This window comes from Muscardinus avellanarius, assembly GCF_963383645.1.
Source record: "Muscardinus avellanarius genome assembly, chromosome: 11".
Classification (NCBI taxonomy): domain Eukaryota; kingdom Metazoa; phylum Chordata; class Mammalia; order Rodentia; family Gliridae; genus Muscardinus; species Muscardinus avellanarius.
The window spans coordinates 73,429,927-73,573,073 of NC_137797.1; the positions used below are offsets into that span (position 1 = coordinate 73,429,927).

General features: G+C 45.7%; 3 protein-coding genes across 8 annotated transcripts; all 3 read left to right on the top strand.

Annotated features, from left to right (window-relative positions):
- Positions 1-15,478: 15,478 nt before the first annotated feature.
- Positions 15,479-38,422, top strand: RAPGEF3 (Rap guanine nucleotide exchange factor 3; the record flags this gene model as incomplete). 5 transcript variants are annotated; one of them, XM_080706287.1, is made up of 27 exons in its annotated part: positions 15,479-15,685; positions 22,159-22,212; positions 22,299-22,405; positions 22,587-22,708; positions 22,859-23,027; positions 23,608-23,692; positions 24,011-24,071; positions 24,155-24,231; positions 24,402-24,548; positions 25,094-25,206; positions 25,478-25,566; positions 25,801-25,883; positions 26,057-26,203; positions 26,290-26,372; positions 26,913-26,952; positions 29,447-29,528; positions 29,748-29,894; positions 32,546-32,643; positions 33,233-33,358; positions 33,427-33,608; positions 33,854-33,944; positions 34,077-34,127; positions 35,272-35,359; positions 35,691-35,755; positions 36,397-36,451; positions 36,551-36,622; positions 38,304-38,422. In XM_080706287.1, exons 1-27 carry the CDS (start codon positions 15,593-15,595, stop codon positions 38,420-38,422), a joined length of 2,646 nt encoding a protein of 881 aa, XP_080562413.1. In that variant the 5' UTR covers positions 15,479-15,592. The 5 variants fall into 5 exon arrangements, with proteins under 5 accessions (XP_080562413.1, XP_080562411.1, XP_080562414.1 ...); XM_080706285.1 differs by having other exon boundaries at positions 25,801-25,879; positions 26,044-26,203; positions 33,233-33,376; XM_080706288.1 differs by having other exon boundaries at positions 25,801-25,879; positions 26,044-26,203; positions 33,233-33,376; positions 33,460-33,608.
- Positions 38,423-52,467: 14,045 nt separating this feature from the next.
- ENDOU (endonuclease, poly(U) specific) lies at positions 52,468-78,279 on the top strand (the record flags this gene model as incomplete). 2 transcript variants are annotated; one of them, XM_080706435.1, is made up of 10 exons in its annotated part: positions 52,468-52,522; positions 58,928-59,050; positions 62,959-63,003; positions 63,458-63,595; positions 64,193-64,364; positions 64,967-65,166; positions 74,385-74,498; positions 75,117-75,223; positions 76,497-76,639; positions 78,159-78,279. In XM_080706435.1, the coding sequence occupies 10 exons, from the start codon at positions 52,468-52,470 to the stop codon at positions 78,277-78,279; spliced, it is 1,218 nt and encodes a 405-aa protein (XP_080562561.1). The 2 variants fall into 2 exon arrangements, with proteins under 2 accessions (XP_080562561.1, XP_080562562.1); XM_080706436.1 differs by lacking the exons at positions 58,928-59,050; positions 62,959-63,003.
- Positions 78,280-90,601: 12,322 nt separating this feature from the next.
- Positions 90,602-129,251, top strand: RPAP3 (RNA polymerase II associated protein 3; the record flags this gene model as incomplete). The annotated part of the gene is made up of 16 exons (XM_080704904.1): positions 90,602-90,754; positions 92,027-92,167; positions 97,443-97,565; positions 98,250-98,377; positions 106,184-106,305; positions 107,015-107,085; positions 109,783-109,908; positions 113,203-113,330; positions 115,617-115,738; positions 117,602-117,672; positions 117,787-117,888; positions 123,149-123,384; positions 124,533-124,719; positions 125,555-125,652; positions 126,080-126,180; positions 129,166-129,251. 16 exons carry the CDS (start codon positions 90,602-90,604, stop codon positions 129,249-129,251), a joined length of 1,995 nt encoding a protein of 664 aa, XP_080561030.1.
- Between the last annotated feature and the right edge of the window lie 13,896 nt (positions 129,252-143,147).

Below are 143,147 nucleotides of genomic sequence, written 5' to 3' on the forward strand. Positions count from 1 at the left end.
CTTAGTAAGACCCTGTTTCAAAATAAAAAGTAAAATAGGGCAGGGGGTGTAGCTCAGAGATAGAATGCCCCCGGGTTTCATTCTCATTACCAAAAAAGAAAGAAAGAAAGGAAGGAAGGAAGAAAGAAAGAAAGAAAGAAAGAAAGAAAGAAAAGAGAGAACGAGACCACAATTAAGGCATTCAACATAGTCATTCAAGTCATGTGACACATTATTGATAATGCCATTGTTGAAATTACTGTCACTATTGAACAGGGATAACACGACAGAAGCTATGTCTCAGGAAGATTAGACTGTAACTGATATCCAGGTTAGATTTGATGGAAAAAGAAAATCATACAGGAAAAAGCAGTCAAGCGATTACTTTCAGTGGTAGGATATAGGATAATTAAGATTTTATCTGAGAAGCTGAGTATGGTGGCGCACGCTTGTAATCCCAGCATTCGGGAGGCTAAGACAGGAGGATCACAGTTCATGGCCAGCCTCACCTACTTACTGAGCCCCTTTGCAACTCATTGAGACCCTGTTTCAAAATAAAGAATAAAAAATAGGGGTAGGGGTGGAGCTCGGATGTAGAATGCCCCTGGGTTCCATCCCCAGTACTGTACACGCGCACACGTGCGCGCGCGCACACACACACACACACACACACACAATATTTTATCTGGAGAAAAGCCATAGAATGGGAAATAATTAAGGACTGAGGATTTGCAAAGCATGCACTGCACACCACGCATGCATATTCTCTCTTTCTTTCTCCAGTATTCTCAGAGCACATGTCCTCCCCACCCCAGGGCAGAGACCCCTGTGTGCATCTTCTCAAGACCACCACTGTCAGCACCTGCAGCAGACACCACAAATGAGCACAAAATCTGAGCCTCTTTTTCCTTGCACATGACCTACTAAATTTCAACTACACTCTCCAGCTTCTTTGCAGTTGAGCAATGGGATGAAGGCCGAAGCAACGGGTGCAACTTCCAGGCTGGACCTGAGAAAATCGCCCAGACTTAGAGTCCCTCTTCCCATCCAGTGAGGATTTTAGAGGCTACTTGTTGAAGATAGCAGCAGCACAGGATGGAAAAAGACTGGAGACCTTGAATAAATGAATCGAGCAGAGTCCCCCCCACACTAAGCTGTAGTCTGAGTGAGCAACACATTTCTATTGTGTTAAGACACTGAGATCTGGGGTGTTTATTACGGCAAACCTTACTGTCCTAGCGCATTATCTCTCCTTCCATTTCAGGTCATCTAAATAGATATTATGTGGATCATGTGTCTGGGCCATCAACCCTTTTGAAGTTACTTTTGAAATGGGCCCTACCATTATAAACACAGATTTTTTTCCCCCCAGGCTGAATTGGAACCCAGGGCTGGTGCATGTTAGGCAAGCGTTCAACCACTGTGCTACATCCCCAGCCCATTAAAACAGATTTCTTTGTGTGTGTGCGTGCGTGCGTGCATGCGTGCGTGCGTGCGTGAGCCATTCCCCCAGCCCATTTTATGTTTTTGTTTGAAACAAGGTCTCCCTAGGTTGCTGGGATTCTCCCTGCATTGCTGAGGCTGTCCTCAAACCTGTGATCCTCCTGTCTCAACCTCCGAGTATTGGCATTACAGGTATGTGCCACCACGCCTGGCCCTTCAGGACAGATTTCTAACTCCCACCTGCAGACATCTGCCTCCTAAGAGATTCCTTCCTCACTCCCCCGAAAAAGGCACATTCCAGACTCTATCTTCTCCCATGGCGCTACGTCAAAGATACACTCCTTGGCTACCTCCCAGCAGACTGAGTTTATCAGACTTGTCAGGGCTGCTTCCTCCCTCTTTAAAAGCACGCAAAAGGGCCTCTGATGACCGTTGGGGCATGTCCTTGTTTACTGTGACCAAAGGTTCAGGCCTAGGTGTTATTCTGGAGTCATTTGTTTTCTTTGCCCTCCCCCAATCACCTAGTTAATCCAGTTGGTCTCTCTCCATCCCCACGGGCACCCGCAGCCAGCCACACCATCACCACGTGCCCGCCTGCAAAATCCTCCCTACCGGTCCTTCTCTGTTCATTCCTTCCCCTACGACCCTTCCCACCTAGCAGCTAGCTAGCCCACTCTGTTGTTGTTATACTGCATACCGAACCCAGGGGTGTTCTACCTCCAAAGCTACACCTCCAACCTTATTTTATTTTGGAACAAGGTCTCACCAAGTTGCTGAGGCTGGCCTTGAACCTGAGATCCACCTGTCTCAGCCTCCTGAGTACTGGCATCACCATCTGACCTCATACCCAGCTGCCCTGCTATTTTTAACACAGCGGCTCTCTCCTGCTTCAGTTCCTGGGTGGTTTCCTTCCCATAGCGCGTAGGGCTCACCGGCCAGCGTCTTTCCTCGCCCTGCCCACGTGCTTCACTTCAGGTTCACTGCTTCTTGCTGTTTTCAGCTGTGCCACGCTTGTTCCTATGGCGGGATCTTTGTATTTGTGCCTGGTCAGCTTGTCTCTGAATGCTCATAAGACTGGTCTCTCATCATTCCAGTCTCAGCTCAAAAGTTTCTCCCTAGGGAGGCAAATCCTATCCTTCCTCTCTAAAGCAGGATCCCTTCGTGGCACTTACCCCTCTGTGTGGCATAGTCTTAGGAATTTCTTCTTTCCACACAGAACTGCCATCCCCACCAGAAAGCAAACTCCACAGGGCCAGGGTCTTTATCTCGAGTGACAAGCTAGTCCTGATTTTTCTGGGGTTTTTCCAGTTTTACCATTAAAAGTCCCATCCAAACCGGGTGTAGTGGCGCATGCTTGTAATCCCAGTACTTAGGAGGCTGAGACAGAAGGATTGCAGGTTCATGGCCAGTCTTATCATCTTAGCAGGCCCTCAGCAATTTAGTGAGAACCTGTTCAAAATAAAAAATGAAGTCGGGCTGGGGGTATAGCTCAGAGGTAGAATGTCCCTGGATTCAATCCCTAGTGCCAAAAAAAAGTCCCATGCCCCAGGATACCCCTCATTCCAGGTCAAAATATGATGGCTAGTTCCCTTATGGCCTGTCTTCATAAGTCTCATATTCTCAGTACCAAGGATAATGTCCAGTACCTAGATAGGCACCTCAATAATAATCCTGCAATAGAGAACTAGCTGTCCATAAAGATTTATTTGATCTTGGCTCTAGGGGGCAGCCTTCCCCAATCTTGTATAATCAAAATCAGTTGTGCAGACTGTGATCAAATCTTCTGAGCATAATTTAGCTGATGAATTAAACAAGATTCTTCCCAGACTTTACCTGGTTCACTAACTCTGTGGAGTTCCAGGCAGAGAAGCCTGGAAGGCCCAGGCTCTGCCTGACACAGAGGTGGGTTCCCTCCTCCTCCCCTTCTGCAGGTTCATCTATCTCCTGAGCTCGGCCCTGTAGACCACAGAGCCATGGGACTGTCCCAGAGGGCTGCAGCAAATGGTTGGCAGCAGGGAGATTCCTATTACTGTACATCTCAGTTTCTTTCTTTCTTTCTTTCTTTCTTTCTTTCTTTCTTTCTTTCTTTCTTTCTTTCTTTCTTTTCAGTACTGGCGGTAGAACCCAGGGGCATTCTACCTCCGAGCTACATCCCCAGCCCTATGTTTTATTCTTTATTTTGAAACAGGGTCTCACTGAGTTGCAAAAGGCCTCACTAAGTAGCTGAGGCTGTCCTCAAACCACAATCCTCCTGTCTCAGCCTCCCAAACGCTGGGATTACAAGTGTGCACCACCATGCCTGGCTACATCCCAGTTTCTGTAGCTGCAGGAAGGGACCCAAATACAGGGGTCATCAGGGCCCCAAAATGCTGCTCTTCAGGGCTGAGACTCCCTCTTGTTCCCAGAAAGGAATCTCCTCACTTCTTAGGGCTGGAGTGAAACTGCTTGGAGTCTGACTCCTCACTGAACTCCACTTCCTATGCTTGCCCACTGACAGCCTGGAAGTCTATACAGAGGGCAGGATGCTGAGTGAGAAGATGCTGGGCCAAAAGCAACAGGTCTTTTTAAAATTTTTAAGTTTTTTATTTTTTGCGGTACTGGGAATGGAACTCAGGGGTATTTCACCTCTGAGCTCCACCCCCAGCCCTATTTTTTTTTTTTTATTCTTTATTTTGAAACAGGGTTTCACCGAGCCACAAAGGGCCTCACTAAGTAGCTGAGGCTGGTCGCAAACCGCGATCCTTCTGTCTCAGCCTCCCAAATGCTGGGATTACAAGCGTGCGCCACCACGCTAGCTGCAATGGGCCTTTGATCAAGAGCTAAGAGAGCCTCAGAGGGAAGGGGATGCTGCCACAGCGGGGCAGCCTGGGGAGAGCGGTGTGCAGGGACGGCCCAGGTCTATTCATTCCCCTCTGTGGCCTGACCCCCAGGACCTGCTCAGGCTCTTTTCCCTTCACAGGGTTTTGCTGGATGGGGAGAGCAGAGGCAGGTGAAGCCTGCATTTCACTTCAGCCTGGGCAAGCAGGACCTATTCACTCAGGAGCCTCTTTGGAGGCTGGCCATGCTGTGAGTCTTAAGGGAGGGGGCAGAGGAGTATTGGCACTTTCTAAAGGGCAAAGCCTGGTGCAGGGCTTAGTAAATATTTGCCTTTAAAGCTGGGCGTGGTGGCGCACGCTTGTAATCTCAGCATTCGGGAGGCTGAGACGGGAGGATGGCGGTTTGTGGACAGCCTCAGCTACTTAGTGAGGCCTTTGGCAACTCAGTGAGATCCCGTTTCAAACTAAAGAAAAAAAAAAGTGGGGCTGGAAGTGTAGCTCAGAAGTAGAATGCTTCTGGTTCCATCCCCAGTACCAATAAATAAATAAATAAATAAATAAATAAATAAATATGTATATATTTGCCTTTAGATGGAAATTTGGGGCTTGGGTATATTGAATGAAAACGTCACTGCAGGGGGCTTCCTTAGTAGAGAAGGATACCCTTGGAGTCCAGCTGCCAGGGCGCTGGGTGAAGTAAAGGACTAGAAATAAGGCGTCACCTTTGCTTGGTCCAATTTTTTTTTTTTTTTTTGAGGGTCTGGAATAGAACACAGGGGCATTCAACCTCTGAGCTACACTCCCTTCCCTTATTTTTTATTTTTTATTTGGAAACCAGGTCTCACCAAGTTGCAGAGGGCCTAAGTAGCTGAGGCTGTCCGTGAACCATCATCCTCCGGTCTCAGCCTCCTCGATGCTGGGATTACAAGCCTGACCCGTGTGCTTAGTCCAAAATTTGAGAATAACACCCCGAGAAGGTTTGGTGGCCACATCTGATGGCACCACCTGGAGGATGAAGAGATAGATCAGAATGGGCCAAGGCAGCACAAGAAATGGAGATGAGCCAAGAAGTGGGTGGAAAGGTATCAGAAGAAAGACCTGGGAGCCCAAGGGAGGCAAGAAGGGCCTGTGGCAGGAAGGGAGGTCTGTTGGCCTCTAGTTCAGGAAAGCTGACCTGCGGGCGTCGGTGCCCTAAAGCATTCGAGGCACACGCTGGCACTGCGCAGGTGCGCAGCCCAAGCAGAGCCGAACCAGGTCCCGCCTGCTGGTTGTTTCAGTTCTCTGGGAGGCAGACTCACCTGTGTGCAGCATTTGAACCCAGTGTGGTGAGTGCAGGCCAGAGGCAGGGAATGGGGCCCTACTGCGGGATTCCTGACACGGGCTAGCCCTGTGTGGGGAGCGGAGCCTCCCAGGCCCAGCCTCCCCTGTCCACTAAGGCCCAGGAAGGCTGGGCCTGGGCAGAACTAAAGCAGTCATGGAAGGTTAAGTAGACTAGACTCCAGTCGCCAGGGTTTAAGTGGCTTAGTACCTCCATGGAGGAGGGCGGAGGCTGGGGGCAGGAAGGACTTCCTGCACCAGGGCGGCGGGCTGAGCGCTGGGCTGAGCCGCTCTGCTAAGGGAGCAGCCCGGGGCTGTCTCTCAGTCGGAATTGCAGACTTCCCCTCCTGTTTCCTTCTCTGGACCTCCGTTTTTTTGTTTCTCTCTCTGGGCCCCCATCTTTGTACCCTCCCTGGTCTGTTACGGGTCCTCTCTGGAGGGGGAAGCAGGCAGTGGGTCTGGTGCCAGGAAATCTTTGGACTATGTAGTTTCCTTTCTGGCCCCAGCACTTCCTGAGTGGGATTTAGGGCAGGACTGGGATCTACTCTGATTTGTGGAAGCCTTCTTCCTGACCTGATGGTCTCCTTTCCACCTCAGCCAGTGCTACCCACTGGGCCTGGGACATAGAACTGGGCACCTCTTGTGAGCAGAGGCCAGGACTCTGCTGGGACCCCCTCCCTCAGGCTTTTGCGGCTGCCCCTGCCAAGACCCTGAAGTCAGAGGGCAAAAGGGATGTAGGGCTTGAGCCCCGAACAGAGGCTGTGGCCCAGGAGGTCAGAGGCTGGGGGTGCTTGAGTCAAGGGTTGGGGGAAGGCTGGGTTCATTGGGAAGAGGAAGGGGAGGAGATAGTAGGTGAGACAGTTGAGACGCCCGGCGGGGCAGGGGGGGGGGCTGGGAGTGGTGGTGTAGCCTAAGGGAGGGCATGGACTTGGTGCAAGGGGGAAAGTGTGTCCAAGGGAAAGCAGCCAGGAGTGGAACACACACACACACACACACACACACACACACACACACACACACACACACACGAACCAGAGAAACAAAAGCTGGGGAGGAAACACAGCAACTAGTTTGTGTGCATTCATCTAACACCAAATTTGCGTGGATGGCAGGTCTGCTCCCCGCTTTAGGAGCACTCCAGACTGGGTGCTGTCCCCTCGCCTGCTCTCCTGCCGTCTCCCACCCTGCCACCGCCGCGAGTCAGCGCAGTGCTTGTCCTTGTCCCTGTCACACCTGGGTAGCTTGGGCACCAGCCAGAAGAATGCGTGTCCAGGAAAGTGGGGATCCCACCCTCGCCTTAGCAGGCTCCCCAGTCCTGATCAGGAGACCCAGCTTGCCCACCTCCCCCACGTAGAGAAGGCAGGAGCTCTCCTCTGCCACTCACTGTAGGAAGGGGCTCGAGAGGGACTGGCTGTGGCTGTTAGCCCCAGGGGCCTTGGCTTGGCGCCCATCAGCAGTCCAGCTGCCTGCTCTGCTCCCCACCCCAGGAATGGGCAGGGAGGAGATGGGGGAACTGAACTGGAACTGCCACTGGGGGAAGGATCCTGGACAAGAGTCAAAGGGCCTGAGACCATGCAGACCAGGTAGAGTCCAGATGAGGTCACCTGGGTTCTTATCTCAATCTCTCCCCATCACTGATCAAGTCTGGCCAAGGTGGGAACCTGGGGAGCCTGGGGACTGTTGGCAGCAGGCTTACATCCTCCATTGCTTTATTTCAGTAGGTCTCCAAGCTGGCTTCTTGTGGTCCTATTAAAAGCCTATTAGTTAGGACTTCCAGCTGAGTGTGGTGGCGCATATACTTGTAATCCTAGTACTTGGGAGGCTGAGACAGGAGGATCGTAGGTTTGCAGCCAGCTTCAGCTACTTAGTGAAGCCCTTTGAAACTTAGTGAGACCCTGTTTCAAAATAAAGAATAAAAAATAGGCCGGGCGTGGTGGCACATGCTTGTAATCCCTGTGCTTGGGAGGCTGAGACAGGAGGATCATGCAGGTTCGAAGCCAGCCTCAGCTGGTTTAAGAGACCCTGTTTCCAAATAAAAAATAAAAAATAAGTCTAGGAGTGTATCCTGGAGGAAGAAGGCTGCTGGGTTCCAGGGTTCCATCCCCAGTACCACCAAAAAAAAAAAAAAAAAAAAAAAATAGGACTGGGGTTGTAGCTTGGAGTAAGAATGCCCTTGGGTTCCATCCCCAGTACTGTAATAAATAAATAAATAAATAAATAAATAAATAAATAAATAAGTAAATAAATAAGTAAATAAATAAATAAATACTTCCTCCAAGATCAGGCATGGTGGCACATGCCTATAATCCCAGTACTTGGTAGGCTGAGATAGGAGGATCATGGGTGTGAGGACAGCCTCAGCAATTTAAGAGCCCCATTTCAAAGTAAATAGAAAGAGTTGGGGGTATAGCTCAGGTAGACTATCCCAGGGCTGAATTCCTAACACTAAAAACAAAACAAAAAAAGCAAACTTCCTCCAAACTCCTCCTCCATCCCATCAAGCAACCTCAAGTGACAGGCCTGAGACTGAGCAAAATTTTCAGCACAGGACAGAGGAGAAAAGAGTAGGAGACAAGGAAGCAGCAAGAGGGAGCAAACACTTTGAGAACAGACTGGAACATGAGCCCCTCCCTTCCACCAGAACTGAGCGTAGGCGCCACCTGACTAGCCCCTTCACTTCATCTGGTATAAAGTATCCACTTTATACCAGACACTGCACTGGGCAGGAAGATCAGTGTGTTAGGTTGATAAGGAGGATTCCACTAGGCTTTATGCTCCTAAAGTTTAGGGACAGTATTTCCTGCTCTATTATATAGTAGGGTTCCTGGTACCTAAAGTAAATGTTGAATTAATTAAAGGTTTTTAAAGATGCCTGTGGCATTGCCTGGAAATGACAGAGGGAGACAAGGCTGAGAGCAGTAATCAGAAGTGGGAGTAGGGAGAAGTTTCAGTACAAAATAGTGGTTAAGGAGCCAGTTGTGGCAGTGCACACTTGTAATCCCAGTGTTCGGGAGGCTGAGGCCAGAAGATGGAGGTTCGAGGACAGCCTCAGCTACTTAATGAGGCCCTTTGCAACTCAGTGAGACCCTGTTTCAAAAATAAAGAATAAAAAATAGGGCTAGGGGTATAGCTCAGAAGTAGAATGCCCCTGGATTCCACTCCCAGTACCCCCACCCCACACACACACAGAATATGTACTCTAAACCGGGTATGGTGGCATACACACTTGTAATCTCAGTATTTGGGAGGCTGAGATAGGAAAATTGCAGGTTGGAGGCCAGCTTCAGGAATTTAGCCAGATTCTTAGCAACTTAATAATGAGACCCTGTTTTAAAATAAAACATAAAAAAGACTGGGGGTCCTTGGGCATGGTGTCACATGCTTGTAATCCCAGTACTTGGGAGGCTGAGACAGGAGGATCACAGGTTCTTGGCCAGCCTCAACTACTTAGTGAGGCCCTTCACAACTTAGTGAGCCCTTATTTCAAAATAAAGAATAAAAAGCTGGGTATGGTGGCGCACGCTTGTAATCTCAGCATTCAGAAGGCTGAGACCAGAGGATCGCAGTTCGAGGACAGCCTCCGCTACTTAGGCCCTTTGCAACTCATTGAGACCCGGTTTCTGAATAAAGAATTAAAAAATAGGGCTAGGGATGCAGCTTGGAGGTAGAATGCCCCTGGGTTCCATCCCCAGTACTGTTAAAAAAAAGAAAAGAAAAGAAAAGAAAAAAAGAATAAAAAAGAGGGCTGGGGTCCGGCATGGTGGCGCTCGCTTGTAATCCCCGCACTTGGGAGGCAGAGACAGGAGGATCACACAGGTTCGAAGCTAGCCTTGCTGGCTTAAGAGACCCTGTTTTCAAATAAAATATAAAAAATAGGTCTGGGAGTGTAGCCTGGAGGTAGAAGGGCTCCAGCCCCAATACCACCAAAAAAAAAAAAAAAAAAAAAAAAGGCTGGGGGGTGTAGTTTGGAGGTAGAATTCCCCTGGGTTCAATGTTCAATCTCCAGTAACCACCCCTTCAACACCACCAAAAAAAAAAAAAAAAAAAAGAATATGAAGTCTGTAGTTAGAGTCTGATCTGACGTGGCTCTACTGTTTACTTGCTCTGTGCACCTCAGTGTCCTTACTTGCAAATAAGAGTTGTTCTGAGGATAGAATGATGTCTATGAAATAGAGCAATGTAGCTGTCTGTATACAGTAAATGCCGGGAGAGCCCACCACTGGGCTAGAGCAGTTGCAGGGGGAGGGCCATAATGGAGAGACACAGGATGTTCCATTGGGTGAATCGACCAGGCTCAGTGCCTGATTGGATGTGGGAGAAGAAGGAACCTAGACCATCAAGTTCTTTGCTTAGGCAATGGCAGGTCTCCGGGAGCTAAGAGTAACAAGGCAAGCAGAGAGGCTCCCAGGGGCAGGAAGGGAGTTTTGGGCACAGGAGTTAAAGGCTCTTGTGGAAATCTAGGAAGCTGTGGGCTAATGTGCGCAGAGCTTGGCAAAGAGGCCAAGGGGAACTCTTGAGTCAAAGCTGGAATTAGGGCCCTCCCCCCCACCTCCCTTGGGGGTCTTGCTGCCTGTCAGGTGGGGGTGGTGTCAACAAGGTTCATACTCTGCAGGAGCTCAGTGCATGGAAGACTGTGTCAAGGGACCTGCTATGTGACTTCTATCATCTACCATTTCTTCCCCTGCCCTCTGAGCTAGTACACCCAGGTATGGGGACAAGATTTCAGATGTGTAGAATCTGTTGGGATGTTTTCCAGGTAGAGCCAGTTGTGGTGGTGCACACCTATAATCCCAGTACATGGGAGGCTGAGGCAGGAGAATCATAGGTTTAAGACCAGTCTCAGCAACATTAAGAGAACCTGTTTCCAAATAAAATATAAAAAGGGCTAGAAGTATAGCTTGGAGATAGAATGCCCCTGGGTTCAGCCCCTGGTACAAAAAAAAAAAAAATTATATTCGTGAGGCTGAAACAGGAAGACCATAGGTTCAAGGTCAGCCTCAGCAATTCAGCAAAACCTAGTTTCCAAATAAATATAAAACAGAACCGGGCATGGTGGCGCACGCTTGTAATCCCAGCATTTGGGAGGCTGAGACTGGAGGATCGCAGTTCGCGGACAGCCTCAGCGACTTAGTGAGGCCCTCTGCAACTCAGTGAGACCCGGTTTCAAAATAAAGAATAAAAAATAGGGCAGGGGGTTTAGCTCGGAGGTAGAATGCCCCTGGGTTCCAGCCTCAGACCCACAAAAAAACAAAAACAAAAACAAAAACAAAACAGGACTGGGAGTGTGGTGAGGAGGTAGAACACCCCTGGTTCAATTCACAGTATCACAGTATCACAAAAATAAATAAACAAATAAAGCTAGGTGTGGTGATGCATGCTTGTAATCCCAACACTTGAGAGACTGAGAGAGGAGGATCTCAGGGTTACAAATAGCCTCAGTAACTTAGTGAGACCTTTAGCAACTTCGTGAGACCCTGTTTCAAAAACTAAAAAAAAAAAGCCGGGCATGGTGGCACACGCTTGTAATCCCCGCACTTGGGAGGCGGAGACAGGAGGATCGTGCAGGTTCGAAGCCAGCTGCGCTAGCTTAAGAGACCCGTTTCCAAAACTAAAAAAAATATATATATATAAAATAGGTCTGGGAGTATAGCCCAGAGGTAGAAGGGCTTCCAGGAGCCCCAGTACCACACACACACACACACACACATACAAATATGCTTTTGAGGTAGGATTGCAGAATGGCAAAGCACAAGGATTTAAGACCACTTGGAGCCGGGCGTGGTGGCGCACGCTTGTAATCCCCGTGCTTGGGAGGCTGAGACAGGAGGATCGCACAGGTTCGAAGCCAGGCTCAGCTACTGAGTGAGGCTCTCAAGCAACTTAGTGAGACCCTGTTTCCAAATAAAATATAAAATAGGTCTGGGAGCGTAGCCCGGAGGTAGAAAGCCTCTGGGTCCCACCCCCAGTACCACCACCAAAAAAAAAAAGACCACTTGGGTAGAATTGCTCCCGACTCCCCTACTGCTGAGTAGTGACAACTTGGGCAACTCATTTGGCTTTTGTGAGTCTCAGTGTCCTCATCTGTAAAATGGATGACAATTCCTATCTCACAGGGTTGTTGTGACAAATCAGAGAATGTATAAGAAGTACCAAGAACTCAGCAAGTCAAACAATGTTATTAGTATATATTTGTCTAACACACTTGCCAGGTATCTAATGACAGCCAGGGGAGGGTGGAGGCTGCACCGAGACATAGTATGATTATCCCCAAAATGACTCACCACCTGCCTCTGATGTTTTTCTCAGGCATACTTCCAGTTTCTTACTTCTCTCCAGCCTCAGATTCCATCAAATATCTACTGAGCGGTAAGTAATTCCCCTGGCCAGTCCCTAAATAGGAATCCTTTTTTCTGGGGGGGGGGGCATGGGGGTATTGAGCTACATCGCCAGTCTTTTTTGTTTTGAGATAGGGCCTTCCTAATTGCTGAGGCTAATTTTTTTTTGAGGTACCCGGGATGGAACCCAGGGGCATCCTACCTCCAAGCTACACCCCCAGTCCTATTTTTTATTCTTTATTTTGAAACAAGGTGTCAGTTGCAAAGGTCCTCACTAAGTAGCTGAGGCTGTCTATGAACTTAGATCCTCCTGTGGCAGCCTCCCAAGTGCTGGGATTATAAGCATGTGCCACCACGCCCACCTGCTGAGGCTAATCTTCAATTTGCTATTGTCCTGCCTCAGTCTCCTGAGTAGCTGGGATTATAGGTACCATGCCCAGCAGGCAAAAAGCTGGTCCATCATCTGTTTTGGTAAGAGGCTGGGGGCCTTGCCTGTTGCAATACAAGTGACATAAGTGGAAGGCCAATCCTGATGGTGCCCCCAGACCACCAGTGAATAGGTAACCACAGGCCACCTTCTCAGACTTCCAGGAGAGAGGGGACGAGAAAGACGGGGAAACAGGCTTGGGACATGCATTTTCACCTATTTGAATGGCTTTTTTTTTTTTTTAGCTGTTTGGCCCATGCCAGGACCCCTGCCACACACACTTTATTTTCCCTTCCTTGGTGTCCTTTCCTAAGGCAGTACAGGCTGGATGAGCAGAATGATTATCAAGCACACAGAGCGCTTTCTGTAGAGCGAGGTGTTAAGTGGAGCCAGGCAATCTGGACTGTGGTACCAGCTCCACCATTTACTAGCTGCATGACCCGGACAGGTTACTTAATATTTTTAAGCCTGTTTCCCTATATGTAATGAAAGGATGATAGCAGTATCTATTTTATAGAATTGTAGCAAGGATTGAATGCATGGAAAGCACTTGGGGTAAAAGGCACACAACTAGCTTCTGTGGCTCTGGTAAAAGGTCTATGGGTAAGCAGGTGTCCTGCCTCACTTCCCCGGCATCTTTTCCACCTGCTCAAAGTAGAGGCAGCAGAAATAAGAAATAGGGGGCCCCTTTCTGACCCCACTGCCAGTCTCAGAAAACTCTCCTGCAAAAACTTCTAGGGCAGGTCACTGTCACCAGCAACCTGAAACTTCACTTTTACACCCCCCTCTTTAACTCTTTCCCCAAGCACACCTGAGCCTCCCAGCCTACCATCCTTTTCTGGCAGCATCAGGTTATTCTTACCTTTTCCAAAGTCCAGGAAATTGAGTGGGTGGGTTTGGATTTGGGGCCAGGTTCATTCTCAGGCATTAAAAACTTTATTCATGTTCCTTGAGTGTTTGCTTAAAATATAGATTTCTCTTTCTTTCTTTCTTTCTTTCTTTCTTTCTTTCTTTCTTTTCCTCCTCTTCCTTCTCCTCCTTCTCCTCCTCCTCCTCCTCCTCCTCCTCCTCCTCCTTCTTCGTACTGGGGTGAAACTAGGCCTGTCTACTTCTGAACTACTCCTCAGCCCTGTTTTATTGCCAAGCGGGCCTCATTAAGTTGCTGAGAGGCTTGCTAAATTGCTGAGGCTGGCCTTGAACCTGCAAACCTCTTGTCTCAGACTCCTAAGTAGTGGCATTTCACATCAGGCCAGATTTTCTATTTCATGCCAATAAGATGAAACCGGATTTTGGGAGTTGCAATGTGCATTTTATTAAGCTCCTGGGGGGAAAATGTATACACATACACATTAAAGTTGGGATTGTAATCAAAAAGAAAATTCTCCTTCACTCTTTGAAGTGGAGGATGGGTTTCTGCATTCTGAACAGAGGGGGTCTGCTTGCCTGCGGGTTTTTTTCCCCCCCAACTGCAATGGGACAGAGGAAGAGAAGGGGCAAAATGGAAAGAATCCTAGAAAGCTGGGGACAGCCGAGGGTCTTCTGAACTTTTGTTATCGTCCTGAACATTACCCGGTGCCTTAGACGCCGCTAACCCGGGGTCACAGGCTCTGCCCCATTGGAAGCAGGAGTGCGACGGAGAGGGAGGAGCTGGGCCACCTGTGCGGCGGGGGAAACTGAGGCCCAGGGAGCCGGAGGGCTTTTGTGCGCAGTTCACAGGACTCCGGAATCCAGCCTCAGGCTCGGTTCGCCCCGCCGAGGGGAGCGCGCAGTGGGGACCCCTTCTCTCCATTTCGCTTCGCCAACACACCCCATCTCCCCCTAGGCCCACACTGGGGCTCCCGCCGTCCGCCGGAGCGCGGTCCCTCTCGACTGCAGCCTCCGGCTCTGCGCGGGGCGTTCGCCGTCAGCGGTGGGGAGCTCGCTAGCGGGATTCCCCACAGGAAAGCCGCCCAGTCCCTCCCTCGGGATGCTGGAGACCCTGAACCCAACTGGAGGCAGGACGCCCCCGGCCGGGAAGCGGCCCCAGCCCGGATTTCCCTCCCGGGTGGGGCAGCGATGACTCACCCCTCCCCCTCCCCGGTTTCCTTGTTTGCATTTCTCCTCCCGGCCACGTGGCGGCCGGCGCAGCCACTCACGCCCCTGCCCCGACCCGGGCACACACCCTAGGGCCGCTCCTGCACCCTGCCGCGTTTCCCCCTCTCCCGCTCCGGCCCCCCTACGTAGCCCCGACTCCACCCCCAGCCGGTGCCAGCCCTTTCCCCCCGCGCGCTCCCGGCGGTCAGCCGGGCGCCTCCTCCCCACCTCGGCGGGTCCGGGGAGGGGAAGGGGGCGGGCGGCGCAGGGGGTGTGACAGCTCCCGCCGGGACCCGTGCCAGCTGCAGCCTCGCTTCAGCGCCCGGTGCCAGCCGGCTCTTTCGTTTGGGACGAAGGCGGAGGTTTGGGGCTCCCAGTAGCTGGGGAGGGGGCCCCCGGCCGCCCGGCCCTCCGCTCTTCTGGACCAGCCCGGCATCTTGCTGTCCCGGGAGCTGGTCCGGCTCGAACCCGCCCTCTTCCCTGCCCACGGGACCCCTGTTACGCCGGCGCCCGTCCAGGGTGCCCCTGCGGAGCTGGCGCGGGCTGGCTCGGGACCCCACAGCCTCTTGCTGGAGCGTGCGCCGCTGTGCGAGCTTGAGAAGCAACATGAAGGTAGGTAAGGTGGGGTGCGGGTCCGGAGGAGCGGCGGAGGGCGGGAGAGGAAGCCGACGCCGTGGGGAGTTTGGGTGGGAGAGAGTTGGTGGGGGAGGGCGGCGGGGAGGAGGGTTTGGGTCAAAGCTGCAGTTCTGGGGAACCAGTGAGCCTTACAGCCCCGGTGCAGGGAGGGGTGGAGATCCATGCAGGGCAGTGAGTTGGGGCAGAATTCCAGAGAGGACAGAAAAGAAGGGCCCGGATCTTCCCTGCGAGCCAGTTGGAGACCCCTGAGAAGGCGAAGGCGAGCAGCAAGCCCGGTGAAGGTCTTCCTGTCCCTCCCCCAGCTCCTGGCAGGATTGCAGCACCTCCGCCAGACCAGTCCAGAGGACTCTAAGGAAGTGCTTCTGCCTGGGGCAGTAGTGCCTCAGTCCAGCCGCCCCAGCCCGTGCCCCTGCCCATGGCTGCCCACCTTCCTCCCCACATCACAGGTGGGCTGGCCAGGTGAGAGTCGCTGGCAGGTGGGCCCAGCTGTAGAGGAGAGCCCAGCTCTGGGAGCACCGCAGGTGGGGGCCCTCCCTGACGTTGTGCCTGAGGGGACCCTGCTCAACATGGTGCTGAGGAGGATGTACCGGTCCCGGAGCTGCTCCTACCAGCTGCTGCTGGAGCACCGGCGTCCCAGCCGCATCCAGGGCCTCCGCTGGGTGAGTGCCTTCCGTGGGTGCAGCCCTGGCCGGAGACCAGGGCCGCAGGGAGCTTGGATGGTAGGCAGGCAAGCTGCTGGGGCCTGGCTTGCTCTGGGGGCTAGTCTGGTGCAGCTGGGGTGGAGGGAGGGGAAGCTGGCTGCATTGTGTGGGGGTGGCTCACACAGCTGCACCTATGTGTCTCTGCATGTGGTACCCAGTATCCCCGTTCTGGCATGGTGGGGGCTGAGGAAAGGGCTCTGTCATCTACCTGTCACCTCTGTGTGCCAGACATTGAGTTAGGTGCTGTGGGAGAGAGGAGGGGGCCAGGTGGAGGTGGGAGATACAAGGCCAGGTCAAGTGGGGGTGGAATAAGCTTGATCGCTGTTCTTGAATTGATCACCGTGGCAACATTCTCCTTTGGTGAACAATTGAACTGGGCTGATTCTGCTTCTGGATTTTGGGGCGAGGTGGTTATGTGGGCAGTGCTTGGCATCGGCTTCAGGGGCCTCTGAGGAGTCAGAAATCTGGAGAACCAAGGATGGGAAGGAAAGGAGGCAAGATAATGAATGTAGGGTCCATTCACAGGGAGGCAGCTTCCAACCGCCCAGGTTTAATAGTCCCTTCAACCGTATTCAGTTGTGTCTATTGTGTGCCCACCTCTGTGTATGGGGGAGAGTACCAGATGGTAGAGGGAAATGAGGTCCAGGGAGGGAAGGAGTGGGTGACAGAGGGAGCTCATCTCTTATCACCAGTGCTCTTTGAATACACAGCCACCTTCTCCTACTTGGCCCAACCACCATTGCTATTTACCAAAACATGAAGCTGAGTTGAGAAGACCATGGTCCATCAAGATGGGGGGTGCTCTTTGCAATGAGAACTGAAAGGGGAACCCAGGCATATGTCCCACATCTCTCCAAGTCCCCCTCTCCTGGCCTTCCTGATAAGGGGCCTCTGCCCTGCTCCCCTACCCCTTGGCTGTCTGGGTCCCTGCAGCAGCTACAGCTTGGAGTCAGTGGGCTGGAACCCTCCCTCCCTTCTTCCCTCTCAGGCTATAATTACTCATGCATTTCCTGTCCCCATCCCAGCTTGTGGAAGGCAAGGTGGGGGTGGGAAGGGGAAGGTCAGGTACTGGGACTATGAGGTCAGTGGAGAATCTCCTGGGACCCAAAGTCTGGGCGGGAGTGGAGGAGTCCGCCAGGCTGTCTCCTGAAACTCCTGAGCCCCAGAATTGAGGTGCTGCCCTGCATGGGGAGGCCGGAAGGGTGGGGGCTAGGGTTGCTGGAGTGGAAATGGGTAAAAGGCAGGAAAACAAGGCCCCTCCCCTGGCAGGTGTGTGTGGGGGAGTGGGTGTGTAGAGGGAGCTTAGATTTTTAGGGTTAGAGGCAGGGGGCCCACCCTCTCCTGAAGCCCTTTCCCAGGGAGGGGGTGGGGTAGTTTCAGTTCATTGTGCCTGTGTTTATGGGCTCCTGGGTCCTGTGTAGCTGCACTCCTTACCTTTTGGCCCATGAAGGGCTCCAAGAGGGAGCAAGTGCCAGAGGGAGTGTGCACACACGGGGTGACTGAGGGGGTGACTGAGGTGAGCCTGAGCCCCAGGAGAATGGGGCGGGGAGTTGTTCAGGCCACACCCACCTCTCAGAAAGCTCAGGAAAAGAACCCAGCAACCTTCCAGAGAAGAGGTCTGAAGAGAGCTCCTTCTGTTCCTACCTAGACCAGGACAAGTGAAAATAAAAACAGGGCGCAGCAGGAGCGCTTGAGGTTAGAGACAGAAAGGATTTACCAACCATGACAAAGGTGACTCTGGAATGGGATGAAGAACATCTACTTTGGAAATTATGAGGGAGAAATGAAAACTTGTCTCATGTCTGGGGGCACAGGCAAGATCAGGCTGACCTCCGGTGGGTCCCGCAGGCTCGGGGAAGCTCTGGATACTTCCTTTTGAGTATCTGTTCTGGGGGAGGTGGCCTGCTTCTCTAAAACAGAAAACATGCTTTTATCCAACCTGTCCAAATAATGGTAGTAGCTAATAGTTAAACAGCACTTATGTCCCAGGCACTATTATGAAAGCCTTACCTCTGTCGTGTCAAAGGAAGCTCACGGCTGGGCATGGTGGCACACACTTGTAATCTCAGTACTTGGAAGGCTGAGATAGGAAGAACACAGGTTTGAGGCCAGCCTCAGCACCTTAGCGAGGCCCTCCAGAACTTAGTAAGATTGTGTTTCAAAATAAGAATAAAATAGGGATGCTGGGCGTGGTGGCGCACGCTTGTAATCCCAGCATTCGGGAGGCTGAGACCGGAGGATCGCGGTTCTAGGACAGCCTCAGCTACTTAGTGAGGCCCTCTGCAACTCAGTGAGACCCGGTTTCAAAATAAAGAATAAAAAATAGAGCAGGGGGTGTAGCTCGGAGGTCGAATGCCCCTGGGTTCAATCCCAGTACCATAAAAAACAAGCAAACAAACCAATCCCCTAAAACAATATTCACAACAGCCTGTGGGACATGTCCTAATGTCACCACCCTCACATTATATATGTGAAAGGGGGCACAGAGGGCACAGGTTGTATAACCACGCTGTGCAGGTTCCACAGCTACCAAGTGGCAGAGCTGGTATTTGCTCTTCTTTGGAGTGTGTGCTCAAAAGGCCCTGCCATACTTCTCTCTAGCGACAGAGATTAGCAGTGGCCCCCATGGCATCCCCATGTCATGCATCCCTGTCCTGTCCACCACGTGGAGCCTGGCCTGGGACTTAACCATGGTCCAAGGGAACTGGTCTGACAGGTCCCCACACTGGCTCTGTCTCAGGCCTGCTCTGACACTTGGTGACATGGAGGGAGGGTGGGGCAGGCCACCCCCTCCTCTTCCACCTGAATCCCTTCTGTCCAGGGCCAAGAGGAGGAGGAGGATGGCAAGGACTGTTATCTCGACATATACTGGTCAACTGAGGACCACTAAGCTGACCCTTGGGGTCATCCGATCAGGGCCAGGGCCACGGCCAGGCACAGTTCAGCAGTTTTTGCACTGTGTCTGGGTACAGGGTGCCCATTATGAAGTAATGAAGTTACTGAACTTAAGCAGTTACTGTACTTTAGTTTACTCAGCAGTTGCTATGTGCAGGCATGCTCCCAGGCTTTGTCTTATTAGCTCGCTTGATCCTCATAATAACCCAGTGGGATAGGTACTATTATTATTTTGTGGTACTGGGGTTTGAACCCAGGGTATTCTATCTCCCAGCTACACCCCCAGCCTTTTTTATTTTGAAACAGGGTCTTGCTCTTGCTAAATTGCAAGAACCTGCAGTTGTCCTGTCTCGGCCTCACAGGTACTGGGACTCCGGTCCTGTACCACCAAGCCTGGCAGAGGTGCTATTATTACCATCAACCTCATTTTACAGACGAGGAAACTGAAGCCCTGGGAGCTTAAATACTCAGCACACAGTCATCAGCCAGATGGTGATGCAAGAGCCAGCATTTGAACCCGCTTACCTGTCCCCAGAGCACACACACGTGGCCACTGAGTAATGACCTCTTCCTGCCCTGTCCTAGAGGACCCTCTGCACACACACATTCCAGGGGCACAGAGGAGCTCTGATAGCAAGCCTGTCTAACTGTTTAACATGCTGGTTTTTGAACTTACCTACCTGTAGAATATCCTGAGGGCATAGCATCTCTTCGGTCTTGTGTCCTGGACACCATGGGTGGCCTGAAGTGCTTCCAGGCAAAAGGATGAGTCCTGTTTATCAACTGTAGGGCAGGTTATGTAACCTCTGAGGCTCCTTTTCTCTAGCTGTGAAATAGAATACAAATACCTACTTCCAGAGTCACCGCTGGTGGCAGAGTCATTCTGTAGAATCTGAGGAAGCTGTGTGACTTGGGTGATTCCAGCTCTCTGGGCTTCTGCTTTCCTTGGCAAAATGAGAAAGATGGATTCCGGTCTCTCATGGGGTTGGGGGCATCCTCTGGTCCTTGTGCTCATCCCCTGGGGTAGGACAGAAAATGACCAGCCTGGTTGCATGCCCTGGCACCTCTCCTCCTAATGTGCTCTCCTGGGTCAGAATAACACCAGGGAGGGAGCTGGTGCTGAAGCCTGGGTTATGGGCACCAAAGAGAGCCGGGGTAGGGACTAGGGTGACCTGGCATTTTTGACGTGAACAACAAGAAGTCGTTAGCGCTCAGGCACTGTTTGTTCCGACACAGGGGCTGGCTGGGTAGCATTCCTAACCTTCCTCCCTTCCTGGCTCCTCCTCCTCATTTCCTGTCCTTAAGTCTCCAGGGCTTTGTGTCTGGCACTGGGCTGGGCCCCGTGACCCAGGCAGGGATACCCTTGGGACACCTAGTGATTTCCACCCTGGGCCAGGCGTCTGCACATGCCAGACCTCTCAGGCTTCTGCCTGGGCACAGGGCTCAAATGTGAGCTCCCAGGGAGGATCTCAGGTCCCAGCTCCTTAGCCTTTCTTTTCCAGGGCCCTGGGTGCAGGTGGAAAAGCTGGAGAGGTGTTGCTGTTGAGAGGAAGGGGGAGGAAAAGGAAGCAAGCAGGTATGGTGGGTGGACTGAGGCAAAGAACGGGGAGCACTCTTGATGAGGTTTATCTGTAGCTGGCTGATAGTGCCCAGCATGCATGGCTGAGGTGCACTGGGCACTTCCTCTCAAGAAGCCACACAGGACACAATACTCTGTGGGTATTTCACACCTAAGGATACTATTTTACCTAGAATCCCATGGCATCAAGGAGGTGGCATGTTTGGTAAAGTACTTTGCCTTGGGAGGGTTTGCAGAGGGTAGGGCGTCCTATCCAGGGCTGTCCACAAACTCCAGTTCTTGAGTGGCTAGGAAAGAAGGGCTGCACGGCAGCATAGCTCATACCCCGGGCACACAGGCTCAAAGTCTCAGAAGTCTATGCTGAGCCCACGGGCAGAAGACCTTTGTTAACCGATGTTCCTATGATAAACTCCATCTTCCTGAGCCAGCCCTGTGTGATGCCAAGGCCTTATTCACTCTTACAGGGTTAAGGACTGGCAGCATCTTGCAGAAGAGTCTTCCAGCGAGCAGCCCCACCCCATGCTTCACAGATGAATAACCATAGCTAACGTGTATATACAACGAGATGCCAGGCAATGGTTTAAAACGTTCAATATGTATTAACTCATGAAACCCTTCCACAAGTTCATAAGTTGGTATAATCGGTGATTTATAGATTTTATACATAAAGAAAACTAGGCAAAATCATTTGTTCAAAGTCATTCCACTAATAAATGGGGGAGAAGGGATTTGAATCCAAAAGTCTGGCTTTGGGATTCTGTTTTATTTTGTTTTGTTTTGTTTTGTGGACCTAGGGATTGAACCCAGGGGCATTCTACTTCTGAGCTACAACTCCAGCCTTATTTTTTATTATTTATTTATTTTGTGGTACTAGGGTAGAATCCAGGGGCTTTTCTACCTCCGGGCTATACTCCCAGGCCTATTTTATATTTTATTTGGAAACAGGGTCTCACTAAGTAGCTGAGGCTGGCTTTGAACTTGTGTGATCCTCCTGTCTCAGCCTCCCGAGCACTGGGATTACAAGCATGCGCCATCACACCCGGCTTATTCTTTATTTTGAACAGGGTCTCAGTAAGTTGCAGAGGGTCTCACTAAGTAGCTGAGGCTGGCAGTGAACCTGCGATCCTCCTGTCTCAGCCTCCCAAGTACTGGGATTATACCACACCTAGTTGGGGTTTCTGGTGTTTTGTTTTGTTTTGTGGTACTGGGGATGGAACCCAGGGGCATTCTACCTCCAAGATACATCCCCAGCCCTATTTCTTATTCTTTATTTTGAAACAGGGTCTCATTGAGTTGCAGAGGGCCCAGGCTGAACCTAGGCCCATAGAAGGAGGCATAAGTCCCGCTCATTGTTCTGCGCTTGGGCAAGAATCTGAGTTTGTGCTAGATGGGGTGGGGCATGCTACTTGGAAGGCTGAGGCAGGAAGATTGCAGGTTAGAGGCCAGCCTTGGCAATTTAGTGAGGCCTTGTTTCAAAATTAAAAATTAAAAAAGCTGGGGGTATAGCTCAAAGGTAGAATGTTCCTGGGTTCAATCCCCAGTACGAAAAGAAAAGGAAAGGAAAGGAAGAATGAATTAAGAAACCTGGCCTGGAATTAGCCTGGAGCAAGTTTCCCCAGGCCTCCTGACCTGCTCCTATCCTGACGTCTTCCTTCTTCCTGGCCTTCTTATCTTACATCCCCATCACCGCCTCCCCCTCATAGGGGCTCTTAAGTGTGAGCCTGAGCACACCTGGGCCAGTGGGGTCTTGTGTACTTGCGTGTGGAAAGACGAAGAATCTGGTGATAAGGGGTGACAGGTGGGGATGAGATTCCTGGCACATGGCCACAAATGTTTACCTGTTGCTCAGTGGACGCATTTAGGGCTAGGACTGGGAAGGTGGGTTTGAGGCTGCAGGAAGGGGTCCCTGCATTTGAAGGCCTTACATTGACCTGTAAACTCTCCTCACTGCCCTCAGACACCACTCACCAACAGCGAGGAGTCCCTGGATTTCAGCATGAGCCTGGAGCAGGTACAAGTGGGGGATGGTGGTGCCCAGAAGGGACCGCTGGCTACAGGGTTCAGGGCCTGAGCCAGCCGTGCCCTTTCCTGTTCCAGGCCTCCACGGAGCGGGTGCTTCGGGCTGGGAAGCATCTGCACCGCCATCTCCTGGCCACTTGCCCGACCCTTATCCGTGACCGAAAGTACCATCTCCGGCTCTATCGGTGAGTGGTGAGTGGCAGCCCTGCCTGCACCCTTGTGGCCACCACGGTTCTCTCTCTTTTTCTACCCTATTTCAGACACCTGTGTCTAGCCCTGCTTCTATCCGAAGAACAGGGCTTGGGTCTTGGACTTTGGATCGCGCCCCCTACCTTCTGACTCCACCTCCTTCTACCCCCCCCACAGGCAATGCTGCTCTGGCCGAGAGCTGGTGGACTGGGTCTTGGCCCTGGGGCTTGGGGTCCACTCACGGAGCCAGGCGGTGGGCATCTGCCAGGTGCTTCTGGACGAAGGTGCCCTCTGCCATGGTGAGCTTGAGCCCAGGACGGGCACCTGGGACCAGTGGGATGGGACGGTAGACCTGGGGGGCTGGGGAGGGGGTTGCTATCTCAATGTGGACTTCATACCTAAGCCGCCTCAATTTCCTCTCCTCTCTACACCTGGATCTCATCCCCCAGTGAAACACGACTGGACCTTCCAGGACCGGGATGCCCAATTCTACCGGTTCCCTGGGCCAGAGCCAGAGCCCACGGGAGCTCATGAGATGGAGGAGGAGTTGGCTGAGGCACTGGCCCTGCTCTCGCAGAGGGGGCCTGATGCCCTGCTCACTGTGGCACTTCGAAAGCCGTAAGTTGAGGGCCCTGCACCCTCCAACCCCAGGTGCCACAAGGCATTCAGACCCTATAGGCTCTCAGATTCATCTCTGAGGGAAGGATCCGGCTGGACAGGAAGACCTGAGCTCTGGCCACATTCTGCCATGGGTGTGCCATGCAATCTCTCCCCCTCCCCCCAAGCCTGTTTCCTTCTTTATCTATGAAGTGTTGGGCGAGAGGGTCTCCAGAGGACCCTTCCCATTCTGCAAGTCCGTCATGACCTTGGGGCCTGCAGGCAGGTTGGTTCAAATTCCAGTTCAGCCGGCTCCTCTCTGGGTGGCCTTGGGCTTCTCCAAGCCAGCTTCCTCTTCTGTCAAGCGAGGGTGACAGCACTCACGTCACAGGGCTCTTATGAGGGCAGAATGAAATAGTGCGTGTAGGTTCTTAGCACAGTGTCGGGCACCCGGGGCACGCTCCACAAAGGTTAGCCTGCTGCCGATAACAATCATGGAGGAGGTGCCATCTGGCCCCAGGCCAGAGCCGGAAGGATGGGTGGCTCCTCTGCTGGGCCCTGAGCCATGGTCCCATGTACTCTGTCACTCCTGTGCCCACAGTCCAGGTCAGCGCACAGACGAGGAGCTGGATCTCATCTTTGAGGAGCTGCTGCACATCAAGGCTGTGGCCCACCTCTCCAACTCGGTCAGTGCACCCCTGCCAGCATGCCTGGCCAGGCCTGCCCTTCCCACCGGACTGCCTCTTCCTGTGTATCCTCTGGAACTCTGGCTGCTGGGCCAGGAGACAGTGCCCTTCCCTCTATGGCTTGAAGTTTTCAATCTAATTTCTTGCCGGAGCACCCAGTCTGAATACCCACCCCTCTCTGCCATTTTTCCCCTTGTCTCCTGCCGTCTCCCAGGAACGTATGGCCTGGCCGCATCTGTCTTTAAACCTAACCTCCTCCTGTGGGCCTGGCCCTCTCACCTGAGCTTGCCTGCACTGACCCTCCTCTCTACACCACAGGTGAAGCGGGAGCTAGCCGCGGTTCTGCTGTTCGAACCACACAGCAAGGCAGGGACAGTGTGTAAGTTCAGCTGGGCACAGGGGTAGGGCCATGGAGGAGAGGGGATGAGAGGAGGGGCCGTGTCTGATCTCTGTCTCTGCCAGTGTTCAGCCAGGGGGACAAGGGCACCTCATGGTACATTATCTGGAAGGGATCTGTCAACGTGGTGACCCATGGCAAGGTGAGTCCTCTCTCTGACACACCCGATCTCCCGGTTTTTGCTTCCAGGCCCTTGTCCTTGCGGTGGTCCCTCTGTTGGTCCCACGGCTGCTGATCCCCTGCATCTCCCTTCTGGGTCTGTCCCTGCAAGGGCTAGGGGTGGGGAGGGCTGTGACTGAGGCCTGGTTGCAGGGGCTGGTGACCACACTGCATGAGGGAGATGACTTTGGACAGCTGGCTCTGGTGAATGATGCCCCTCGGGCAGCCACCATCATCCTCCGAGAAGATAACTGTCACTTCCTGCGTGTGGACAAGCAGGACTTCAACCGCATCATCAAGGTGCGGCTGTGTGGGGGTGGGCAAGGCAGGGGACCCCAGCCCAGAGGAGTGGTGTGGGGCAAAGTATAGGGACCACAGAGGGCCTGGAAGAGGGTGCCGTGAGTAGGGACTGCAGGCCTAGGTGTGTGGGGAGCTGAAGGCTCAATGGATACTGAGGGGCTCAGTGAGATCTCGGGCTTGGGTGGGAGATGTGGAGTCGAGACGGGTGAGGTGCTAGGGTGCAATGGGGCAGTGCCATGGAGAGGTGGGGTCCACAGAAGGGAGGAGTGAAGCCGGGCGTGGTGGTGCACACTTGTAATCCTGGTACTTGGGAGGCTGAGACAGGAGGATCACAGGTTCAAGTACAGCCTCAGCATAGTCAGACTTATCAACCTAGCAAGACCCTGTTTCAAATTAAAAATAAAATAAGGCCCAGGGGTGTAGCTCGGAGGCATCTATAATGTCCCTGGGTTCAATCCCCAGTGACACACACACACACACACACACACACACACACACACGAGGGGTCTGGTGGTATTTAGCTTCTGGCATGGCTTGTTTCTCAGGATGTGGAAGCAAAGACCATGAGGCTGGAAGAACACGGCAAAGTGGTGTTGGTGTTGGAGAGGCATTCTCAGGGTGCCAGCCCTGCTCACCCCCCACCCCCAGGCAGGAACCGGTAACACATCCATCATGCTCCCCGTCCACACTTCTCCCCTTCCGCTTCCCAGCCTTTGTTCTTCCTTCTCTCATACCCCTGCCCTCTGGCCACCAAGGGTGGGGTGGGGAGGCGCCTGGGGACTGGGATGCACCCCTGGAATCAGCTTTCCCACACCCCGAGGTGGGGCAGGGCCAGCAAATCGGCAAGAAGGTACAACTGCGCATCGTGCCTTGCTGGGTGTGGGCCTGGGAGGAAGAGCACCGCGCTACAGATCAGTTGTTCCTGCCAGGTACACAGTGATGTCTGGCACCCCAGAGAAGATCCTAGAACTCCTGTTGGAGGCCATGCGGCCAGATTCCAGTGCTCATGACCCAACAGGTAGGGCGGGACACAGCCTGCCTGTGCTCTGAGTCACTGGCGGTCAGCGCAGCCTGAAAGGGGGCCAGACCCCCCGCATCTGAGCTCACTGGGTCCACGCTGCTGGACAGGACATCCTTGTCCGTGTGCTCTTGGCTTGGGTGGAGTGCTGTTCCCGTGTCTGTGGTGAGATTTGGGGAAGGGACGCTCCAGCTCAGCCTCTGAAGCCCCCTCCTGTCCACACCTGCCCGACAGAGACATTCCTCAGCGACTTCCTGCTGACTCACAGCGTCTTCATGCCCAGCGCCCAGCTCTGCGCTGCCCTCCTGCACCAATATCCTTGCACCCAGGATGACATGCTTGGAGAGTGGGGTGTGGAGTGGAGGGAAGGACTCCCCATCGGCCCGGCTTGTCAGTGTGCCTGGCCACCGCTCCCCTTCAGCTCAGGAGTGGCGGGCAGCTCCGTGATACGTTGTGGCTCCCTTGACCGGTGCTCACCTTCCACGCGGAGCCGGCTGACCCTGCTGGAGGGGGCGAGCAGGAGCGCAGCACCTATGTCTGCAACAAGAGGCAGCAGGTCCTGCGGCTGGTTGGCCAGTGGGTGGCCCTCTACGGTCCCATGCTCCATGCGGACCCCGTGGCCGCCAGCTTCCTCCAGGTACGCGGAGGTGGGCGGGGCTTGCTAGCCAGGCTGCCTGGGATGGCTGTGGCGCAGCCATCTCAAGGGATCTTGGCTCTTCACAGAAACTCTCGGAGCTGGTGAGCAGGGACGCCCGCCTTAGCAACTTGCTGAGGGAGCAGTGGCCAGAGAGGCGGCGACATCACAGGTGCCTTTTGCCTTAACGTGTCTTATGCGTGCCTGGCAGTGTGGTGCGGGCGCAGAGTGCACACGCTGGGCGAGGGCCTTGCTTTAGGGGTCCGGGGCTCGTCGTCTGATCCGGTGCTCTCCGGCTCAAGTCACATGTCCATCCCTTCTCGAGCATCAGCCATGTCCACTTGCTCTTTCTCCTGTCCTCAGTGCCCCTGCAGTGCTCCCTTCCTCCAATCCTACGCGTTATTACTGAACACCCTCTGTGCCAGTGGCCACCTGCCTGCCCAGTGTCTCCCACAGGCAGCTGAGGCTGAGGGCGGGGAAAGGGGCGTGAGCTCACCTGCAGCTCCGCCCCAACAGCACTCCAGCTGGGACCCTATTCCCTGATGGCTGGAGGGAAATCACAAGGCCTCCGTGGCCTCCGTGGCCTCCGTTGCCGCTGGCGGTGGGATGGTTCGAGACCTCCCTCTGGGTGGCCAGCTCCTGACCCTCTGAGGTTTCCTTTCCCCATGGACGCCTGGCCTCCCTCTCACCTCCCTTCTCTCTTGCTCCACAGGTTGGAAAATGGCTGTGGGAACGCATCTCCTCAGATTAAGGTGGCTGTCCTTCCTCTGTCCCTTTAGCACCACCCGCCTGGGGGAGGGGCCTCCCCCATAGATGTGACCTTGGGTCTGCGAGTGAGAGGAGTTTGTGGCCCTTGCTGTGTGTGTGCCCCTGGGCCGGGCCCTTTGAGGGAGACACTGAGATCTAAGGTGGAACCCTCCTCCCCACACCAAGGGGCTTTTTATACCTTTAGGAGATAATTCATGGCCGCAGTTAGAGCCCAGAGGTGAGGTGGGTGGCTGATTTCACCCCTGAGGCCTGAGGGGTCCTGGTGGCCAGTGCTGCAGGAGCTCAGAGGACATGGAAGTGACCAGGGCCACTCAGCTGGAAAAGGGGGACACGGGGCTGAGAAGGTGGGGCCGGAGCTGAGATTTGGTTGAGGGATGGTGGGAGAAAGTGCTGGCCCACCCCCTCCTGATTGCTGGCTGTCGGCTCCTTCTCTCCATCTCGCTTCAGGGCCTTTGCACCATCCCCTGCATGCACTTTGTTTGGCTCTTAGCTGACTGTATCCTTCTCATTCTGATTTCAGTCAATGTTAGCTTCCCAGAGAGGGCCCCTCCCAGCTCCCTAGCCAGAGCACTACCACCCCAGGTGTCCTCTGATTTTCTTCACAGTGCCCCTCATGTAATTCTCTACTTAGCTATTGTCTGCTAGTATCTGTTGCATCCCACTAGAATGTCAGCGTCACGGGTCAGGGGCCTCTATCTCTGTTTCCTTTGTGCTTCATACTGCCTGGCACGTGGCTGGTGCTCAGACTGCCCTCGCATGCGGGCACTGTGCTAGCTGCCAGGGATGTGGCATTGGGCAGGGAGAGTCACCTCTGGCCTCTTGTCTTCCAGTCAAGTGAAGACAGCTGTGAGCCTGCCTCATGATTTAGAAAGAGGAGGACTAGGGTCTGAAAGCAGAGATGGGGAGAGCTGATTGGGTGTGCAGGATTAGGGGAGGTGTCCCTAGAGAAATGACCCTTGGAGCTGCAGAGGCTGAGGGTCAAGGTGCAGGGGCACCAAGGCAGCCCTGGAGGAGGGAGGGGGGGATACTGGAGGACCAGAGCAGGAAGGGCTGGTTTTTGTCCTAAAATCAGTGCAAACCACTGAGGATTTGAGACAAGATCTGATTTGAGTTTGAATAGCTCGCTACAGAGCTTGGGCTTTATTCAGCAGACAATGATTGCCATTGAAGCCAGTTAGGGGATTGAGCTGGCTCTGGCTGGGCAGATTGGAATAGGAGGGATGGAGGTACCTGCGAGTGAGGGGGAGGAGAATAGTTGGGTCTAGTGGGGAGCGGGGGGGGGCAGAGCTGGAGTTGGCCTGACCTGGGGATGAGGGGCTCGGGGAGATCCTTTTCAAAAAAGATCCTCCAGAGCTGGGCATGGTGGCGCACGCTTGTAATCCCAGCATTTGGGAGGCTGAGACAGGAAGGTTGTGGTTCGTGGACAGCCTCAACTACTACTTAGTGAGGCCCTTTGCAACTCAGTGAGACTCTGTTTCAAAATAAAGAATAAAAATAGGGCTGGGGGTGTATGTAACTCTGAGGTAGAATGCCCCTAGGTTCCATCCCCTGTACCAAAAAAAAAAAAAAAAATCCTCCAAAATAAGGTGACAAGCTCTGGGGATATGGGGAGGAACCTAGGACCCAGTGGGGAGAAGGAGCGGCCTGGAAAGCAGGAAGAGTTGATCCCAGGGGCATGTAGGGCTGGGGTGATGGATCATGGGTGTGGCAGAGTGAGAGAACTGGGAGGTTTGAGAACAGGGCCTAGGACGGTGTCCAGCACTGATGGTGACGTTTGAACATCTCCATGTACAGCTGGTGCACGAGGTTGTGGGGAACTAAGGAGGGTGCTGGAGATCTAGGGAGGACTCAGGTCTGAGCCTGGGGGAGGAGCTGCATTCAGACCTGGGAGGAGCTGGGAAGAGGAGGAGTCATCATGGGGTAGAAAGAGGAGTCCCGCTCAGAGCAGCCCCTAGTGCAGCCCACCACATGCCAGCCATGGGCTTGATGGGGGGCCAGGGTGTCTGCACAGTGATGCTGGTGGACAGGAGCACAGAGGGAGGGGCCGGTTAGGATTCCAGCTCTGTCACTTGGCTGCTATGTGGCCTTGGGCGTATTACTCCATCTCTTTGAGCTTCATTGGTCTCATCCATAAAATAGGAGTATTAATACTTTTGTCAAAGAGCTATTGTGAATATTTGGATACTTAGAGCAGTGCCTGGTTCATAGCAAATAGTGGCCAAAGGAAAGAAAAGAAGAGAAAACAGGCTTCATAGTTGACATTTTCCTTTTAGAACAGCTCCCTGCACATCTGGGGAGGACACACACACACACACACACACACACACACACACTGGAGACTTGGGTCCAGCGCCTCACCTGGACTCCGGTTAATGTGGCAACCAGAGCCCTTGTTGGTGTGGTGCTGTGCGGGTCCCTGCTCTGTCCCCTCCCCGCCACTCTCCCTGGTGTCCTCCAAGCCTCCCTTCTCTCCCCCAGGCCCGCAGTGTGCCTGTTTGGCTACCCAGCCAGGATGAGCCCATCCCAAGCAGCAACTGTGCCATCCGCGTTGGGGACAGAGGTGGGTGGCCCGTGCAGCTAGGCAGAGCCTGACATCGGCACCTGGCTGCCACTGGCTCAGGGTGCCCGGGCCGGGGGGGGGGGTTCCAGGCAGGTCTGCCTCCTGTGGCCTCGAGGCTCAGCCCCCACCCATGCTCTGCTGCTGCAGCTGCTGCCTCTCTCTCCTGCGATGGGGAGATCAGGAAACCCCTCCCCTAGTTCAGCCTGGTCTCCTCTGTAGTCCCCTACGACATCTGCCGGCCAGACCACTCCGTGCTGACTCTGCAGCTTCCTGTGACAGCCTCGGTGAGAGAGGTGATGGCTGCGCTGGCCCAGGAGGACGGCTGGACCAAGGGGCAGGTGCTTGTGAAGGTCAATTCTGCAGGGGGTGAGTTGTCTCCAGATGGGCCTCAGATCCACAGCCAGCTTCCCTAAATTGAGATCATTGTTATCTCCATCGGTGTTAAGGAAGGGTAGCATCTCTGGGAGGTTTATTACCTCCATTCAAACTGCTTTACATGGAATATTTAGGACCATGAAGGAATACTTAGGACCATGAACCCCAAAACCCACAGCCTGTGGTGGATACTAGCTCTTTAGCTCACTAGCTGTGTGTACTAGGGCAGTGTACTCAATCTTTCTGTGATTGATTTTATCACCTGCAAAATGGAGATAAGAGCTCTTGCTTCCTAGAGATATTGTAAGGATAAAATTAGCTAATCTAATGCCAGGTGTGGTGGCACATGCTTGTAATCCCAGCATTTGGGAGGCTGAGACAGGAGGATCGAGGTTCATGGACAGCCTCAACTACTTAATGAGGCCCTTTGTAACTCAGTGAGACCCTGTTTCAAAATAAAGAATAAAAAATAGGGGCCGGGCGTGGTGGCGCACACTTGTAATCCCCGCACTTGGGAGGCTGAGACAGGAGGATCGCACGGGTTCGAAGCCAGCCTCAGCTACTTAGTGAGGCTTTCAGCAACTTAGTGAGACCCTGTTTCCAAATAAAATATAAAAAAGGTCTGGGAGTATAGCCCGGAGGTAGAAAGCCTCTGGGTTCCACCCCTAGTACCACCAAAAAAAAAAAAAAAAAAAAGAATAAGAATTAGGGTTTGGGGGAGCTCAGAGGTAATATGCCCCTGGGTTCCATCCCCAGTACCATAAATAAATAAATAAATAAATAAATAAATAAATAAATAAATAAAATGAGCTAATCTACAAGAGTATCAGCTCCCCCCCCCCTTTTTTTTTGCAGTACTGGGGATTGAATCCAGGGGCTTTCTACCTCTCAGCTATACCCCAGCTCTAATTTTTATTCTTTATTTTAAAACAAGGTCTCACTAAGTTGTGGAGGGGCTTACTTAGTAGCTGAGGCTGGCCTTGAACTTGTGATCCTCCTGTCTCAACCTCCTAAGTACTAGGATTACAAGTGTGTGCTACCACACTCAGCTTACCAGCTCCTACTTTTTAGATTTATTTTGAAACATGATTTCCCTAGATTGATGAAAGTCTCACTAATTGCTGAGCTTGAACCTGCAATCCTCTTGTCCTAGCCCCCCAAGTACTGGGATTACAGGCACGTGCCACCACGCCTACTCTTACCACCATTTGTACATATTCCTTTAATCTTAATAAGGACCCATAACATAGTTACTTTTATCCCATTTTCAGACAAGGAAACTGAAGTTCAAGGCAATTAAGTAGTTTCCCCCATCTCACCCAGTGGCCTTTGTACCTAAGTAGGCTTCATTCATTTACTCATTCAGCCAACATTTTTGAGGGTCAGCAGCAGTGTGTCAGGAGCCAGAGCATAGGCTGGACTCCCAGGCCTGGGTTAGAATCCCAGACCCCCCATTGGCTGGGCACGTTGCTTAGCCTTTCAAGTCTCCATTTCCTCATCTGTGGAATAAGCACTAACACTATAGCTGTCATTCCATACTGCTGTGGGTATTAAACTAGCCATGTGTTTGTGGAGCACACAACAGGGGCCTGGGATAAAGAAGATTACCCAGTCTGTTATCAGAAACTTGGGGGGCAGTAAAGACCACAGTTGCCTGTGAAAGGTGCAGCCCAGGCCTGACAACTGTAGCCCTGGTGGACAGGAATTGTAATGGCAAGGGGGTGGAGATGAGAAAAGCCTTCTACCCTCCAGAAGTGAGGAATGACCTATGGGATCTCAGTGCTCTGCTTTGCGAAGCACTGCCCTCTGCTGGCCACCTGGTGAGTTGCAGCAGTCCACTTTTACTGAGCCCCTACTATGTGCCAGTCATCTTTGAGATGATTACAAATCCCCCATTGAGCTGGGCACCTGTAACTCCAGTGACTTGGGAGGCTGAAGAAGGCTGATTGCAAGTACAAGGCCAGCCTGGGCAACTTACAGAGACCCTGCCTGTAGCTCAGTGGTAGAGTACCCCTGGGTTCAGTCCCTAGAATTGCAAAAACAAATCCCTAAGTATATATTTATTTATAAATAATATGTATATATCGCCTCACTATTATATAAATTATAAAGTTATACACAAATAGAAATGTTAAACTGATGAAAATAATAAATACAGGAAGAAGAGCTAATACTTTTCTTGGACACATGGAGGTCTTGTATTTCTTACTTTGGAGGCCACTGGTCTTGGGACTAGGGATGCGAATGAGACTGGAGAAGCTGGTAAAGATCAACACCAAGACTTATCTAAGGCACTTTCCAGTTTTCAAGGGGATTTTTCTATGTACCACATGCTTGGAGCGTATTTATTTGAGCTAAGTCATTTGATTTGTGAAGCAGTCAGGGCAAGTCTTGTCTCCATCTTATGAAGGAGGAAATGGGAGCTGAGGGAAGTTGAAAACTTGCCCAAGGCCATGCTGTCTCCCTGGGAATCCCTTCACACCCTCCGGGGTGTGCCCAGGGCAGCGTGGAGGCCAGGGCACCTGTGCATGTAGAGCCTCCACCCTCGGCTTCAGCCACTATGGGAAGGAGGCACCTCTCCAACTGGTCCTGCCTCCCTCCCTCCCCGCCCGCCCAGCGCAGCCTCTGCTCTCTCTCTGCAGATGCCACTGGCCTGCAGCCAGATGCCCGTGGTGTGGCCACATCCCTAGGGCTCAACGAGCGGCTCTTTGTTGTCAACCCACAGGAAGTGCATGTGCTGGTAGGGACCAGGCCGGATGCCAGCGCCTAGGGAGGAACTCTGTTTTGAGGGGGTTGGTGGGGGATGCTGGGGGATGGCCACAGGGAGAAGAGGGAGGGGTCTAGCTCTCGCTGCTGCAGAGGGGAGAAAAGAGTGGGTCTCAGTTGATGGGGAGATTCTAAGGACTGGGGAGATGATAACTCTCCTTTGGAAGCTCCCAAGGAGAAAGAGGACTTGCTCTAGTTAGGGGCTTCCCAGGGGACAGGAGCCTCACAGAAGCGGTTGCAGCCCAGGGGAGCTTGCTTGAGCAACTTAGATCCTATTTCAAAATAAAAAATAAAAAGGGCTGGGGGGTGCAGCTCATAGGTAGAATGCCCAGTTCAATCTCCAGCACCAAAAACAGAAAAGAAAAAAAAAAAAAGATACCTCCTTGGGAAGCCCCATCCTCCATCTCTCAAAGACCCTAGAGCCCCTTCACTCCCCGCAGTTTCCTGCCTGTCCCACTCCTCTCCTACTATGGGCCCAAACTTTGCCCCCAGCCCTGTCTCCCGACCCCACCCCTCTCCCCTGGATTCCTCAGGCACCACCCTGAGCCCTCTCCCACCTGCAGACCCCACACCCTGAGCAGCTGGGGCCCACTGTGGGCTCCGCGGAGGGGCTGGACGCGGTAAGCGCCAAGGACCTAGCAGGCCAGCTGACAGACCACGACTGGAACCTCTTCAACAGCATCCACCAGGTGTGGGGGGCAGAGCGGGTGGCGGGGTGCCAGCCTGGCGCACACTCACCCTCCTGTGCCCTGTCCAGGTGGAGCTGATCCACTACGTGCTGGGCCCCCAGCACCTGCGGGACGTCACCACTGCCAACCTGGAGCGCTTCATGCGCCGCTTCAACGAGCTGCAGTACTGGGTGGCCACGGAGCTCTGCCTCTGTCCTGTGCCTGGCCTGCGTGCCCAGCTGCTCAGGAAGTTCATCAAGCTGGCGGCCCAGTGAGTGCCCGTCGGGAGAGTCGGGTGTGCAGCTGCAGTCCTGAGGGTGCTTTTCCCGAACCCCCTTTCTGTTCAGCATATTGCTAAATCTGCCATCCCCTTTGCTCCTGTGTCCCCTGAAGCCTCTGCCTCCCCATCCCGTCCTGCAGAGGCAGCGCCAGCCTGTGCCCCAGGCCTGCCCATGGTCGGGGGGTGCTGTGGGAAAGGCTCCTTCCTCTGAAGCTCCCTGGGTCTTCTGCTCACAGCCTCAAGGAGCAAAAGAATCTCAATTCCTTCTTTGCTGTCATGTTTGGCCTCAGCAACTCCGCCATCAGCCGCCTGGCCCACACCTGGGAGGTAGGTTCCCCTGGGGGACCTCAGGCCAGGCCTCTCCCCCTCCTGGCCATCTCACTTGGGGCCCGGCTTCGGCGTCTGGAGTCCCTTCCCAGTGGAGGCAGCTCATCTGTCTCTCCTGCCTCTCCTTTACAGCGACTGCCCCACAAGGTCCGGAAGCTGTACGCGGCCCTTGAGAGGTTGCTGGTGAGTTCTGGGCTCAGCTCCTTCTCCTGGCAGCCTCGGCTCTTGGCTTCCCAGCAGCCCTTCACCTGTCTCCAGTCACTTTCAAGGTTCCCAACACTGAACCAGGCCTACTTTCCCCTGGTCTGTGATTTTGGGGAGCTGGCTGAAAGATGGGTGTGTGCACTGCGACGAATGCCGCATGGCTCGTTATATCACTCGGTGTGGATGGATGGGGCATCTGCTGTGTGTGAGGGTCCCCTGTGATAACCAGCACAGAGTGTATGGGGGACCCAGGTGAGAGGTGACAGGGAGACTCAAGAGGACACCGGGCTCCACTGTCCTGCCTGAGGACTCACGGAGTAGGCCTGGCACTAAGCACCAGGCTGTGTCAGGACTGGTCAGCTGCCTCTCCAGGACCCCCAAGGGACTTGGGGGTCAGGCTCAGACAAAAGATGAGGAATAATTTGGGGCTGAACCCTCCTCCTCCAGGGATTTTTGAGGGTTTTGAAGTGTTTAGGAAAAAATAGAGCCAAGCTGTTATTATTGGCATACCCCTGGGAACTCCTTCAGGAAGAGCTTACCTCCTGAGACTCAAGAGATCCAGAGGGCTGGACATGGTGGCGCACACTTGTAATCTCAGCTTTTGAGAGGCTGAGATAGGAGGGTCAGAGGTTCATAGGCAGCCTCAGCTACTTAGTGAGGCCCTCCATAACTTAGTGAGACCCTGTTTCAAAATAAAGAATTAAAAAAATAAAAATAGGGCTGGGTGTAGCTTGGAGGTAGACTGCCCCTAGGTTCTATCTTCAGTACCACACACACACAAAAAAAAATCCAGAGGAGTTTACCCACCAGAGAGACAAGCAGGGAGAGTCTTCCCAGAAACCCTGAGCCCCCTGTGACTGATGGCCTTGAAGTTTCCTTGGGAGCTGGCAGGAGGTCAGGAAGCCACAGGTGGTGTGCAGAGTGGCAGCGGCCTTGAGCCCTTCTGTCTGCCCTAGAGCCCGTCTCAGGTCTGGGGTTGAGCTCAGAGCCTCTCCTGCAGCTGTGGGGATGGTCATTCTGACCCTCCCAGGTAAGGAGGGGGATTTGGTTGTGTTGGAGTGTGGAGGGTGATGGTGTGCAGGACCTCCCATCCCTCCCGGCCCATCATCTCCTTCCCTCTCAGGACCCCTCGTGGAACCACCGAGTGTATCGACTGGCTCTCACCAAGCTTTCCCCACCCGTCATCCCTTTCATGCCTCTTCTCCTCAAAGGTAAGAGGACCAGCGCTCTCCTCCCTGCCCCACCTGGATCCGCACGCAGCACTAGCTGAGTATCACACCTCTGGTGCTGATGCCATGGTAGAACAAAGATGAATTAGGGGTTCACAGGCTAGAAAAAGTGTTAGGACACAGAGGCAGATCAAGACACACTAAAGAATATGATCTGAGAGGGCCCAAGGGACCCCAGGAATTGCTGGAGGGACTAGAGGGCCGTGTGGGGGGCAGGCCCAGGGCTCCCATTACTGGCCCTTTACCTTTCCTGGGATACAGGAGGGGTAAAGAGCTTGGGGGGAGGACAATGAACAAAACCATCCCTTTGCAGACATGACCTTCATCCATGAGGGAAACCATACGCTAGTGGAGAATCTCATCAACTTTGAGAAGATGGTGAGCTCAGGAGGGTGGCGTCTGCCACTGGCGTGGGTTGGGGTATATGATGGTGGCCTAGGAAGGGATGCGGGGGAAGGCAGCTGAAACTTGTTATAAATGATAGAAATAAGCCGGACACGATGGTGTATGTCCCAGTACCTGGGAGGCAAGGATGGGAGGATCGTAGGTTTGAGGCCAGCCTTGGCAACTTAGCGAGGGAGCCTGTTTCAAAATGAATAATGAAAAGGGCTAGGAGTGTGGCTCAGAGGTTGAATGTCCTGGGTTCAATCCCGAGTGCCAAAAATAAATAAGTAAATGGCACAACTGTGAATACATGTTGTTAAGTACCCCCACTGCATACTGGAGGGTCTGTTGTCTGTGGGGGGCTGCTGGGCTAACAGCCTCAAACATCCTGCCATTGATGAAAGAGCTTTTGGCCCCTTCTCTCTAGGCCCTTTCCGGCCTCTGTCTCTCATCCACTGCCCGGTCCCATCTGGGCCTCTGGGTGTGCTGGAATGAGGCAGTCGTGAGCCTATCTTTTATAGCCCCTAGTCCCTAAGAGCACCTGGTTTGCCAGGAGCTTGGGTCCCAGCTGCCCCTCAGGCAGGACAGGCTGCTGTCCTGCAGGCCAGATCTCACAGGGCCTGTGTTTCCCGCAGCGGATGATGGCCAGAGCTGTGCGGATGCTGCACCACTGCCGAAGCCACAGCTCGGGTGAGAAGGCGGGCGAGAGGGTGGGACCCCGCCCACCCCTGCTGGGCGACACCCCACCCCTGCTGGCCGGTCCTCACTCCCGCCTCTCACCTCGCCCAGTGCCTCTCTCACCGCTCAGAAGCCGAGTTTCCCACCTCCACGAGGACAACCAGGCATCGAGGATTTCCACGTGTGAGTGGGGCGGGTGGCTACCTTGTTGGCCATGACTCACGTGTCGTGGGCTCTTGGCATGTGCCAAGGACAGAGCCCGGCCCGTGTACACGTCATACCGCACCCCCCAGAGCACCTCTGTGAGGCAGGCAACGTTATCCCAGCTTACGAAGCGCCTTGCTGAAGGACACAGTTGGTTAGTGACAGACCTGGACGGAAGCACTCTTCCTCCAGCCTGAGTGTGTTTGCAGATGTCAGTTATAGGGAGTGGGATTAATAATAGCCCATGGGCATACAGTGCCATCACTGGCCCTTTGCCTTATGTATACACTTATTCTGATAATATAATGAATACCTCTAGACCCTATCTAACTATGAGAATAGAGAATAATGACAACTGACACCTCCCACTGTCCATGTGCCTGTCCCCACCCAAGGCAACTACTGCCCTGAATTTTAGCTTATTCATTTTTTTTTTAATTTTTAAAATGGTCTTATTAGCTGGGCATAGAGGTGCCCATAATCCCATGTACTTGGGAGGCTGAGACACGAGGATTGAAGGTTTGAGGCCAACCTCAGCAATTTAATGAGACCCTCAGCAACTTAGATCCTATTTCAAAATAAAACATTAAAAGACTGGGTGTGTATCCCAGAGGTAGAATGCTCCTGCATTCAATCCTTAGCACCAAAAAAAATATAGCTTTATTATCAGGTGCGGTGGTGCATACTTATAATTTTTATATTGAGACTGGAGGATGACAAGTTTGAGGCCAGCCTGGGCAACTTGGCAAGACCCTCTCTCAAATTTTTTTTAATTAAAAAAATTTTTTTTTGCAGTACTGGGGATGGAACCCAGGGGCATTCTACTTCCGAGCTACATCCGCAACCCTATTTTTAAAAATTCTTTATTTTGAAACAAATTCTCAGTAAGTTGCGGAGAGCCTCACTATACATAGCTGAGGCTGGCCATGAATCTGCAAACCTCCTGTCTCATTCTCCCAAGTACTAGGATTACAAGCACGTGCCACCACTCCCAGCAAAATAAAAATTTTTTTAAAGGACTGGGGATGCCAGGCATGGTGGCTCACGCTTGTAATCCCCATGCTTGGGAGGCTGAGATGGGAGAATCACACAGGTTCGAAGCCAGCCTCACCTACTTAGTGAGGCTCTCAGCAACTTAGTGAGACCCTGTTTCCAAATAAAGTATAAAAATAGGCCTGGGAGTATAGCCTGGAGGTAGAAAGCCCCTGGGTTCCACCGTAGTACCATCAATCAATCAATCAATCAATGGACTTGGGATGTAGCTCAGTGAAAGAGAACCCCTGGGTTTGATCCCCAGTGCCTACTAATAATAACATAATAATAATAAATAAAATAGCCTTATTTACATCTATACCCATCACATATAATATGAAACCCTTCACATTATAATATGTTGTGACAAATGTTTTTTATTTTTAGTTATTTTTTTACCTTAGTGAAAAGGGTATTGTACTGTGTGAATTCTTGGGGATCTGTTTTTTTCTGACTTTGCTTCAAACCACAGCTTCTTTCCCCAAAAGTGTGTGTCCCGGGCAGCAGTCCCAGGGCCTGGTGAGGAGACACACAGGGGAGTGGAGGGGAGGTGGAAGCCGCTTGTGGAGGGATGGGGTGGGCTCCCTGAGGTGGCAGAGGTGCCTTCTGACGGCTCTCCCTTCTCCAGGCTCGGAGCAGTCCCTGAGCACCCGGAGTCCAGCCAGCACCTGGGCTTATGTCCAGCAGCTGAAGGTCATCGACAACCAGCGGGAACTGTCCCGCCTCTCTCGGGAGCTGGAGCCGTGAGGAGGGGCCAGGCTGGACAGACACTTCCCATCAGGAAAGCCAGGCCAGGGCAGGCCCGGGCCAGGAGGCCCACAGGCCAGCCAAGCTGGGCAGGGCTGTCCGCGGAGTGGACTCGAGGCCCTGGAGCGGGCGGCACAGAGACAGCCATCCCCGTGATGACTGACAGCTAAGGCGGACCCTGGAGTGGGACTTTCGGGGGCCCAAGGCCAAGGATCAGGGGACAGTGAGGCCCTGGGCGTGGGGGGAGAGCCCGCAGGCGCGGGGCTCTGTTCAATAGAGCGCTCTCCACACCAGCTTGTGTTCAGCTCTGTGCCTTGTGGCTCTGTTTTCCAGCCGTCATCAGGCTGCTGGGTTTGTTTTCTCAGCGGCCTGAGAGCCTGCATATGTGTGGCATGTGGTGGCGGGTGGGGGAGGCCTGCTTTTCTTTCCACAGCATTTGAGGTAAACAGTTGGGTGTGGGCAGGGCTGCTTGGCCAGGGAGGGGTGGTCTCTGAGGAGCTTTATTGTTCCCATAAATTCACAAAGATATGTGTGTTCCAAGGCCTTGTGGGGGTGTGACAGGCTGGCTGGAGCCCGCCCCCTGGAAGGAGCCCTGGGCAAGGCTGCTCCCCAGTGGCTAACCAGGAACTCCGCCGCTGTGCATGGTCTCTGGGCCCCAGGCAGGGCTCCAGGACAGAGGGCTGCTGCCCAGATATGCCCCGGGCCCAGCAGCCCTGTCTCAGCACCTCGGGGAAATTATTAGCTCTCCATGGTAGAGACTCTTCCAGTCCAGGCACAGCCAGAGTCCCTACCTTCTTCCTATCTCCAGTCCTCATTCTTACGCTTGTCGGGTGGTGTCCATGCTGAGCTGGGGCCGCCAAGAGGGGCTAGGGATAGAGAAGACTTGCAGCAGAGGCTCCCAAGGCCAGCTGATCCCTTCCGAGGCTAACAGTCTCTTAAAATCAGGACTTAGGATCAGTGATGAGAAGGGTTGGAGCAGGCTGTGCTCAGGGTGAGCCCGGTCTTCCCTGTCATCAGCACACTCTCCAGAAACCTGCTTGTTGGGCGGCACTCATGCCAGGAAGCTCTGGGCGGGAACCCCGCCTTCTCTGCTTTCACTGCTAGGGACGCTGGCAGCAGGAAGCACGTTGTCTGGCCTGGGAGAGACCTCAGGCCCTCCATAATGAGCCTGAGTAGGCTCTGAGGCTGCAAGCCCCAGGGCATCTGGAGGGAAGTATGCCCAGGCCCGCAGGGAGAGGAGGTGCCGCTGTGTACCCCGCACTTGCTCAGCAGATCTAGCAGCCTGGCTCAGGCTGATGCCTGGACACACCCTGCCTCCGCCTGGCCAGCTCCTCCCGGCCCTGAGGTCATGGTACACATGCCAGCAGCTCCCATAAAGGGTCAGAGCCTTTGGCAGGGAGGCAGCTGCTGGGATTTATCTCAAGTTTCAAATGAACCTAAGTTAATTAACAGTTGCCTACCTTCATTTTTTTGTCTGCAAGATGGGTATGGTGATCGCCACGGAGCTGTTAGAGACACAGTAAAACTTCAGCTCCTGCCTGGGCGGCAGAGGTGACCATCACGAGCAGGCCTTGGAGGGCAGCGTCAGTCACTCGGGTGGAGTTCAAGGCAGCTATGGAGGTGGAGCCCCTGGTGGCGTCACCAAACCAGTTTCTTGCCCGTGGGCGGGCTTGAAGCTCACGGGCCCAGAAGCTTCCCGAGCTGAGCCACCATGACTCGAGGGCCAAGCGCTGCTGAGTCAGGAGTCCCAGGAGCTCTCTTCTCCCCCAGCCCCGTTGCCTGAATGCCAAGGCCACATTCTTCACCGTGCTCAGACCCCAGGGCGAGGCCAGCCTGGCGGCACAGCAGCAGCCCAGCAGTGTGACAGGTGCTGGTCACACTGAGTCCCAACAGGACGTCCTAGCTACACTGGAGCTTCTGCCTTGCACAACCCTGCGAACCCCTGTGGCCTCAGTTTCTCAGGAGAGACATCATTGAGCCTGTTTTGAGAGGCCTTACAGGAAAACAGTGCCCAGGTGGGCAGGTGGACACAGACGTGGAGAGGCTGGGACACCAGGCTGGGTCACCACCCAAGGACAGGAGGCTGAGGCTGAGGGCCAGGCTCAGGTCTTGGTGGCCTTGCCACCGCCCAGGTGTGGGGCAGAGCAGGGAGGTGTCCTCTCCTGCTCCTAATGAGCAGCCCAGGCTGTGTGTATGGGCTCCCACTTGTGTCCCAGCTTCAGGATGACCAGGATGGGTGAAGGAATTCATGGGCCTGCAGAGAGGAAGGAATGAGGGAGAGGAGTGTGGCCTGAGAGCCATTCTTAAAAAAAAAAAAATCTGCCTATCCGGGCGTGGTGGCGTACACTTGTAATCCCAGCATTTGGGAGGCTGAGACAGGAGGATCGAGGTTTGAGAAAAACCCACTTGTCATTCCAGTATTTGAGAGGATGAGACAGGCAGGTAACAGGTTTGAGGCCAGTGTCTGCAACTTAGACCATTTCAAATAAAAAGGTCTGGTATTGTAGGTCATAGATAGAACACCCCTGGGTTCAAGCCTTAGTACTACCAAAAATAAATAACCCCAGCTGGGTACAAGGGTACATGTCTGTTATTCATCATACTTGGGAGGCTGAGCTGGGTACATCATAGGTTAGAGGCTACGTACAGCAACTTAGTGAGATCCCGTTTCAAAATAAAAAATGAAAAGGGCTGAGTGTATTGTGTGGATACTACGGAGGTAGACACCCCACAGGTTTAAGCCCCAGTACCCTACACACACATGAGAAAAAGACTGCCCTGTTTCCTAAAAGGAGGTAAAGCAGAGAGGGGGTGTATAGGTGGGGGCGTGGGGGGAGAATAGGACAAAGGGATCATTTTTACACATCCCCTCCCCTTCTTTTTCCGAGTGAGGGCACAGCCCAGCTTGAGCAGCCTTGGGCTCTACCAGGGAGGGTTGTGCCTACGGCACGGTGGTCTGCGGCTGCTCCTCTGTCTGCCCAATCCTCTTTGGCATAGAATAGACCCAGAGCTCCACACCTTGCCCCTCTGATCCCTGAGCTGGAGCTGACTGGGCAGGCCTGCTGCGGACTGGCCACGCTGGGTGGATTTATCTCTTAAAGTTGCTGTTATTCACAGGACTCAGTGATAGTAGATCGAGACTTGAATAGCGCCCCTATCCTTTACCATCTCCATACTTTCCCATAATCGTTTATCCTGGTGCTAGAATAGGTAATGCAGGTAATATTCTTGTTTTATAGTCAAAGATACGGAGATGCAAAAAGATGCACCTAAGGTCACATAACTGCTTATTAACAGGGTGTTGGGTAAAGTAACTGGATGTGTACTGGCCAAGCCCTCGCGTGTGTCCCTGGCACGCCCGGGGCCATTGCCCTCATTGTCTTCTCTTGAGGAATAGATCTCAGCATAGAAATTCCCTCCTCCTTATTATTATTGTTATTATTATAAACCCAGTGGTGTTTTATCACTAAACTATAACTTCAGCTTTTTTTATTTTATTTATTTAATTTTTTTGCAGTCCTGGAGATGAAACCCAGGGGTATTCTACTTCCGAGCTACACCCCTAGTCCTAATTTTTGTGTGCGTGTGGTACTGAGGGGTGGAACTCAGGGGATTTCTACCTCCAGGCTACACCCCCAGCCCTATTTTATGCTTTATTGGAAACAGGGTCTCACTAATTTGCTGAGAGCCTCACTAAGTAGCTGAGACTGGCTTTGAACCTGTGCGATCCTCTTGTCTTAGTCTCCTAAGTGGGGGTGAGGGGGGTTATTAGTGTATGCCATCACGCCTGGCTCCCCAGCCCTATTTTTTATTCTTGATTTTGAAACATAGTCTCACTAAGTTGCAAAGAGCCTCACTAAGTAGCTGAGTGTTCTGTTCTCGAACCCAGATCCTCCTGTCTCAGCCTTCCAAATGCTGGGATTACAAGTGTGTGCCACCATGCTCGGCATTTATTTTTTTGTTATGAAATGGAGTCTTGCAAAGTTGCTGAGGCTGGCCTCTAACCTCCAATCCTTCATTTCAACCTCCCAAGTACTGGTATAGGTGTGCACCACTGCACCCGGCTGAACCCTTCATTTATACACATTTACTATGGGTGCGATAGGGCTCTGTCATCAGGACAGGTTGTCCTAGCCCTCATGAAACAGTCCACCCAGCCAGGTCTATGCTTCATGGTCAAGACCAGAGGGTGGTAGACACCGAGGGCTCCATCCCAGCATTGAGGCCTAGAGCTGTTGGTGTTGGAAGGCAGGCCCATGGCGCCTCCACCCCCACTCACCTGCGACCCTGTGCAATAGCTCTGCCTCTAGGGAGTGTGCCCAGCTCACCATGGCACAAGCCACCTGCATTTCAGATACGTATGACTGACGGCGGCCAAAGCAAACTCTGATCTGGCCATTCTTAACTATTCCTTCTTGTCTATAGATCTACAGACCAGAAAGTACACATTACCAAGATAGGCTATTGTGCTCTGCCCAGCACACACAGTATCGGTCTTCTCATATGTCCACTAGGCCTGCCCAGCTGCCCCGGCCGCGTGAGGCATCCTCCTCTCAGATCCTAGACTCCTCAAGACCGAGCGGTACCCTTCCTGTAGTCCAGCCCGACGGCACCTGAGGGCGAAGGGTGAGCGGCCCAGGAGGTGGGCGGCCACCATCCTGCCACATGATGACGCTGGATTACTCGGAGAAGACCCTGTGACTCAGCTGCTCTCGAGTGGCTTCTCTCCCCTGCCTGGGGCCCTTCCTGGAGCAGATGGCCTTGGTTGGCCTTGTTGGCGCGAGAGGGATGCTCCTGGCAGCAGTAGGTACAACACTGAGGAAGGAGCCCAGGGCCCCGGGAGCAGGAAGCAGCGGAGCTCGGTGCGCTGGGAGGTGTGGGATTCTGGGTGCCTATGTGCGTGAGGATGGCAAATGTGAACCTTGGCCCAGGGGCTTCGCCCTGACACACCTGCCTTGTTCTGGTCCCCTGACGGTGCCCGGGGACTCAGTTTTCTTGCTGAATGAGTTGCGGACAGCAGAGCTGTTTCTGGGCTGCTGAGTGGGGAACAGGGCGTGTTTTCCTGGCACGTAGGGGACTTGAGCCACTTAGCAGGAGCTGTGGAGAGTGACTTTTTTGCTGCGACTGTGATAGCAAAAATTTTTGTTGGTACTGGTTATTGAATCCAGGGACATTCTACCTCTGAGTTACACCCCCCAGCCCTTTTTAGTTTTTATTTTGAAACAGTGTTACGGAATGGTGGAATATGGTTTGAGGAAACTGTTCCCAGGGAACCCCTGCGAGGGTCCCAGACACACTTTTTCCCAACCCACAACAAAACCCAAAAATGTCCAAAAACAGAAAATTACCGTGGGTTCTTGTCCTAAGCTAAGAATAAATATGCATAGCTTGGACAGTTGCTGAAGATTTAAAGAAGTTTATTAGAAAGATAGAAATACAGAAAATAGCCGGGTGTGGTGGCGCACGCTTGTAATCCCCGCGCTTGGAAGGCAGAGACAGGAGGATCGCGCAGGTTTGAAGCCAGCCACGCGCGCTGGCTTAGGAGACCCTGTTTCTAAATAAAAATATAAAAATAGGTCTGGGAGTGTAGCCCAGAGGTAGAAGGGCTTCCAGGAACCCCAGTACCACCACAAAAAAAAAAAAAGAAATACAGAAAATAGAAATACAGCTCCAAACCAGACTGGCAATGGAGGGTGACTCGAAATGGATACACCAAAGGGACCACACGTGGACTGGACTTTTTATACCCATGACCTCCATCTTGTTTGCGTGACTCTGACATAGTGAACGTCCCTGTAAGGTACCTCCCCTTAACCCTGTAAGGTACCTCCCCCAACCAGATGTGGCAAGGCGGCTCCTTTCCTGAAGGGCAAAGTCAAACCCTGCCGCATCCTCCCTAGATCATCATGTAGATCTCTTTAGAAAGCAGAAGTCCTAGCTCTCCTCTATTGACTTGGTAATTGTTTTGAGCTAGGTTAATTCACATTGGAATAACTGCCTGTTTTAGGCAGAGGTCAAGTCCTTGCACAGATCTGCCCCTCACCCATGTCTGCCGCCATTTTGATACAACTATTTTTGAAATATCAATTATTTTCTTTTGAAATATATTAATAATCAGAGCTTTCCCAAATTTTCCGAGGCCGTTCCCAATACTGGTACAAACAGGGTCTCTCTTAAGTTACTGACAGCCTCACTAAGTTGCTGAGGCTGGCCTGCAACCTGTAATCCTCCTGTCTCAGCCTCCCAAGTACTGGGATTACAGGTTGTGTGTCACCATGCCTGGCTGACAGCCAGCAGGACTGTGTGTGTTTGGGGAGCCTGACCCCTCAGCAGCCACACGGCCTGGGGCAAGACCTCTGCTTTTCCTGGCCTTCAGTTTCCTCATTGATCAGCAGGGATTTGAACGAGAAGCACTTGGGTGGCTCCTGGCTCTTGCGTCCATCTGGGGCAGTGCAGTGTGCCACGGGGCGAGGCGTGCAGCCCCCACTACCGTCTTCCCAGTGGTGGCCTCCAGCCAGGCCAGCTTAGGGAGAAGGCTAGTTGTTAGCAGGGTTATTCCAAGTTCCCTGGCCCTGAATATGCTCCCCGCCCCGCACCAACCTGCTGGAGTACGTGGCTGCTTGTCACTCCGTGAGTTCCAGCGGTCTGTAAGGCCCTGTTGTGTGGATCCACAATTTGGGAAGATTCTAACGCATAGTTCTAATGGCTCCTTTAGGGGGAAAAATAGGAAGAGCCTGGAGGTAATGACGGTAGGGGATTTTTATGGCAGGGGCAGGTGGCAAGGCCCAGAGGGTTACTTCAGGAGGGAGGGCGTTGCAGGGCCCCGGGGATCACAGGGAACCTCAGGATGGGAGTCGGAAGGAGATTCCAGGCGCACACCTGTCATCCCAGTACTTGGGAGGCTGAGACAGGAGGATGGCAGATTTGAAGCCAGCATGGGGTAATTTAGAGAGACTATGTTTCAAAATAAAAAATAGAAAGGGAGGCTGTAGTAACACACACACACACATACATACATGAAGAAGAAGGGGGAGGAGGAGGAGCCAGGGGCCAGTTTCCCTGGCTGGGGCTTAGTCCTACAGAGCCTGCACAGGATGGGCTCACTGGTGGCTCTCGGGGGAGGTCAGCTGTCTCAGTTCAGCCTCTTGTCTTCCCACGGGCAGCTGCAGTGGTCTCATCTAACAGAACACAAAGCCCAGGAGGCTGTAGCCATGGATTTGCTCCCCCTTGAAGTCCTAAACTTCCTCCAGAGCAAAGCTCGGTTCCTCCAGCTGCAGGGGCACACCCTCAGAAACCAGGCGTTATCTGAACCCAAACCAAGTACGTCAGGCAGTGTGACTGACTAAAGGACCATCCATCACAAAGAACTGGAAATACTGAAGTATAAGTCTTTAAAATTTAAACTTTTAGCCGGGCGTGGAAGCACACACTTGTAATCCCAGCATTCAGTGTGTTTGTGGACAGCTTCAGCAACTTAATGAGGCCCCCTGCAACTTAGTGAGACCCTGTTGCAAAATAAAGAATATGAGCTGGGTGTGGTGGCGCAGGCTTGTAATTCCACCCCTTGGGAGGCTGAGACAGGAGGATCGCACAGGTTCAAAACCAGCCTCAGCTACTTAGTGAGGCTCTCAGCAACCTAGTGAGACCCTGTTTCCAAATAAAGTATAAAATAGATCTGGAAGGATAGCCTGGAGGTAGAAAAGTCCTGAGTTCCACCCTCAGTACAGTAAAATAAAGAATACAAAATAGGGCAGGGGGGTGTACCTTGGAGGCCAGATGCCCCTGGGTTTTATCCCCAGACCCCCCAAAATTTAGACTTTTAAACATCTTTAAAAGTCTCACTAAGTTGCTTGGAACCTGTTATCCTCTTGTCTCAACCTTTCAAATATAAGGATTATAGGTATGCGCCACCACTTCCAGCTGAGACTCTTTTAAATGCCAGTTTTTTTCAGGGAGGCCTACCTTAACCATCCTACCTAAATCTAAATCAGGCCGTGTTGTGTGTGTGTGTGTGTGTGTGTGTGTGTGTGTGTGTTTGCATGTTCCTAGGGATTGAATCCAGGGGCATTCTATCTCTGAGCTACACCCCCTAGTCATTTTTATTTTTAATTTTAAAGCGGGGACTTCCTAAATTACTGCATCTTGGCCTCAAACCTGCGACCTTCCTGTCTCAGCCTACCAGATACTGGGATTACAGGCGGCATGTGTCACCCACCTGGCTTGTGTTTCTATTTTTTAACAAACACTTACGTGGTCTTGGTAGGTGCTAGACACTGTTCTAAAAGCTTTGTGAAGCCAGATGTAGTGGCACATGCCTGTCATCCCGTACTTGGGAAGCTGAGACAGGAGGATCGCAGGTTTGAGGCCAGCCTCAGCAATTTAGTGAGGCCCTTGGGAGCTTAGTGAGACTGTTTCAAAATTTTAAAAAAGTGCTGGGGGATATAGCTCAGAAGTGGAAGCCCCTGGGTGCAATCCCCAGTAACACACACACACACACACACACACACACGCACAGCTTTGTATTAACTCAGTCCTCACAGGAGTTTTTGCTCACTCTATTTTACATCTGGAGAGGAGACAGAGGCGCAGAGGCGCCTGGGAACTTGCCTGGGCTGCACAGCTGGTGAGCGCAGCACAGGGGAGCCTGGCTTCAGGATTCCGCTCTCAGCCTCGTGCTGCTGCCTCCACTCACAGCTCGTGTGCGCTTCCTTCTGTCTGTCTTTCCCTCTGGCCTGGCACAGTGTCTGGCACACAGGGGCGCTCAGTTACTGTTCACCAGGTAAAGAACGAATGAACGAATGCGTGAGAGCGGGAGGTTTCCCATAACCCAACTACCTTTGTAATCACGACAGGTGGTAGATTTTTTTTTTTTTTTTTTGGTGGTACTGGGGTTCCTGGAAGCCCTTCTACCTCCGGGCTACACTCCCAGACCTATTTTTGCATTTTTATTTGGAAACAGGGTCTCCTAAGCCAGCGCGCGGGGCTAGCTTCGAACCTGCGCGATCCTCCTGTCTCAGCCTCCCAAGCGCGGGGATTACAAGCGTGCGCCACCACGCCCGGCAGGTGGTAGATTTTCACACGTGAATCAGGAGCCACTCCTCCTGGCCCTATTGTCCTGACCTTTCTTTGGGAGGCCACCACACCCAGGGCAGGAAGCTGGCCTCCATCAGCACCAGCTGCCGGCTGGCCTCAGGCCTCGCCTTGCGCACTCCCTGGCTGTCTCTCTGAGCCTCTGTATCACCAGTCTGTCTCGTCCTCGTCTCTTTGTTCACGCCGTGCCTCTAGACTGCTCTCCAAAGCCAGTGGAGTTTGAGGACCTGTAATAGCAATTTTCTTTATCATCACTGCTGGGCGGTGTAAAATAAACATTAGCACAGCTGGCAAAAATGTAGGCAGGTGGTTACTCTGGGATGCTAAAAAAGCAGAATGAAGTTGAGTCATCTGTTATGTTGTGGATTCAGAAGATGCTGGAATCCTGGCTTCTGTCTGATCCCTGTGGTGGCTGCCTCTTGTAGTGTTGGTACCAAAGCATGGTGTATTTGTCTGTTTTATGCTACTATAACAAAATAGCAGAAGCTGGAAAACTTTATAAAGAAAAAAAGTTTAAGAGTTGGGCATGGTGGCATATGTCTGTAACCCTAGTACTTGGGAAGCGGAGACAGGAGAATCACAGGTTTGAGAACAGTGTCAACAACTGCACAAGACTCTCAGCAACTTAGTGAGACCTTGTTTCAAAACATAAAAAATAAATAAAAAGGGTTTTGGGTGTAGCTCAGAGGTAGAATGCCCATTCCCCAGCACCACACACACATACACATACAAACACATACAAAATTTAAAAACAAAATAAAAATGAAAGAAAAGAGTTAATTTTTCTTTACTTTTTTTTTTTTTTTGGTGGTACTGGGGTTCCTGGAAGCCCTTCTACCTCCGGGCTACACTCCCAGACCTATTTTTACATTTTTATTTGGAAACAGGGTCTCCTAAGCCAGCGCGCGGTCCTCCTGTCTCTGCCTCCCAAGCGCGGGGATTATAAGTGTGCGCCACAACGCCCGGCACTTTTCTTTACTTTTAAAGGATGGAAGTCTAACAGTGCACAATGTCATGCATTTGACCTCTGGTGAAGGCCTAGCAGCGTATGGCATCATAGCAGGGCGCATTGGGGAGCAAGAGGTTACTTCACAGACACAATGCCAGAGCAAGGCTTGCTTCTTGTGTATATGGCAACCCTTCATGAGAACTCACCAAGCAGTCCCACAGGGACCCCCTAATCCTCTTGGAAGGCAGCCAGTGACCTCTACCCCTATGCTGAGACCAAGCCTGTAACATATGAGCCTTTAGGGGACAAACCATATACAAAATAGACAAACCATACTTACCTGGCAGGGGAGATACCTTGATCATGAAGGTGGTTTTCCTAGGGCGAGGCTTATCCAATGCACTCTGGATGTGCTGACCCCTGCGAATTCCCCAAATGTGGGAAACTCGACTGCATAATTTGTGGTAGTGGGAGACTGTGTTCGCACTCTCCCCTGAAAAAAAAAATAGACAAACCATAGCAGTGGGCTAGGGAGGTTAAGCACCCACTCCCAGTTTCCACTGGCCCCAAATATACATATAACATAACTAAAAAGAGTGTGGTGTTAGTTGGGCGTGGTGGTGCACACTGGTAATCCCAGCACTTGGGAGGCTGAGACAGGAGGATCGCACAGGTTCGAAGCCAGCCTCAGCTACTTAGTGAGGCTCTCAGCAACTTAGACCCTGTTTCCAAATAAAATAGAAAATAGGTCTGGGAGTATAGCCCAGAGGTAGAAAGCCCCTGGGTTCCACCCCCAGTAACACACACACACACACACACACACACACACACATACACACACACCCCCCAAAAAGAAAAAAAAGTCTGGTGGTGCACACCTATAATCCCAGCACTTAGGAGGCTGAGACAGGAAAGTTTCAGGTTCAAGACCAGCCCTTAGTAACTTAGGGAGACCCCATTTCAAAATAAAAAAATAAACAAAGCTTGGGACTAGAGGTATAGCTCAGAGGTATAATGCTCCTGTATTCAATCCCTAGAACCACCAGCAAAAGCGGTGGGGGGGGTGGTTTGCTATGAAAAGGCAACTTCTGGGAAGTCCCTGGATGCCGCTGCCACCCAACACCCGTCAGTCATCCATCAGTCATCTCCATACAAACTCTGCAGCACCATAGCTCACGGAATCCATCTTGTCACCTTGTTTTGTTTTTTGTTTTGTTTTGTTTGGTGGTGCCGGGGGTTGAACCCAGGTACATTCTACCTCTGAGCTATACCCTCAGACCCATTTTTTTATTCTTTATTTTGAAACAGGGCCTCACTAAGTAGCTGAGGCTGGCCATGAACCTGCGATCCTCCTGTCTCAGCCTCCCAAGTACTGGTTTTACAAACGTAGCCACCACACCCGGCTCGTCACCTTGTTTTCTAGTCACCTTCACTCATGTGAGGCCACCCTGAGCCCTCATTCAGTCAGGGCTGGATTCATCTCTGGGCCCAGACACGTCGACAGTTGTCCAACACAGGGTGGACGGCGGTACAAAGCAGCGGAGCAGACCCAGGAGGCAGGTCCCGTCCTCAGGAAGCTCAGCGAAGAGCAAATTGCTGTGGATGAGAGTTAAGTGCCTGACAGTAGCTGACCCATCAGAGGTGGCTGTGATGTGTCAAAGGCACACAGGACAAAGATCAAGAGCTGAGTCCGTGGGCAGAGGACTCCCACGGGCTGGAGGTGAGAAGCGGAGGAGCAGCTGGGGAGCAAGGACCCCGGCATTCCAGGAGAAGGGCCTCTCGGGCGCGGCCGGCAGAGCCAAACACACAGCCCAGACTCTGGTGACGCGACATGACGAATGGGCCAGCTGGCAGGTCTGAGTAATGTGCGAGGCAGTGAGTAGAATGTCCAGGCTGCTCACAGACTTCAAAAGGAAAAGCCTGGAGACACAAATGTGGTGTGCAGCACATACACCAGGGCGGGCAAAGAGAGCACACATGTGGCCATGTCTTCCTTTCCTTTTCTTTTGTGGTACTGGGATTGAACCCAAGGGCATTCTACCACCGAGCCACACCCCAGGCCTTTTTAAAAAGTGTTTAAAATCTTGAAACAGGGTCTTGCTAAATTGTGTGGGCTGCTGGTCATGAACTTCCAATCCTCCCGTCTTAGTCTCCTAAAGGATGGATTCCAGGGGTGTGCCATGGCTCTGGGGACATGTGGCCATTTCTTTTTTTTTCCTCCCCCCCTTTCTTTCTCTCTCTCTCTCCCCCCCTCTCTCTTTTTCTTTCTTTTTTCTTTTCTTTCTTTCGTTTTTTTTGTACTGGGGATGGAATCGAGGGGCATTCTACCTCTGAGCTACACCCCAGCCCTATTTTTTATTCTTTATTTTGAAACAAATGTGGCCATTTCTAAGACACATTCAGATGTGGGCGACCTTGGGCCTGTCTCCTGGTGCCATGACGGTCTTCCCAGGCCATGGCAGTTTGGAGGATCGAGATCCAGCACCTTCAGGTAGCGGGGGCTCTCTTAAGGTGGATCCAGGTCTCACCTGTGCTGGGCCAGCTGCGCGGTTCTTCCAGGTTTTGTCTTTTTGCTGAAATGACTTGGCCTTGGTTTCTCAGGAGGACAGGGTGATGGAACAGGCTGGCCTGGATGTATAGGCTACTTAGTAGTGCCCTGGGCCTCTTGACCATGAGGCGTCTCTGACTGCTGGTGCTGGGCCACTGTTGAGAGGGGCCTACTTCAAGCAGCTGTCTACTGCACTGTCACTACAGTGCAGCACCCAGCCTATAGCAGCACTCAATAATATTTGCTGATGGAATCCCTAAGTCTCTGGTGGCTGACTGCCTTGGACCTTTTTCCAAGCAGCTTCACCCTCTTCCCTACCCTCCACACTGCCACGGAGGCCACGACTGAACCACCTCCTCTCTTCAGCTATGGAGGAGATCTCTGTTGCTCTTCCCGGTCCCCACCATCTGTCCTGCGTCTCCCTCCACCCTTTCTCCACCCCAGGTCTCCGGGTCAGCCTACTGGGACTCACAGCTTGCTGGTCCCCACTTTTTCCAGGCTGTTCCCTGGAAAAGCTCACAAGGGTAGGAAGCCCCCATGAGCCTATTCTACCTCTAAGCTGTACCCTCAACCCTTTTTTATTTTGAAATAGGGGCTTGCTAAGTTGCTGAGACTGGCCTCAAACTTACAATCCTCCTGTGTCAGCCTCCCAAGTACTGGGATTACAGGTACAGACCACTGTGCCTGCTCTATGACTCATCTTTGTGTGAGTATATTGATGTATGTTCACTTACTGGCTTAAGGGATTTTTTTTTAAACCACTGTCTATCTACTTTTGCCCACATTGGTATGTCTTGTGTTATAAAGTCCTAGGGGTTGAGAATCAGATCTGTGAAGAGGGGTGAGGAGCCCTGAGAGGGTGTACCTCAACCATCCCAGTACCAGAAGCACTCAATAGGAGGCAGGGCAGCCACGTGGGATTGTGTAGGGGTTTATAACATCCTATAAGAAGTGGGACTGGATGACCACTGAAGTCCCTTTAATCCTAATGAACCTATCTGAATCCAGACTTGTGGCCCCTTGGCAGATCAGATCTGTGACTACAGATAGGTGGGTGTGTAGAGGGGATCACTCAAAGATAAGCCCATGGATGTTCCAAATTTGGATAAAGAACCTGTCAAACTAGGTCCATCTTGTTGCGCCTGTTGAATGGCCTATTTTACAACTACAAACAGCTAGCATTACCTGTTCTAAACATCTGGCATTACCTGCCTGCTTAATCGTCTTCTCTCTGACTTCAAACAGCTGTAGGGCCCCGCCTCCTCAACACCTCCTCTCCATCTGGGATCCCTCCCTCCCCTTTTTCTTCCTGCAAGGATCTGGACACACCAGATCCACAGGTCCTGATGTCTTTAAAAGCATTGGCCTGGGGAATAACTCATTTGAGAGCTGTGACATTCACCGTGATTCTGGTAGAAGTCCTACAGCCAGTCCTCTGGTGGCCTCCAACTGAACATCATGAAGGGCTGTGTCCCTCTGATGGTGGCCCTGCTCTGTGGCCTGGCCTGGGCTGGTAAGTGGCTCTCTGGTGGGCATGGGGTTTGGTGGGGAGGGGTCTTCTCTGAGGACCAGAGGGGTGGGGAAGTTGGCCAAGGGGAGGGCAGTGGGACCAGGGAAGGTGAGCCCTAAAGCTCTGGACCGCTTTGGGCCTGTCCTGGTCTGCAGGTGCAGGCGCTGTCTCTGAAGTGGGCTGGACTGTACCGAGGGAGCTGCAGGGCTGACGGGCACATTTCACGGAAGCCTTTTTTTGACACCTTAGAGGATCTGTTCCAAACATCACTAGTCTATCTGGGCTTTTGATCCCACGAAGGTTTTATTTCTGGGGCCACTGTGTGGTATAGCGCTAGGGCTGTGGCCTGCGGGGATTCAGTTGCCTGTCTGCCCTTGGTCATCCCTTCCTCTGCTGCCTGGCAACCGGTGAGGCTGTCTGCAGTGTGATCTTTCTCTGGGTAAAGCTTAGGAGATGGGCAGGTTCAGCAGAAAACTAAGAGGGCCTCTACCAGGAGGTGGGCCACTGTCCGTCTGGGGCTGCACCTGCGGCCAAGGGAATGGTCCCAGTGACAGGGGAACTGCAGAGTAGAGAAGGGACTGGCCTATGTTGCAAGTGGTACGGGGATGGCACTGCAGGAGGGAAGGAACACTTCCCCGTTTAGTAACTGTGCAAAGTGCTGATGCCGACTGCTGACTGGTAGTTAGTGGGTGGGGAGGGAGGAGAGCTAAGGGCGGGACTGAGCTGTGGGGTGTGGACAGAATCTTCCTCTGCCTGAAGGGAACGAGTCAGAGCCGGGTGACAGGCCAGCCACCCAGGTTGTTCCTGTGTGGGACTGTGTGGGGACCAACTGAGAGCACAGGAGACCCACCCGGCGAGGAGGGAGAGCTCAGTGATTCAAACGTCTCCACAGGATTGGAGTGACAATCCTCCTCCGGGGAGGATTTACTCTTGGGGTAATTTTCAATCAGTTTGTAGATGAGGAGACCGTAAACAGGATTCCTAAATGGAAAAGCCTCGGAAGATAAAGCTGTTTCCAGGCTCTAAACACTGGATGGGACCATGCACTTGGCTCTGCTCGGGCCCTGGGTGCTGGAGGGAGAGGACAGAGAGAGGGCTGGGGTGGGAGCCTCAGCCTCAGGCCAGCTGGCGTGCAGGAAGGGGGAGTGTGGGCGCAGAGTGTAGCCTGCAGGCCTGGGCTATCCTCTCAGCCTCGGGGAGGGCACTGGAGATATCTGGTCCCTGGGGGACATCCCTCAAAGCCAGCTGACAGTAGCTTCAGAATGCAGGCAGCAACTGGCTCGAGGGGGAGAGTGGTGGTCAGACCTGGCTGTGGGATTGACCAGGGGTGACAGCGGAGTGGTGAAGCCTCCGAAGGCTTCGCTGGCTTCTGCTCTACCTGTACGTCAGGACTTGCTACCAGGAGATAAATCATGTGGGGCTGTCACCTCAGGTCATTGTTCACCAGCCAGGTGGCTGCTGCGTGATCTTGCTTGTTTCAAGTGAAAGAGGCAGGGAATCGGTCCTGGGATGGAGCTTTTAGCTGCTAGGTCGCCATGGAAACAGCATCTGGGCCCCCTGGGAGGCACCCAAGTGGGACTTCCTAACCATTAGAGGGGATGAGGGCTGGTGTGTAGGGACCTGTGTCCCCCCCAGGCTTGGGATCAAGCCCTCTTGATGGCCAGTGTGGACAGGGAGCCTAGGCTCTGGCATAGTGATGTCTAGAGGGTGCAGAGAAATTTAGTATTTCATGGGGGAAGGAGCTTTAGTATTTTCATGCGAATGGTGGGAGAATCCAAGACGGAGAGTGGAAAGGCCAAAATGAAGAAAAGCAGAGTCTGAGAGACAGGCAGAAGGTCACGGGGCAGAGGGCTGCAGGCGCCCGCTGGCTTGAGTGAGGCTTACACACTGTTTGTATTAATAGCAGGCATGGGGCAGGGTGGAGGGCTAGAGCCAGTAGCCAGCGGACTAGGCATCTGAGTGTCTCCAGGATAGCATGGCACCTGTGAGGAAAAGGCTTCCCACCCCGCCCTCCCTGTTCATGCCCCAAGGTCACCTTTTTTGTGTGTCTGTGGTGCTAGTGATGAAACTCAGGGGCATTCTACCTTTGATCTACACTTCCAGCCATATTTTATTATTTTATTTGGAAACAGGGCCTAAGTTACTAAGGTTGGCCCTGGACCTGCACTCCTCCTGTCTCAGCCTCCCAAATACTGGGGTTGCAAGCCTGCACTACCACGCCCTCTCCCAAGGTCACCTTGAGGCTGACCTAGTCCTATAGTGGACAAAACTCCAACAGAGATGGCAGTGCACGAGGTCTGGGCCCCCGTGGGTGTTCTCCTGAACCCCATGGCTGATGTTCCCTGGCTGCCCTTCTCAACAGTGCTGGAATGGAGTAAATTCCTTCCTTGCCCTCTGCTGATCTGGCCCATTAAAAGTGCTGCCCCGATTCGCCTGCATTCTCTCCCTTGGATTCTGGGTGTACTGCCAGGCTGACCTAGTGGGTTGCTGGCAGAGCCTTCCTCCTGGGCTGAAAGTTCCTCTGTAAGACCTTTGCATTCAGGTGCCAAGAAAGCATCACTTAAGATTCAAGAGGAGTTCCTGTGCACTGGAAGGAAGAAGTGGCCTGGGGTTTGGTGTCTTTTAGGGACACTTTCCTGGACCAGAGTCCTGTCTTCCTGGATGCTTTAGAGGGCCCGCATAAAAATGAAATTGTCTTAAGACCTGGGTTAATCTTGACTTGACACCTATCTGATGTAAACAATACAGACTCAAGCTGGGCGGGGTGGCACATGCCTGTTATTCCAGTACTTGGGAGGCTGAGACAGGAGGATTGAAGGCTTAGGCCAGCCTCTGCAACTTAGTGAGACCCTGCTTCAAAATAAAAGAATAAAATAGGAATGGGGGTATAGCTCAGGGGTAGAAGGCCCCTGAGTTCCATCCCCAGTATCACACACACACACACACACACACACACACACACACACACACACGCAATAATAGACTCAGCTGGGCATGGTGTGCATGCCCAGTACTTGGGAGGCTAAGAGAGGAGGTTCACAGGTTCAAGACCAGCCTCAGCAATTTAGCAAGGCCTTCCATAACTTAGTGAGATACTGTTACAAAATAGAAAACAAAAATAGGGCTGAGAGTGTGACTCATAGGTAGACTGTCCCCTGAGTTCAATTCCCATTGACCCCCTACCAATAAACAGACTCATAGTGTTGGCGTCAGCAAAACCAAAACAAAACAAAACAAAACAAACCAACAACATGCTTGTGCTGAAGACCCAGGCCCCGGGACAGCCCTGCTGAAGCATGTAGAGGGAGGTAGTGAGGTTAAAAGTGGGGCAGGGAGCCGGGCGTGGTGGCGCACGCTTGTAATCCCAGTATTCCGGAGGCTGAGACCAGAGGATCGTGGTTTGCGGACAGCTTCAGCTTAGTGAGGCCCTCTGCAACTCAGCAAGACCCTGTTTCAAAATAAAGAATAAAAAATAGGGTTAGGGGTGTAGCTCGGAGGTAAAATGCCCCTGGGTTCCATCTCCGATAACACACACACACACACAAAAGTGGGGCAGGGGTCCTATGCAGGGATGACTGTTCAGCCTGCATGATACTTGCTACTTTGAAGACAGGCATGGAATGTTGTCACTGTTTATTTACTTAACAAATACTTCTGTGGCTTCACTATATGTAACATAGTGTACTAAGTGCTTTAGGCACATTAACTTACTTAATTATTTTAAATATCCTACAAGATAGGCTCAGGTATCTCCCCACTCTTATAGATAACGAACAAAATCACAGAAAGTTAAATAACTTGCTCAAAATCATATAGCTAAGGCCGGGAGTGGTGGTGCACGCTTGTAATCCCAGCATTTGGGAGGCTGAGACAGGAGGATCGTGGTTCGCAGACAGCCTCAGTACTTAGTGAGGCCCTCTGCAACTCAGTGAGACCTGGTTTCAAAATAAAGAATAAAACATTGGGCAGGGGGTGTAGGTCGGAGGTCGAATGCCCCTGGGTTTCATCCCCAGACCTGCAAAAAAAACCCCAAACAAAATCATATAGCTAGAAAGCAGCAGAACCAGAATTCTAAGCCCAAGCAGCTTGGTGCCAGAATCCAGGTTCACAGCCTCTCTACCACGCCTTCCCTCTTTATACCCAGTGTAAACCTTAATTCCAGAATTCAAACCAGTTCTGAAAACCCTATCCCTAGTATTTGCCGTGACCCCAGCCAGGCTTAAGCACACATGCTATGCCTGTGTTGAATCCCAACCAAGCTCCAAATCTCATTGAAGGCAAAGCTGGGGGAATTTCTCCTCACCTCACCCCAGTACATTACTTGACCCTAAATGTCACCCTCAATCTAACCCCATTTCTTATCCAAACATCAACATCAAATTATTACTTTATAGCCGGGTGTGGTGGTGCACGCTTGTAATCCCAGCATTTGGGAGGCTGAGACAGGAGGATCGTGGTTCACGGACAGCCTCAGCTACTTAGTGAGGCCCTGTTTCAAAATAAAGAATAAAAATAGGGCAGGGGTTGTAGCTCGGAGGTAGAATGCCCCTGGGTTCCATCCCCAGTACTGCAAAATAAAAAAAAATTAAAAAAAAAAGACTATCAATAACGCTGATGCAAGGCCACCGCATAGCTGGAGCTCTTAACCTAAGTCTAACTCTGGCCTAAGTAAACCAAGTTTAGGTTTCAGTTTTCTTGTTGATACCATTCCGAGGCTCATGGCAGCTCTGACTCTGACCGTGCCAGCCTGTGCAGCCCTCAGCCTGACCCTTAAACCCAGCATTCTCCACATCCAGACCTCAGGAACCTCAAGTGGAGACAAAGACTCTTGTTATCACGCCAAGAGCCCAGAGTGGAAGGAAGCGGCCCCGGGCTCGTGCCCCGCACTCTTTGCTGTGGTGGGCAAGGCGCTGCTTATTCTGTTTAGAATGGTTGTGGGTTTGTACTGTTTCTTGCAAAATATCTTGTCTGGAGCTCCTTGTGACCAAAAGCTTGCTTCTGCAAATCATTTGGCTGGAGGGAGGGATGTGGTATGTGGTTACATAACAGAGCCCTGTCCCAAAGCCCAATTCCCACCCACACCCCTCACCTCATTCCCACCCTGAGCAGAAACTCATCTGAATGCATTCCCAAAGACAGGAAGGGAAAGGGGGTTGGATACAGCAGAGACCAGATGGAGGGGCAAAGGACAAAGAAGTAAAGACCATTTAAAGGACAGGATATACTTGGGAGGCTGAGACAGGAGGATTTCAGGTTCGAGGACAGCCTCGGCAAGTATTGAGACTCTCATCAACCTAGCGAGACTCTGTTTCAAAACAAAAAACTTAAAAAGTGCTGTGGATGAGCCGGGTGTGGTGGCGCATGCTTGTAATCCCCGCGCTTGGGAGGCTGAGACAGGAGGATCGCGCAGGTTCGAAGCCAGCCTCAGCTACTTGGTGAGGCTCTCAGCAACTTAGTGAGACCCTGTTTCCAAATTTAAAAAAATATATAAAAAAGGTCTGGCAGTATAGCCCGGAGGTAGAAAGCTTCTGGGTTCCACACCCAGTACCACCAAAAAATAAAGTGCTGTGGATGTAGCTCAGATGTAGAACGGCCTTGGGCTCAGTCCCCAGTACCACACACACAAAGAAAGGGACAAGGTAGTGAGGTGCAGTGGTGCATGCATGTGATCCTAGTTCTTGGGGAAGCTGAGACAGGAGGATTGTAAGTTCGGGTTTGAGGCCAGCCTCAGTAATGTAGCGAAACCCTGCCTCAAAAAAAAAAAAAAAAAAAAAAAGGGCTGGAGTGTAGCTCAGAGGTAGAATGCTTCTGGGTTCAATCTCCAGTACCAAAGTGTGGGGGGCAGGGTGAGTGGGAGGGATGTCGGAATGGAGAGGGCAGGTGGTAAAGCCGCGGTGCCTTGCCTTCCTCCAGGGAACAGCTAAGTAGCGGCAGGTAGGACACTCCTGGTCCACAGACCTCTTCCCTCGGTCTACCTGAAGTTTTAAAACTGGGAGGCTTTCACAGAAGAGTGAAGGGTTCTCTTGAAAAACTTGAGGCTCTGGCAGGACCAAGCCATGATTGGCTGGGGCCGAGAAGTGGCTGCAGATTTTAGATACAACCTTTCAAGTTGTCACAGTCCAACTCCTCTTCCTACGGCCTCCTTCCTAGTTCTTTGCTCATTAAGCGAGGCCTCACCTGAGCAGGCTCGGCGTCTGAGCTCTGGCCAGTGCTGTGAGTGTCTCTGGCGGGTGGTGGGAGGCTTATGCGGGGCCTGGGAGGGGCTGACGCGCTTCTCCCCTGAAGTCCACAGTGACCTTTCCTGCCAGGTGGGCCCCTATGCCTGTCTCTGAACCTCCTGCAAACTCACCTTTAGGGTGGTCATAAGGATCCCTGGAGATCTGAGTTTGCCACCTGTACCACCTGCAGGAAACATGGAATCGTGTGTATCTCGCTGCAGTGAGAAGTTTAACCGGGATGCAGCCTGCCAGTGTGACCGCCAGTGTCCCCGGCACGGGGACTGCTGTGAGGACTACGATCGTCTGTGTACTGGTGAGGCTCTCTGTGGGGGAAGGGTGGAGGAGGCCGTGTGTAAGTCCAGCCTGCCTGCGGGGCCATTGGCCTGGGTGTCCAGCAGGGCAGTGCAGGGGCGGGGACAAAGGAGTATGCTTTAAGGGCATGGGGCAAGAATACTGAGGGGCAGGGACAGGGGCAAGAGGCAGGGATTTAGCCACTATTTGTTTTAGGTTTTCTAAGAAGTCCCATTTATCTGCAATATCTGAATGATCAATATTAGCAATATCTGGAAAGTTTAAATACCTACTTCCCCAAAAGAGAAAAATGATTTAAAAAAAAAACATATTTTAAGTATGGTGCTCTGGTGCATGTCTGTAATCCCAGTACTTGGGAGGCTGAGACAGAAGGATCACAGGTTTGAGGCCAGCCTCGGCAATTTAGGCCCTCAGCAACTTAATGAAACCCTGTTTCAAAAAAAAAAAAAAAAATAGCTGGGCGTGGTGGCGCACGCTTGTAATCCCCGCGCTTGGGAGGCAGAGACAGGAGGATCGCGCAGGTTCGAAGCCAGCCATGTGCGCTGGCTTAGGAGACCCTGTTCCCAAATAAAAATGTAAAAATAGGTCTGGAAGTGTAGCCCGGAGGTAGAAGGGCTTCCAGGAACCCCAGTACCACCAAAATAAATAAATAAAAATAAATAAATAAATAAATAAATAAAATTGGGCTGGGAGTATATCTCAGAGGTAGAAAGTCCCTGGGTTCAATCTCCAGTATCACCAGAAACAAAAACAAAAAGACAAACAAAAAAAACAACCCCCTCCCATATTTTAACATGTATGACATTACCAATTATTATCCCACACTTTTCTGTTGCTGCTATTTTGTGGTGCTGGGGATGCCCAGGGTTTTGCACATGCTGGGCAAGGGTTCTATCACCGAACTACATCCCTCGCCCCTATCCAACACTTTAAATCACAAAAATATAAAAATGCCAGTGAGTTCTCACAGCCAGCACGCTCCTTGGGAGCCTCACTGCGTCACCGTGACGGCCACGGCGCCCGCCTCCCTTCCTGTGGCCGGTGGACTGAGCAGCCAGAAGCGAGTCCTCATTCCCAGACCACTGATTACAATGGGAAATGTCTGGCCTCACGGGCCGGCTGTTCCTGCACTGCTCCGATGGCATAGCTTTAAATGAATACTTTTTGTTTGTGTGGTACTGGGGATGGAACCCAGGGGCATTCGACCTCCGAGCTACACCCCCAGCTCTATTTTATATTCTTTATTTTGAAACAGGGTCTCACTAAGTTGGGGGGGAGGCTCACTAAGTAGCTGAGGCCGTCCCCGAACTGCGATCCTCCTTTCTCAGCCTCCCGAACGCTGGGATTACAAGTGTGAGCCACCACGCCTGGCAAATGAATCGTTTTTGAAAAATTACTTTTTAGCACTTTCCTTGTTTGGATTCTATAAACTCCCAAACACATGCTCTTCTGCTTTGTGACATGAAGCCTTGCTGGGTTCACTGTCAAACCATGTCCTTGACTCCCAGGGTGGGAAACACGATCACTGGACCTGTGGTAGCCAATGACCAACAAGACCACCGTGTATGGCTGCACAGATTGTGTACTGCACAAGAACACCTGCTTAGGTGGACAAGCTGGTTCCAAATCCAGTGTGTAGCCTTCTTGCCAAGCTGTGTGTTCTGCTGCAGACCTGTGCCTGTCAAGAGGATCATCCTCATTTGCCCAAAGGTGGTATCTGCTCACCAAGCCATGTGCTTACAGAGCTCCTTTCATGCATATGAAGACTTTTCTTTTTTGTGGTATTGGGGGGTTGAACTCAGGATTAATCCCAGAGTCTTGTACATGTTAGGCAAGTGTTCTATCACTGAACTACACTATAGGAAGTGTCCTATCACTCCTACCTCCAAGCTACTCCCCAGCCCTTTTTATTTATTTATTTTTCAACAGGGTCTTGCTAGGTTGCTGAGTCTTGCTAAGTTGCAAAGGCCAGCCTTGAACCTGCAATCCTCTTGTTTTAGCCTCCCACTGGGATTAAAGTATGTGCCACCATGTCCAGCTGACCTCTTTTTAACTTACACAAAAAGACCGTGTGTGTGTGTGTGTGTGTGTGTGTGTGTGTGTGTGTATTTTTTTTTTTTTTTTTTTGCGGGTCTGGGATGGAACCCAGGGGCATTCGACCTCCGAGTGACACCCCCTGCCCTATTTTTGATTCTTTATTTTGAAACAGGGTCTCACTAAGTTACGGAGTGCCTAACTAAGTAGCTGAGGCTGTCCGTGGTGAACCACGATCCTCCTGTCTCAGCTCCCAAATGTGGGATTACAAGCGTGCACCACCACGCCTGGCTAAAAGACCAAGTATATTAGCAGAAATCCTGATGGTCAGGCCCAGGCCCAGCGCTCAGAATCAGAGCCCACTATTTTCTCCTGCCTCTGTTTCCCCTCTTTTCTTACTATTCAGTGGACACAGGAAGGCCTGTTCACAGACATTTTACCATAGAACACATACCAAGTTCAGGAGTCTCCAAATTTCTGATTTGCTGCTCAGAACCTCTTTTCCATAGAAAAACTTTTGTAAACAATGGTTTGAACTCCAACCCTGCTCACAAAAAACGACACAGCATAAAATGTGGAAAACTTAAGAAGCTTATGGATATCAAACCTTTAGAATCCACGCTAGCACAAAGCAAGTGCTCAGAAGATGCTGTGGGCTGAATCCATTGATCCACTGATTGGGGTCTGATAGTGATAACGTAACACTGTCCCCAAACTCTGCCCTGCCTGTAACAGTGACATTTCTTTGGGGCAGCGGTAGGGCAAGGTTCATTCTACTATGAGAGGAGAGAGGAACTCAGATCCCCTGGGAACATTCCTTCCTCGACTTCCCCACCCTGCCCCACCCTTCTCTGCTCCTGCAGCCTGCAGGATAAGGGAATCCAGGAGGAGACAGACAGGAATGTGCTTTCTGAACAGGCCTTCCCCGTGCACAGTTTTTGTAGTAGCTTCCATGTCAAATAAAGAAGACGGTCAGTATCTCAGGAAACAGTTCTTGGTTCTTGAGGCCTGAGAATTCTCCCATGACTCCGACTAAGAATTATTACAGGAACAGGATGTTCCTAGGGGAAGACCTTGTCCTGGAGATCACCAAGTTGATCCACCTGTCAACCGTAGTGAAAGAAAAACTCATAACCCAAACCAGAGTTTCCAATCCAGAAGAGACCATCCCCCCAGCCTCCTCTCCTTTTGACAGATGAGCACCCTGGGGATCAGGATGGTAAAGTGGTAGGAAAATTTGTCAGCTGGGAAATTATTTCTTTTTTTATAACAGTTTTCAAGATATGTCTTCCAGCAGAAATGCTTTTTTTTTTTTTGGCAGTACTGAGGATGGAACCCAGGAGCATTCTACCTCTGAGCTAAACTCTCACCCCTATTTTTTATTCTTTATTTTGAAACAGGGTCTCACTGAGTTGCAAAGGGCCTTGCCAAGTAGCTGAGGCTGACTTTGAACCTGCGCCATCCTCCTGTCTCAGTCTCCCAAATGCTGGGATTACAAGTCTGCGCCACCACGCTCGGCTCGATTTTCAGTTTTAATCCTCTTTCATGTGGGCCTTGTCCATTGTATTCCAGCTCTTGTTTATTTTTATTTAATGTTGTGGTACTGAGGAGCGAACCAAGGGGAATTCTATCTTCTAGCGACATCCCCATCCCCTTCTATGTTTTGTTTTGAACTGGAGTGTCACTGAGTAGCCGAGGTTGGTCTTGCCCCTGTCTGTGATCCTCCTCTCTGGGATTGCCCTGGCTCCCAGCTCTAGTTTATTATCTGCTTCGAAAGTCTACAGTGCCCTTGAGGCTGGGGAGCTGAGGGCCGGGAACAAAGGGGAGGGGGAAGTCCGCAGGGATGGTTGGTGACTTTTTTTTTTCTACCTGCAGCTGAAGAAGACCCCGAGGAGCTGGAAGAGGAGGCCCTGGTCAGCAGTAAGCCTGCGTCTTCAAATGGGAGCCTTCAGGATAAAAGGGGGCACGCGGGTGGCCAGGGGGCAGAGAGAATGTCAAGGGTAGGGCGTGGCTGCGCCCGAGTCTGAGGGGAGGAGGGGCTTCCTGGACTCTCCCGCAGGCCAAGGGACCCCGTAGGGGAGCTCAGGCAACCCAGGTGAGGGCAGCCGAATCGAGTCTCCGGGCCTGGGGAGTGGAAGAGATTTTACTTGTAGAGTGGGAAGATTATAAAAACAACAGACCAGAAAGTAGTTCAGCATCGGCAAGGACTTCCTGACTGTGAAGGGTGTGCAGGAATTAAAGTTGTTTGTTTTCCTTCCCCGGAGACCTGTAGCGCAAAGCTCCGCGAGCCGGGAGAGGAAGGGAGGGACGGAGGCGTGGGCGCCCCGGGCGCCCCCTGGCGGCCAGCCCTGACACACCTCCCCTCTGCTCACAGACTTGTACTCGGCGCCCAGCTCCTGTCAGGGACGCTGCCACGAAGTCTATGATAGGCACCATCCCTGCCACTGCAATGACCGCTGTCAAGAGTTTGGGAACTGCTGCAAGGATTTCGAGACCCTGTGTGGCAACTACGGTCAGTCGGTTTTCTCAGCATAGCCCCAGACACACGGGGACTCTAGCGCTGAGGTTCTCAAAGTGCGGTCCTTGGACCAGCAGCACCGGCAGCAGCGTCTGAGAATCTGTGAAAAAATTGCAACAAATCCTAGGGCTTCACTCCGGACTTACTCATAGAAACTCTGGGATGAGCTCACCATTCTGTTTTAAAAGCCCTGCAGGTGATTCTAGTGCCTGCCACAGTGTGAGAACCTTCTTAGAGGGTAGGAGAATTGTGGACACTGATTCTAAGGGTCCTGTAGGCCACTGCCCTCCAACCACTGGGACATCTGATGATGGCCTCCTTCCTGTGCGGGCTTCTTTCATTTTTTGATACTGGGGGTTGTACCTCTGAGCTACACTCCAGACCTATTTTATTTTTTATTTGGAAGCAGGGTCTTGCTAAGTTGCTGGGGGCCGAGCCCGCGGCCCTCCAGTCTCAGCCTTCCACATACCTGGATCACAGGTGTGCACCATTGTGCATTCTTCTTGCAGATGCCTGGGAGGACATGTGCAGATGGTTGCCTCCCCCCTTCCCTCTGGCACTGATACCACTCCTTCCCTGATTCCTTTTCAGAGGGCTTCTCCCACAGCAGTGATGCCATAACCAAAGAGGAGCTTCAGAGCATCTCTGAGACAATCTATAGGGCAGACATCAACAAAGCCCAGAAGGAAGACATCATTCTCAACAGCCAAAACCGCATCTCCCCGTCGGAGACCAGAGACCAAGTGGACCACTGCCCAGAGCCGTAAGTTCTCCTCCGTCCTCTTCCTGCTCCCCCAAGACTCTCCCCAGCCTTGCTTCTTTTGATACCTCAGATCTTTTCTCCACAAATCAGGGGGGATCAAGGGACAAAGAAGCCACCTGAGGGACTGTGGGTATCCAGGTGGGAGCATTTCTGTGATTGGCCACATTGAGGGCTGATCTTCCCAGAGATGGGGTGGAAGAAAAGTGGCCTTCTGCATAGTCTTCAAGACCACCTGACAGCTGGGCATGGTGATACACACCTGTGATCCCAGTATTTGAGAGGCTGAGAAAGGAGGGCCACAGGTTCTAGACCAGCCTCAGCAACTTACAACCTTTAGCGATACCTTCAAACAAGTGAGCAAGACCCTGTTTCCAAATAAAAATAAAAAGAGCTGGGGGTGTTGCTCAGAGGTAGAACACCCCTGGGATCAAGCCCCCGTAAAAAAATAAAATAAAATAAATAACATTTAAAAAAGGAACACCTGACGTCTTCCCCCACTGCTCCTGAATTTAGTCCTTGTGTGGACAGTGTGCTATCTGGAAGTTTCTGGATGGGTTTCTACCACATATTCAGGCTTCTCTCTGTGTCTCCCTCTGTCCCAGGCTCTTCACCTACGTCAATGAGCAGCTGTTCTCCAAGCCTACCTATGCGGCCTTCATTAACCTGCTCAACAACTACCAGCGGGCGACGGGCCACGGGGAGCACTTCACTGCCCAGCAACTGGCTGAGCAGGATGTCTTCCTCAGAGAGGTCATGAAGACAGCAGTCATGAAGGAACTGTATGGTTTCCTCCACCATGAGAGTGAGTGCACTGGCCCCGGTCCGGTCCCACCAGGCAAAGCCGAGGATGCGGTCTGTTGCAGGGGAGCTAGGCACCTCTGCAGGCCCTGGGACGGGGGTTGGGGGGGGTTTGAACCCAGGGCCTTATTATTTTTTATTTTATTTTTTGCAGTACTGGGGGTTGAACCCAGGGGAATTCTACTTCTGAGCTACATCTCCAGTCCTATTTTTTATTCTTTATTTTAAAACAGGGCCTCACTAAGTTGTGGAGGGCATTACTAAGTAGCTGAGGCTGGCAGTGAACCTGTGGTCCTCCTGTCTCAGCCTCCCAAGTACTGGGATTACAAGCGTGTGCAACCACATCTAGCTCCCACAGACTTTTTTACATTTTTACTTTGAGATAGGATCTTACTGAGTTGCCCAGGCTGGACTCCAATTTGTGATTCTCTGGCCTCAGCCTCCCAAGTTGCTGGGATTAGAGGTGTGCATCATTGCACCTGGCACTGTGTGTGTGTGTGTGTGTGTGTGTGTGTGTGTGTGTGTGTGTGTGTGTTGTTAAAGATTGAACCCAGGGTGTTCTAGCACTAATCTACACCCTTAGCACGTTTCTTTTAATTTAAAACTTTTTTTTCTTTCTTTTTTTTTTTTTTGCTGGGCTTGGTGGCACACCTTGTAATCCCAGCACTTGGGAGGCTGAGACAGGAGGTTCACACAGGTTTGAAGCTGGCCTCAGCTACTTAGTGAGGCTCTAGGCAACTTAGTGAGACCCTGTTTTCAAATAAAATATAAAATAGGTCTGGGAGTATAGCCTGGAGGTAGAAAGCCCCTGGGTTCCACCCCCAGTACCACCAAAAAATTTTTTTTATTTTATGTTATGTGGAACATATTAAAAATGGCATACATTCAGACTGTGTTTGGTGCCCTCTCCCCTCTCTCACTTCCCCTTCCCCCCTCCCAACACTGAGTGTCTAGGTTGACCATGCTATAATCATACTTTTACACATATTCAAATGTAGCTCCTCCATTAATCAACCTCAGCCTTCTTTCTCTCCTAACCTTCCATTCTAGCTTTGCTGAGGTTTCCCCTCCGTTATCTGGAGTCTCTCTGGTATTCCTAATACTCCCTAGTTTAGGCATATTAGAGAAAACATTTGTTCCTTCTCTTTCTGTGCCTGGCTGATCTCACTTAACATAACGTTCTCCAGGTATTTCAATCTTCTTGTGAATGACATGATTTTCTTCTTTAGAGCCAAGTAGATTTCCACTGTGTGTATTTCCCATAATTTTGCAATCCATTCATCTGTTGATGGAGACCTAGGTTGGTTCCATATTTTGGTTATTACAAATTGTGCTGCTATGAACATGGGTATGCATATGTTACTGTAGTTCTCTGATTTCAACCCCTTTGGACAAATACCCAGGAGTGGTAGAGCCGGATCAAATGGTGGATCTATTTCCAGTTTTCTAAGGAATCTCCACACTGATGTCCATAGCAGCTGAACTAGTTTGCACTCCACCAACAGTGTAAAAGAGTTCCTCTTTTCCCACATCCTCGCCAGCATTTGTTGTTATTTGATTTCTTTATACTTGCCACTCTGATTGGGGTTGGATGGAATCTCAGCATAGTTTTGATTTGCATCTCCCTGATGGCTAATGATATAGAATATCTTTTCATGTATCTATTGGCCATTTGTAGCCCTCCTCCTCCTCCTCCCCCTCCTCCTCCTCCTCCTCCTCCTCCTCCTCTTCCTCCTTCTTCTTCTTCTTCTTCTTCTTCTTCTTCTTCTTCTTCTTCTTCTTCTTCTTCTTCTTCTTCTTCTTCTTCTTCTTCTCCCAGACCTATTTTATATTTTATTTGGAAATAGGGTCTCACTAAGTTACTGAGCTGGCTCTGAACCTGTAGGATCCTCCTGTCTCAGCCTCCCAAGCGCTGGGATTACAAATGTGTGCCACCATGCCCAGCTGTATCTCTTCTTTTGTGAAGCATCTATTCCGTTCAGTTGCCCATTTCTTGATTGGGTTATTTGTTTTGCTAGTGTAGAGTCTTTTGAGCTCTTTGTATATTCTGGATATTAGCCCCCTATCAGAGTGGTGGCTGGTAAAGATCTTCTCCCATTCAGTAGGCTTCCTCTTTAGGTTCTTGATGGTTTCCTTTGATGAGAAGAAGCTTTTTAGTTTGATGCCATCCCACTTGTTAATTCTTGCTTTAATTTCCTGCACTTTGGAGATCTTGTTGAGAAAGTTACTACCTGTGCCTATTGTATGGAGGGGGGCCTATGCCCCCCTCTCATAACTTCACAGTCTCTGGTCTAATTTCTAAGTCTTTGATCCATCTCGAGTTGATTCCTGTGCATGGTGAGAGGTAAGGATTTAGTTCCAGCCTTCTACAAATGGATAGCCAATTCTCCCAGCACCATTTGTTAAAAAGGCTTGTCTTTTCTCCAGAGTGAGTTTGGCCCCTTTGTCAATGATCAATTTACTATCGGTGTGTGGTTTTGTTTCCGTATCTTTTATTCTGTTCCACTGGTTAGTTTGCCTGTTGTTGTGGCAATACCCCTTGGCACTTTTTATTTTTTATTTTTTATTTTAGTTGCCTGGTGGATCCTCTGGCCTCTGCTTCAGCATCAGGGTCCTCTGCAGGGCTAAGCTTCCCTCATCCCCTCCCATCTCCATCCAGGCCACTTTTCAGCCACCTTGCTGATCACAGAGTCATGCCACAGGTGTGACTATATACAGCAGGTAGAGTCCCACCCAGACTCTTCTCTTTCCTGCACTAGGTCTGGAAAAGGCTTGGCTGAGAAAATCAACAAAGGTTCAGAAAGGACAGTCCTCTGGGGAGGAGTGCTGGTCAGAATGCCTGCAGATAGGGACCATTTCAAATCAGACCAAAAAAGGTTTTGGCCACTGGAGTTGTTGGCTCCACTAACTTGTTTGTTAGTGTTCTCCAGATTCCTTCCCTGGATTCCAGGCAGCTGGGGTTTGTCTCAGGGGCAGCTTGTCTGGTCTCCCCCTGTTACTCGTGGGATCACTTCTTGCACAGAGCTGCTATGTTCAGTCTGCAGGCCTTGGGGCTAAAAGTCTGGAACTGGAACGTTTTTTGGTGAGGCCTGTGGCACAGGAGTGATGCTCTGTGATAGACGCGATCTCACGCTGCCCCCTGGTGTTTTCTCTGCAGTAAACACAGGAGAGACTCTTGGAGGAATGGGCCGAGCCTTTTATTTTTCTGTTTTTGGCATGGGAATTGAATCCAGGGGCATTCTGCTTCAGAGATATACTCCCAACCCTTTTTATTTTTTTTAATTTTATATATATATATATATATATATATATATATATAAAATTAAAAAAAATAAAATTAAAATAAAAAAAAAAATAAAATAAAAAAAAAAATATATATATATATATATATATATATATATATATATATATATATATATATATTTTGGTGGTACTGGGGTTCCTGGAAGCCCTTCTACTTCTGGGCTACACTCCCAGACCTATTTTTACATTTTTATTTAGAAATAGGGTCTCCTAAGCCAGCACACGCGGCTGGCTTCGAACCTGCGCGATCCTCCTGTCTCAGCCTCCCAAGCGCGGGGATTACAAGCGTGTGCCACCATGCCCGGCTTTTATTTTTTATTTTGAAGAAGGGTCTTGCTAAGTTGTTGAGGCTGGACTCAAATCTTTTACCTTCCTGTCCCAGCCTTCTAAGTGTTGGGATTACAAGAGAGTGCTTGGCAGCCCTTGACTTTCCCTCCTACACTCCCTCCCTCCCTCCACCCTCCCTGCCTCCCTTCTTTTTTTCACCTTTCTTTCTTTCTTGCTTGCTTTCTACTAGGGCATACTATCTCAGAATTGCTCCACCCCGCCCATTTTTGTTTTGTTTTTTTTCAAAACAGGGTCTTTGTGTGTATGCTGCTGGGGATTGAATCTAGGGCCTGTCTACCTTCGAGCTACATCCCCAGCCTGATTTTTTTATTCTTTATTTTGAAACAGGGTCTCACTAAGTTGCAGAGGGCCTCACTAAGTACCTGAGGCTGGCCATGAACCGGATCCTCCTGTCTCCTGTCTCAGCCTCCCAAGTACTGGGATTACCAGCGTGCGTCACCATGCCTAGCTGACAGTCTAGGTTGCTGACAGTCTCACTAAATTCCTGAGACAGGTCTCAAACCTGCAATTCTCCTGACTCAGCTTCCCAAATACTGAGATTACAGGTGTGTACCACCATGCCTGGTGAAGGGTCCAAGAATTGCCCACCAACCCAAATATCGAAGGACTCACAAGAGATGTAAAAATGCAAGCGAGGTTTATTGTCCCGGCTAGCCAGGGGTCAAGACCAAGACACTATGGCCGAGGTTCGACCCCTCCCCACTCCACGCTCTGAATTTTATAACCCTAGGAGGGAGTGGTTACACATGAGGGAGTGGTTACACACGTCAGAGCCCGCCAACCTTAGAATACAACCAATCAGATACAAGGACAAACAAGTACAACCAATAATTTTAAAACATGCATCCACACACGTCAGAGCCTGCTCTGCCTTTCCCACCCACCTTGGCTGGGCCAGGCTTATCTCTGCACTGAATAATCTGCCTGGAGAGCAGATTAGCCTGGCCTTGTTAGCTGATCTAGCTCAGAGATATGGGGATGGGGTCCCATTTACAAAGACCTTGGCCGGCAAGCTGGAGCTTAGAGGCTTTGACCTTGTAGGTCCCCTACCCTCGTCCTTGAATCCTGCAACCTGGGCAGCTGGGCTTATAGATCTCCATTATATTTCCAATCCTACCTTCTATATCTTAACTCTATTTTAATACCTTATTTCTAATCCTAATATGGAAGAAGACTTCTCTAGTTAACTTCTAATACTGGGGGGAAAGTGCTTCTTCTAGCCCGCTTTCCAGCACCCCTACACTGGCAGCCCTTTACTTTCTTTTTTTCTTGTCTTTTTTTTTTTTTTTTTGCGGGTCTGGAGATGGAACCCAGAGGTATTTGACCTCCGAGTTATATCCCCTGCCCTATTTTTTATTCTTTATTTTGAAACAGGGTCTCACTAAGTTGCAGAGGGCCTCACTAAGTAGCTGAGGCTGTCTGCGAACAGTGATCCTCTGGTCTCAGCCTCCCCAATGCTGGGATTACAAGCGTGCGCCACTACCCGGCTAGCCCTTTACTTTCAAGAGAGAAATGGAGGCCCAGCCAGACTAGACTTTATTGAGGCCACAAAGGAGTTGGGAGCAGAGCCCAGGATGGAACCTGGGGTTCCAATGCCAAGGCCAGGCTGTTCCATTACTCACCCTCTCCCTGTTCAAATCCCACTTATTAAGCTCCAGCTCCTATCTCACCACATTTATGAAGGCTGCAACGGCCTCAGCTCACACAGGCTTTCAGCATCCCTTCAGAGGTTGAAAGATCAGGATGCAGCCACCAAAAGCCTGGGCCAGAGACACTTGGTTGCCCCTAGTTCTGCTATTTACTAATAGTATGACCATGGTGCTATGCTTCAAATATGTTCTAATTTCATGTATTAGAAACGTAGTAGCCGGGTGTGGGGGCACACGCTTGTAATCTCAGCACTTGGGAGGCTGGGACAGGAGGACGGCACAGGTTCGAAGCCAGCCTCAGCTACTTAGTGAAGCTCTTAGCAACTGAATGAGACCTGGTTTCCAAATGAAGCATAAAAATAGATCTGGGAGTATAGCCCGGAGGTAGAAAAGTCCCTGGGTTCTACCCCCAGTACCACAAACACAAAATAAATAAATAAAATAGAAATGTAGTCCCTAACATTGTATGTTAGTGGTATGTGGAGGTGAGAGCCTTGGGAGGTGATTGAATCAGAGAGTTTGTCTTCATGAATAGGTTAAGGCATTCCCAGAATAATGGCTTAAGGAGTTATCAGAGGAGTAGCTTTGTTATACAAATGAGCTCTCTGGCATGCTTGTTCTGTCTCCCCAGGCAGTGCCTCCTACCACATTGAGCTGCAGCAAGTAGGTTCTCTCCAGATGCCGGCACCTTAATACTGGATTTTCAAGACTCTGAAACTGAGAACTACCTAAACCTCTATTTCTTTATAAATTACCTGGCCTCAGGTAATTTATTATATTTTGTTATAGCAAGAGAAAGTGGATTAAGACACCTAAGAAAGATATCTTACCTCTATGAAACTTATCTATGAAATAAGATCTTTGAAGATTAATGCCTGTAAAGCTCTTAGTAAAAAAAAAAAAAAAAACTGGCATGGAGTAAATGCTAGTGGGAGTAGCTATTCAGTTTATGAAACCGCTCCTTCCTTCCTTTCTTCCTTCTTTCCTTCCTTTTTTTTTCTGGTATTGGGGATTGAACCTAGGGTCTTGCACATGCTAGGCAAGTGAACTACTGAACTACATCCCCAGCCCTTTTATTTCTTACATATTTAGTCTTGTTTTTCAACTGTGTTTTAAGGAGAGAATATCTGAAAGGAGAGAATATTTCTGGGATCTCTTTTTGGGTGGTCTGCACACAATTCTGGGCAGTAAATAGTCAGTATTTGATTTCTTTCTGATTCAAATCTACAGTCCTCACTTTTCTCTTGGGCCCCAGTGACCTTTGCAACATCTCCACATGGCTATCTAACTGGTATCTGTACAAAAGTTAGTGTAAGAAGAACTCACAGTTCCCACTCTTCTTCTGGACCTGTTCTGGCCTGGGTCATCCTCGTTTCATAAACAATACCAGAATCCACCCAGTCGCTCAGACCAAACCCCAGGAGTGAGCTGCCTCTCTCTACCTCACTGCTCCCACCATTATCTCCTCCATCAGCAAGGATCACTCCTCACTTCAAAACAGAACCTGGATCTGCCTGCTTCTCCCTTCTCCGCTTCCAACTTCTTACCTGGGCAAGCATTTGTTAGCTTTAAGACTGGCCTCTCTGCTTCTACTTATATGGTTCTATTGACTTTTTACATACATAACCAGAATAAGCCTTTAAAAACAAAACTCCATGCCGGGCATGTTGGCTCACACTTGTAATCTCAGCGCTTGGGAGGCTGAGACAGGAGGATCGCGCAGGTTCGAAGCCAGCCTCAGCTATTTAGTGAGGCTCTCAGCAACTGAGTGAGACCCTGTTTCCAAATAAAGTATCAAATAGGTCTGGGAGTGTAGCCTGGAGGTAGAAAAGCCCCTGGGTTCCACCCCCAGTACCACCAAAAAAAAAAAAAAAAAAAAAAAAAGCAAAGCTCCTATCACATAATTCTTTTGCCCAAAACTCTTCAGTGTCTCTCTGCCACCAAGAGGCTGTAGGATTATGTATGTATGTATGTATGTATGTATGTATGTATGTATTTTGTGTGTGTGGTATTTGAAATTGAACCAGGGGAATTCTACCTCCGAGTCATACTCCCAGCCTTATTTTATTTTTTTAAGTTTTGAAACAGTCTTGCTAAGTTGCTGAGGCTGGCCTTGAACCTGTGATCCTCCTTTCTCAGCCCCCCAACTATTGGTATTACAGGTGTGTGCTACTGCGCCTGGCATGGTAGAGCTGTTAAGAGATGGGTCTCTGGAGCTAGAGAGGCTTGAGAGCTGCGTCTACCCCTACCTTGTATGAGCTGTGTCATTGTGCAGGAGTGTCAGGACCTTTGCCTCCGTCTGCTCATCTCTAAACGGGAAACTATTAGTGCTCCTTCTTATAATGGGTTATTTTAAGATTCAAAGTGGGGCTTCATGTTATTATGGAAGCATTTAAAATACTGCTGGGCACACATAAAGTATGCCACAAGTCTAAAACTTTTGTTATTATTACTATTTGGCTGAGACCTGACCTTCTTGCTTGTTTGAAGGATCTGGTCCCTGTCTGCCTCTCAGAGTTCCTGGTCCCTGTCTGCCTCTCAGAGTTCCTTCCTACCGCTCTCCCCTCCTGCTCACTCTGCTCTGGCCACAGCGAGCTTCCTTCAGTTCTTTGAACATGAAACTCCAGTCTGCTTGGTTCCTTTTGCATTTGCAGTTCTCTCTCATAGAAGAGACGTCACCTTAGATCCTTGTGTAGCAAACTCCTTATCCTTCGGGTCTGATTAGTGTTACCTTTTCAAGGAGCCCTTTCTGATTCTGATCATCTTCTGGACCCTCCACCCCCATCCTAGTTTGCTTGGTACTGCAACAATAGAATACCACAGATTGGGTAATTTCTTTTTTTAGTACTGGATATGAAACCCAGGGGCATTCTACCTCCGAGCTACACCCCTAGCCCTATTTTATTCTTTATTTTGAAACAGGATCTCACTGAATTTCGGAGAGCCTCACAAGTTGCTGACCACACACCTGTGATCTCTCCTGTCTCAGCCTCCCAAGTACTGGGATTACAAGCATGCACCACTACACCCAGCTCAGATTGGGTAATTTTTAAGGAAGAGAACTTTGTTGGCTCATGGTTCTGGGGGCTGGGAAGCCCAAGAGCAAGGTGCTGTCAGAGCTTTCTTGCTACACAAGGGCAGAGGGCAAAGAGAGCAAGAAAGAGGCAAGAGGGGGGTAAACTTGTCCTTTTTGAAGACACTGTGCCTTTGAGAAGAAAGCTGCTCCTGTGGAAAATGGCACTGATTCATTCATGAGGACAGAGCCTGCCCTCCCTTGACCTAATTATACGGTCTCACCTCTTATTAAATTAATTAATTTTTATGAATTGGGGATGGAGCCCAGGGGTGTTCTATCTCTGAACTGTGCCTCTAGCCCTATTTATTTTTTTATTTTGAGACAAGATCTCCCTAAGTTGCTGAAGGTACCACTAAGTTGCCGAGGCCGGCCTTGAACCTGCACTCTTCCTATCTCAGCCTCCCAAATGCTGGGACTATAAGCATATCCTACCACACCTGACAAAGTCCCACCTCTTAATATTAACTAAACTTAACATTCGGTGTTAGGTTTCTAACCTAGCACCTCCAAGCCCACGTCCATCTGCAGTCATCACGAGCTATTCAGCTTTATTGTCTTCTTAGCATTTATCTGAAATCTATATTATTTATTTAATGTTTCCTTGTTTATTATTTGTCTCCTTCCCTGGAATGTAAGCTGCAATGATAGAGAAACTATCATTATTTTTCTCTGCAGAATCCTCAGCCTTTCATCCTGGGCCTCACACACAAAGGGCACCCACTGACCACTGCTGAGTGAACAGTCAGCACATGTCTCCCTTGATCTGCTAGAGCAGGTGACCCTTCCCTGCTTCTCAGACCTGGCCCCACGCCCACTCTCCAAAGCCCTCCGTGTCTCTCTCTGCAGATCGCTATGGCTCAGAGCAAGACTTTGTTGACGACTTGAAGAACATGTGGTTTGGGCTGTATTCAAGAGGCAGTGAAGAGGGGGACTCAAGTGGCTTTGAACATGTATTCTCAGGTGAGGTCACTCTGCTTGGAAAGGAAGAGTGGGAGGGACCAAGAAGATGCAGAGATGGGTGGCTTTGCTTGGCAGCAGGGCAGCCCTTGGCACTGGTGACTCCAAGCCAAGCAAGCTGGCAGGGAGAGACAGGTCCACTCCCAGGCTAAGAGGGAGGGTCTGAGAGGCCATTCTGAGGAACAGTCTCTCTCGAGTATCTGAGAGGGAAAGGAGACCTGATCCTCTCAAGGGGCCACATCTAGGATGGGCAAGTATTTGGGCCAAGACTCTACGCCTCTGGGAGGTTCTCTGCTTCCAGTGGTCAGCTGTTTCCCAAGGAGGGACATCATCTTTTCCCAACTGCCCTGTTCTATTAGGCTCCCACCATGTCTAGCTTGCTCCTAGAGAAATAGCCCCAGAATCATCACTAGGATCAGCTAGGAAGAGAGATTCTCTCAAGGGCTTGAGCTGAAAGGGAAGACAAGAGATGTGAGTGACTGCAGGGATTGGGCAAGGGGCCAAGCAGGTGAGCACCCTAGGAGAAGGGAGCTAGCCTTGGCATGGGGTGGGTGAGAGGGGATTGGCGGGAAGGAGTGGGGAAAGAAGCCCAGATCACTTACCTGGTACTCTTTATTATAGGTGAAGTCAAAAAGGGTAAGGTCACTGGCTTCCATAACTGGATCCGCTTTTACCTGCAGGAGAAGGAGGGCCTGGTTGACTACTATAGCCACATTTATGATGGGCCTGTGAGTATCTGGCTGGAAAAGTCTCACTGATGTCCACACTTCCTGCCCCCAAACCACCAGATTGCTTTTTTCCCCTGAATTATCTGGCAGCCCGGTGGGGGTGACTGTGATGTCCTCATGTGCTGGAGAGCAGGTTTAGCTAGCCAGCAGATGGGATTTTCTTCTGAACATTGAAGGTTTCAAGACTGCCAGGAATAGGAGGCAGAGGGCACCATGTCTGGGTGGGAGGCTGAGGCCTGGGGAGGATTTTTGGAGGGAAGAACAAAAGACATGCAGTTCCTCCATGCCTGAACAACCTTCTCATGTGGCCAGGAGAAATAAGTCTTTGCTGTCCTGCACCAGTAAATAATTCTGGGCAATAAACTGTCCTCTTCCATGTATGATCACCCTCGAAGCAACTGTGTCCTTGACACTGTGGTGTAGGTGATAGGGATGATGACTCTGGCCCACCTGGCAGCTCCAGGAAAAGTCAGAGTAGGGTTCAGGTGCCTCTATTTTAAAAAGCCAGCCAGGTGTGGCAGTGCATGCCTGTAATTCCAGTACTTGGGAAGCTGAGACAGGAGGATTGCCGGTTCAAGAACAGTCTCAGCAACTTGTCAAGACTCTGAACAACCTAGTGAGACTTTTTATTTTTTTTGGTACTGGGGGTGGAACCCAGGGGCTTTCTACCTTTGGGGTATGCTCCTAGACCTATTTTATACTTTATTTGGAAACAGGATCTCATTAAGTTTCTGAGAACCTCACTAAGTAGCTGAGGCTGGCTTTAAAACTGTGCAATCCTCCTGTCTCAGCCTCCCAAGTTCTGGGATTACAACAGTGCGCCATGCCCGGCTATGTTTTTTTTTTTTTTTTTTTCCAGTACTGGGGATGAAACCCAGGGGCATTGTACCTCTGAGAAACACCCCCAGCCCTTTTTTTTTTAGTCTTTTTAATTTTGAAACAGGGTCTCACTGAGTTGCAAAGGACTTCTCTAAGTAGCTGAGGCTGTCTGCAAACTGTGATCCTTCAGTCTCAGCCTTCAGAATTCTGGAATTACAAGTGTGTACCACCACTCCTGGCTTCCGAGACTTTTTACTTTACAAAAAGTTAAAAAAAAAAATATATATATATATATATGTGTGTGTGTGTGTGTGTGTGTGTGTGTGTGTGTGTGTGTGTATGTATGTATAAGCCAGTCTCCCCAGAAGGTTTCTCCTGGACCCTCAACAAATACTGGTTGACTGTTGACATTTGGCACCTGTGTGACTCGACTCTGGCTCTCTTCTCTCTGCAGTGGAATTCCTACCCTGATGTGCTGGCCATGCAGTTCAACTGGGATGGCTATTACAAAGAAGTGGGCTCAGCTTTCATCGGCAGCAGCCCTGAGTTTGAGTTCGCTCTCTATTCCCTGTGCTTCATTGCCAGGCCAGGCAAAACGTAAGTTCCGGGCCAGCCATGGTACTCAGGTCGTCTTCGGCCAGGATGACATCGGGAGATCTGGAGTCTGCTACTCAGTGGCTGAGAGGACTGGGGCACCTCACTGTCACAGGGCCTGGCTTTACTCTGCAACAGTGGTTAGATTAAATTGGCAGCTGCCAAACTTCACCTTTGTCAAAGAAACATTTCCCTTCCTTCCCACAAGGGAAATCATATGAAGGACCTTAACATATAAAGAAGTTAGAAATAAGCCAGGCCTGGTGGCACACACCTGTCATCCCAGTACTTGGGAGGCTGGGACTGCAGGTGCAAGGCCAGGGTCCCTCAGTAACTTAGCGAGAACCTATTTCAAAATAAAGAAATAAAATGGGGCTGGGTGTGTAGCTCGGACATAGACTAGCCCTGGGTTCAATCCCTGGTATCACAAACACGCACACAAAGAGGTTAGAAATAGAATTGTCTTGGGGTCCAAATAAACCTCTCTATTGTCTCTTGTAGCCATTTGGTGGGGGCTAGAATCCCAAAGAGAGCAGTTGGTAACAGTTGACCCTAAAGTTCTCCATCAGTGAGAGACTTTGGATCCTATGACTTCTGAAACAGGAAGCAAACATGTAACTTCTGAAGTCTTCAGCTTTAGAATCTGGAATATTAGAATATTGCTCCCACCTGGGTATGGTGGCACGCTCCTCTAATCCCAGTATTGGGAGGCTGAGAGAGAAGGATTGCAGGTTTAAGACCAGCCTCAGCAGTTTAGCTAGACCTTGTTTCAAGAAACACACACACACACACACACACACACACACACACACACATTTTTGCTCTGGGAAAGATGAGGAGTGCTGTTCTTTAAAAATATAGAATATAGCCTGGCTTGGTGTTGCATGCTTGTAATCCCCGTGCTTGGGGGGCTGAGACAGGAGGATCGTACAGGTTCAAAGCCAGCCTCAGCTACTTAGTGAGGCTCTCAGCAATTTAGTGAGACCCTGTTTCCAAATAAAATATAAAAATAGGTCTGGGAGTATAGCCTGGAGGTAGAAATCCTCTGGGTTCCACCCCCCAGTACCACAAAAAAGAAAAGAAAAGAAAAAGAATATAGAGCTGAGCATAGTGGCACACACTTGTAATCCCAGCATTCAGAAGGCTGAGACCAGAGGATCACGGTTTGCGTACAGCCTCAGCTACTTAGTGATGCCCTCTGTAACTTAGTGAGACCCTGTTTCAAAATAAAGAATAAAAAATAGGGCAGGGGGTGTAGCTCAGAGGTAGAATGCCCCTGGGTTCCATCCCCAAACTCGCAAAAAAATAAATAAATAAAAATAAAAAGAATATAGAATATAATGTCCAGATTTTGAAAGGGCTACCTGCACATGGGTGCTGGAGTTAACACTACAGAAATCCATGGCAGATCTGTCATAGAGGATGGGGCCCTTTTGTTTGGGTCAGGCTAGGTCCTTCCAGCCTGGGGACAGAGGTGGCGTGGGGTTGTGGGCTCCTCTGATTTTGTGATCTTTCCCTACAGGTGCCAGTTAAGCCTAGGTGGCTATCCCTTGGCCATCCAAACCTACACCTGGGACAAGACCACCTATGGAAATGGCAAGAAGTACATCGCTACTGCCTATGTGGTGTCTTCCACCCAGTAGAGCCTCCAGCTAGAAAGGGGCCTGAGGGCAGGGGGAGTCTTTGCAGGACTGAGGTGTTGTCTGCTCTGGCCTGGAGAGGGGAAGGAGGAGACTGGGAGGGGATCCCACGTCAATAAAAGGGATTCTCAAACCCATATAGGAACAAGGAAAGATATGAATTAGAAAATGCAGAGAAAACAGTCAAACCTTTGTCTTCCAGTATTAAGAAACGAAGTCCAGATGGAGGAGCTAGGAGCCCTCGGTAACTCTTTGTTCTGTGTAGTGGAGTCCTGAGCAAGTCCTTTGACCTCACTGGGGCTCCTGTGTCCCTTTATCGTAAAGGGAGGGGGTCTGTTCTCTTTCCTCTTTTGGGGGCTGATGAGGGGACACACCTGATTTTATTACTGTGAAGGTGTTTTCAATTGTTCTCAGGAAGAACGACTGGTAGAAATTCAAGATTACTATAATGGCTGTTATTGTACACAGCTCTGCAAACTGTAGTTCAGCCCTATTTCAGGGGCCTCCAAGAAGTCCTCCAGGCCTGAGTGTTTTGCGGCTAGCTCAATATCTGCTTCCAGAAACTTCCTCTTTGTAGATATTTGGTGTAGTTATATACTTGTGTTTTGATCCTAAATGTTTTTTTTAAAAGAATTCCCCCTAGGAGGAAGGTTGAGCATCAGAAGAAGAAAAGAGTCTCTAGCTTGTTGTCATTGACAATTAGATTGACTTACCCAAACTTCATAATCTGAACCACTCTCGGAGGGGAGAGCAGGGGTACTAGGGCTCCCTATCTGAACTTCAATGATACACTTCCTTCTCTGAGCCCATTGGGATCCAGGTGCTACCTCACACATCCAGGCTTGCACTCTGGCTTAGAGGCGTTGAGTCTCCAATTAAAGTCATTTAAGAAAACTGGAAATATGTCTCTTCATTGTATATAGCCTCCAGGACTATCAGTCCCTCTGCTTGAGTACATTGTCCTTCTAGTCTTTGCAAAAGGGCTTGGGAAAAAGTGGTATCTGGTGAATCCCCTGAAGACTCATCATGTTCCTCTAGTCAAGAGGGGGAAGAGAGCCTTTCCAAGGTACTTGAAACATGAAGTGTAGAAGAAGCATCACACACATTGTGGGGAGGTGACTGGAGACTGGTGGCCCCAGCCCTGGTAGCCAGCCTTCCCTATCACATATATGAGGAGCAGAGGGAGAACTGGATGCAGTCTCTGTGCCTACAGAGGTTGACCAATCGGAGGCAAGAGGAGATGTTGAAGAGATGTCTTGCCCATAGGCAGATTATTTAGGCCACAGCACTATAGATCTTCAGATGCCAGCAAAGAAAATCTGTAGCAAGTTTTTGAGTCCAGATGGATGAAGCAGGGCCTTGTCCTTGTCCCCTTCTCCAGGGGTGTTCACAGGCTAACGGGTGTGAAACGCAGTGGTCAAAGTGTGGGCTCTGAAGCCAGGTGACCCAGGCACCTCATCAAGCTCTGTCACTTGCTGGCTGTCTGGGCACATTTCTTTATTTGTATGAGTGTTTTCATCAATAAGATGGAGATATTATCACCACTGTCATAACATAAGGAACTCAAGCTCTCGTGCTAGGCCTTCTTTTCATCATTCTTATTTGTTTCTCTCAATACACAGATTTCATTTTGCATTGGGAGAGGCCACTCACCTGTGTGCTCAGCCTTCACCTTCTCTCGGTGCCCAGTACTTGTGCTTCTTATCTCTTCAGAGGTCTTCCGGAGACAGAGAGGCAAATGCAGGAGAGAACTACTGTATCGTAGAGTCTAGACCTTAACTTTGCAGGAGGGAGGAGCAGGACTAGCATTTGTTAAGCTATTACCATGTCCCAAGCTGTATTAAATAGTCCTTTTATATACACTGTCTTGTTTGGTAGGTACTTTTTCTCTTCACTCCTTTGATTTTATCTAGATACAAGGCTCAGAGTCAGCTACATTCTCAGTTAAGTATCAGAATCAGAATCACAACATCCAACCATTTTCCTTGTGCTCTAGTGAGCCTGAATTTCTGGCAGCATTCATTCATTCATTCATTCATTCATTCATTCATTCATTATTCTTCTAAAGAATACTGAAGGCTTGTGGCAGAGATATTAAGTTACTCCTCAATATCTGCTCTCCTTTTTCTACTTGTTAAATTTCTTTCTTTCTTTCTTTTTTTTTTTTTTTGGTGGTACTGGGGGTGGAACCCAGAGGCTTTCTACGTCTGAACTATACTCCCAGACCTATTTTATACTTTATTTGAAAACAGGGTCTCACTAAGTTGCTGAGAGCCTCACTAAGTAGCTGAGGCTGGCTTCAAACCTGTGGGATCCTCCTGTCTCAGCCTCCCAAGCACTGGGATTACAAGCGTGCGCCACCACGCCTGACTTAAATTTCTAGTATTTATTTATTTATTATAAATTTATTTATTTATTTATTTTTGCATTATTGGAGGTGGAACTCAGGGACATTCTACCTCCAAGATATACTCCCGTCCCTATTTTTTCTTTATTTTTGAAATAGGCTCTCAGCAAGTTGTAGAGGGCCTCACTAAGTAGCTGAGACTGGCTGTGAACCTGCGATCCTCCTGTCTCAGGCTCCCAAGTGCTGGGTTTACAAGCAAGTGCAACTGCACTTGGCAAATTCCCAGTTTTTAGGTGAGCACATGACTACCAAGAATAAAGCACAACTTCCATTGTAGCCAGGAGTAGCCCTGCGCCTAAATCTTGGCCAATGGCATGCAAGAGGAAGCAATCTCAATGGACCACAGCGCCATCATCCCACACTTGCCTTTTCATGATGGCTTGATTTCAAAACGGATTGCTGGAGACTGAGCAGCCATACTGGAGCCTGAGTGAAAGCCATGTGCCAAGATGGTAGGGCACTACAACAGCAGGAGCCTCTGCTGACACGAGGATCGTCATACAAGCCCTGGGCTATTTATCGTCAGTTTTATATAAGAGAGAAATAAGCTTCTGTTATGTTCTTGCCACTTTTATTTTGGACTTTCTGTCACCTATAACCAAACTGTATGTAATGTCTCTGTAACAAGTTTCAAGGTTCATAAATTTTCTTGCTAAAGTTACCTGGCTAATACTTCTCTTACTTAAGATTTGTATTAGCTGTCAGTCTTTTCGTATTTAACTATTTGAAAAAGCTCAATAGCTGTTTTAGACATAAAATTAATATCATTCATAATTATTAATTATAGGATTTCACTGTTGCAATGATGAACATTTATGTTATTTCCACTATCATTATAATTTCAATATATAAACCACATGAAGAGATTATCTCTTTGAAAATGACTATTTGGATATTGACAATGAGTCAATTGAGATGACTGGGGTTTGTTAAATAAATAAATGAAGCCAGGCGTGGTGGCGCACGCTTATAATCCCACTGCTTGGGAGGCTGAGACAGGAGGACTGCACAGGTTCGAAGCCAGCCTCAGCTACTTAGTGAGGCTCTCAGCAACTTACTGAGACCCTGTTTCCAAATAAAATAAGGTCTGGAGTATAGCTCGGAGGTAGAAAAGTCCTTGGGTTCCACCCCCAGTACCACACAGACACACACACACACACACACACACACACACACACACACACTGAATAAAAAGACACAAAAGAATGGTATGATTTATTAGTTTTATTGAAGCCCATTTGAAGACTATTGTCAATAGTAGTAGTGAGGCCTCTATGTCATCTGGAGAAAAAGAGGATGACCCATGTTTGAGCTCACAGGAGAGAAGGCATCTTCTTCTGTAGGACAATAGAAGTTTCAGAATTAGATGATGATAGCCATCAAGAACATTCTTTCATCACCTCTCCCTTTGATTATATATTCTCTAAGCAACCTATTGATAGTATGTGAAGAGAAAGAGAGAGAGAGGGTTCATCACCCAAGGGTCTATAATGTTTTATTATTTTATTTCTAAAGAATAGCCTTTTGGCCGGGCGTGGTGGCACACGCTTGTAATCCCTGTGCTTGGGAGGCAGAGACAGGAGGATCGCGCAGGTTCGAAGCCAGCCGCGCTGGCGTAAGAGACCCTGTTTCAAAAATATAAAATAGGTCTGGGAGTGTAGCCCGGAGGTAGAAGGGCTTCCAGGAACCCCAGTACCACCAAAAAAAAAAAAAAAAAAAGAATAGCCTTTTGGCTCTGTTATCTCTCATTTCATCCAACTCTACCAGAATTAATAGAACAACTGTAGTTACTTTTATTAAGTGTATGAATAAATCAATAACTGTTTTAACCAATTTGTTATTAATTTTGAAATAAGCTATTGATGGGGTGTGTCTATACAGGGCCTAAGGAGATTCGGCCTGAGCTGTCTACGGCCTAAGGCAAAACTTTAAGTAAAGTGATTCAGCAAAAAAGGGGCAAAGATGGCGCATGGAGGAAGCTAGGAAGGCGTGGTTTCCCCATTCATTATGGGTGGGGAGACTGAGCGGTTTTTCCCTTTCTACCTTTAAAGGAGTTTCCGCACACATGAATGGCTCATGTACTGGCCTGGGATTGGCTGTAAACTACGTGCTAGTGATCTTTATCCCGGATAGGCTAGGCTATTTCTCATGGAAATTCCCCTCCTGGCTTGGTGCTATATAAAGGACTGCTTGGAGAGAAATAAATGAGATCTTGCTTGACTTGACTCTCGGCTCGTGGGTTTGTGTTCGAGTCGTCGGTACTCATCATCTCCTCAAGCCCCGTCAGCTGTCGGGCTGGATTCCCGACAAGCTATGATCTCTTTTGTGTGTGTGTGGTACTGGAGATTGAACCCAGAGGCATTCTACCTCCAAGCTACATCCCCAGCCCTATTTTTAATTATCTTGAAACAGGGTCTCACTTAGTTTCAGAGGGCCTCACTTAGTAGCTGAGGCTGGCAGCACCTGTGATCCTCCTGTCTTAGCCTCCCAAGTAATGGGATTATGAGCATGCACCACCATGCCTGACTTATGTTATGATTTCTTTTTCTTTCTTTCTTTCTTTTTTTTTTTTGTGGTACTGGGGATGGAACCCAGGGACATTCTACCTCCGAGCTACACCCCCAACCCTATTTTTTAGTCTTTTTATTTTTTTGAAACAGGGTCTCACTGAGTTGCAAAGGGCCTCACTAAGTAGTATATTATGATTTCTTTAAGGCCAGTTATTTGTCTCCATAACACAACAAGAACAATGACAAATTATTCCTTTAGTAAATGATAAACTGGTGATGTGCTTAAAAGAAGAGGATGACCCATGCTCGAGTTCACAGGCGAGAAGGCATCTTTGATTTGACTTGACTACTATGACTTTAAAATACAGCTGGGCATAGTGGCGCACGCTTGTAATCCCAGCATTTGGGAGGCTGAGACAAGAGGATCACGGTTTGAGGAGAGCCTCAGTTACTTTGTGATGCCCTTTGCAACTCAGTGAGAACTTGTTTCAAAATAAAGAATAAAAAATAGGGCTGGGGGTGTCACTTGGGGATAGAATGCCCCTGGGTTACATTCCTAGTACCGCAAAAAACAAAAACAAAAACAAAAACAAAACAAAACAAAACAAAACAAAAACAGACTGGGGTGGTGGCGCACGCTTGTAATCCCAGTGCTTTGGAGGCTGCGACAGGAGGATCACACAGGTTCGAAGCTAGTCTCAGCTACTTAGTGTGGCTCTCAACAACTTAGTGAGACCTTGTTTTCAAATAAAGTATAAAAATGATCTGGGAGTATAGGCTGGTGGTAGAAAAGCCCCTAGGTTCCACCCTCAGTACCACAAAAATATATAAATGAAAGTATATATATTTTTTACTACAATGCATCAATAAAAATATATTTAAAAGCCGGACGTGGTGGCACAGGCTTGTAATCCCCGCGCTTGGGAGGCGGAGACAGGAGGATCGCGCAGGTTAGAAGCCAGTTAAGAGACCCTGTTTCCCAAAAAAAAAAAATTATAAACAATAGGTCTGGGAGTGTAGCCCGGAGGTAGAAGGGTTTCCAGGAATGCCAGTACCACCACCACCAAAAAAAAAAAAAAAAAAAAAAAAAAAAAAAAATATATATATATATATATATATATATATATATATATATATATATACATACACACACACATATATATACATATTAAAAATTTCTTTCAGAATCTAAAAATAAAAATAAAAAATAAAAACCAAAGATATCCAATATCTAAATAGTGAGAAAGAGGTGCTAATTATATAACCTTTGAGGAAGAACCTGAAGGTGGTTTTTCATTGACAAATGCCTGAGGTAGTGGTTCCCAGATGAACAGCACAGCTACATGGAGGCAGAGGCTGCATTTCAGACCCATTATTACCAGAACCTCTGGGATAGGATCCATAAGTGTGTGTGTGTGTGTGTGTGTGTGTGTGTGAGAGAGAGAGAGAGAGAGAGAGAGAGAGAGAGAGAGAGAGAGAGAGAAGAGGGGGAGGGAGAGAGGCAGGTCAGAACCACTAGTCTGAATTTTGGGAATAATGCTTGAGATTATATAGCTGAACTTTTTTTTTTGGGACTGGGGATTGAACCCAGAGGCAGTCTACCTCCAAGCTACATTCTCAACACTAGTTTTTAAGTTTTATTTTGAAACAGAGTCTTGCTAGGTTGATGAGTCTCACTACTTGCTGAAGCTGTCCTTGAACCTGCGGTCCTCCTGTCTCAGACTCCCAAGTATTGGGACTACAGGCGTGTGCCACCATGCCTGGCTTACCTGATCAAATCTGACAATTTGGCTTGCGTGGATTATTGTGTGTGTGTGTGGCGGGGGTTTGAACCCAGGGCTTTCCCCATGCATGCTAGGCAAGCACTCTCTCACTGAGCTACATCCCTAGTTTATTCAATTCAATTCAATCCATTCTAATCCAATTCAATTCCTATTTATTTTATGAGTCTCCTAAACTGCCCAGTCTGGCCTTGAACTTGTCTCAGTTTCCATAGTTACTGGAATTAGAGGTGTGGGCCATTGCACGTGGCATGCTTTTGTGGACTTTTAAAAATTATTTCTTAATTGATTTTTATAATTTTAGAGTTGTTATAGCAATAAAAGGCTCGCTCTCAAAGGAAGCAGAAGCAAAAAGTGTTGAAAGCTTCATATTCTCTCTTCTCTGTTACCCAGAGCATATATAGAAACAAACTTTAATACTGACAAATATCAAAGAAAGACTCAGAGATACTCAGAAAAGTAAGTTACTTAGCCTGGTGTGGTGGCACATGCTTGTAATCCCAGCTTAGACAGGAGGATCCCGGTTGTGGCCAGTCTCAGCTACTTAGTGAGGTCCTTTGCAACTCAGTGAGACCCTGTTTCAAAGTAAAGAATAAAAAATAGGGGCGTAAGCTTAGAGGTAGAATGCCCCTGGGTTCCATCTCCAGTACTGAAAAAAAAAAAAGAAAGAAAGAAAGAATGAAAGAATGAAAGAAAGAAAGCTAAAAGTAAGTTACTTGAGTCAGGCATGGCGACACAGGCCTGCAATCCCAATACTTGGGAGGCTGAGGCAAGAGGATCGCAGGTTCAAGGCCAGCCTTAGTAATTTAGTAAAGCCCTCAGCAACCTGGGGACACCCTGTTTCAAGATTAAAAAATAAAATAAGGCTGCGGGTGTAGCCCAGAGGTTCAATCCTCAGTTTAAAAAAAAAAAAAGGAAAGGAAAGCCGGCTTGGTGGTACACACTTGTAATCCCCGCGCTTGGGAGGCTAAGACAGGAGGACTGTGCAGGTTCAAAGCCAGCTTCAGCTACTTAGTGAGGCTCTCAGCAACTTAGTGAGACCCTGTTTCCAAATAAAATATAAAACAGGCCTGGGAGTATAGCCCGGAGGTAGAAAGTGTCTGGGTTCCGCCCCCAGTACCACCAAAAATAAAAAATAATAAATAAATAATAAAATAAAATAAAAAAAGAAAAAAGAAAAAGGAGGATGTAACGTTATTTTCAAAAGAAAGAGGCAGACAGAAAGACTGGCTTTCCAATTACAAATACTTAGAGGGGGAAAGTTCCGCAGAATTTCCAGTTACAAAATAGTATCAGTCTGATTAAGGCAGAGAAACAGTAACTTGCAAACAGTTTCACTCACAAAGGTCAGGACATACTATTAGACAAAAGAAAGAACGTCAATAAATGTTCAAGGATTTATTATTCGCAGATAGAATACGTCAGGGTGACGCTGCAGCTTCTGCATCTTCCCGTGCCTAGTTTAGAGGTTTTGGAAGAAGGCAGGGGGCCACATTTTGCTCTCTCACCCTGGTTCTACCCGGAGGGGTCTGGCAGGGGACCGGGGCGGGGCGAGGGCCGCGGGGCCTGACGGGAAGGCCCGGGAGGGCGGGGCCGGCGCGCGGCGCAGGTTTGCGAGGCTGCGGCGCGGCGGGCAGGTGAGCGGGTCCTCCGGGCCTGGCTGGCGGAGGGGCGCGGACCCGGCGGGAGCGCGGACCCGGAGGGGCCGGCCGCGACCCGGGCCTGGGCGTCCGGGTGTTTGAGGGGCCCTCCACCCCCGTGCCCGGGCGCTGGGCGGTTGCAGTGTTCTGGAAGTCGAGGCCACCCTCCCGAGGGCACCCCGGGGCAGGGTTCGCCCGGGTTTGAGTGTGAAAGTGGTATCCAAGCGCTGCAAGTTCTTGGATACCTGCTGCAACCCCAGTCCCGCCGCGGGTTCCGTGAGAGCACTTGGCTTGCGGGCGGGCGGGTGGGTGAAAAGGGAAAGCTTTCGGCTCCCTGCAGCATTTCAGGGACTTGCTGCGCTTTTATTCACTTTAAAAAGTCCCCCAGGAAAGCATTGTACTAGTTTTGTTTTTGAATGAAGTGCACATGTAAAACCGAACTTGGACCCTGCCTTGAAGAAGCCTAGGCTTGGTTTAGCAGGAGGCAAAACACTCTTCTGAGCCGGGCGTGGTGGTGCACCAGTGTTACCCTGGTACTTGGGAGGCAGAGACAGGAGGATCGCAGGTTCGAAGGCTCAGCAACTTAGGCCATCCGCAACATAGTGAGATCTTGTTTCAGGAAAAAAAAAAAAGGACTGGGAATGTAGCCATGGTAAAATGGCCCCAGTAACAACAACAACAACAACAACAACAACAACAACAACAACAGAATCTGTAACTCTCTTTCCTTACTCAAAATAAGTTGTAACTGTTGCAAACATCTTTTCCAGTCCCTTCTCTCTCTCTCCTCAACCTTACTTACCCCTTCTCCCCTTAAGATATGAATCCACACACCTTTTGGGGAACCTTGTGATATCACTTATTCTCTTCTCTACATCTTTTTCTTAGTTCCTCCGATGTTCATAGAATACTCAAGAGCAAGTCTTACATTATTAAAGGCAGATTTACTCTAATTCTACGTAATCTTATATACTTAACTCATTTCCAACCTTTAAAAAAATCCCATTAAAACTCTCAATAATTCCATGTGACTAAATGTAATGTACTTCCCCCCTTTATATGCCCTTTGTGGCATTTGACACTGCTAATCTCTCCCACTTTTTTGGGCTCATATTCTTTGGTTTTCTGTGACCTTGCTTTTGACACCCAAATTTATCTCTAGTCCATTATTGCTGTATACTGAATCTTTCCTCCTGACATCCTATAAGCACTCAAATTCAGAATATCCCAAACTGAAATAATCCTGATATCTGTTTGCCCTCCACTTTTTTTTTTTTTTTTGGTGGTACTGGGGTTCCTGGAAGCCCGTCTATCTCCGGGCTACACTCCCAGACCTATTTTATTTTTGGAAACAGGGTCTCTTAAACCAGCGCGGCTGGCTTCGAACCTGCACGATCCTCCTGTCTCTGCCTCCCAAGCGCGGGGATTACAAGCGTGCGCCACCACGCCCGGCATGCCCTCCACTTCTGAAACCTTTTCTTTTTAAAATTGTATTTCCTGACTTAAAATAGCATCACTAATCTTACCAGATGTAGAATGTAGCTTGAGTCTTTTTCTACTCCCCAACCTTTTTTTTTTTTTTTAAAACACCTCAGTGCCTTCACATGGCTTTCAAAATATAGGTCAGACCTCATGACCTGGCTTTTCAAGATCTCTCCATATCTATCTTTAATTTTCCTTATTCTCTTCATAGTCCCTAACTCATTTGACCCTTTTTGAAACCCAGCTAAAGTTTCAGCACCTCTAGGACTCTTTCTTGACTCTCCTACCATATCATTTGGTTTATATCTGTCCTTTGTGGTCAATTTTATACCATCTACACATGGTTCAACATGGATTATTTTACCTACTGTGGGCCATTTGCAGTGTATGGAAACATCTTTGATTGTCACAAACTAGGGGTGAAGGTAGTCTATAGGCCCCTATTCTATAGAGGACAGGAACGTTGCTATCCATTTATTTTTTTTGGTATTATTTTTAATTTTTATTGGTGCATTGTAGTCATACATCTTAATGGAGTACAAGATGGTAGAGGCGTACATACACACATCACTCATTTAGCCCTTTGCCAATTCCTACCCCATTCCCTCCCCACTCTTCCTCATGTTTGGTTTAGTGATTGACTTTGATATGTTTGTGAATGTACATCATGTACATTAGGGAGTTTCCCTCTTTTCCCCCTCACATCCCCCTCAGATCATCTTATTTGTTCATCTATGGTTTCTCCTTCTTCATCTAGAGTTCCTCCTATGACCCTTTTCCCTCCCTAGCTTCCACATATTAGGGAACACATCTGATTTTTTACTTTTTATGATTGACTAATCTCAATTAGCATAATGTTCTCCAGTTCCATCCATTTCTCTGTACATGACATATTTTTTTCTTCTTTAGAGTAAAATTCCATTGTGTACATATCCCATACCTTTGTAATCCATTCATCTGTTTATGGACATCTTGGCTGGTTCCATAGTTTGGCAATGGTGAGTTGTGCACCTATGAACATAGATATGCATGCATTAGTTTGGGTTCCATACTTTTGGGTAGATACTCAGAAGTGGTATTGCTGGATCATATGGTAAATTCATTCCCATTCTTCTGAGGATCCTCCATACTGTTTTCCAAAGTAGTTGCACTAATTTGCAATCCCACCAACAATGTATTAGAGTTCCCACTTCTCCACATCATTGCAGCATTTGTTGTTGTTTGTGTTTTGAATGATTGCCATTCTAGTTGGAATTAGGTGAAATCTCAGTAGTTTTGATTTACATCTCATTGCTAATGATGTTGAACATTTGTTTATACACTTATTGGCCATTTGAATTTCTTCTTTTGAGAAGTGTCTATTTAGTTCACTTGCCCATTTTTTCCCCCCTGAGGTACTGGGGATGGAACCCAGGGGCATTCTACCTTTGAGCTACACACCCAGCCCTATTGTTTATTCCTTAGTTTGAAACAGGGTCTCACTGAGTTGCAAAGGGCCTCACTGAGTAGTAGCTGAGGCTGTCCTCAAACCATGGTCCTCCTGTCTTAGCTGGCTAAATGCTGGGATTATAAGCATGTGCCACCATGCCCGGCTCATTTGCCCATTTTTTGATTGGGTTATTTGTTTTCTTAGCTGTGAGTTTCTTGAGTTCTCTGTATCTTCTAGATATTAGTCTATCAAAGGAATAGTTGGCATTGCAATTCATTTTATAATGAATAGGACAGCACCCTCATAAAAAGAATTATTTGGCCTAAAATGCCAGTAGTTGATAAACCACATATTTGCTACTCAGTACTTTGCTTATTTACCCCCACCCCACTGGACAAGAAACCGTGTCTTACTTGTTTTTGTACCCTTAAATCTTGATTTGGGGTCTATAATATAGGAGTTCAATAAATTTCAGCGACTTTTTCGCCCTTTGCCTTTCATTCATGTGTGTTTAGAGGATGACCAAACTTGTCTGCTTATTCAGCAAAGGATTCCTTTAAAAATATTATGTTGATGCTTTTTAAATTTAGCTTCATTTCAAGCTCTTGTCTGTTCATGCATCTTTGCCATTTATGAAGTAGTAAAAAAAAAATCATTAATTAGGTTTTAGAAAAAGAAAGACAGTCCCCCAGCTTTTGCTGGTTTGACTTAAGAATTTTCAACTTTAAGATAATGAGAAAGCAGTATGTATTAAATAGAAACCATACTTTGAGGTTTTTTTTTTTCCTTCTGGACTCACTGTATGTGTTACAATACTCCTGTGATGCTGGGTGGTAACAGTGAGCTGCACCTTCTCCTCAGCCATAGATCAGGAGAGTAAATTACCAGCACTTTGTGGTGTATTGTGTTGCTAAGCTACGGTTGCTGGGTTAGGTTTACTAAGTGCATTTTTACTTAACAGTATTTTCTATTTACAGTGAGCTTGTGGGGGATGTAACCCCATTATAAGTTGAGGTGCATCTGTCATCCTGTTGAGTTCTTCTCAGAGGTTGGTTGTTCAAAACTCTGCAGGCATAATGACTTCAACAAATAAAGCAATTGAATTGCAACTGCAAGTGAAACAAAATGCAGAAGAATTACAAGACTTTATGAGGGATTTAGAAAACTGGGAAAAAGACATTAAGCAAAAGGATATGGAACTGAGAAGACAAAGTGGTGTTTCTGAAGAGGTAAATTAAATTCCTAATTAAGTATATTCATGACAACTTTTTATTTTAAGAGGAAACATGGCTTTTAAAAATGTTTTAATTGCTAGTATCGCACGCATAAAAATGTTTTGTGAAAATACTGAAATTGAAGTAATTTATTTCACTTTCAACAATCTTGAGAAATTCTGCTTTTTAAAGTTCCTTGTAGCCAGGCATAATGGCACACACAGTCCCAGTACTTGAAAGGCTGAGACAGGAGGATCATAGGTTCAAAGCCTGCTTGGGAGCCGGGCGTGGTGGCGCACGCTTGTAATCCCCGTGCTTGGGAGGCTGAGACAGGAGGATTGCACAGGTTCGAAGCCACCCTCAGCTACTTAGTGAGGCACTCAGCAACTTAGTGAGACCGTTTCCAAATAAAATATAAAAAGGTCTGGGAGTATAGCCTGGAGGTAGAAAAGCCCCTGAGTTCCACCCCTAGTATTACCAAAAAAAAAAAAAAAAAAAAAAGCCTGCTTGGGCAATGTAGTAAGGCTCTTAGAAACCTAATGAGACCCTGTTTTCAAATAAAAAAAATAAAATAATTGGGCTGGAGGCATAGATTGGAGGTGGAATGCCTCTAGGTTTAATCCCCAGCACCCCCAAAAGAGAAAAAAAAAAGGTCTTATAATTTGTACTAACTATAAGATATATTAAGTCTTAGTGAATAGTTATTGAAAGGATGACCATATGATAATACTTTCAGGTAAATATATACTATCATAAAATATGTAGGAATGGGTGTATACATCTATGAAAATAATATGTAGTTATAAATTTAATGATATCCTGGCATATATATTGGCAAAGAAATGCAGATAGTATCTAGGGTCAACCACTACTAGCAGTAGTTTTTTTAAGACAGCATATTTAAGTATGGCTAGGTTTTTTATATTGTATATGATGATGTGGAGACACTTTAGTTTGTTCTTTGGATGACTGTTTATTTACTAAACTAAAGCTGGAGATCAGGTATTTTTAAAGTTTGAATTTAGGACTATAAATTAAAGGTATAATTAGGATATCCAGATAATACTTTTCTTGTGACTAAATGTTCAGCATTCATCAAAGGATAAACTAAACTTTTCAAGTATAATTATGTAAGTAAAGATGATATATTGATATTTTGAAGCACTTAAAATTAAATTGAAAAATTGCCTACGTGAAAATATTATTTAGTGAAAATTTTAAACATTGCTAGTTATACAAAAAGTAATAGCAGAGTGCCTAAAACTGTGTGCTTTCTTTCCTCCCTAGAATTTACCTCCTATTCGAAATGGGAACTTTAGGAAAAAGAAGAAGGGAAAACCCAAAGAGCCTTCCAAAAAGACCAAAGAGGAAAACACAAAAAACAGGATAAAATCTTACGATTATGAGGCATGGGCAAAACTTGACGTGGTGAGTTAATCTAATCATGTGCTTAATATTTGAAGAACATTTTCTTGGAATTAGCTAATAGTCATGGCTTAAATGAAAAATAGGAACAATTCTTATGGGCTGTGTTTTCTATTATAGGCCGTGGAAAAAAAATTTAATTACAAGGCTCTTTAGTTAAATCGATTAGGTTTTTTTCTGTAATTCTTTTTCAATGAATGGTGTCTAGAATACCCAGGATTCTTTCTTTTTTTCTATTTTATCTTTCTTTTTTCTTTTTGCAAAAGTAGTACATAGAGGTCCAGTGTATTCTTTTCTCATTTTTCCCCACTGGTTACATCTTAAGTATATATAGTACAGATCAAAACTGGGAGTCAGGCGTGGTGGCGCATGCTTGTAATCCCAGCATTTGGGAGGCTGAGACAGGAGGATTGAGTTGGTGAATAGCCTCAGTCATTTAGTGAGGCTCTTTGCAACTCATTGAGACCCTGCTTCAAAACAAAGATAAAAAGTAGGGCTGGGGATGTAGCTTGGAAGTAGAATGCCCCTGGGTTTCATCCTTAGTACAGCAAAGAAAAAACAAAACAAAACAAAAAAACCCCAAAAAAACAAAACCAGGAAATGAACATTGGTAGAATGTCTTTATAGTTCTATATAGTTCTATGCCATTTTTTCACACACAAAGATCTAGGTAACCCTTACTGCAGCTAAGGTACAGTAGTATCATACCACTACAAAGATCGCTTGTGCTATCCAACCCCTACCTCCCACCGTCTCTAACTCCTAAATAGCCAGGATTCTAAGATAGTGATACTTCCAAAATAGAACGACTCTGCTGATGCTTCCCCCCCCCCCCTTTTTTTGGTGAAACTGGGGATTGAACCCAGGGGCATTCTACCTCTGAGCTACAACCCTAGCCCTATTTTATTCTTTATTTGAAACAGGGTCTCACTAAGTTGTAAAGGGCCTCACAAGTTGCTAAGGCTGGCCAAAAATCTGTAATCCTTCTGTCTCAGTCTCCCGAGTACTGGGGTTGCAGGTGCGCCCACCATGCCTGGGTTGCTGATACCTTTTTTTTTTTTTTGTGGTGTTGGGGCTGGAAATCAGGGGTATTCTACCTCTGAGCACACTCCCAGCCCGATTTTTTATTCTTTAGTTTGAAACAGGGTCTCACTAAGTTACAGAGGGCCTAAGTAGCTGAGGCCGTCTGTGAACCGCGATCCTTCTGTCTCAGCCTCCCAAATGTTGGGATTACAAGTGTGTAGCACCATGCCCGGTTCGCTGATGCTTTTTTAATCGACTGAAGAACCTGTAGAATACTGCTTTAAGGTAATGCCTTTGTGGCTAGTCTTAGCGCTGGGGTCGCGTGACAAAGAAGTAGCCTGATCTTACTTCCAAAAATGTGTGATATACCCTACTAAACCTAGAATAGCTAGTATATTGTATGTGTCTCCCATCTCCCACACATGACACAGTGCAATTAGAGAATTACTATTAGTGCACTGCCTTAGAGCCAACTACCCAGAGCTCCAAGTAGCCATAGTCATGTTACTCTGAAAGGAAAACTATTGGCCCTCTTTTCTGGGCTCTTTCCCACCTTTTCTTTTTTTTTTAATATGAAATGCCGGAAACCAAGCATAGTGGTGCACACTTGTAATCCCAGTACTTGGGAGGCTGAGACAGTAGGATTGCGCAGGTTAGAAGCCAGCCTCAGCTACTTAGTGAGGCTCTCAGCAACTCAGTGAGACCCTGTTTCCAAATAAAGGATAAAATAGGTCTGGGAGTATAGCCTAGAGGTAGAAAGCCCCTGGGTTCCATTCCTGGTAACACACACACACACACACACACACACACACACACACACACGTGTTATGAATTTGCATGTCATCCTTGCACAGGGGCCAGGCTAATCTTCTCTATATTCCACTTTTAGTTTAGGTGCGCTGGGATCTCGTGACAAAGAAGTAACCTGATCTTACTTCCAAAAATGTGTGCTATACCCTACTAAACCTAGAATAGCCAGTATATTGTATACCCGACTCTTAGCAATTCTTTAGGTTGATTTGGTTGGGGGGGATGTTAGAGGGAGGGATGCAATAATCCAATATACATTCCTTTTCGGTCCTTTAAAAGTGTTTATTATGTAATAAGCACAGGTCATGTAAAAGATTTATATCAAAGAATATGGTAGAGATATATGTTCTAAAGCATAATAGTAAAATGAATACATGAGCCTACCATGTTGAAGATAATTTCCCCAGTACTGGTGAAGCTACAGGTATGCACCTTCACTATCCCATTTTTTCCCCCCATGTTCCCAGAAGTAACAACTTATTTTCATGTTTACTACTTTCTCTGTACTTTTCTGTTTACAATTTTTACTGAAACATAATATATATAAAGTCCTGTAATCTTAAGTGTGTAACCTCCTGAGTTTTTATTGCTGAATACGTGGGAAATGACCACCAAGATATGGAGCATTTCCAGCATCCCAGAAGCCTCCAACTCAAAAGCAGCCACTATTCTGACCCAGAATACTGATTAGTTTTGCCAGTTGGGAATGTGAACTCAATATACGTAAACACTGTGAACTAAGTGTACAGTAAGCACTGTTTGGCTTCTTTCGCTATCATCTGATATTGGCCCATTTTATGAGTAGCACTGTTTGCTTTTTCATTGCTGGCCAGAATTCTTTGTGGATATATTATAATTTCTGTGTTCACTCTCCTGTTGATATACATCTGAGCTTCCAATTTGCAGCCATTATGAATAAACCTGCTGTGAGCATTCTTATATGTGTCTTTTTATAGAGATAAACATCTGGGAGGTGATTTGTTGGCTCATAGTTTATACATTTTGCTTTAGACAATAATGTTGAGCAGTTTTCCAAATTAGTTGTGTTGTATTTTTCTAAATGAAACCAAGGCCAAGGCAAGAGACTCATGAGCAAACCTTGATGTCTGTTTCAGTATTGTCTCAGTATAAGAGAAGTATAATTGTAGGTCTTCGACCATATTGCTATTGGAAATGAAACTTTCTGAACATACAGTTTATTTTCATTTCAGTAATATAGTTTGTCTTCACTTTGCCCCTTATCATATAGCCTGTTACTTTCTCTAAGTCAGTATTTTCTTATAATGCTTTTTTAGTGTGTGTGTGTGTGTGTGTGTGTGTGTGTGTGTGTGTGTGTGTATGTGTTAATGGGAATGGAACCCAGGGGCATTCTACCTTCATTTTTATTCTTTTTTTTTTTTTTTTTTGCGGTACTGGGGATGGGACCCAGGAATATTCTACCTCAGAGTTACACTCCCAGCCCTAATTTTTATTTTTTATTTTGAAACAGGGTCTCACTGAGTTGCAAAGGGCCTCACTAAGTAGCTGAGGCTGTCTGCAAACCGTGATCCTCCTGTTTCAGCCTCCAAGTACTGGAATTACAAGTGTGCGCCACCAAGCCCGGCTTAATGCTCTTTCTTCAAAGGTATTATCTCAGAAAATTTCTTTCTTTCTTTTTTTCTTTTTTTTTTTTTTTTTGCGGGTCTGGGGCTGGAACCCAGAGGCATTTGACCTCCGAGCTACACCCCCTGCCTGATTTTTCATTCTTTATTTTGAAACAGGGTCTCATTGAGTTGCAAAGGGCCTCACTAAGTAGCTGAGGCTGTCTGTGCGAACCGCGATCTTCTGGTGTCAGCCTCCTGAATGCTGGCATTACAAGCGTGCGCCACCATGTCCGGCTTCAGAAAATTTCTTATAGAGATACTTCCTACAGTCATGAACTCATTCAACATCTGTTGAATGAGTGCCTTCTCATCCAGTCAGTCATCATGATTGTACTGCCTTGTTTACAGCTGTCTTTTTAGCGTATTTGTATAAGAAGCATGTGTTTACTTTCCATTCCCTTCTAGTTCAGGTCTGAGTGGCTGCTTTAGTGTCCTGCTGCAATTAGTTTTTTATGCATCCATGTCATGGCTACAATGTTGGTAGGCTAATGCTGTTAGTAGAATCTTCATGCTAAACTCAGAGCTTAATATCACTCTGTTTTATTTTTTTTCTTTGTGGTACTGGGGATGGAACCCAGCGGCCTTCTACCTCTGGGCTACACTCCCACACCTATTTTTGTATTTTATTTGGAAACAGGGTCTCTTAAGCCAGCTTAGGCTAGCTTCAAACCTGTGTGATCCTCCTGTCTCAGCCTCCCAAGCACGTGGATTACAAGCATGCGCCACCACGCCCAGCTAATATCACTCTGTTTTAATGTTCATTCAGTGAGCCCAAGCATAGATTTTGTTTTTTAATTTACTGACACTTTTTTCTTACATAAGTAATAAATACAAACAGAATTTTATTTATATAATAATTAAAGTTTGGTCTAAATGAGCTTTAGTTAACTTTTATACTTATTGATTTCAGATATCTTACTGTTATTTGGGGTGACAGATATGCCATTTACCCTGATTTGACTATTATACATGTATACATATATTGTATACATTATACCCCATAAATCTATACAATTATTATGAGTTAAAAATAAAAATACTAAAATATATCTTAGTAAAAATTGTTATATTAGCATATATGATAAATATGACTTTGAAAAATCTTTATGGGCATATGAAATTACTGATAACCATGAAAAAGAGCCTGTATTTATGTTTTCTTTGGTAGAGTCAGGTGTATTTTGGAATACGTGGGAGACAGTGTAACATAGTGAGTGAACATTCTCTGGGGAAGGCAGACAGCCTAGATCAAATCCTGACTCAATTTTTTTACTAGCTGAGTGACCGTGAATGAGTAACTTAGCTTTATTGTTCCATTTTCCTGAAGTGGAAAAACTTGGATAATTGTATTTTTCTCATAAGTTTTTGTGAGGATGAGTTAATTGTGCTGTATAAGAAGTTTTTATTGTTTTAAAATAAGGAGAAAAGGTTTTTTGTTTTAAAAATCCTTCTCTACTATTGGGTGTTGCTTTCATTAGTTTAGAGTTATTTGTAAACTTCTCTCATGTCAACCTATAATACCTCACCATGCCTACTTCGTGATTTAGGGGTAATTGTAGATTCTATTGTCATAACTTACTTTATGAAATTAAGATCAGATTCTTTAAGTGGTTTAGATCTTGGTTTTCTAAATAGGGACACCTTTTTCTCTGGATGTAATCTTAACAATGAGAGGTTATTTGGATTGCTTGAGTAGGCTTTTAGATCTTTAGATTGTAACAATTTAAGTTCTGTTCAGTAAATCCCCCCTCTCCCTAGTGGTCACACAGTTAGGATCACTGTTCTCCTGCTTATGATTTCAGGACAGTATCCTTGATGAACTTGATAAAGAAGATAGTACCCATGATTCTGTGTCTCAAGAATCAGAATCAGAAGAAGATGGAATTCATGTAGATTCACAAAAGGCTCTTGCTCTGAAAGAAAAGGTACTTTTTAGCTTAGCTTTAGATTTTTTTCAGGTAAGCAGGATATATAGAAAATCACATGAATCTAAAACGTCTTTAGCATGATTAGGGGTTGTTCAAATTTTAAGTTATTTCTGGTCATATCCCTTCTAGGGGGCAGTATAGCATAGTTGTTTGGAGTACATCCTCTAGATCCAGATTAAGTACCTGTTTCAAATTTGTAACAATTTCTTGAAACTGCCTATATTTCAGCTTTCTCAGCTGCAAAATGAAATTAATAATAATATTAAACCTCAATGGTTTGTTGTGTAAATGAATTATATATAGTATTTGGACTATACCTGGAGTTGTTCCATGGGTTTTAGTAGTAGACAGAAGTAACTTGAAATCAGTATGTGTTTCTTGGCATAAATATTCTACTACTCCATATTACAGGCCATCTGGTTATTTTTTGGAATGCTCAAAATTTCTTTGAGAGGCCTGATTTTTGTAAAACCAGTTATATTACTTTTCAAAAAGAACTCTTTTTAGATTAGACTTTCTTTTGTTGTATTTCTGTGAGTTGAAACAATCAATAAAAGTGTAATGCTGAGTATTTAACTCATTTTTCTACCATGGCCCTTAGGTTATATCTACCCAACGACTTTTATGATGAATTTTAGCATTCAGAAAAAGACCATTTTGCTTAATTTTCTTTTCTTTCAGGGCAATAAATACTTCAAACAAGGAAAATATGATGAAGCAATTGAATGCTACACAAAGGGCATGGATGCTGATCCATATAACCCTGTGCTGCCAACCAACAGAGCATCTGCATACTTCAGATTGAAAAAGTAAGTATGTCCATAATTGTGTGAATGGCTCATCTGTATGTGGAAACTGATTTTTAAAAAGTCTTTCATAGAGCCAGGTATGGTGGCGCAAGCTTGTAATCCCTGCGCTTGGGAGGTGGAGACAGGAGGATCTTGCAGGTTCGAAGCCTGCTGCTCTGGTTTAAGAGACCCTGTTTCCAAATAAAAAAAGTATAAAATGGTTCTGGGAGTATAGCCCGGAGGTAGAAGGGCTTCCAGGAACCCCAGTACCACAAAAAACAGCAACAACAACAAAAAAGTCTTTCATAATTGAAATATATTACATTTCTTTTCTACTATAAATTCTTGCATCTTCCTCCCTGTTTTCAAGTTATTTCATTTAAGCCATTGTAAATATCTGGGTGCTCAAACCATGCTCTCATAGCTTACTTACTAAGGTGTTTCTCCTTTAAAAGTTGAGTAATGATGTTTTTACCTAATTAAAAAAAAAGGGCTGGGCATGGTGGTGCATGCATTTAATCCCAGTACTTGGAAAATTGAGACAGGAGGATCATAGGTTCAAAGCCAGCCTCTGCAACTTAGCGAGGCTCTCAGCAACCTAGTGACACCCTGTTTCCAAATAGATATACAATTGGGTTGGAGGTGTATCTTGAAGGAAAATGCCTCTGGGTTCAATCCCCAGTACCAAAAAAAAAAAAAAATTAGTTGGGTAAAAATTTTTAGAAATTAATTTTCCTCCATTATTTGAAAATTTGTTTATTTACTAATCTAGAGAACTTTCATTATGGTAAACTTGAAATATGTTCCAATATTTGTATATCTTTAAGTCATACTGACTTTTCAAGTACATATTTAATGTCGAGGGACATAAATATATGTGAGTAAACTGACATATCATAAGAAATTTTTTAAAAAACATACCATAAGCCAGGTGTGGTGGCACACACTTGCAATCTCAGTTTTTGGGAGACTGAGACAGGAAGATCACAGGTTGGTGGATAGTCTCAGCAATGTAGCAAGACTCAGCAACCTAAAAAGATCCTATTTATTTATTTATTTATTTATTTATTTATTTATTTATTTGTCTGGGGATGGAACCCAGGGGCATTTGACCTCCGAGCCCTATTTTGTATACTTTATTTTGAAACAGGGTCTCACTAAGTTGCAGAGGGCCTCACTAAGTATCTGAGGCTGGCCATGAACCGCGATCCTCCTGTCTCAGCCTCCCGAATTCTGGGATTACAAGTGTATGCCACCATGCCTGACTAAAAGATCCTATTTTATTTTTTATTTTTTTATTTTTTGGTGGTACTGGGGTTCCTGGAAACCCTTCTACCTCCGGGCTACACTCCCAGACCTATTTTTATACTTTTTTATTTGGAAACAGGGTCTCTTAAGCCAGCAAACTGGCTTCAAACCTGCGCGATCCTCCTGTCTCTGCTTTCCAAATGTGGGGATTACAAATGTGCAGCACCACGCCTGGCTAAAAGATCCTATTTTAAAACAAAAAATGAAACAGACTGTGGATGTAGTTCAGAGGTATAATACCTCTGGGTTCAATCCCTAGTAACACACAACAAAACAAAATACTCCAAAAGAAGACATTTGAAGCTGGTGTGGTGGTGCACGCTTGTAATCCCAGCATTTGGGAGGCTGAGACCGGAGGATCGCGGTTCGCAGACAGCCTCAGCTACTTAGTGAGGCCCTCTGCAACTCAGTGAGACCTGGTTTCAAAAAAAATAAAAGAATAAAAAATAGGGCAGGGGCTGTAGCTTGGAGGTCTAATGCCCCTGGGTTCCATCCCCAGACCTGAAAAAAAAAAAGAAGACATTTGTAATTTGGCAATATATATTGCAACTATTTTTACTACTTAAATATCATACTTTTAGATCTTCGAAACCTATATTAATATCTTTGCAAATAAGGGAAATATATTTTGTCATACTTGATACCTATAATATATGTATCATATATGTAAGATTTGAAGAGTATATTTGAAGCTCCTTTGATATTACTTTCCATATTTTGTTTCTTATTTCCCTCTTAGTTAACCACTATCTTAAATTGTATATTTATTACATGAATTAATTAATTAATTAATTAATGTGATGCTGGGGATTAAACCCAGGGGACATTTACCTATGAGTTATACCTCCGGCCCGATTTTTTTATTCTTTGTTTTGAAGCAGGGTTTTACTAAGTTGTGGAGAGCCTCACTAAGTAGCTGAGGCTGGCCATGAACCTGTCTCAGCCCCCAAGTACTGGGATTATAAACATGCACCACCATGCCCAACTGCTCTTTTGATTTAAAAGAAAGGTCCATTATATATGTTTGTATCCCTAAATAATTTATCATGTAATTTTGCTTGTTTATTTATTTTTGGTGGTACTGGGGTTCCTGGAAACCCTTCTACCTCCGGGCTACACTCCCAGACCCATTTTTATATTTTTATTTGGAAACAGGATCTCTTAAGCCAGCAGGGCCGGCTTTGAACCTGCATGATCCTCCTGTCTCTGCCTTCCAAGTGTGGGGATTACAAGCATGTGCCACCATGCCCGGCAATTTTGCTTATTTTTGAGCTTTAAAGTATATCATATTGAGAATTGTAGGTTCAAGGTCAGCCTTAGCAACTTAGTGAGACCTGCAGAATAAAAAACATAAAAAGGGCTGAGGATGTAGCTCAGAGATAGACTGTCCCTAGGTTTAATTCCCAGTACCCTCTCCTCCCAATATACCATATCATAAATAGTTTTTTTTTTTTTGGTGCGCGTGCATGCACGCACACGCGCGTGTGTGTGTGTGTGTGTGTGTGTGTTTGTGGTACTGGTTACTGAGCCCAGGGGCATTCTACTTCTGAGCTATACCTCCAGCCCTACTTTATATTGAAATAGGGTCTCACTTGGCTAATGAAAATCTCATTACTTGCTGAGGCTATCTTCAAACCTGCAATCCTCCTGTCTCAGCCTTCCAAGGCCTGGGATTACAAGTGTGTACCGCCACGCCAGCTTGCATGTAGTCTTTTGTGGCTCAGCTATTTCTCTGAATATTATGTTTCTATGATTCATTCTTGTTTTGCCTATAGCTCATTTTCACTGTGATATATATATAATTCGTTTTTAGGAATATATCATTGTGTAGCCATTATCCTGTTGCTAAATTGTTGGTTGGTTCCTTTCTTCTCTGCCTTCCTCCCAACTTTTGTCTTTTTTCTCCTTATTTGAAACGTTGATTCTAACATTATTATATATAAGGTCTGCAAATGTTCAGCTTTACAGGATAAATGACTAATTGTTACAAAGGTAGTTGTACAACTTTATGTGCTCAACATAAAGTTGGGAATGGGATTATGTTGTATAATAGGATTCTTTTACAGTGCTAAGGCATTGTATAAGAATGCCTGTTCCGTATCCTTATCCCCGGTATAATTAGGCTGCTTTATTGTGTTCAATTTAGTGGGTGTAAAATGGTATTTTTTTAAAATTTATTTAACTTATAAATGAGGTTGAACATCTTCTTATGTGTTTATGTGCCATTTTTATATTTTTTTCTGTGAAACACCTATTTTGTATTTTGGCTTTTTTTCTGTTAGGCTGTTTTTCCATTGATTTTTTAAAGTCTTTTGTTCTGGATTCCAGTCATGTGGCACTTGTTTATATTTATCTTCTGCCGATCGTTGGCTTGATTTTCTTTATTAAATATCTTTAAACAAATTCTTTCTCCTCTACTTCCTCCTCCTTCTTTTCTTTCTGTTTTTTGTAGTGCTGGGGATTGAACCTAAGGATAGTTTACATTTGATTACACCCCAGCTCCATTTTTAAAATTAAAAAAAAAAATTTGAAACAGGGTCCTGCTATGTTGCTGAGAGCCTGGCTGTCGCTGAGGCTGGCCTCAAATCTGTAATCTTTGTGTCTTCAACTTCCCAGGTAGTAGGCATGTGCCACTGGCCCAGCTTCTTCTTTTTCTGGCTTTATTTTCAATCCTAGAGTTGGGTGACACTTCATTCCATGAAATATAATAAATATATCTGAAAAGAAATTCTTAATTTTAATATATTTCAGTTTATTGATTTTTTTTTTTTTTTGGTGGTACTGGGATTCCTGGGAACCCTTCTACCTCTGGGCTACACTCCCAGACACCTATTTTTTTATTTTTTTAAATTTGGAAACAGGGTCTCTTAAGCCAGCGAGGCTGGCTTTGAATCTGCGCGATCCTCCTGTCTCCGCTTTCCAAGCGTGGGGATTACAAGCGTGCGCCACCATGCCCGACAGTTTATTGATTTTTAATAGATTAAAGTTTAATCTGGGCATGGTGGCGCACGCTTGTAATCCTAGTACTTGGGAGGCTAAGACAGGAGGAATGAAGATTTGCCTCAGGTACTTATCGAGTCCGTCTACAACTTCATGAGACTCTTTCAAAATAAAGAATAAGAAATGGGGCTGGGGGTGTAGCTCAGAGGTAGAATGCCTCTGGGTTCCATCCCTAGTACTGAAAAAAAAAAAAAAAAGAAAAAGAAAAAGAAAAAGAAATAAGGCTGAGGGTGTAGCTTGGAGGTTTAAACCCCTGGGTTTAAGCTACAGTTTCTGCAAAAAGAAAAAGATTAAAGTTTAAGAAAGTGATTTGTTAAAAAAAAAAAAAAAACTATCCTTTTTGAGTTCACAATAATTAGTCTTCTGATACCAGGAATGATGGTGCATGCAGTCAGGCCAGGGGGTGAAACTTGAAGATAGAATGCCTCTGGGTTCAATCTCCCATAACCCCCCCAATCTTCTGGGGTGTTTTTTTTCTTTTTTTTTGCTAGTCTGGGGATGGAACCCAGGGGCATTCGACCTCCGAGCTACAGCCTCTACCCTATTTTTTTTTTTTTTTAATTCTTTATTTTGAAACCAGGTCTCACTGAGTTGCAGAGGGCCTCACTAAGTAGCTGAGGCTGTCCGCGAACCGTGATCCTCCTGTCTCAGCCTCCTGAATGCTGGGATTATAAGCGTGCACCACCACGCCCGACTCTTCTATATTTTCTTCTAAAAATATTTAAGTTTTTTTTTGTTTTTGTTGTTGAGGTACTGTCGGATTGAACCCAGAGGCATTCTTCCTCCAAGCTACACCCCTGGCTCTATTTAAAAAAAATTTTTTTTTGGTAGTACTGGGGATGAAGGAATCCAGGGGGCATTCTGCCTCTGAGCTACACCCCCAGCCCTATATTCTATTCTTTATGTTGAAACAAGTTCTCACAAGGTTGCAGAGGACCATACTAAGTAGCTGAGGCTGTCTGTGAACCTGCAATCCTCTTGGCTCAGCCTCCTAAGTATTGGAATCACAAGTGTGTGCTACCGTGCTTGGCTTTTTTTTATTTTGAAACAGGGACTTGCTAGGGAGATGAGAGTCTCACCACTTTCTGAGGCTGTCTTTGAACCTGTGATCCTCCTTTCTCAGCCTCCCAAGTACTAGGGTTGCAAGTGAATGCCACCATGCCTGTCAAGCTTTGTTGTTCTAAAATTTTCCACATATACTGGAGGCAGGATCCTATTTTCATATTTTTCTATACAAATATGCTGGTTGTTCCAGTTGTGTTTATGGAACAGCTTTGCTTTCCCTGTGAACCTGTAGAAATACCGTTGTGTGTGGCAGTTTTAATTGTTTCATCATTTGCTCAGCTCTATTCACTTGCTGTTGCCTAGCTCTGATTTCATTGCACACTATCTTTGCTTACTATAATATTATAAGTCTTTTTTTGTGTATGTGTGGTACTGGGGCTACACTCCAACCCTATTTTATTCTCTCTTCTCTCTCTCTCTCTCTCTCTCTCTCTCTCTCTCTCTCTCTCTCTCTCTCACACACACACACACACACACACACACACACACACACACATTTTTTTTTTTGGTACTGAATGACTCCGAGCTACACCCCCAGCCCTATTTTTTTTTTTTATTTTTTATTTTTGAAATAGGGTCTCACTGAGTTGCAAAGGGCCTCACTAAGTAATAGCTGAGGCTATCCTCAAACTGAGATCCTCCCATCTCAGAATCCCCCAACTGCTGGGATTACAAGTGTGCACCACCATACCTGGCCTATTTTATTCTTTATTTTGAAACAGAGTCTTACTAAGTTGGGGAAGGCCTCACAAGTTGCTGAGCCTGGCTGCGAACCTGCCATCCTCCTGTCTCAGCCTCCCAAGTACTGGGATTACAAGCGTGTGCCTTCATGCCCTGCACATTAAAAGTCTTAATATTTGGTAAGGGGCATATTCTTTTACCTTATTCTTTAGGAATGTCTTGAGTATTCTTGGACTTTTGCTCAGCAATATAAACTTTAGAATCATTGTTTCAAATTCCTTGAAATATCCTGTTGGAATTTTGGTAGGAATTATATTGGATATATAGATCAGTTTGAAGAGAATTATACGTCTGATTTTTTGTACCTTATAAATGAATATGAAATATCTTTACTTCAGTCCTTTTTTGTGGCACTGGGGATGGAACTGAGGGGCTTTCTACCTCCAGGCTACACTCTCAGAACTATTTTTTTTTTTTATTTCACTTGGTTTCAGTAAGTTGCTAAGAGCCTCACTAAGTAGCTGAGGCTGCCTTTGAATCTGCGGGATCCTCCTGTCTCAGCCTCTCAAGCGCGGGGATTACAAGCGTGCGCCACCACGCCCGGCTACTTCAATCTTCTTTAATGTCTTTGAAAGTCTGACAACTTTGTGTATCCGTATCTTGTATGTCTTTATTATTTTTTCCTGTCTTTTGTTGTTAGTCTGTAGCAAAGTATTTTTATCGATGTCTCTAGATGTTTTGAGTTTTGTAGGTTATCATATCTTCTGAGATGATGTTAGCTATTTTTCTGTCTCCCAGTGTTTTTAACCTTGCCTACCTGCCTGTCTGCTGCCCTCCCTCCCTCTCTCTCTCCCTTTCTCCCTCCTTTCTTTCTTTCCTTTCCCTGTATTAGGGATTGAACCCAGCAGCATTTTACCTCTGAGCTATACCTCCAGCTCTTATTTTATTTTTTATTTTGAAACAGGGTCTCACTAGGTTACTGAAGTTGTCCTTGAGTCTATGGTCCTTCTATCTTAGACTCCCAAGTACTGGAATTACAGGTGTGTGCCACCATGTCTGGCTTTATTTTTCTATCTGGTGGAACTGCATCAAGAGGACCTCTAGTACAGTGATGAAAGAAAGTAGTAATATTGGACCTTCTTGTTTCTTTTATTAAAGGGAATGCTATTAAAGTATGATGATTAAGAATTATTGCTTTTGCTGGGTGTGGTGGTGTATGCCTGTAATTCTAGCTACTTGGGAGGCTGAGGTAGTAGAACCATAAGTTTGAAGCCAGCCTCAGCACCTTAGATCCTGTCTCAAATATAAAAAAGGTTGGGAAGCCGTATGTGGTGGTGCCAGCTTGTAATCCCAGTACTTGGGAGGCTGAAACAGGAGGATTGTGAAGGTTCGAAGCCAGCCTCAGCTACTTAGGCTCTCAGCAACTTACCGAGATCCTGTTTCCAAATAAAACATAAAATAGGTCTGGGAGTGTAGCCGAGAGGTAGAAAGCCCCTGGGTTCCATCCCAGTCCCACCAAAAAAAAAAAAAAAAAAAAAAAAAAAAAGAAGAAGGAAGAGGCTGGGATGTAGCTCAGTGATAAAGTACACCTATGTTCAATCTCCATTATAGGGGGAAAAAAGAATTATTGCTTTTAGTAGGCTTAATTAAAGGAAATTGGAATTGGGAAGTAAATCCCCCTATTTAGGGATTTTCAGAAGCAAACTTTGAAAGTGTTGATTTAATAAATGATCTTTATTAACTTCATTTATTTTGATTTTTTTTTAATTGCAGATTTGCTGTTGCTGAGTCTGACTGTAATTTAGCAGTTGCCTTAAATAGGAATTATACAAAGGCTTATGCCAGACGAGGTGCAGCTCGATTTGCTTTGCAAAAATTAGAGGATGCTAAAGAAGGTACTAATACTTTTTGGGTCATCATTATCTAAAAAATTCTTTAATAGTTGAATAGTTTAACAGACGATATACAGAAAGTACCAAATAAGTACAGTTAACTACTTTCAGAGAAATATTTGAACAAACCCCGATTTTATAATTTAAAAGTTTTCTTGTTTTGGGAAAGAATGCATCACTGCTGCCAGTCAGACTCTGGTTCAGTTTCTCATTTCATTATCCACTGCCACACCATGTGTGACTTGTGGATCTTCTCTGATTTTCAGTTTCTCATCTATAAAATAGAGATTAGAACCTCTTGTTGGCGCTTGTGAAATAAGAGATAGGCACATAAGGCTCTTAATATGTTTTTATTTGTAAAACGTAAGCCATGTGTTACTCCATAAGAATGGATTTGTGTAGTAAAAGTTATAAAGTCTGAATAAAGCTGATATTGAATAGATTTTGCTGCCCCTTGGTTTAAGGTTGTACACCTTATCATAGCAACTGTTCTTGAAGCTGGAGGGAGATGGTTTGTTTTAGGATTCGGTTAGGAATTTGCTGCCCTGTGGGAGAATGGAGACACTCCAGTTTCTTAAGTTTTAGTATTTCTTTGTTCTGTCTTCATTTTCCGTAGGGTAGTTGCCTACTTGTCACTTGGATTCATTGTTTTGTACAGGATTTTTTAAGTGCCTACCTTTTCAAAAATTTCTTTATTTTATATTTTACTCAGATTATGAAAAAGTATTAGAACTGGAGCCAAATAACTTTGAAGCAACAAATGAACTCAGGAAAATTAATCAGGTAAACTCTAGCTATTTAAACACCTTTTTTTTGTGTGTGTGGTACTGGGGATGGAACCCAGGGGCTTTCTACCTCCGAGCTACACCCCCAGCCCTATGTTTACTTTTTATTTTGAAACAGGGTCTCACTGAGTTGCAAAGGGCCTCACTAAGTAGCTAAGGCTGTCTGGGATCTGCAGTCCTCCCGTCTCAGCCTGCCAAATGCTGGGATTCCAAGCATGTGCCACCATGTCCAGCTAAATGCATTATCTATGGCCTTTATTTGAAGTTAGAGTTTTCAGTATGGATTTTTTGGCTATCATTTTCTTAGCAGAAATTTTCTATGTTATTTTGTCTTAATATAGAGTTTTGTCAAATAAATTTGCAAGTTAGAGGTAATATAAAGGTATTTAAAGATCTTTTGCCATGCGTGGTGTTGCAGACCTGTAATCATAATACTTGGGAGACTGAGACAGGAGGAGAGACAGGAGGATCACAAATTCAAGTTTGGCCTCAGTAATTTAGTGGGATCCTGTTTCCAAAAAAAAAAAAAAAAAAAAAGGATCCTTTTGTATGTGGTGCTAGGGATTGAGCATTCTACGTCCAAGCTATACCCCTAGCCCTATTTTATTATTTTATTTTGAAACAGGATCTCTCTCTTAAGTTGCTGAGGCTGGCTTTGAACCTGCAGTACTCTTGTCTCAGCCTCCCTGGTCTTGGGATTCTAGGTGTGTGCCACCACGCTGGGCTGAGCATCATTTGTAGAAGCTATTGATGTTATTGGAACTACTGCTGTTTTTATCCAAATGATAGAATTAATTTTTCTTTATTTCTTTCTATTTTCTTGTTTGTTTTTTTCATATTCTTCGATTTCTTTGCTAAACTTTTGCACATTCCTTTGACTTATTATTTTTTTGGTGGTGCTGGGGGTGGAACCCTGAGGCTTTCTACCTCCGAGCTATACTCCCAGACCCATTTTATACTTTATTTGGAAACAGCATCTCACTAAGTTGCTGAGAGCCTCACTCAGTAGCTGAGGCTGGCTTCGAACCTGCGCGATCCTCCTGTCTCAGCTCCCAAGCGCGGGGATTACAGCGTGCGCCCGGCTTCCTTTGATTTTGTACTTACTTTGCTCCCACATTGTAGTTTGTATCTTAGCAAAAGTAATTTTTTAACAATAACAAAATAGGTGTTAAGTGTAAAAGTAGTTTTCTAATGACATTGGGCAACTGCAAATTCCTTTTACTTTACTTTGGAATAAATGTTATTATTTTGTTGTCTTTGAAACATTAAGAAAAAAGTGACAATAGTTAGGGAAAATCTGTTGGTAAAGCTATCAACTTCTTTATAAGTGTGAGTTAATTAACTTGTATGTTGTCTTAGGTCAATGACTGAACATTAAATTTGAAAAATTTGAGAAATAATTTTTTTACAGTACTGAGGAATAAATATTGGGTAAATGCTTTGCCACTGAGCTACATCCCCAGTTCTTTTTACTTGATTTTAGACAGGGTCTTGCTAAGTTGCTCAGGCTGGCCTCAGACTTTTGATCCTCCTGCCTTGGCCTCCTGTGTAGCTGGGATTACAGGCCTGCATTAGGGTGCTTGGCTGATGTGATATTACTTATTTATTTTTGTGGTGCTGGGGATTGAACCCAGGGGCATTCACCTCCAAGTTACACCCCCAGTCCTAGTTTTTATTTATTATTTTGAAACAGGGTCTCCCCAAGTTGCAGAGGGCCTCACTAAGTAGCTGAGGCAGGCCGCAAACCTGCGATCCTTCTGTCTCAGCTTCTCAAGGACTGGAATTACAAGCATGCGCCAACACGCCCAAGCGGGTACCTGTTTTAATTGGGACTAAGAAGCACAATAAACTTGTTAGATATAGTTGGACACTGTGGCATACATTTGTAATCCCAGTAGTTGGGAGACTGAGAAAGGAGGATTTCAGGTTCTATTCCAGCCTCATCATTTTAGTTCCTGTTTCAAAATGAAAATAAAATAAAAAGAGCTTGAGGGTTTAGCTCAGAGGCAAAATGCCCCTGGATTCAATTCATGGTACCAGAAAAAGAAAAAGCTACGTATATTTAATTTTTTTAAATTTTTACTGTAATAAGTAGAAGGACTAAATTAGAGTATGAAATGTTTCAAATCATTTGAATGTGGCAGGAATTATAATATATTTGAGTAATTTCCTTTTTTTTTTTTTTTTTTTGCCATGCTGGGGATTGAACCCAAGAATATTCTATCTCTCAGCTATAGTCCCAGCCCTGTTTTTTTCTTTTTTTTCTTTTCGGTCCTGGGGATGGAAGCCAAAGGCACTCTACTTCTGAGAGACATCCTCAGCCCTAATTTTTTATTCTTTATTTTTGAAACAGGGCCTCACTGAGTTGCAAGGGTCCTCACTAAGTAGCGGAGGCTGTCCACGAACTGCGATCCTCCAGTGTCTGCCTCCCAAATGCTGAGATTACAAGTGTGCGCCACCATCCCCATCCTCCCTGTTTTATTTTTTATTTTGAAACAGGGTATCACTAAGTTTCTGAGGGACTTGCTAAGTTATTTGAGGCTATTCATGAACCTGGATCCTCCTGTTTCAGCCTCCCAAGTACTGAGATTAGAGTCATGTACCACCATGCCCAGCTAGCAATTTATAGTTTAAAGCCAAGTATGCTTGCATTTTATATTACTTGTTTTATTTTAGCTGATGCTGTGTTTCCTAGGCTTTAACATCCAAAGAAAACTCACATCCAAAGGAAGCTGCTACAGTGATTAAGTCAACTGAAGGAGAGAAGAAACAAATTGAAGAACAGAAGAACAAGCAGCAAGCCATTATAGAGAAAGATTTGGTAATCCAAAGAAATTCTGACATCAAATGAATATGTTTTTCAGGGTGTTTAAGTTTTGTTTGTATCATTTAAATTTCTGCCTTCTCTAGTGTTAGGTTAAAATTCTTCTTGGGTAGGAATTGAAATACACTAATTGGTTGAATTGAATACACTAGTTGGTTTTATTGTATTCAATTTCCAACTATAATATATATATATAATAAATTATATATAAATATAATTATATTTCCAGTTGAATACACTAAAACCTCTGGAGCCTACTGATTCATAATTTGAATAATGACTTAACACATACATTTAAAAAGTAGTTATAGACTCATTTAAGTTTAGGGAACAAATTATTTTTGAGTACTCTAACATTTGCATATACATAGTTACAAATATAACAGATTATAGTTCATTCTTTTATTGTGTGGTACTGGGGATGGAACCCAGGGGCATTCTACCTCCAAGCTATACTCCCAGCCCTATTTTTTTATTCTTTATTTTGAAACAGGGTCTCAACTGATTCGCATAGGGTCTCACTAAGTAGCTAAGGCTGTCTGCGATCCACGATCCTTCTGTCTTAGCCATCCAAATGCTGGGATTACAAGCGTGTGCCACCACACCTGGCTCAGCTCATTCTTATAATGTACTTCATTAATTTACTCAGGGCAATTTTTGGATTGAAATTCCTTTACAAATCTGATTGAGGACATTTAATTTGATGTCTTTATAACTTTTTGTGGGTATATAGAGAATTTCTAACAAGTACTTATAGAATAATTATGATATCTGAATGATTGTAAATAAACGTTTTATTTCAGTACATTTTAATTTGTTCTGTATTTAGTCATATAATGCTACTGAGGAGTGGGTTTATTCAGTGCTATTTGAAAAAATTATTGTAGTTAGAAAGTTCTTTTGTATAGTTTCTAATGTACTGATGACTTAATATAACATTTGGCCCTGTATTAAAGTGCTTTTAGAGCTGTGCATGGTGGCGCATGCTTGTAGTTCCAGCATTCGGGAGGCTGAGACTGGAGGATCGTGGTTCGTGGACAGCTTCAGCTACTTAGTGATGCCCTTCGCAACTCAGTGAGACCCTGTTTCAAAAACTAAGAAGACTAAAAAATAGGGCTGGGCGTGTAGCTCGGAGGAACAATGCCCCTGGGTTCCATCCCCAGTACCGCCAAAAATAAAAGTTCTTTTAAATTTAAGTTTTATATAATAGTAAAATAATGATAAATACTATAAAGTAATATAGAATATTATTTTTCCCCCTGTTTTATTTCTACACTAACAGTTTCTAAAACATGTTTCATGAACTAGTTTTTTTTTTTATTTTTTTAAGGGGGCATGTTGGGAATTGAATCCAGGGGCATTCTACTTCTGAGCTATACCCTTGGCCCTTTTTATTTTTATTTTTTAATTATTTTATTTTATTTTATTTTATTGGTGGTACTGGGGTTCCTGGAAACCCTTCTACCTCCAGGCTACACTTCCAGACCTATTTTTATAATTTTTATTTTGGAAACAGGGTCTCTTAAGCCAGCGTGTCTGGCTTTGAACCTCTGCGATCCTCCTGTCTCTGCCTCCCAAGTGCAGGGATTACAAGTGTGTGCCACCACGCCCGGCGGCCCTTTTTATTTTTTATTATTTTGAAACAGGGTCTTGCTAGGTTGCTGAGGCAGGCCTGAAGCTGTGATTCTTCAGTCTCAGTCTCTCCCACGTACAGAGATTACAGGCTTGTGCCACCATGCCTGGTTTAGATTTTTATTTGTTTTCCTTTTTATTTATTTATTTATTTATTTTTTGTGGTGCTGGAGATGAAATCCAGGGGCCTTCTTCCTTCAGGCTATACTTCCAGACCTATTTTATACTTTATTTGGAAACAGGGTCTCACTAAGTTGCTGAGAGCCTCACTAAGTAGCTGAGGCTGGCTTCGAACCTGTGCGATCCTCCTGTCTCAGCCTCCCAAGTGCTGGGATTACCAGCGTGTGCCACCATGCCCGGCTAGATTTTTAATTTTTAAAAAAATTTTTTGTGGTTGCCGGGCTGGAGGATTGTGGTTCACGGACAGCCTCAGCTACTTAGTGAGGCCCTTTGCAACTCACTGAGACCCTGTTTCAAAATATAGGGCGGGGGTATAGCTTGGAGGTCAAATGCCTCTGGGTTCCATCCCCAGCCCCCCCCCCAAAAAAAAAAAATTGTGGTACTGGAGATTGAACCCAGGGCCTGGGTTTATGAGTTATACCCCCACCCTTTTTAAATGTTTTTTTGTTTTGAAGCAGAGTCTCACTAGGTTGCTGAGAGTCTCATTATGTTGCTGAGGCTGTTCTAGAACCTGCAGTCTTCCAGTCTTAGCCTCTCATGCACTAGGAGTATAGGCCTGCGCCACCACACCTGCCTTGGTTTGGATTTTTAACAAAACCATACTGTAATTACTGATATAATACTGAATATATTTTATTTTATTATAATTTTAATATATTTTATTTATTTTTTGTGGTATTGGGGATTGGACCTGGGGACATTATACCTCTGAGACCCTAGCTCTTTTAATTAAAAAAAAATTTTTTTTGTGGTACTGGGGATGAAACCCAGGGGCCTTCTACCACTGGGCTATACCCCCAGACCCATTTTATATTTTATTTGGAAACAAGGTCTCACTAAATTTCTGAAAACCTCACTAAGCACTGAGGCTGGCTTTGAACCTGCATTCCTCCTGTCTCAGCCTCCCAAGTACCAGTGGATTACAAGCATGCGCCACCATGCCCAACTTATTTTATTTATTTTTAATTTTGAAACTAGGTCTCCTTAAGTTACCGAGGCTGATCTTGAGCCTGTTATACTCCTCTCTCAGCCTCCCAAGTATTAGGATTACAAATGTGTGCCACCATGCCCAGCATTTTATATATTTCAATTGCTGATATAATATTGATGAATATTATTGGAGTGTTTCTACTCTTTCTTTCTTTCTTTCTTTCTTTCTTTCTTTCTTTCTTTCTTTCTTTCTTTCTTTCTGTGTGGTATTGGGGGTGGAACACAGGGGCTTTTCTACCTCTGTGCTATACTCCCAGACCTATTTTACACTTTATTTGGAAACAGGGTCTCACTAAGTTGCTGAGAGCCTCACTAAGTAGCTGAGACTGGCTTTGAACCTGTGCGATCCTCCTATCTCAGCCTCCTAAGCACTGGGATTACAAGTGTGTGCCACCACGCCCGGCTGGAGTGTTTCTTAATGTTTTAATTCAGTTGGTTTTTGAGCCTGTTTTTTGATTTAATGCTATATAATTCTCTCCAAAATGATAGGGGAATGGATTTTTCAAAGAAGGGAAATATGAAAGAGCAATTGAATGCTATTCTCGAGGGATAGCAGCAGATGGCACTAATGCCCTTCTTCCAGCTAACCGAGCAATGGCCTATCTGAAGATTCAAAAGTAAGTATTAGTTACATTTTAACACTTTTCTAGATGACAGTTTATTATAAAGTGGCATTTTAATTAACCAATAAATTTAATTCTGAGCACAAATTAAAAAGAGGTTTAAATTTAGAGGGAGAAAGAATGTGTGTGCATGTAATGTAGTACCAAGCATATAGCACATATTTAGTAAGTATTCTTATTAGTTTTCTCTTCTAATAGTCTGATATCACACAATTTAGTTGCTTTATGTAATTTTGAATCATTGATTTAGAAATTATGTTTAACCTTAGAACTGCTGTCATTGAAACTGCTAGTTGATAAAATATACAACTAAAACTTTGTCCTGTGATTCTTTTTTTTCCCTTGTGGTACTGGAGATTGAACCTAGGGTCATTCTATCTCCGAGTTATACTTTCATCTCTATTTTATTTTGAAACAGGATCTTGCTAAGTTTGAGAGAAGATTGCTGAGACTGACCTCAAACCTGCAAGATTTCTGTCTTAGTCTCCCAAGTACTGAGATTACAGATGTACACCACTTCCTGTTTTTTTTTTTTTTTTCTCTGAAACAGGGTCTCACTAAGGTTCACAGCCAGCCTTAGCTATTGAGTGAGGCCCTCTGCAACCTAAGACAATGTTTCAAGATAAAAAATAGAAACTGGGGCTAGGGTTGTAGCTTGGTGTAGAATGCCCTGGGTTCAATCCCCAGTACCCCCCCCCCCCAAAAAAAAAGGTACAATTTTTTTTTTTTTTTAGACATACTTGAAGTTGCCGGGCGTAGTGGTGCACACTTGTAATCCTAGCATTTGTAATCCTAGCACACTTGTAATCCTAGCACACTTGTAATCCTAGGCTCAGGAGGCTGAGCCTGGAGGATTGCAGTTCGCGGACAGCCTCAGCTACTTAGTGAGGCCCTTCGCAACTTAGTGAGACCCTGTTTCAAAATAAAGAATAAAAAATAGGGCAGGGGATATAGCTCAGAGGTCAAATGCCCCTGGGTTCCATACCCAGACACCCTTCCCCCCCAAAAAAAAAAACACTGAACGAACTTGAAGTTTGGAGGAAGAGACAATATACACTCTGATGCTGCGAGGGACATGTGGCGTGGGGCTCAGGGTGGGTCACAAACTGAGGCTGGGCTGGGCTCTGGTGGACTGGTTGTTAGTGAGGTGGAAAGCCATGTTGGCTGTCCTTGTGCGGGTCAGAGACATGGGGATGGGGAAGTTCATGGCTCCTATATGGCTCTTATGCAGGGAATAGTGACAGAGATGGCCAGAGTCAGGCAAGCCACTGACGCTGCTCTGCAGAGGAGTTTGACTTTATCCTGGAAGGTGGGGGGAGGTGTAAGCAAGTATTTATAAAGAAAAGCACATGGTGACATTTCATTCCTAAAGAAAGTTATTTTATACATAACCACAATACTATTATTACTCCTAATAAATTAATGATACATTAATGTCATTTTAATATATGGGCATTTCTGAAAGAATTTTTGTGTTCTTTGTGCGTGTGTCTGTGTCTATGCACATGTGGTCTAAGCTATTTTTTTAATTCTTTGTTATCATAGAACAGTATTCAGTCAGAATTGATTGCTGGTTCCATGGCTGAGTAGTATTTATGCAAACTTATCAGATAATACTCTCTCACAAGTCCTTAGTTTTGTGTGGGTTATTTTTCCTTAAGTGACATATACTATGGGTAAATATATGAAGTTTTATTAGAAAGGTAATGCTGACTATAATTGTTGCATTGTACCTGTATGTATTGAGGGTTGGAGAGGAGATAGTTTGTCAGCAGTGGTATTTTTTGTCTGTTGTACTTACATATTACCATTGTGATTTTTACCCTTCTAGCAGACTCTTTTGACTTTCCCTTAATTTGGTACCTTTTAGCCAGGCATGGTGGCTCAAACTTGTAATCGCAGTACTTGGGAGGCTGAGACAGGAGGATTGCACAGGTTCGAAGCCAGCCTCAGCAACTTAGTGAGACCTTGTTCCCAAATAAAATATAAAATAGTTCTAGGAGTATATAGCCCAGATGTAGAAAAGCCCCTGGGTTCCACCCCCATTATATAACAACAACAACAACAACAACAACAACAACAACAACAAAAATATATATATATATATTAGGTCTGGGGGCCTGGGGTATAGCCTGGAGGTTTAAGGCTCCTGGGTTCCATCCCCAGTACCACACACACACACAAAAATTATATTTATATTTTTTAATTAGAAACTTAGTTTATATGAAGTTTTTCTATGAACTGTTTTTTTTCCAGTTGATAATTTTATTTTGTTCATAGATACGAAGAAGCTGAAAGAGACTGCACACAGGCTATCTCATTAGATGGCTCATATTCTAAAGCCTTTGCCAGGAGAGGAACTGCAAGGACATTTTTGGGAAAGATAAACGAGGCGAAACAAGGTAAAACTTTGTAACTGTCACACACTCATCCTGATGAGACCCCAAGATAGAGAAGTGAAGGTTTATGTAGCTTTCCCATGGCTCAGGGATACCGAACTTAAGAGAAGCATGCTTTCTTCAACAGTTGTGATTGTGAATGGGTTTGAAGAACTATACCCTCCATACGTAGTGCAACTGATTATTCTTTCCTTATACTGCACTCTGGCTAATTACTAATCAAAGTTAATAAAAAATTTGAATAATACACAAGAAAGAAAAGAAAAAGGCAAGAAGGAAAAGAAAAGGTGGGGATAGAGTCCAATATTACAGTGATGCCTCTTTTTATTTTTGACATTTGGTATTTTTTTTCTCTTATTTTTCAAAAATCTCATTTCTGAGATATTTTCAAAGAACTGTTTTGTTTCTATTGTGTTTTTCTATTTCATTTATTTCTGCTCTTTTATTCCTCCACCTTGGGGTTTAATTTGCCATTTTCTAACTTCTTGGGTTTAATATTTATATAATTAATTTTCATCCCTTTGTCTTTTTCTCTCTTTTTTCTTTTCTTGTGGTACTAGGCATGGAACCCAGGGGCATTCTACCTCTGAGCTACACCCCCGGCCCTATTTTTATTTTTTATTTTCAAACAGGGTCTCACTACGTTGCAGAGGGCCTCACTAAGTAGCTGAGGCTGGCCATGAACTTGTGTACTCCTGTCTCAGCCTCCCAACTACTGGAATTACAAGCATGCGCCACCATGCCCAGCTCTTTTGTCTTTTCTCATGTGTGCATTTTAGTAGCAGTCTTTCTCCAAGCTTGGCTTTAGCTGTAGCCTATAACTATTTTTTTGTGTTTTTAAAATATATATATATAAAACAGTAAATTTACTGTTTTAACCACTTTAAGTGTGTAAGTTTAACATCAAGTACACTGACAGTGCTATACAGTCATCACCACTGTCCAGCTCCAGAACTTTGCCATCCAATTCTAAAACTGTATCCGGGCTGGGGGTAGAGCTCAATGGTAGAATGCTTGCCTAGCACATATGAGCCCTGAGTTCAGTCCCCAGGACCATAAAAACAAAACAAAACAAGGCAAAAACCAAATAAGCCCTCTGTACTCATTACATAATAATTCTTCATTTTCCTCTCCTCTTAGCCCCTGGTAACCACCATTCTACTTTCTGTCTCTGAATTTGATTATTTAAATACCTCATATGAGTGGAATTATAACAGCATTTGTCCTCTTAAATCTGGCTTGTTTAACTTGGCATGTTTTTAAACTGCATCCATGTTGTAGGATGTTTCAGAATTTCAGTTCTGCCGGGCGTGGTGGCGTACACTTGTAATCCCAGCATTTGGGAGGCTGAGACAGAGGATCACGGTTCTCGGACAGCCTCAGCTACTTAGTGAGGCCCTCCACAACTTAGTGAGACCCTGTCTCAAAGAATTAAAAAAAAAAAAAAAAAAGGGCAGGGAGTATAGCTCAGAGGTTGAATGACTCTGGTTCTATCCCCAGACCAGAAAAAAAAAAAAAAAGAATTTCAGTTCTTCTTAAAGCTGAGTAATACATACATGAGATTGTCTTAGAATCTGTCTTTTTTGCTGAGTCACTCTGTCATCTGTTAACAGTATAAGCTTTGGTAAGTTAGATGACCTTTAGCTCTCAATTGTATCTCCTGTAAAATAAGGTTGGAGTGATGGTTATATGAAAATTCATATAAAGCAACTAGAACAGCTTTTAGAAAATATTAGTTCTTATTTTGCTCACCTGTTTCCTAGTAACCTGAGTAAAACTTCTTGAGATAAAAATGGGATTACTAACTGTGTCATGTGTTGAACTTTGTTAAGTATTTTCATGACTTTATTATTTTTTTAACTTTAGATTTTGAAACTGTTTTACTTCTGGAACCTGGAAACAAGCAAGCAATAACTGAACTTTCCAAAATTAAAAAGGTAAAATATTGTATTGACAAAACATGGTCATGCTTTCTGAAAAATAAACACATTTATCGGTTACATATAACTTAAGAATATTTTGATAGCTAAGATTACAAATTTATTTTCAAGGAATTAATTGAGAAAGGACATTGGGATGATGTCTTTCTGGATTCTACACAAAGACAAAATGTGGTAAAACTCATTGACAATCCACCTCACCATGGATTAACTGTAAGTAAAGCACTTTTTTTCCTTTGCCACTTAAATTTCAGTTTTATAGTAATGGAATTGGAAATAATACTGGAGAATTAATAAACTGAAAAAAAGATTAAAAGCTTTTCTTGGGATTATTTTTAGAATCTTTAGGAAATGCTTCCTAGGATTATTGAAATAATAAATTTGAGGAATATTTAGCTGTTTAGATTTAGAGTAATGTAAATTAATATTTTATGTGTTTTCTTATATAGAAGAATTTGAAAGTTTTACATTTTATGGTAATCAAATGTTCTTGCATTTTTATTACTGTTCTCTTTTGGGGTTGGGTTTTTATCACAGTAGCCTTATGTATTTTATGAGGGGTTAGACCTGAAATGAGCACATAAGGCAAAACATCTAGTACAGTAAGATGATCTTTAAACATATACATTGCATCATTAAGTCCAACAAGATCAGTTTTTTTCTCTGAAGTATAGAACTAAAGGAATAGCTGGCATGAATTTGACAGTTTTGTGCAGAACCTCTAAAGTTGAATTTATTTAAGGTATATATGCACATACATACATATACATACACACACATATATATATACTTACATTTTTGTGTGTATTTATGTGTGTGTATATGTACATATACGTGTGTGTATGTATATACATATATATGGTGTGACTGGTAATTTTTAACAATTTACATAGTACTTTTTGTTGTTATTGAATTGAATGCAGGATCATTCTACTTCTGAGCTACATTCCAAGTTTTTTTTTAATTTTTTGTTTTTGAGCCGGGTGTGGTGGTGCAGGCTTGTAATCCCTGCGCTTGGGAGGCGGAGACAGGAGGATCGTGCAGGTTCAAAGCCAGCTTTGCTGGCTTAAGAGACCCTGTTTCCAAATAAAAAAAAAATATAAAATAGGTCTGGGAGTGTAGCCCGGAGGTAGAAGGGCTTCCAGGAACCCCAGTACCACCAAAAAAAAAAAAAAAATTTTTTTTGTTTTGTTTTTGAAACAGGGTCTTGCTAGGTTGCTGAGGCTTTCACTAAGTTGCTGAGGCTGGTCTTAAACCTGTGATCCTCCTGTCTTAGCCTCCCAAATACTGGGATTACAGGTATGTGCAAGCGCACACCTGGCTACATAGTATTTTTAATATATATGTAAAATTCAAATTATAAAATATAAAGCTGGACATGGTAGCATGCGCTTGTAATCCAATATTTGGGAGACTAAGACAGGAGGATTGTAGGTTTGCAGCCAGCCTGAGCAATTTAGTGAGGCTCTCTGCAATTTAGTAAGATACTGTTTCAAAACAAAGAATAAAATAGGGATGAGAGCTGGACATGGTGGCCCAAGCTTGTAATCCCAGTACTTGGGAGGCTGAGACAGGAGGATCCTAGGTTTGTGGCCAGCCTCAGCTACTTAGTGAGGCCCTCTGCAACTTAATGAGACCGTTTCAAAATAAAGGATAAAAAATCACGCTGGGATTGTAGCTTGAAGGTAGAATACCCCTGGGTTTAATCCCTAGCACTAAAAAAGAAGAAAAAAAAAAAAAAAGAAAAATAGGGTTGGGTATAGCTTCGAGGTAGAATGCCTGTGGATTCAGTCTCCAGCACCACACATACACAATTATAAAATATAAAATAGATACAAAAATACTCAAGACAGAGTATAACTTAACTCACATGAAACTGCCAACCAGATCAGAAAATTGAGTTATCTTCTTCCCCAAACCTCCCAATGTGCCCTTTGTTGAAGATCTTTTCCCTGTCTCTCCCACCTCCTGAAATAACTGTTACACATGAATGAGTCTTTGATAGAATTAACAATAAGGAAGTTGAAGTAGCTGTTTTTATCCTTTTATGAAGGACAAGGGTGAGATAAAGTTTGTTCTGATATGTTCATATTTTAGATTAGTAGCAGAAAGAAAATTCTTTAGTTTATTACTTTTCCAGAATTTTTTTTTTTTTCGGTACTCGGATGGAACCCAGGGGCATTCTATTTCTGAGTGACACCCCCTGCCCTATTTTTATTCTTTATTTGGAAACAGGGTCTCACTGAGCTGTGGAGGGCCTCCCTAAGTAGGTGAGGCTGTCTGAGAACCAGGATCCTTCTGTCTTAGCTTCCCAAATGCTGGAATTACAAGGTGTGCCACCGCGCCCTGCCTTTTCCAGCATTTCTATTGTAACTTGGATTTTCTGGATTAATACTGGCTTCATGTGTTTCGTGTTCCAGGCATAAATCTAGTTGCTTCCATTTATTGTATTCACTTCAATATATTATATTTAATGTTAATATTCCATGCTTTTCTTTTTTTTTTGCGGGTCTGGGGATGGAACCCAGGGGCATTCGACCTCTGAGCTACACCTGCTCCCCTATTTTTTATTCTTTATTTTGAAACAGGCTCTCACTGAGTTGCAGAGGGCCTCACTAAGTAGCTGAGGCTGTCCGCAAACCATGATCTTCCGGTCTCAGCCTCCCGAATTCTGGGATTACAAGTGTGTGCCACCACGCCTGGCCATTCTTTTCAATAATGACGATTAAATGTTTAAAGTGTGTTTTAAACCTTTACATATTTGTAAACTTTCTCAAAAATTACTCTGCAAGTTTACAGAAAGCTTTTGCTAGACATTGCTATTTATAACTACAAACACATTGCCACAATACCCTGTGTTAAATATCTGTATCTATAATGTCCCTTGGTCAGTATGCCCTAAGTAGCTTTAATAGATTTGATAGGTTTCCCCTCTCCTTCACTTTAAAAGTGGGTTTGTGTTAATAGTTTTAAAAATGTAACACAAATTTAAATCTTCTGTAACTGTGTCTCAGAGTCTCTGAAATGAGAGATCTGAAATAAAGCATTCTGTAAGTGATCTAACACAAAATAGGTATCCTGCTGAGAAGGGAGATCATTGCTATTTATAGATTGCTACGATAAAAATGTGAGCAATAGTAATTTTAAAAAATAGAAAGTAGAAATTTGGTATAATGCCTTTGAGACTTGATTTGAGCCTCTTTTTCATTTTTGAATCATGATCAAGGTACCTTTATCCCTTACCTTTATCCGTACCTTTTTTCTTGCAATTGAAAGTAAATCACAGAATAGTTTATATCAAGGAAATAATGAAGAGGGAGGAAGAGAAAGAGAGAGAGAGGAGGTGTGTGTGTGTGAGCGTGCGCACATGCACACCCTGGCGTTACTCACGTGGGAGGTGGGGCCGTGTTAGTCTGTCCTTCAGGAGCTGGGAGCCTAGAAGTATTGTTAACAAACTGGCAGGAGTCTGGGGTTCCTCATAGGATGACAGTAAATCAAACTTTTTTCTGATCCTGTCGTCTCTGCTAAACTATTTTGTTTTATTTATTGTTTTCATCTTTCTGGTTCCCCCTGTCAAAAGATACCTTTCTCCTTGGTTTGTTCCCTCTCTTCTGTCCTCCCATCCTTTCTTCCCTTTTTCCTTTTTCCCTTTTTCCCTTGAAATGGTTATAATATGGCACTAAATAAAATGTTATACTTTTGAACCACAGTTTCAACAAAGGAGCGAATTGATCCTTTGATATTTTCTCAAACCTTTCCTTGCTTTAGCAGCATATTTTATGGTTTATTCCTGTTGCTGGCACTCTGATCCCCTGGGCCCCTCCTGGCCTTTGTCAGGGGCCCTCAGTACCCACTGAGGGTACTACACCTGACAGACACCATTAGGAAATGTATTTATTAGAATTATACTAATTAGAATTATATTTACATGTCTCTTGTCAGTGAAAGGATTTGGAACCACATTGATTTAATTCATGTTGTTGCTTCTCAGAAATTATTGTCCTTTTATTTATTACTAACATCTGTCCATTCTTGGTATTTATTTATTTATTTATTTATTTTGGTGGTACTGGGGTTCTTGGGAGCCCTTCTACCTCCAGGCTACACTCCCAGACCTATTTTATATATATATATATATTTTAATTTTTGGATACAGGGTCTCTTAAGCCAGCATAGCTGGCTTCAATCCTCCTGTCTCCGCCTCCCAAGTGCGAGGATTACAAGCGTGCGCCACCACAACCGGCTCTTGGTATCTTAACTGGCTGATAGAGTTCTCAGCAGAGCAAAGCCCTTAACATAATTCTTTAAAATATAACTGCTGACTGGAAGGATTCTGTTACAGATTTTCTTCTAGCTTTTCATATATGTACATTCATCTAGTAACATTGAGTTGCTACATTAGGTCTTTCCTAAGCTATATTAATAGAAAGTTTGGTTTTAACATTGAGTTTAATGTATGTCAGAAGTTTTTGTATTTATAACTTTTTGATTTATAACTCAGCTGTGCATTTGGAATGAACATAGGGAGTATATTGAGGAAAGTTCTGTTTTTAAAATTAAATTTTGAATATATACAAAGTAGAGAAAATAAACTCCCATTTTCTGTTAATGTGGCAACAATTGTTACCAATATTTGCAAATTTTAGAAGGGGCTTTCGCTGCCTGTTTCATTTTCAGTACTCTTGGTGGAACAGTAGCTCCTTATTGTATTTCTGTTTGTCTTGTGTGATAAAGTGAAAATATTGTTGTTTTATCAAATATAAGAGAATGCTATAAAAAGTTGAAAATATATGATAATTTTTAATGATCAAAATAAACACTTGTTTTATTAAGTTGGAAAACTGCTTTGGGTAACTCTTACTAATTTTGTAAATCTCTAATCCTGGGCTGGTTTTATCCAGCTGCCACATGTTCAGAGCGCTTACTTGGGTTTTCACGTAGTCTGTCCCTGCTCTCTCTGCCTTCAGTTCTCCACAGTACTGCAGTTGGCTTGTCACAGGTAAAATCCAAACTCCTTGACATGCCACACAGGTCTGCGTGCAGCTGCCCCCAAGCAGCCACTCAGGCTTTGTCTGCACCACTCCACCAGTTGGCCAGCCCCACGGCACTGCTTTCCTGCACTCAGACCCACTTTGCCATTCCCTTTTTTTGTGTGAAGGCTTTCCTATGCCAGTGTTTACCGTCTTTCCTGAGTTCTCTTGACATTTTGTGCTTTCTCCTGTTGTACACATCCATGGCCTCACAATGCTTTGTGTGTACATGTCTCTCTCCCAATTTAGACCTGCCTAGCATAGGTGTAATAGCCTTTATTTTTCTTATTCTCAGACAGTATAATTCCTAAGTTTGTCTAGCCACCAAATTTAATTTCCTTATAATTGAGGTATTAGCTGTAAGAACACAGCAGCCTTTTAACTTGTGACCCTAAAATGGGAAACCTTTAATATGTTGATTTTAAGAATTGATTTTGTTTTAGAAACCACTCAAGAAGGTTATTATTGAAGAAACTGGTAATTTGATACAGACTATTGATGTGCCAGATAGCACTACTTCTGCTGCTCCGGAGAGTAATCCTATTAATCTAGCAAATGTAATAGCAGCCACAGGCCCCACAAGTGAGAATTCAGGCCAGGATGACCTTTTCCCCACAAGCGATACTCCAAGGGCAAAAGTATTGAAAATAGAAGAAATCAATAGTACTCCAGCCTTGCAGTAAGTAGAAATACTATTATTTGATAATTATCTAGAATAATTGTAAATAATTGATAATGCTGAAAACTTAGGATTTGTAGTTATAACTAATTTTTTAACTTCCTCATTTCAGGTTCTAGTTTTTTTTTTTTTTTTGTCTTTACTGTGAGAGAGCTTTTGCCTAAGGGATAATCACTATCCCTTTACCAGAGTGGGGAATTAAGAGATGATTTAAAGATGAGAAAGTATCTTGTTCACATTCGTTTTGTTCATTTTCCTTTGTAAAATTTCAGACTGTATGTTTATTAATTCAGTAAACTATTTACATTTTTAATTTAATTCAATAAACATTTACAGTTTTAAAAGGAAGCTTCATAAAAATGTAGAATTAGATATGACTACTTTCTCCATTAATACTGAAGACTGTTGGGCATGCTCTTAATTTTGCTTGGGATAAAAATCTAGTTACATGTATTTCCTTAATGACGAAAATATAGACTGATTTAGGTTAATTTTGTGCTATTGGTTAGTCTTATATATAGTCTTATATTGCTACTTAACAAAACTATGAGAAATTTCTTGTTTTTTACATTTTTATTTGTGGTACTAGAGGTTAAACCTAGGTTTTAAAAATTTGAGACAGAGTCTCCTAAGTTGTTGAGACTGTCCTCGAACTTGGGAGTCCTCCTTCCTTAGCCTCCAGGTAGCTGGGGTTACAGGCCTGCTGCCACTGTGCCTGGCTTTTTGTTTTATTTGAAACTGAACTTTAGTAGTAGTTTTATTTAAAATGTAGGTATGTATTGTGGGAAAATACTAAAGAAGCAGACTTTTTTTTTTAAGGAAAGAAGAAGCATTTCTTCCTTTTTGACATATCTTGAAAATGATAATTCAGATTTTTGAAGGGCTGAGTTGTGACAGTCTGGTTGATGGTCTGCTCAAAGGGTGGCTGTCATCCAGTAGATGAGAATAGTAATTACATATTCAGAATATAAAAATTTGTTTTGTCTCAAAATTTATATATATCATAAGTCAAAAATTTAATATTTTATAAAGTACAAATTGCTAACAATATTAATATAGTCAGAAGTTTAAAAAATCTCTATTACTGTTTTCTTTGACTACTGTTGCTTTTCCCTAACTGTTTGATCGATGCCTCTGCAATATTTCAGACCCCAAGTCACTCTGAAACAGGATGTGTGCCCGTGTTTAAATGAGGAGGTTTCTGTAAAGGCAGAACGAGTCCCTGCTCAGTTTGCTACAGCCGTTCTGCCCCCAGTTCCTGCCAACTCCTTCCAGCTTGAGTCTGAGTTCAGACAGCTGAAGAGCTCTCCAGATAGGTTGTATCAGTACTTAAAGGTAAGAGAGGAAGCGAGTCATTCTCTTGAAAGTAAAAGGCCAACTTCCGTCACTGTATAATCGTAATGTTATCATATTTGCTTTTTATATAATAGGATTGTAGAAAATGATTTCTTCTTTTGCCTGATACATACATCACCCTGACCAGACCATTTTAAAATATTTGCTGCCAGGGAATCTTGTTTTTCTCCCTTAAAAATAAGCTTTGTGTTGAATTCTAGAGTCTAGAATAACAATATAATTTTATATCTTATAGTTTAAGGTTAATTCTTTGTCTTTCAAGATGGGGAAAGGAAGCTAAAATACATTGAATGACTTCTGTGTGCCAAGCAATGTTTGCCTTATATAGGTGACTGTTTTCCTAAAAATGAATGATTTATATCTTCTTGATTTGTATCAAGAAGAATCAAATCATATGAAATTTAGTGAGTAATAGATTAGAGTTTTTTGAGTGTGATGGTAGTTGCTTCTTTATAATTATAGAATTGTTATTTCCAAAAGTATTGTCTCATGTAATTTTTCTCTTAAGAATTTCTAGTTACAGCTGTTGCTCTTTGGCGAACTCTGGTTTTCTGTCTATCCTGCGGTGGTGTTTGTCTCTTCTGTTCATGTGATTTTTCTTTGACTGGAGCAGAGTAATTATCTTACATTCCGCTAACTGCCATTCTTCTCTTAGAATTGTTAAGAGAATTTATATTGTTAAATATAACTATTATTAGTCATATGATATTAATGCATAGTAATTATTTCTAATATTTTAATCAAAGCAATTAGTATGTAAATAATTTGTGAAATGTGAATGTTGTCACAATTTAATTTTTAAATTTTTTTCTAGCAAATTGAACCATCTTTGTATCCTAAGTTGTTTCAGAAAAATCTAGATCCAGATGTATTCAACCAAATCATTAGAATTCTACATGACTTTTACATTGAGTAAGTTAAACTTTCTTTTAGCTATGCTCTTATATTGTATTGCTATATCCACTGATTTGGCAAAATTATAGTTTTCTAGTAGATTTTACTTTTATAGAAGTTGTAAAGAGATATCAGATATGAACAATAAAAGGGTGAAAGTTTAAGTAGGAGAAAAAAATATTTAATTGTTTTGTAGAGAAAATTAGGGCGTGGAAGTGACCAGTGTTAAAAGCAGAGTAGTAGTTTCTGTGCTAATATTTCATTTAAGAATATTGTAATTTCTTCAGTTGACTGAATAAATTTCATTGTTTGGGTACTTAAAATATAATATTCGGGGGGCGGGAGAAGAAGACCTTTCTTGTATATAACTTAGAAATACTGTGTTAGTAAACAGAACTAAATGAGCTATTTTAAACTGACCATTTTTATATTTTAATTATTTCAGGAAAGAAAAGCCATCACTCATCTTTGAAATCTTACAAACACTTTCTGAACTAAAAAGGTTTGATATGGCAGTGATGTTTATGTCAGAACCTGAGAAAAAAAGTAAGTTCTAAGAAAAAAGTTTTTTCCTATCTACTTATTCTTATCTACTTATTATTCAACAAATGATAGCAGACATTTATTGACTATTTACTCTTAAGGTATAAACAATGAAATTAAGTACAATTAAAATTATATGTGTTAATCCTGAAATTATTACCAGGTATAGGTACTATTATCACCCTCTTTTTACAGAGAAGAAGCTAAGGCCTAGAAAGGTTTAGGAATTTGGCCAAGGTCACAAAGGTAGCCATACCCAGGATTTGAACCCAGGCAGCCCAGTGTACAGTGCGGGCTCTTCCAAGAAATGCAGTGAATGGCATAGCGGTTAACTTCCTGCCATCGTGACACTTTACAGGAGCATGTATCTAGGCCAGGTACAGGGGATGTCTAATCCATTCTGAGAGGTGATTTTCTTGAGTTTGTGGGATTTGAGCTGAATTCTCAAAGTGTGGGAGTCAGTCATTTGAAGGGTAGGGAAGAGAATTTTAAATTGAGAGAATGCTTTGTGCCAGAAGTTCTGAGTCAGAAAAGAGCAAAGAGAATTCAGAAAGTTGAAAGTGCAGTGTGGCTGGATGGTAGAGTTAGGGAGTAAAGAGTAGTAGGTAATGAGTTTAAAGAATTGTCTTCCTTATTTTTTCCCCCACATATCAGTATTTGGTATAAAGGGTCAGTTTTGGAAACCCTGAGTAAAGTAATACTAAACAGTGAAAACTTCAGTTACTTAAAGTTTTGGCCTGGTTTTAGTAAAAAGAAAATCATTCAAATATAGCAGTGCCAGGTTTTTGGTTTTAAAAATTAGCAAAAACTCAGTGTACCATTCTCAGATACTTTCTGTACCAAACATACTTTGGATTTCTTTTCTTATTTAACTATTATTACTATTCTGACCTTATCTTGTGCTACTTAAAAAAAAATCACTCTACCTAATTACAGTGGCATTATTATTATTATTATTATTACTACTACTACTACTACTACTACTACTACTACTACTACTACTGCTACCACCACCACCACCATTTTGGTACTGGTGATTGAACCCAGGGGAGTTCTACCGCCCAGCCATACCCCCAATTCTATTTTTTTGTTTTTTATTTTGAAACAGTGTGTAAATTGCTGAGGGTGGTGTGAACCTGTCCTCCTGGGGTTACAGGCATGCGCGATCGCACCCAGCGTAGCTTCAGATGTGTTAGTGTGCCGCACTGGTGGCAACCGCAGGGACTTTGTATTTGCTTCCTCAGCCTGGTTACCTCCCATGTCGCTTCACTTCACTTGGGAGCTTCCTCACTCACTTCAGCTTTCACCTAACTGCCACCACCTCGAAGACGCCTTTCTCACCAGCCCTGTTAATAACTCACCGCCTCTCAGTCCCCCGTCGCCTTTCTCTTCTTACTGTGCTTCATATTTCCCCCAATACATGATTAACGGAGAGTGTTTCATGTATATGTTTATTATTTCTCTCTCCTTAACAGACGAAATCTCTATTAGGGCAGAGACTTTGTCTAGCTGTCCACTAGGCCTTAGTGCTAGTTCATAGGAGCCTCTCCTCTAAACGTGGGGTGAAGTTCAGTGTCCTCACAGGATGTCAGCCGGCTCTTCAGACTGACTGACCGTCTGGGTCTGGGTTCCCACTGTCTGCTAAGTCAAACATGGGAAGCACTTAGAATGGCTGGCATATAATAAACATTTAGTAAATGTCAGCTGTTACTTTCTTTTAGTATTGCCATTATCATTAGTAAGAGTTAGCTAGTTCTCCATTTAATGTTGAGAAGCATGAATTATAACATGTTTAAGTGCTGAGTGTGGACTACTTGGTGGTAAAAATGAAGCTTTTACATGATTCATAGACAAATCTTTCTTTAACCGTTAGAAACGACATACTTATTTGATCTAAAAATATTTAACTAGCGTGGTGGTGCACACTTGTAATCCCAGCATTCAGGAGGCTGAGACCGGAGGATGGTGGTTCACGGACAGGCTCAGCTACTTAGTGAGGCCCTCTGCAACTCAGTGAGACACCCTGTTTCAAAATAAAGAATAAAAAATTGGGCAGGGGGTGTAGCTCGGAGGTCAAATTGCCTCTGGGTTCCATCCCCAGACGTGCAAAAAAAAATAAATAAAATTAAAAAAAATATGTATATATATATAATATATATACATATATATATATTATATATATATAACTAGTTCATCAAATGTCATTTCATGGATGTTGTTGCTGATTTTTAATTTATATCAGTGGTGTAAAGTTTTTTAAATAAAATGATTTTAAGTTACACTTACTTGCCAGACATGATGGTACACACTTGTATTCCAAGTACTTGGGAGGCTGAGACAGGAGGATCTCATGTTTGAGGACAGTCTTAGCAAGTAGTGAGATACTCATCAACCTAGTGAGACCCTAGACTTCACTTGGGTGCTTCCTCATTGTTTAAAAAAAAAATTCGGCTGGGGTGTAGCTCAGAGATAGAATGCTCCTGAGTTTAGCCCCAGTGCCACAAAACCCCCCAGAAAAACAAAAAAGAAAACTAATTACTTAAAATAAAAATATTGGGTAAATAAATGCACGCTGGTTACACAAGGCAAAAACTTTATGATGGTAGAGAATTAAACTTAATCTATACTTTCATCTGGAATGTAGGGGAAATTTTGTATAGCCAGAGCAACATATTTTGGAAAGAAACACTTGCTGGATTGTTGTATAATTTATTTCCAGATTGTTTTTTTAAACATATGAATTAGAATTTATAAGTAAACCTAGTTATTATAATCCTAATTAGTTATTATCCTAATTTATAAGTAATCCTAATTATTATTATTCTAATTATAAGTAATCCTAATTAATATGGTAATCCTAATTAATCCTAAGTAATCCTAATTATTAGGTTAAAATTTTTTATTTGACAAATCAGATTATGTCCTTTAATTTACATTTCACTTAGTTTCTTAAAATGGAGATTAAAATGGATTTTTTCCTTTTTTCAGTTATACATGCGTTATTCAGTCACATAGAAAAAACAAGATTGAAGGACAATTCTGTTGAAGAACTGAAGAAAAGATATGGTTGTTGACTTCTACTTTTACAGAAATTATTGTTTTGAACTTTCACATGTAAATTTTTTTCTACTGAAAACAGTGTTTTGTTTTGCTTTGTAAAGAAAATGAAATCATATAGGAATTTTGATCTAACTAGTGTGAAATGCATTCAGGTGAACTATTTATAAATCTTGCTGAAAATAAAAATGTAAACAATGAGAGATATTTGTAAGGATCAGTATTTTTGGTTACAAATCAGAACACAGCTCTGCAGAGGGCCATGGTGGGCCTCCAGAGGCTTGGCCTCTTTGGTTTGCCTCCCCTCGTCCTCAGTTCAGGGATGTATCTAAGAAGCATGTTTGAGAAGGAAATGCTCTTTCAGTTTGTTCTCTGATCACAGTCAGCCAGTCAGACAAACGGGAGTAGGACAGCCAGCCCCCTGTGCGGGCGGAAGCAGCTCTGTGCTTTCGCAGTGACAGGTGCTGTGCTGACCACTGTGAAGAAGCCAGGCGGTGAGTGAGGAGAGACGCAGGGGGATTCCACACGTGATTCTGGAACTGGCCATTTGGGAGAGATGGGGAGCAGAGGTCCGAGCAGGCCGAGAAGGAGGGCTGGGGTCTGGTGGTGGGGTGGCACTTCTCTATCAGGTGATCCATCGTAACTGCCAGGGGCAGGCGGACAGCACAGTGCAGGATAACTCTTGCTGTGGCAGCACCCTGGAATGCACACAGGCCCAGACCCGTTCTCTCAGAGACATCTCAGCAAGGAGAGCTGTGGCGGTTGTCATTTGGTTGGTCCCCTGAGGATCTTATATTTTTGTTTGAGGATACTTTAGCATTTAAACTTCCTATATTTCAAATGCCAATCTGAGAGCCAGGGTGGTGGGGGAGGAATAAAGGGAGCAGATATTCATGCAGTTGACATAGGTAAAGCAAGTGTTTAGGACTTGTTAGATTCTTTCTTTGGGTTTACTCCCTCTTCAGGAATAAGTGTAGATGAGAAGATACGCCTGAGTTCTAGGGGACTATGTTAATGTGCCTACGGTTTGCTTTATGACATTTTAAATCACCTAAGACAGTGAACATACTGAGGCTGAGGCTGATGATGGGGTTATTCATTAATCTGGGGGCAGCCTTTGGATTGATGAAGCAGATGAAATCAGGAAAAATTAAACGTATTAGTTAAGGTCATAGGCATGTAGAAGTTTTACCAATAATAAAATATTTTCAGCTGCTAAGAAGTTATTGGAATATGTGAAATGCTTTTGCAGTCCCAGTCTGGTCTGTCTCAGTAGTGAGTCTTGCTGCAGCTCCTTCCTACCTCAGGACGGAGACGGCTCTGCATAGGGCCGAGCCTGGCGTAGTCACAGCGTCCCTCGTGCATTGAGAGAGAAGTAAAGATGACCTCAGTCATTGCGTGATTTGAATATAAACACCAAGCAAAAGTAATTTTATTTATTTGTTTGTTTGTTTTGGTGGTACTGGGGTGGAACCCAGGGGCTTTCTACCTCCGGGCTATACTCCCAGACCTTTTTTATATTTTATTTGGAAACAGGGTCTCACTAAGTTGCTGAGAGCCTCACTAAGTAGCTGAGGCTGGCTTCGAACCTGTGTGATCCTCCTGTCTCAGCCTCCCAAGCGTGGGGATTACAAGCCTGCGCCACCACACCCGGCTTCAAAAGTAATTTTAAATCAACTTGATCTTCAAAGAGAAAAATTTAAGAAATAGCCACTTTATAGCCAGAGTAGTTGGAAATGCTTGAGGGTAGACGATTCAGTCACTCCCCTGGTTCTGTACTAGAACTGAATTTGCAGTACTTTCATTGAGAATACATTTGATACTTTGTCCCAAAGAGTCAGGGCCATGGTAAGAGTTTGTATCCTAACAACATGCTCTGTGCTTTATGGTTTTCTTGACACTTTGACTCAGTGTATTTTATTTGACCCTTGCAACCATCCAATGAGATATTTAAAGCATTTGTTACTTGGATGGGAAAACAGAGCTGGAGAGACGAAATTACTTGCCCAAAGTCATAACTCAGAAACCCCTGCCAGGTTCCCTCATGAGATCCAGTAATGTAGGCTTCACTGAGTCAGCTTTGAGAAGCCCAAGCCATTGAATATGGATTCGGTGGTGCAATGAGCTTAATATGTCTTCCAGAATCATCTGTTGAAACCCTGAGCCCCAAGGTGATGGCATTAGGGACGGGGCCTTTGGGAGGTAATTGGGGACCGTCCTCCCTCTCTTGCCCTTCGCCTCCAGTTTGATCTCTCTTCACTATGTGAGGCTACAATGAGAAGGGCCATCTGTAAGCCAAGAAAAGGGTCCTTACCAGACACTCCTCTGCTGGTGTCCTGTGTCCCTAGGTGGGAAGCACTCTCCCTCTTAGTGGTCTAGTGCATGGGCCCTGGGCTTAAAACATCAGATTGGACTTTGAAAATAAAAGATGTCACAGAAATGCGGTTTAGAGCTGGGCATGGTGGCACATGCTTGCAATCTCAGTACTTGGAAGTCTGAGGGAGAATAGCCTAGTACTGTAGGGAAACCCTGTTTCAAAAATTAAAAGGGTTGGGGATATAATTCAGAGGTAGAATGCCCCTTGGTTTAATCCCTAGTATTGCCCCACCCCCACAAATGCAGTTAGAAAGAAATATGCAGAAAAACTGTCCGATGATAGGACTGTTCTACCACCAAGAGACATCTGTTTCCCATACTTTCCTTGTCTCCCAGCTTCCAGCATTAGTTTTGATGTTTAGTTATTTGGGTTCAATTGAGGTAGTAAAGCATGGTGAATCTTGTTTATTCTCACTGCGATAACTGAATATGCATTTCTGTAACATCAGAGCAAGGCTATAATTAAGTTCAGGTAGGTCCTGAATTCTGGTGAAGTGGTGCATTTGCAAGAGGGAAAAGCAAAGTCAAGACTGAAATATCATTCTTTTTGGTCATTAGTTTGATTTCCCAAGGATTATACTTTATTCATTCCTTTCTCTTCTACTCTTTGAACCAAGCCTTTTGTGAGTGCTAACGTCCTTGCATCTTAGGATGATGAAAGGACCAAAACCAAGGCCTCACGCACAATTCTGCCCAGGAACGAGTAGAGATGTTGAGGCGTTACTCTGTTCTCCACTCCAGGTTGCCATTGACCTGACTTGGACCTTACTGGCCTACAGTTCAAGACCCCAGAGACAGTATTATTTCTGGAGTCTGGCAGTACAGAAGTCCTGCTTGATAACAGACTGGGTCATGTTCTCAGCTCTGGCCGTGGATTAAATGTCTATCTCAAAATGTTAGTACATTAAATGCCAAATAAATTTCCCTACTTTCTTGCTGGAATCCCTGAAAAATCCTATCCTAAGGCTTCTTGGAGACACACTTTTAAGTTGGCTTAAAAGTTGGAATTACTATGATTTGAAAATGGTAACATATGAGCTAGCTGTTCAGATGACTTATCTGATCCAACCTTTATCATCTTATGCTTTGGAAAGAAGGATTCTGATGGCGTCTCAAGACCAGGGCTTGAAAGGCCAAAGCCAAGGAAGGGTTTCTGGCAGTCCAGAAGTGCAAAGAGTAATTTAACTGGAAAAATGGGGTAGGAGAGAAGAGGAAGGGAGACGTGCCTGCCCGCTTCCCACAGGCTCAGCATTTTGCCTAAGTGGGGGTTGGAGAGGCTAGGTCCCAGGATCATAACCTTGACATAGTAACTATGGGTCTCCAGGCTGGGGGTGGTTTCCTGAGTTAATTCAGTACTAGGTACTTGTAGCTTTGGTTACTGTTACCTCAGTAAAGAATCAGGTAAGAGGAGGATGAGGTTCAGTAGGACGCCCCCATCTGCCTTCAGCCCCTGCTGCAAACCCAGTAGCAAGGCCATGTGAACATTCCAGTATTCTGGAAACAGAAACAAAATCCAGAGGTGAAGCAGCAGGTTCAGATGACCTTATACAATGATCACCAGCGTATCCTCAAGGGCTCCGGTGTGAGGGGTCGTCCTTTCCATTGGTACCCTTTCTTGGGTCACGAGGAGACACGGATCTTTTGTTGTATATTAGCAACACCCAATCACCTGTGCGGGTTTACACACACAGGAACTCAGCTTTCCCCAGGGGTTCCCTGCTGTGGTCAGCCTGTGGTCTCTTCTTCCAGACCTGCTTTATACTTTCACCTCCCCAGCATAGCTGGTACAGGAGGACAGAGTTGAGCAAAGCTATGCTGAATACCTGGGGATGCCATCCAGTCATTATTAGAAAACAACTTTAGAGCACCACTGCTTATGGAGTCTACTGGCTGCAGCTTTGCACAGGTACCAGGCCCCAAGACCAGATTTCTCTCAGCCAGCCAGCCTAGGCCAGATGAAGTGAAACCCCTCAGCTTCCCTCTCCCCTCACCATGCAGAGGTTCACTGGCTCTCCCAGTAGACAGGCCTTACCTTGGAAAACTCAGAATCTCACCCTGAGGCCTCCCTCTGAAATCACTCCCTTCTTGCAGGCTGTCCGTGTTCCCAGGATAATGGAGAATTTTCCAAAGGGAAAAGAAGATCCAGTAAACACCTAGGAGTGCAGAAAATTCTTCTGATTCCCCAAGTGTTTTTGTTTTGTTTAATGTTTTAATGTTTTTGTTTTGTTTCATGCATGCCTGTTATGATGGACACCTAGGATTTGTTTTTGCTCTATTTATCTCATCCTCACTCTCCCTGCCACCCCCCAAGAAAGTACCTGATTTGGATAATCAGAGTCAGTCACAGTGTTCAAAATAAGTGTGTAGTCTGTTGTGCAAATTTCAGCCCTTGCTGTCTGAAATGTTATAGTCAGCCTGCACTGAGGTTTGCTGTTGAGTTTTTCATCACCTGATTTGCCATTGCATTTGATAGCGCAAAGCTGAACAAAGTTTTCACTAAGCAACCACATGACACCACCAGAGAATTTTGATCCAAGCCTGGAAGATTCTATTGTTAACTATAGATAACCTAAGATTTTCATCACTATGGTGATAAACATTGATTTAATTGACATGTGTTATAAATAAAGCAGTCTCATTTTTTCATGTATAATTCCTTTTCATAGGTACCTTACTGCTTTCATTTAGCTTGGAGCCAGTCTTTTATTTATTTTTATTTTTATTTTTTATTTTTTGGTGTTACTGGGGTTCCTGGAAACACTTCTATCTCTGGGCTACACTCCCAGACCTATTTTTATACTTTTTTATTTGGAAACAGGGTCTCTTAAATAGCGCAGTTGGCTTCGAACCTGCGCCATCCTCCTGTCTTTGCCTCCCAAGCAAGCTCACTCCCAGCTGGAGCATCTTTTTAGGGGCTGCATTATTGACTTTGATCCAGGAGATGGCGCTGTACTCTTCATTTTAGGACTTGGTTGTTAAATTTCCTATTATTCCCATAAATTACCCTGAAGCTGGGCATGTTGGTGCATATTTGTAATCCCAGTATTTGCAAGGCTGAGACAGGAGGATTGCAGGTTCACAGACAGCCTCAGTTGCTTAGTGAGGCCCTTTGCAAGTTAGTGAGACCTTGTTTCAAAATAAAGAATAAGTAATAGGGCTGAAGGTGTAACTTAAAGGTAGAATGCTTTTGGGTTCAATACCCAATACCCCCCCCCCCTTCCACACACACAAAATTACCCTGTAATAGGTGGTACATTGTAAATTTTATGATGTAATGTTTTCATTTTTTATTTTTCATTTATGGGAATATTACTTATTCCCATAAATTACCCTGAGGCTGGGCATGTTGGTACACATTTGTAATCCCAGTATTTGCGAGGCTGAGACAGGAGGATTGCAGGTTCACAGACAGCCTCGGTTGCTTAGTGAGGCCCTTTGCAAGTTAGTGAGACCCTGTTTCAAAATAATAAGAAATAGGGCTGGAGGTGTAACTCGGAGCTTTTGGGTTCAATACCCAGTACCCCCCCCACACACAAAATTACCCTGTAATAGGTGGTACATTGTAAATTTTATGATGTAATATGTTCATTGGCATACTACATTAAACAACAGAAATTGGACTTGAATAATAGTAATGGGGTTATAGAACTTCACAAAATTAGTCTATTTTTTAACAGACAATACAAAACAGTATTGATATTCAGGGGGTAAAATAGAAATATAAAAAGCTGTCATTTTCTGGGCATGGTGGTGCACACTTGTAATCCCTGAGCTTAGGAGGCTGAGACAGGAGGATCGCATAGGTTCGAAGCCAGCCTCAACTACTTAATGAGGCTCTCAGCAACCTGGTGAGACCCTGTTTCCAAATAAAATATAAAATAGGTCTGGGAATATAGCCCCGAGGTAGAAATCCCCTGGGTTCCACTCCCAGTACCACATACACACACAAAAGCTGTCATGTCTTAAAACCTATTTGTGGATTAAAAAGACTAATAAAAGTAAACAAAAATAAAAATATAAAAATGTCAAATGAATCGAGTTAATAGAAATTGATTACTATGGTCTGATACTAAGAAGAGGACTTCAAAATTTAAAAAAAGATCTGAGGGTATAGCTCAGAGGTAGAAGCCCCTGTGTTTAATCCCCAGTAACATACATAATTAAATAAATTAACAGATGGGTGGGGGTGTCTGGGTAAAGCTGATGGACTAAGCACATTTGTTTTTATCCTCTTTTTCTTAGATCCTATTAAAATAATAGTGAAAGATTACAAATAAATAAATTTTCATCACCAAAAAGAAAAGGAACAATTAGGAATTGAGATAAAATTTGTAAAGAGTTTGGAGAAAGGATTTTTGTGCAGGAGCATCATGAAGGGAAGGTGTTAGGGGATGATTGAATTCTTCTCAGATTCATGTTGAAGTCCTAACCCCCAGGACCTCCGAATGCAACTCTCTTTGGAGATAGAATCTTTTTTTTTTTTTTTTTTTTTTTTTTTTTTTTTGGTGGTACTGGGGTTCCTGGAAGCCCTTCTACCTCCGGGCTACACTCCCAGACCTATTTTTACATTTTCATTTGGAAACAGGGTCTCCTAAGCCAGCGCGCGCGGCTGGCTTCGAACCTGCGCGATCCTCCTGTCTCTGCCTCCCAAGCGCGGGGATTACAAGCGTGCGCCACCACGCCCGGCCTGGAGATAGAATCTTTAAAGTAGTAATTAAGTTAAAATGAGGTCATTAGAGTGGATCCTAATCTCAAAGGGATTATTGTCTTTACAAGAAGGAGACTAGGGCACACCTGGTCAGAGAAAAAGCCATGGCAAGATGGGTCTGTCTTCAGGGAGAAGACAGACATCTACAAGCAAATGAGAGGAATACTGAGAAGAAATTAACTCGGCTGACAGCTGGATCTCAGATTCCTAGTCTTCAGGACTGTGAGGAAATAACTATCTGTTGCTTAGGCCACCCAGTATGTACTTTGTTACAGCAGCCCTAGCAAACTAATACGAAAGGGTTCTGAGCATTCCAGAACAGAAAAGAAAGGAAGGAAGGAAAGAAAGAAAGAAAAAGAAAGGCTGAGACATGAGGATTGCAGGTTTGAAGCCAGTCTTATCAATTTAGCAAGACCCTGTTTCAAAACACAAAAAGAGTTGGGGGTGTAGCTTGGAGGTAGAATGGCTCTGGGTTCAAATCCCCATTACAAAAAAATCACTGTTCAAAAAAATTTAAATGCCTTTTTTGCTTTGGTTATTATAATCATATGATTTTAAAATTAGCCTGTTGATGAGGCAGATTATATTGATTTTAGCCTTATATCCCTGGGTAAATCCCACTGAATCATGGTATATAGTTTAGATTATATATTACTTTTATAGATGCTGAATTGTATTTGCTAATATTTTGTAAAGGTTTATTTTTGTATCTATATTCATGAAGGAGAGTGGTCTACAGGATTTTTGTTTTTGTTTTTATTTTTGGTCTGTTTTTCATATCAGGGTAGTGCAATCTTCACAAATGAATTGGGTAGGCACAGTGGTGTGCACCTATCATCCCAGAGGTTTAGGAGTTGAACAGGAGGATCATGAATTTGATGCCAGCCTGGGCAACTTAATGAGACCCTCAAAAAGAACAAAAAGGGCTAGGGTTATAGCTCAGTGGTAAAGTACTTGCGTAGCATGTGCAAGGCCCTGGGTTCAATGCCCAGTATTAAAACAACAATGAAACAAACAAACAAAAAAAGAATTCGAAAATATTCTCTTCTCCATTTTCTAGAAGAGATAATATAGAATTGATGCTAATGTCTTCCTAATGGATTTATTTAATTTTATTTATTTATTTATTTTTTTTTTGGTGGTACTGGGGTTCCTGGAAGCCCTTCTACCTCTGGGCTACACTCCCAGACCTATTTTATGCTTTTTATTTGGAAACAGGGTCTCTTAAGCCAGCGCGGTTGACTTTGAACCTGTGTGATCCTCCTGTCTCCGCCTCCCAAGCACGGGGATTACAAGTGTGCGCCATCACGCCTGGCTAATTTTACTTTTTGATACTAGAGATTGAACTTCTGAGCTACACTCCTACCCTTTTAAATTAAAAAAAAAATTTTTTTTTGCGGGTCTGAGGATGGAACCCAGGGGCTTTCAACCTCTGAGCTACACCCCCTGCCTTAATTTTTATTCTTTAATTTGAAACAGGGTCTCACTATATTGCGGAGGGCTTCACTAAGCTGAGGCTGTCCGTGAACTGCAATCTTCTGGTGTCAGCCTCCCGAATGCTGGGATTACAAGTGTGCGCCACCACACCCGGCTTTATTTTTTATTTTGAAACAGAGTTTTGAGTTGCTAGGGTCTTGCTAAATTGCTGAGGCTGACTTTGAACCTGCAATCCTCCTGTCTCAGTCTCCCAAGTACTGGGATTATAGGTGTGTACCATCATATCTGGCTAGATTTATTTCTTGGAAGATTTAAAATAAATTGCAAATTACATATTCTTATTATTATAGGGCTATTCAAATTAATACAAGGTGATTTATGAGAATTTGCATCTCCCGAGATAGCCTTCTAAATTTAATCTAGTTGTCAAATTGCATATAGAGTTGTTTGTAGTATTTCTTTATTATCTTTTAATGTCTATAAGGTATGTAGTGATAGTCTGCTTCATTATTTATGTTGGAAATTTGTGTCTTCTTTTTATTCTGTTCAATTTCAATTGTTTTAAGTTTATGGAGGTTTTTATATGTCATTTCTAAAATATATTTTTATTTGATATAAGATTCTTGCTTGACAGTTCTTTTCTTTCAAAACAGAAAAATAGCCGGGCGTGGTGGTGCACACTTATAATCCCCACGCTTGGGAGGCTGAGACAGGAGGATCACACAGGTTCAAAGCCAGCCTCAGCTACTTAGTGAGGCTCTTAGCAACTTAGTGAGACCCTGTTTCCAAATAAAGTGTAAAATAGGTCTGGGAGTATATTCCAGAGGTAGAAAGCCCCTGGGTTCCACCCCCAGTACCACCAAAAAAACCAAAAAAAGAAAACCAGAAAAACATTATACCTCTTCCTTCTGGCCTCCATAGTTTCCAATAAGAAATCAGTTGTCATTTTTTACCCCCCATGGACTGTGTTCTCTGTTCTCTGGGTATGTTAATGTCTTTTTTCTTTGATTTTATTCTTACAAAGTTTAATTATGATGCATGTTGGCATGGATTAATTTTGATTCATGTTTAGGGGCTGCCTAGCTTCTTGAATTTGTAGGTCTTTGTTTCTTGCCAAATTTGGGGATTTTTAAAATCTATTTTAAAAAATATTTTCAGCCTTGCTATTTTTTCTCTCTGAAAACTGAATAAATTTAGATTTTTAAAAATAATTTTACAGGTTCTTGAGACTCTGTTCATTTTTTAAATTTGTATTTTTCAGATTAATTTATGTATATTATTGTATCATGAATTCACTGGCTTCCCTGTTTTCTCCTTCTGCCCATCCACTGAGATTTTTATTTTAGCCATTTTATTTTCAGGTCTAAATTTTTCATTAGGCTCTTCTTTATAGCTCCTATTTCTTATTTTTTACTTGTTCTAAGCAGGTGTATAATTGCTTGTTGAAACATTATCATGGCTGCTTTAAAATTTTTGTCAGATTATTGTAATATTTTTGTCATCTTAGTGTTGACACCTATTATTTTTTCATACAGTTTGACAGTTTTCTAGTTCTTTGTATAATGAATTGTTTTTAATTGCACCTGGAGTTTTTATATTATATATATGATTTTGGAACTTACTTAAACCTTATTGATTTATTTTGGGTTACTGCGGATTAAACCCAGGGGCATTCTATATCCTGGTATACTTGCAGCTCCTTATATATATTTTCGTTTTGAAATGGCCTTGCTAGGTTATTGAGTCCCTCTAAGTTTCTGAGGCTCGTCTTGAACTTATCTCAGCCTCCCCTGTACTGGGATTACAGGCATGTGCTACCATGCCTGGCTTATACCTTATTTTAAAAACTGGTTTAAGGTGACACTTCTTTAGTAGGGGAGGAGGGAGCACCACCCTGTTACTGCTAGGTGGGGGTAGAAGTCCATGACCCCCACTCAGCCTGTGTTGACACCTGGGGAAGAGAACTGGAGGCTTCTCATTACTGACTGGTGGAACTGGGAGTTTTGTTTCCCTATGTGGTTTTCAGTGATGCTGTGGTCGAGTGATGTCTTTATTGCTTAGTAGTGGTGAAAGTCTTGAAATTCCATTGGGCTCCTTGACAACCACCCCATCTGGGAATGGAACGAGTGCTTCATTATTCTGGGAGGGAGCAGACGTCCTGGAGCAGACCCCACTAGGTCTCCACTGAAACTTTGAGGGGAGAGGACTGTTACTTGCCAGTAGGGATAAAATTCCTGCCTCCTTATTTGGCCTTCTCTTATACCAGTCCGCTTAAGTGTTGGAGTTGGTCAGTAGAAACTCAATGGGGTGGGATCCTAGGCTCTTTACTCAGCTTTTGCTGGCGTGGGTGATGGTCAGATCGTAGATTTTTCTGTGATGTTTTTCTGAGTAGAGAAGTTGTCTGCTCTTTTCCTGATCCTTTGTCTAAAGAGAAGACTTTTGAGGGGCTGCCTTTAGAATACATGTCCATCGGTATTTCGAGGTTGTTGGTTTCTACAGCTCTATGTTTGGGATGGGAGGCAAAAACAAAATCTAGAGAACTTGTTCTCTTATTTGTGTTCTCAGGTCCCAAGTCAGCCTGCCTTCTTCCCCCTACTTTTAGAGTCTTCTCATATTTGACTTACATATAATGTCCAGGGTTTTTAGTTCTACTTAGTAGGAAAATAGGAAAAGTATATATACCAGTAATTAAGATGTTCTTGCACTTTATTTTTAATCCCACTCAGAAGATAAAGTAAAAATTCTATGCTGCTTTATGAATGTTTGTCCCTTCCAACCCCCCAAGTTCTTAGGTTGTTGAGTCACCAAGGTAATGATATTAAGAAGTGGACTTTAGGAGTTGTTTGGATCATAATGACGGAGCCCTCAAGGATGTAATTAGTGCCCTTATAAAAGAGCCTTGGAGTGCCGGGTGTGGTGGCGCACGCTTGTAATCCCCGCGCTTGGGAGACCGGAGGATCGCACAGGTTTGAAGCCAGCCGCGCGCCCGCTGGCTTAGGAGACCCTTTTTCCAAATTTAAAAAAAATGTAAAAATAGGTCTGGGAGTGTAGCCCAGAGGTAGAAGGGCTTCCAGGAACCCCAGTACCACCACCACCAAAAAAAAATATATATATATATATATATATATATATATTATATATAATATATATATTTTATATATATTATAATATATTATATATAATATATATATATATATCTCCATCCTGGATTTCCCAGCCTCTGGAACCGTGAAAAATAAATGTGTGCTGTTTATGCCATTCAACGGATAGTAATTTGTTACAGCAGCCTGAATAGACTAAGACACTCCGCATCATCCTTGATTTCATTCTTTCTTCCCCATGGGAAAATTCTCTTGGCTCTACCTTAGAAATGTGTTCAAATGCTCTCCTCTCTGTCTTCAATTCTATTGGCCTAGTTCAAGTCAGCATCATCAGAGTCACTACTGTATCCTTCTAATTGGTCTTCCTGGTTCAGTTCTTGTCCCCATAAACCATTCTCTATATTATGGCTAGAATAATTTTTTTTTGCAGCTGAGAATTGAACCCAGAGACATTATGCTTCTGAGCTACGTCCCCAGACCTTTTTTTTTTTAAATTTTGAAACAGGGTCTTACTAAGTTGCAAGAGGGACCTCACTGGGTAGCTGAGGCTGGCCACAAATCTGCGATCTTGGGTTATAAGTGTACGCTGCCATGCCTAACCTAGAATAAATTTTTTAGAACATAAATCAATTTTTGTTATTACCCTGATTAAGGATGTCTAAATGAGTTAGGTGTGGTGGCACACACCTGTAATTTCAGTACTTGGGAGGCTGAGATAGGAGGAAAGCAAGTTCCAGGCCAGCCTCAGCAACTTATCGAGACCCCGTTAAAAACAACAACAACAAAAACAACAACACCAAACAAGAACAAAAAAACAGAATGTCTACATTTTTTGCTTTATTTTGAATAAAATATGAATCGTTTATAATAGCTCACTTAAATCGGCTCATGATCTACACACTGCCCATTTCTGCTACTGCCTCTTCTCTATCCTTCTCCCAAGTCAAAACCCCCTATCACACTTGCCTCTTAAGCACTTCAATCTGCCTCAGGGCCTTTGCACTTGATACTTCAGAGCCTAGAATGTTCTCTTCCCAGATCTTCACAGGGTTACTTCTGATCACAGGTCACATGGTTTAAAATCCACTTACATATCAACTCCTCTGAGAAGCCTTCTTCACTACCACCCTTTCCAAGTAACTTTCTTATTCTCTCCTTTTGTACTGGGGATTTAACCCAGGGGCATTCTACCTCTAAGCTACACCTCCAGCCCTTTATTTTTTAATTTTGAAACAGGGTCTTACTAAGTTTCTGCGGGCCTAAGTTGTTGCAGCTGACCTTGAACCTGCGATCTTTCTGTTTCAGCCTCCCAAATACTAGGATCACAGATGTGTGCCTCCACAACCGGCTCCAAGTAACTTTCTTTATCAATACCTTCTTACTTTTCTTCAAAGTCTTTATCTCTAATATTTTGTGGCACAGTTATTTGTTTACTAGTCATTAGCTCTATTCTGAGATCAGGATCATTGCCTGTGTTGTTCCTTGAGACACACTGGGAAAAGTTTTTAAATGATTTTTCTAAATAGATGAGTTTAATCAACTCCTGGTGAGTTAATTATGTACAAGGGTCTATGCTGAATGCAAGATAATGATTTTTTGTTTGTTTGTTTGTTTGTTTGTTTGTTTGTTTTGGTGGTACTGGGGTTCCTGGAAACACTTCTACCTCCAGGCTACGCTCCCAGACACCTACTTTTATACCTTTTTATTTGGAAGCAGGGTCTCTTAAGCCATCCCGGCTGGCTTTGAACCTGCGGGATCCTCCTGTCTCTGCCTCCCAAGTGCGGGGATTACAAGCGTGCGCCACTACGCCCTGCTGCAGGACAGTGTTTTACATTTGATATATCACTGAGTCTGGATGCTGACTTTTGCTGTGGATATCTTTGTTACTTTTTATAGAGGAGAAAACTGAAACTTGGGGAGATTCAGTACTTTCCCCAAGTTAATGAATTCAGTTCTACCAACGTGACAGAGGGCACCTGTGTGGTGTGCTAGGCATGGTGCATGGCAGCACCGGGCATAAAGACACAAATAAAGCAGGGCTCTGCCTTCCTGTCGATCCCGTGGAGACGGAGCACAGACCGTTCCACCGAGCACAATGTGTGACTAGCTGCAGCCAGCTTTCTTCCAAAGGCAGGAGCAACACCGAGAGATAGGGAATTACAGCTCTAATTTTGTTGGGTGGTAGGATGAAGATTTTAGAAAGTTTACAGAGAAGTGACATTTGACCTGGCCTTTATGAATAGCATTTTCCAGGTGCCAAAGAGGCAATAGGAGCTTCCAGACAGGAGAGG